The sequence below is a fragment of the Lonchura striata genome, chromosome Z (genome assembly GCF_046129695.1).
Source record: "Lonchura striata isolate bLonStr1 chromosome Z, bLonStr1.mat, whole genome shotgun sequence".
NCBI lineage: Eukaryota > Metazoa > Chordata > Aves > Passeriformes > Estrildidae > Lonchura > Lonchura striata.
The window spans coordinates 83,957,972-84,102,150 of NC_134642.1; the positions used below are offsets into that span (position 1 = coordinate 83,957,972).

At 38.1% G+C, this 144,179-nt stretch overlaps 2 protein-coding genes across 2 annotated transcripts in view; both read right to left on the reverse strand.

Moving 5' to 3' along the window:
• Positions 1-6,282: 6,282 nt before the first annotated feature.
• FBN2 (fibrillin 2) lies at positions 6,283-120,056 on the reverse strand. Its single transcript, XM_021551872.3, has 65 exons — positions 119,842-120,056; positions 118,837-118,919; positions 115,376-115,474; positions 114,798-114,893; positions 112,570-112,665; positions 98,718-98,915; positions 94,036-94,161; positions 90,467-90,592; positions 88,411-88,563; positions 87,413-87,646; positions 86,465-86,602; positions 80,623-80,742; positions 79,920-80,045; positions 79,151-79,273; positions 78,007-78,129; positions 72,632-72,784; positions 71,865-71,918; positions 68,211-68,336; positions 65,732-65,857; positions 60,689-60,808; positions 57,206-57,343; positions 55,855-55,905; positions 55,564-55,689; positions 52,938-53,168; positions 51,148-51,273; positions 49,189-49,317; positions 48,050-48,175; positions 47,298-47,423; positions 46,362-46,484; positions 46,100-46,225; positions 45,404-45,529; positions 44,316-44,438; positions 43,111-43,233; positions 41,390-41,515; positions 39,141-39,263; positions 38,798-38,920; positions 38,367-38,528; positions 37,374-37,442; positions 36,583-36,708; positions 35,764-35,889; positions 35,111-35,263; positions 30,863-30,931; positions 30,205-30,330; positions 29,297-29,422; positions 28,791-28,916; positions 27,306-27,422; positions 25,702-25,827; positions 25,303-25,422; positions 22,169-22,294; positions 21,800-21,952; positions 21,438-21,503; positions 21,062-21,187; positions 20,853-20,972; positions 20,187-20,309; positions 19,642-19,773; positions 18,182-18,307; positions 15,708-15,914; positions 14,907-15,032; positions 14,172-14,294; positions 13,910-14,026; positions 13,139-13,267; positions 11,701-11,820; positions 9,783-10,014; positions 9,018-9,174; positions 6,283-7,465 (listed from the first exon to the last, which is right to left on the reverse strand). Exons 1-65 carry the CDS (start codon positions 120,054-120,056, stop codon positions 7,124-7,126), a joined length of 8,652 nt encoding a protein of 2,883 aa, XP_021407547.3. The 3' UTR covers positions 6,283-7,123.
• A 24,111-nt stretch (positions 120,057-144,167) lies between these two features.
• The window catches only part of LOC110482531 (ketosamine-3-kinase), a 9,759-nt gene continuing 9,747 nt past the window's right edge, over positions 144,168-144,179 (reverse strand). Inside the window, exon 6 of the mRNA XM_077790070.1 lies at positions 144,168-144,179. This exon is cut by the window's right edge and continues 1,804 nt beyond it. The gene's annotated coding sequence lies outside the window, so the exon portion shown is untranslated.

The following is a 144,179-nucleotide window of genomic DNA, read 5'->3' on the forward strand; positions in this document are numbered from 1 at the left end:
CTGGGTCACTTTAGAATATTTGTTCTTGGTTGCCCCCATAACCAGTGTAGAATGCAGGTGCAGACTGCATTCTACACCTGAATGCACAGTTCTTTGCTACTGCATGGCTGAAAGTGAAAAATTAAGAAAATAAGTGGGTTTTTTCCTTTAATTAAATAGGAACACCAAACAAAAGCAAATCTAAGGTGTTTTCTTAGGAAGGTGGTGTTTTTACAAAAAAATGTTTACATGGTACATAAAGACTTTCAGTATTTAGACTGGAGACAGAGGACTTGAGAATTAAGAGTGATGTCTTCTCATGTATAGAAAAAAATTTCTATTTATTAATTTTGGAAATTTTGGACAATGGAGAAGGCAGATCTGGCACTGTGATTGTAACATCTTTCATGTTCTGTGGATAAATAGATATGACCCCATTTTATGTCTGTGTTCATCTTGGAACTTCAGAAATGTTTAAAAAACCACTGCTTTCCACAAAGGACAGGTTTGTTGTTTGTGGGTTTTTTTGGGTGGTTTTTTTGTTTGTTTGTTTGGTTTTGTGTGTGTTGTTGTTGTTGTTGTTGTTGTTGTTGTTGTTGTTTTTATTGACCATGCCAAGTTATATCCATATTTTATGCCCTTTTCATGTTGTCACTTGCTGGGTTTTTTCTGCTCTTGTCAGCAGCAATGTTTTTGTGGGTGTTGAACGTAATTTTAAGGAAACAAAGCTTTTCATGCTTTTTTTTTTGCTGGTGCTCCATTCAAGCTTTGGTTGCTGTGGTTTGTTTTCCTTGGCCCTTTCTCTGCACTGTACACGTCCTGAGGAAGGGCAGCTCAGTTTTCCTGTCACTGGAGGATGCTGGAGAACACAGAGGAGCAGCCAGGACACCAAACACAAACACAGGAGCCAGCTCAGACCATTTAACCACGTTCTGCTCAGTCCTGCTTGAATCTAGCGTGGCTCCTTTCCATGGGAAAGGTTTTGGCTAAGAAAGTGTTGGGTGTAACTCAGTTCATCCAGCAGGAAAAACAAAAAGATTCATCTGTGATTAGCTCCATATTCCACAAACTCTCATATTTTGAAGTGTGTGTGTGTCTTTATAAAATTTACATCTGTGTTCTCAGCAGCTGAGAAGTTTGCTTATACCAATAAAATTTATTTTCTAATAAATCTTCCGCTTCCATCTTGGCTTTGAAATTGGGTTCCCCGACAGCTGCTGTTTAACCAAAAAAGCAGCTGCTTTGGGACTAGATGGATCTCATTATTCTGTGGAACACTTAGAAATAGCATTTCTTTGCATCATGTGATAAGAAGAGGAATTTCAATCTGTTAAATTAATGGCATGTCTGGTATATTTGGTATTTTCCATGGAGTGATATTAATAGATGAGCTGCACCAGGAGCCATCCCTCAGTGAGGGAATCTCAGCTCTAATTCAAGAGCAGCTATTTGAGACCATCACCCTGTGCTTGGTCCGCGTAAAAATAGTACACAATGTAAGGATTTCACTGAGTTTTAGACATGCTGAAATAAAAAAAAAAAGGATTCAACAAATGATTCAGAAAAGGGTTTTTCTACAAACTTCAGACGCCTGTGCAGAAACGCAGTGAACTTTCCAGAGGTGTGGGTGCTGCTAGCAGAACTGTCTGGTGATCAATATTACTGATCAAGATTGAGGGACAGGGAGCTGAGGTATCTCAGCAGTGAGTTTGGCCTTAAAAACACTATAGTTGGGGATTGTTTTTGGTTTTTTTTTTATTTATTTATCTTATCTAAGCCCTGTGAGTTGATAGATTTAACAACAGGCATTTCAAGCTGAACCTTGATTCTCAACTATGGGTTTTCAGTCTCCCAGCTGTGTTTGAAACAATGCCATGAAAAGAAGGCATCCAGCCAAACACTGGCTGTCATTTTACAGTCTATAAAAGAAAACGTGAAATCGTGACACAGAAATTGTAAAGCCAGTGTTTGGATAATTTATGAGTAATTTAAATGAGGTGGGGGAAAGAACTCTGTGATTATCAGATGGTGTGGGATTGCAGACTTCATTCTTGACCTGAAGATTGTGATTACCCCTAAAACTAGGGCCTGGAAATGAGGACAACTTGGATTCAATAGCAGGAGACTGGGGCTGGCATTCTAATTTTAATTTTAAGAAATTAAGCATAAAAAATGAAGTCTATATGAGTTTAAAAGCCCACTCGGAAGGGGGAGGAATTATTGGATTTTGCCAGTTTTCTCACAGAATTACCAGATCTGCTTCTTGACACTGCTTCTTCTACGGCTGTGTATCCACCCAGGTAAAAATATGTGCACAAAATTATGATCTAAGCTTCCTATCCTATTATAGCACACCAGATGTGTTGTATTTGTGCCACACAACTTTTTCTTGTTGATGTTAAATGTTTACACCTGACTCAGGCCATTTCTGCTGGCCAGTGTCATGTGGTCTTCTCAAGTGTCAACCTCACATGCTCAAAACTGATTTTATTTCTGATCTTTAAGAATTTATGGCTTTCAGAAATGTAATATGATTTAGGAAGGAGAGTTCAGTTACTTTTTAACCTGGGGAGTGAACTCCTTGGCAGGGTTTCTGTTGAATTGGTGAATTTTTAGTCAGCTCCTTTCAGCCTTCTGCTGGATGATTTTTGTGGAGCAGAAAGAACAATGGTGAAATTTGTGCCTTTGGGTGTCATGGTTGCTCTCTAGGTTGACCTTTTACCTTAAAGCTAATGTTTTTCAAAAAATTGAATGTTCATCTGATGGTTAGATGGTTATGATCAGATGGTTATTTGATATTCTCCTTCCCCATCCTGTGTGAGGCTGCCTCCACATGAAGAACAGCAAGGCCTGGAGATAAGAAAATTATTTCACAGAATGCAGAGAGGCTTTTGTATTTCTCTCACTTAGGTACTTAATGAGTTCTTTTTGCTAAATGAGTAAACTCAGGGTCAGGTCCTGTTTTCTTGAATTTATATTTATTCTTTGGATTAATAACCACACACCAGGCCTTGGGAACACAGGTCATTTTCGGCTGTGAGTTTGGTGATTTGGCTTGAAATTCCAAGAATTTCCAGAATTCAGGTGTAGTGGTGACAGTAATTCCTCAGTTCCCATCATTGCAAAGAAGAGGGAGTGTCTGCCTAGTCACAAACATATTTGCATTGTTTTGGTTTTGAATGTTTGTGGTTTGTTTTGGGGTTTTTTGTCAGCTTCTTAGTAATCTTGCCCAGGGGCAAATCCCAGTAGCAACTGACTGGGGTTTTTGAGTCTACATTGCTCAGGAAATACTAGAGGTTCAAGCATAGAAATACCAAATATTTCAATAAGTATATGACCAATATAGACATACCAGAACTGGACAAAACTGCAGAAGAGCGTTGCATATTTACATTATGTAAAAACATTGTTAGTGACAGGATTTTAGAATGTACCAAGAAAACCCTGCCTGTGTAAAAAGTACTTTTTGAGGCAGCAAAGGGATGGTGCACCAAGAGCAGATCCTGATGGCATTCTTTGTGTCTGGAGGTCTGGTTTTGGAGTAGAAATGGAAATGCTATAACTTTCCTAACCAATTTTTGATTAGTTGTTTTAATTAATTGTAAGCAGAGACCATTTTAGCCAGCACTAGTCAGGTTTCTTCACAGACTCTTATTGTTCCTCTGATCATTAAATCACTGGATACCTAGTTTTGCTAAAACTAACACTGACAAGTTTCAATAAACAAAGCTAAAGGGGTTTGAGGGTTGGACATCTGGGATCCTAAATTCATGGCACTTCAAGGATGTTGGAGTAGCCAGAAGATACAGAGGAGATGAAGGCCTGGAAAGCTGCTGACTCTGTCTGAGAAAAGTATGATAAAAGGACTAAAACTGTGGGCCAAATGAGCATAAAGAGTGAAAAATAATAATATAATAACAAACAATAATTCATCATTTGCAAGAAATTTATAAATGAGTGGAAAAGCTTTGCATCAGCTTGAGTGTGGAGGCTGAAAATCTGACAGCCACCCTCACAAACCCTGGCCAAGAATAAAGCCATGCCTGACTTGCTAATACAAAAAAGACAAGTGTTGAAGAGGGTCGTATTTTCCCTGACACCTTCATAGGATTTGGGTAATGACCTCATTTTTGCACAAGCCCAGGCAGAGGGAGGCCTTGGGAGGGTTTGGCTCTTGCTAAAACCGTGGCCAAACACACAGGGTCAGACTTCTCTGCGGCCACCCATGCTGACGTGTGGCTGGCTTCTTGGAACGTGTGAGAAACCACCTCCTCCACCAGCTCTGTGGGAGCAAAGAACTCATTTCCTATCCCTGCCGCAGCGATTTGGTGTCAAACATATCAACAGCCACAGTAGGGACCGAGGATTTTATCCGAGATAAGAAATGTAGCTCTTCCCTCTCATGCTTTCATTCCCTCCTGGCTTTATGAAGTGTGAATATTGTGGAGTTCACAAACCCAGCCCTCTTCTTGGACTTAAGGCAGCTTCAGTTCAGTTTAGGTGTGCAAGCTTAATTTATTACACATGGTAAGAATTAAGCAGCACACTCAGGGCAGTGAGATTTTTGCCGTATTCAGTTTTGCCATGCCTGGGTTCTTCTGTGGGTTTAGCACAGAGACCCTTCAGGTGTCACCTGCAGCCCTCAGTCCCAGCTGTGCCTGCTGATCCCAAGTCTGTACAGGAAAATCCCACATAAGAATCCCACAGCCCTTTTTAGGGCTGAAATAGCAAGATTTTAATTTCACTTTTAGCAACAAGACCTGGGGGCTCTGTATCTTCCTGGGACACCATGCATGTCTCTGCCTGTGCAGTCATCTTTCTCATTAAAAGGCTACAAGCTGGAAAAAGGTAGAATTTAGAGAAAAGGATATAGAAATATATACTGTCACAGGCTGGATGGCAAAGAGGTTTTGGACTTTTTGTTTTCTTTTAATTCTACTTATTTTTTCATCTGAATTTGAAGCTGGGAGTGACTTCTTTCTGGGATTGTGCATAAATGTCTTGTGGAATTTACAATGGTGGATGGTAATGCTGCATTTCTAGAAAAGAGAGAACACTTTCTTTTGTACCTGGTACTTACTATGTAATTAATTAATGCATATGGAACTATCTGATGATAGCTTTCTGGGGTTTTTTCTTTTTTGTTTGTTGGGTTTTTTTTTGTTTTTTTTTTTTTTTAACTACAAAAATTTAACAGGTGTACACAGCACATGTAAATAATCCTGGCCAAGAAAATCCTCCAAAATTTGTAGCCTAAGAGAAGTCATGTCCAGCAAAGGACAAAATGCTCTGCCGTGTGCAAGTCTGATGGCTTTTCCTGCAGGGTTTCCTGGAAAGCTCCCATTTTGGAGCCAGAGAAGCCTTCTTCTAAACCACCCATTACAGTTAAGCCTTTGAGGCAGTGCTGTCCTGTATATATTTATCAGACCCCTAGAGGTTTCTTTATTCCTGAAGATGCCAGTCATTTTACTCAGAAGCAGCTTTGAATCCTACTGAAACTTGCACAACCATCTCTGAAAGCAATGTCAAATAAATGTAGTTCCAGACCCTAGTATTGGCTATTGCTTTAAATCAATCACCAGTTTAACTGTGAAAAAATGACAAAAAATAACCCAAAATAAGCTTTATTGCAAGAAAAAGTGTTGTCTTACTGATACAAATGTTCAAGAGAAAGCTTTTTTTCTTAAAACATCTCTTTTCAAAATCCCCAAACTCAACAAAAGAGAAGAAAAATCACTGAGTTTTACTTGGTATAGTCTTTGGTCAGCACCTACATGCAACTGGAACAATCCTGGATGTGCTTTGGCTATTTTCACATGTGAGATTCTGTTGCATGGCCAGTTACAGGCACCAGCTGCCACAGAAAGCACCATTAAGACATACACTTAACACATGACAGTACAAAATGTAAAAAGAAAAAAAAAAATCACTAAACTAAAACTCAAGTCATTGTACAATCATCTTTCTTACAGAACAAGCTATGATAAAATGAGGCGTGTATAACTACAGCATTAATGAGATTTCTAACAAATGAACTTCAAATACACAGCTCTCCCCACCTGCACTGCAATAATTGAGTTTGCAGGTGTGGCAGTCCTGACACAGCACTTGAGGATCAGGAAATGCACCCTGGTTTTGAGCCAGCACCAAACAGAGTGAAACATTCTCTCCTGGGAGACATTTCCTTCAGCTGCCTGCAAGAATTAATGCCAGTTTGTGGAGCACCTTTCTGAGCGTGAGGTGTGGCTGCCTGTGCTGGCTCATGAGGTCACTGAGGGAAGGCAGCACAGTTTGGTTCTGCAGTTCTAAGGGGATGATTAAAAACAGTCCAGGTATTTTGCTACAGGGCTTGTGCCTCCTCCACTATTTGCTGTGGGTGATTCAGAACGCAATCCCCTTGAGCTGCTGTGAAATACAATCTCTGCAGAGACTGATATTATGATACTTGTCCTCTATGACTTTTTTTTCCCTTTTTTTTTTGCAAGAGCACCTTAGAATATCCTACTATGTGGACACTTTACAATCTCCCACTTCAGAATATCCTACTACACTGATGGTTCAGCTCTGATATATTTTAGAATTACTTAATACTGTTTAGATGCTGGTCCAAATAGAAAAGAAACCATCTTTCAAATCTACTTTTTTTCTTGATTACAAAAGTACCTCTAAAATGTTATACCTCAAATTTATAAAACTAAAGAAAAACAAGAAAGTTTCCCTTTTGTTTACATAATTTGTTATTTTTTTTCCATATATTACTGCATTAAAAATAAATAAACTTCTATAATTTTTTTTCTCATTAGGAACTATAGCAAAATACCCAAAGTGTTACAGATTGCTAACAAGAAAAAAAAAAAAAAAGCTCACATTTTTTTGTACCATTTAGTGCCATATGATGACTTCTTGAACTTTAGCTTTTAAAATACACTTCAAATCGAGGTTATATAAAAGACACAGTAACCATGATTTGCCCTTGTAAGTAGAAGTTTTGGCAGGGTTTGAAGTCACCCTCCAGCGTTGGCAGGATGGAAAGAAGGGCTCTTCCCCTCTGCCGTCCTCTCCCAAAACACACTTTTCCCGGCGGGTTCTCCTTGCAAACAGCTGTTGCGGGGTGTGTGGACACAAGGAAGTCTGGAGAACAGCACTAGTAGAGGTGCAGCCACAGCCGCACCCTGAGGGCTTCTCCTCGGGCGCCGCCGCCCCCATGGCCGCCCTGCGGCCTTCCGTCCTCCTCAGGCACGGCCGTGCTGGTGATGTCCAGGGCGTGCAGCCCGCGTGCCGCCCGGCCCCTGGCGGCGTGCAGGCGGCCGGCGCCGTCCCTCAGGAGCATCCAGAAGGTTCCGCGCCGGCTGCCGCGGGCGATGGCGTAGCGCACGCGGCGCCCCAGGGCCGGCCGCAGCTCCAGGATGGGCTCCCGGCCGCCCAGCCTGGACATGGCCACTCGCACCTTCAGGGGACTCTCCAGGCTTCCCCAGCTCACCCGCTCCTGGAGGGAAAAGTGTTTACAGCAGGATGGTTAACACGTCCTGCCTCGGCGCCCTGCAAATCCTGAAGGACGCAAGCCGGCTTTACAGCTAGATTTCAGTTAATTTTGAGAACCTGTTTAACTCCATGCTTGCAAAGAGGCCCCAAACACTCCTCCGAGTGTTACCAACAAGTGTTTGAGATCTCTTAAAAACCCATCAGGTGTCACAGTGAGCTCATGGGCACTCTATTTCCCTTCCCCGGGACCCTGAGACTCTGCTCAAGATAACCCTGGACCCTCCTTCCTTCCCCAACAGGGTTGGTGGAGAGCCAAGGAAACCCACCCTGTCCAAAGTCTATACAGACCCCTGACATTTCCTGTTCATTCTCTCTTTTACCCCGCTCTCCCCTAGGACATCACAGAATAAAGAGAGCTGAACCAACATATATTGGGGTAAGAGCCTCTTTTGGAAATCTTTGCCATCTCCTGATATTCCTCCCCTCACAGCCTCGGACCTCTGGGCTAGCCTGATATTCAGGGGCTGTGCGAGGTGGGGGAACGTCAGTCAGGGTATTAGCAGAAGCCAGATTTCATTCTCAAGACGAGGATTTCTCAGACTGCACTGCAGCCTGGAAAAGAGGAGGTGCGCAGCACCACAAGGAGAAACCTGTGTTTTCTGTGTTTATACACAATGTAATTGTCTTATGACCAACAGAAACAACAGAGAAATGCATTTCACAGCACTGCATGGAAATTCCCTGATACCTTCTCTGAAAATCCCATACTGTACCGGTATGTAATGCAACTAAAAAAGCAAAGTGAAAATAAGGAAAATTTCAGGACAGGAACAAGTAAGGCAGTGTTTAAATACTTGAACCCCATAGATGATGATACTGATTTAAAAGTTTTTCTTTTTTCACATTATTTATGGATGTTGCTTTCACTGCCTAGGAAGTTCTAGAAACTGACAAGGTTAATGGTATTTTAAAAGTGTAATAACAAGATGTAACAATTACAAACTAGATATGATTTCCCATGTAAGCCCACAAAATGCAGCAAGAAAAACATTAAATGTGTAATTCTCTAAAACCTTCATCAATTCTGTGAATATTGGACTTCAGTCAGCCCAATCTAACCCTCACCTCTATGAGCAACTATGGAACAGACACCAAGACTAAAATGATCTCCTGCAAGATCTGTTTAGCTGTCCCAGACCATAAATGCTATCCAGCCTCCTCCTGGCAGCAGAACATACTGAAGACATGTCCAGTTTCCCAGGTCTCTGCAATTAAAGGAGAATTATTCCCCTGAAGGCACTCTGAGGAACTAGACCATATCTCACACTCCAATGGAATCTTTGCAAGCTTCAAAAACTTCATCCTTACACAGCTCTTAATGTGTTTCCTATTGACAAATTATTACTGCCAGCAGGACCTAGGTGAGGCAGGGGGAGAAAAGAGATTTTTGCCATTGAATGTGACCTGTTTAAAAGCTTCCCTCTATTTATTGCTGTTGTCATAGCTCTGAAAATACCTCGAAAAACATTACAGCAGTTTTTTATCCTGGTACATACAGTGTTAGCACTTCTCTTCTTCCTGCTGTCTTTTTTGGAGTAGCCATTGATTTTGCACTCATAACACACTTCAGGGGACAAAGCATTTTCTTTATCAGCATCTCCATCCAGTGGCAGGTACTGGCCTTTGTTAAATCCCATCCCCGAGACACAGTGTCTGTGGAATGAAAACACGTGTTTTAGTTACTCCTTGCAATTTTATGAACTGTCCTTGCTAAATGGAGTGTGTGTAATCTGTGCCACGGTGTTTGCATCCCATTCCTTACTCTTGCCTCAGCAGGAAGGCTGTGCATTTATTTCCTTTACACTAGAGAGGTTTACTCAGGGAAATACAAATGCTGGGTGGACGCTTTTAGCCTGATCTAATTTTAATTTACAAATTCTACAGAGAAACCAAACAAAGCCAGCCTGCCCTGAACCAGAGGAATGTTAACTTGTTTTTAATATTCCGGATTGGTCAGTGATATTTAAACACCTTAATTATCTCAGTAACACATAGTTCCCATTCTTATGCATTATCAAACCCCACTCAGCAGGTCTGTGAAGGAGTTCACATGCTGATACTGGAGGAGAAAGCAGACCTTGTTTAACGTTATTTATATGCTACATTTAAAATTAATGTCATGTTGAATGTACAGACATTTTTTTTTCCTAGTTTCTGGATATTTAACCTGAAACTACAAAGGACTTAGCAGCTTGTCCTTACTTTTCACCTCTGCACCTTCTGAATGTGTCTTTGGTGAAAAGCTGTGTGGAGAAACTCACCCTTGTCCAACTCTGTAATAGCCAGGTGGGCAGCCACAGAGGTAACCACCCTCGGTGTTGGAGCAGCCATAACTGCAGGGGTTCTTGGCAGAAGAGCACTCGTTCACATCGTGGCAGGCATGGGAGAACTGGTCATAGGAGAACCCCGATGGGCAGACACACCTGTAACTTCCCAGGGTGTTGTAGCAAGAAGCAGAGCCACACATGTGAGGATTGGAGCATTCGTTTTCATCTGGCAAGAAAACACAAAAATATTGGTGTTTTCTAGTCTGAGAGACAGCAGGTCAGCATCATGCAGCTGACAAATCAGAACATCTGCAAGTTCCAGGGCTCTGCTACATCCCTGACCTCATCATCCTTGGTTTCTGATAGAGAAAAGGAGCATCATCTTCACTTGTGGGTGTTAAAATATAGCGAACATGATACCTCCAGTCAGTGTGATTTGATGTGGTTTCAGGAAAAAAAAAACAACCCCAAAAAAAAAACCCAAAAAAACCAACCAACCAACCAACCAACCAAAAAAACCCCAAAAAACCCAAAAAACAAACAAACAAAAAAAACCCCCGAAAAAAACCCCCAAAAATACAAAACACACACACACACAAAAAAAACCCAACCAACCAACCAACCAACCAAAAAACCACAAAAAACCAAACCAAACCAAACCAAAAAAAAAAAAAAAAAAAAAAGGGAAGATTGTGGTATGGAAAGATGGAAAGTCAGGTTTTGGTAGCTGGTATCATGGTTATTTTATTTGTCTCATCAAGGCATTTCTCTAAAACCTGTAGGTTTTCCTCACCTCAGTTTATCTCACCAAGATCAGTGGTGAATGCTTTGCCATTTTTGTTTGCAGTCACTTGGAGGGAGATTCTTTTGAGGACTATGATTTACAGAAACTTAAGCTGTTTTGGGGTTTTGTGGGAACTGTTTATTGTGCATTCTGTCCCTCTTGCCCCAGTCCTTTGCTTTCTTTGCTGAAGAGCAGTATTAAGTCAGGAGTGATCACGGTGATTGGGACTTGAGAGACACTGGCTGGTGTGCTGCTACTTAATGCTAAAATTGGTAGAATAAACTAATTTTTATGTATAGAATCAGGACAGTAAAGTCAGCCTAAATGAAATCTATGGTGGTGCTCACAGTCATGCTCTGATACCATTGACAGAAAACCATATAAACTAACCTGAAAATGTAAATATTTTGTATTGGCCCTTGTGAACAGCACTGAGTGACATTTTTTCTGTGTGTATTGGTTTTTAGTAACAAAAAATCCCACATTTTATTTTGTCTATGATATAGCTTAGTTCAAGTGATGGACTAAATGAGGTAAATCTAAACAGTACTCCTAAGCTTTCTAATTTGTCCCATTTCCTGCACAAAGAACTAATGCTGGCCCTTAAGACTGTCTTTTGGAAGAAGGAAACCCTTAATGGTTCTGTTGATTATTTTCTCACCATTTGCTTTAGATGCTATTCTGTAGAATTCTTACATTGCTAATGGTTTTTTATGCTTTTTTGTGTTGTTTTTTTTGTTGTTGTTGTTTTTTGTTTTTTGTTTTTTTTATGACAGGTATGGTTTTTTAATGCTTTTTTTCTCAGCAGAGGTATTCACATTGATACTTTCAGGAATTCAATGAACATTCAATGATGGAGATTTTTCACAGAAGAAACAGGTCAGAATGCAGATCTTTCTAGGAAAGAAAATTGTCACAGAGAGTTTCAAAAGACTGAGTGTGTTTTCTTGCTACTTCCTGTTATTGATTTATGTTGGAGTAGTAAGTGTAAGGAAGGATTGGGAGACAAATACAGAAGATTTTTGTTGCACACTCTTTGTTCTGCTCATTCTTGCCCTTGCCTGCTGGTGTCCCTTTAAACACTCTGGTACATTTGCTTTTTAAATTCTGTGCTGTTTGTTTCCTTACCAACACACTGATTCCACTGGTAGTGCTGGACAAATCCTTGTGGGCACCCACATCTGTATCCACCCAGGATGTTCTGACAGCCGTGCTGGCACCTGTGGTTTCCATCACACTCATCCACATCTGCGTGTTCAGGAGGGAAGCACAGCATGACACAGGATTACACCCACTGCCAAACACTGCTGGATCAGAAGTTTGTTATCACCTAGCCTTAATTTAATTCTTCAGCCTTTTCAGTACTCAATTTTGGAGAATAAACACTATTCCCAGTAATCCCACATGGTGTTGCTTTAGCATAATGCTTAAAATTTGAAGGGTTTTGTAATTTCAGTTTTAAACCAACCATCTAGGGATAAGCTTTCAGTTTCCTGAAACATAGTTTAGTGTTTGAATGTCAAATTTGGATGTCTTTGCAATTGAAAATAAAAAGCCACATTAAAAATCTCTGAGACAAGTGTTAATAAAAGGTGACAGCCACTACCATCCCACCCTCCAAATTCTAAAAACTCAGACATCTTAAATTGTATTTGCTATAGGAAATAAGTAAGCACCCTAATTTTTAAGGCACAGTATGCAAGTCAAGCAGAAAATTTAAAAAAAAAATTGTTCTATAGGCACACCAGGATATATGTACTTTATGAGAACAAAGTAAACTGGCAGGAAATAAATCTTATTAAAACTTCTAGCTACATATATTCTGGACTGCTGACCTAGAAATAGGCCCTAAATATCAATTCCTGCTTTAAATGCTCTATCAGACTTGTTGGTATTTTGAGAGGTCATAAATTTCTTCATGTACGCTCTTGCATTTTTAATTCTGAGCAGCCAGGTGGCCTTGTACTGCCTTTTATTTTCTTCTTTGCTCAATAACTGAGGCCCACTGAGAAGTCTGGAGCTCTCAAATACAGATTTCCTAACTGAGGCTTCCCCTTAGGCCAACAGAGAGAGATAAAGCTCCATCAATATAACCTGCATTTTTAACTGACAGTGAATTGGCTTTCTCAGTGTGTAACTCTGTGGTAGAAGAATTGAGTATAGAATTTAGAATTTAATGTAATTAGAATTAACCAAAATAAAAATTGTACAGAGATTCTGCTTAGACATATGAAGACATAAATGTAAAAAAGCCCCACATAACTACTAAACTTTTAGATGCATAAACCTATGTTAAGTTTAAATGGCAGCCTGAAAACAACTGTTGAAGAGTTCAACTAAACAATCACCTTTTTATCCTCATTTGTGTAAAAATTCTGTACTGAGGCAGTACATTCTTGCATATGCTTTTGTTATACTTAAAATTAGTCAAATACTTCCCAATTTCTTTTTGTAATTACTTTTACTATGCCTGCTGCTCTGATTTCTCTGTCTTTAGCATCAAATGGTTCACTAGAAACTGAAATAAGGATTCTCACCATAAAAAAATCTGACTGTTCCTAGTTACCTTCACAGTTTAATCCAGTAGAATCCAGTGAAAATCCCCTTTGACATTCACAGGTAAAACTTCCAGGAGTGTTTTGACAAATTCCTTTTGATCCACACAGTGTTGGATGAGAACCACATTCATTGTTATCTTCAAAATATAAAGGAGAGAGAAGATGAATTTACCTTGAAGCATGATGTTAGACATGTTCATGTAACATAAAAACAAAATTCACAAAAGTGCAGCATTTTATTCTGTACCTTTTCATTGTTAAATGCCAGATGAACTGGAGACTCATGTAGAGCTAGGAATAATTAATAAATTGGAAGTGCTAGGGATAGTTCAGTTGTGATAGGAGTGTGGAAGAGCAGGCATGTAATTGATGATATTGGAAAAATGCTGCCCTTTTGTGTTAGCTGAACTAAAAGTTTCAGTTGGCAAGATTTATACATATGCATAAGATCTGAAGGCATCTGTATCAACTAAAAAAAGAAAATGCAGTCTGGTTTTGGTTAACTACATTTTAAATGAGATTTTAATAATTCACCCTTTTGTCTCCATATGGTTGTACTTAGAACATAATAACATGTATTAAATATCTACAACTCTTTATTAACCAAGAAAATAGAAATAGTGGACAGACTAGATAGATTCATTTTTACTTTAACTGTAATTGCTTCTTTTCAAAATCTGCTTTCTACCCTCTACTGCTCTGCATAAAAAACACAAGAGATAGTTGAGAATGTTGTTCTTACAGAAAGGCTTATGAAAGAAAACCAGTGTTTTTCTTACCAATACAAGCTGTGTGATGTTGTGTAAAACCAGGTGGACATTTGCATGTGAAGCCTCCAAGGGTGTTGACACAGAGAAACTGACAATTGTGTTGTTTGGTTTGACATTCATCAAGATCTGGAAGTAAGAGATGTTGTTGTCTTAAAAAAGTCGACAAAGAGGCACATTTAATCAAAATTGATAAAAATATCACACTTCAGAACCAATTCCTTTTAAGTTAAGTTGTAACCAAATTAAAAGGTACTGTCTATAACCTTCCTACCTTTACATGTCTTTCCATCTTCCTGAAGCACATAGCCCCGGGGACATGAGCATTGATAGCTCCCTTCTGAGTTCTTGCAGATAAAATTGCATGGTCTGGGGGACTGGGAGCACTCATCAAGATCTAACGAGAGGAAAATATTAAGTTATCTTTTGTCCTCATCTTTCTGACAGGAAGATGCTTGCTACACAGCACAACATTTTAGAGAAAAATGCACACAGAAGGAAGTCCCCTATTTACATTTGTTCAGGGGTCCTATTCCTTTCTCTATGAATGTGTTGCTGTGGAGTTTATATGGTGCTGCCACTACCACGACAAACTGTCTTGAAGGAGTAACACACTAGAGTGAGAGTGGCATTGGTATTTTCATCTAAGCAACAAATATTTACTTTTTGGTATACTGTGGTATACTTGGACCTGCAAACCAACAAAAAAGTGGGAAAAATATAGACCGTGAAGTCATGAACTGGTTTGTCACTTAAATGGGTTGTACAGCTTTAACAAACTTCAGTGGTCATTCTACTCCAGAAATACTGCCAGTAGGGCTTGTTTCTCCATTTCCACAAATGAAACACAAAACCAGAAATGCATATTAGGAAAAGAAATAAAGGACATGAAACAGAGAAAAAAAAAAAGTGGTTTGCTACAAGGGTTCACAAAGTTTGGTACATCACTGTGTAACAACTTAGAAAAATTTATGATTACTTCAACTGATGATTAATTAATGAATCTTACCATTACAAGATGTGCCAGTTATGTCAGTGGTATAGCCAGCTTTGCAAAAGCACCGGAAGGAGCCCATGGTGTTAATGCACTGCCCATTCCTGCACAGGTTTGGCAGGACCTTACACTCATCAATATCTGTATAGAAATTATTAAATATGTCATGTCTCAGTTTTCGATTCTACTTTTTTCTTCTCTTCCATTCTTGCAGTTCCTCATCATCATGCTTCTGGCAGGAACTTTCTCCCTCTTTAAAAATTGATCTGACTCCAAAGCCAAACATCTTTCAAATTTCATTACTGTTCTTTGCACCAACACCTTCTGGCTGTTTCACTGGGTACTCAGATTCCAGTTTTGCTAACTCCAAACACAAACCCCACACAAGAAAATTTTCTTATGACTACTTCCATGTCAAAAATTATCACCAATATTAAAAATACACATTAGCTTCTTTCTGTGTGGAAGTAGTACCTGCAAAGCATTGTGATATCATTGTTAAATGAGATGGTTGGTGCCTTTGCCATGTCTCCAAGTTTTCAGCAATATAAAAGCTTTGGGATAATTTCTAGCTTTTAGTTACTGGCTAGTACTTCCAACCAGATCCTAAATCCTGAAAATCCTGCCCAGTTGATCTGTTTGCAGCTACTGCCAAATGTGTTTTTAATTTCTGGTCTCTCAGCATTATTTGAAAAATCAAACTCTGCTGTTTAACAGGAAATTCTCCACAGGAACTTCAAAGACAATCGTGCATTTTATTAAGCATGCAAGCATATGCTTTTCCCCTTTTCTGTCTCTTCTCATCCCTGCAAATACCTCTTCCATCTGTGGTGTAGCCTGATCCATGTGGACAGAGTTTCTTGTACTGGGAGGTTCCGGGGAGGGGGCAGAGCCTGCACTGGTTCCCCCAGCCCCGGCCCCCGTCACAGCAGCACTCGGACCTGGTGACAAGGTTCTGGCTGCTCGAGCCCATCTGGCACATGGTCTGCAGAACCTCAGCAAAGCAAAACCCCCGGCGGTTATCTGTGAGGAAGAAGGAGAGAGGCTGGGATAGGGAAGGAGGTAAAGATCCGCCCCATTAAGCATCTGGTGTGTTATTCTGGCTCTCTGTCAATAGAGGCAAGCAGCAGAAGGTTATTAGCTACCATCAAGCCCCTCTTGATTTAGCCTTTCAGAATTGTTGTATGTTCTGGCAATATGCTGCCATTTCAAACATATCTAAGACACCCCCAATGTTCATTACCTGCATGAGCTGGGTAAGACTTTTGCTTGCTGGAAAGTTGTGCCCTTGGTAGTGAAACAGCCTGAGGGCAAAACTGAGCTCCCACTTCAGCTGTGTTTGCATTTGAATGATTTATTTGGAGTGGGGTTAGAAGTTTGCTTTGTTTTTTTGTCTTACTGGCCAAAATAACACATTTGATCATCTGTAAATATCCTGCTGTGGTTTGAATAAAAAATCCATAGAACTTAAAAGTGTATATGCAACTCAATACCTTTTTAGTGGCAGTCCTAGATTTTGTTGAGGAAAAAAATAGAATTGTATGGCCTTATCGGTATGGCCCTGTCAAACCCTGTTTTAATTTTTAAACTTTTTGGTTAATGTTTATCAATAAGGAAAGGGGAGCAAAGTTTTAAAGTCATGGGGCTCCTACAGGTTACCTTCAAACAGGCAGCTGAGGAGGAAAGAAATCCCAGTTTTCAGGGCTAATAGAAACTCTAAATCTTGCAGAGATTTTATCTTCTATGTAGGCTCTGTCACCTGTCTTATTTCTTGATTAAAATGGAGACATTTCAATTACTGATCTGAGAATGCTTATGTTTTTAAATTAAAATTATTTTTCTTTCTTTCAAAGCTAGTAGTGATCCCTCAGAATGTGTAAATGTATCAATACTCAGCTGACCTTGTCTTTTACAGATTAGAAGAATTTGTGCATTTCTTACAAGAATTAGGCAAAAGACAAACTTCAGCTTTAGAGAACACTTCATTTGTCTACCTGGTAACTTAACTGTTTCCATCAAATAAAGCTGTCATCACTGAAAGTGTCAGTTCTGTGAAACAAAATATTTGCTGTAGTGATTTGCAAAACACTGAAGATTTCTCTTCTCCCAGACAGGAATATTGTGCAGGTCTTTAGGGACATGATGTGAAGAACACATGAATGCTTTGTCCCCAGTTTGAGATGTGGAATGAATTTAAACGTGAATGAAATATAAAGGTTTGCACAATGTATTTAAAACAATGTAATCTGTGACTTAATGCTTGTGCTATAATTCAGAAGAAATCCTGTGCTTCTGCCAGATACATTTTTCATTGTAATTTCTAACCTAGGAAACCCAAAAGGAAGAGCAGCAAAAAGCAAACCTTCCCAAGGTAGAAAATAATGAGAAAATTACATATTAAATACAGAAAAGCAATAATGACCTCCAAACAGGGTATTTCTTTGGCATTAATGACTGGCTGGGGTTAACTGCAGTTTTCTCTTCCCATCTGCTTCTAATCCTTAGGAAATACCCTACACTTCAATGTTATTGCTCAGCCATGAAGTCAGCACACTCCTCATGACAACTCAGAGGGAACTGGTTTTATATTGATGGTATAAGATAATTATGTTTTTTTCATGGAAGATACACAAATAAATAAATACACCCTTTCAGTACTGTATGTACACCTGAACACTGGTCAAGAAAAATTTTTGCAGTTCGGTTTGACTCCAAGAAAGGGAATGATGAATTCTGTAGTGCAAATGACAAATATGAATGTATTAAAAAGAAAAGACAGGTTGATAAACAAAAACCCTGCATTTATCTTGCAGGACTGCCTCAAAAAACAAACAAACAAACAAAAAAAAATAAAAACTTGCAATTTTGTAGTAAAATCACAGTATTTTATGTCTGAATTAAACGTGAAGAGAATTCAGATGTCTGGTTGCCATATGGTGCTTAAGATTACATTCTGAATAAGCAAACATTCAATTTTACTCTGCATCCATTTTTGAATTTTCTGAAGATGACTAAATTCTCCTTCTTCAAAAATCTCTGTATTTTGCCTACATTGATGTCCTATGGAATTAAGACCCTTCTATGTGAGGTCTGATTGTTACAAGCTGTTAATTCCTATAATTATCTAATAATATTTAATAATATTATTTAATTTTGTATCATTATTTAACTAAAAAGTGTAATTATTTGATTTCTGTAGATAGGAGAGCTGTTAAGCTTTCAGAAGCCCAATTTTCTCTCTACATTTACACTCTAATGTGAGATGAAATATGTACAAAAGAGACATTTACCAAGACACTCAGTGCCTGATGGACTTGACAGGAATCCTTCGTTACATTCACATCTGTAGCTGCCAACAACATTCACACAACGCCCGTTTTCACAGACACCCAGCTTGGAGCGGCACTCGTTTTCATCTGTACAAAAAAAACATCAACATTAATAAAAATTATAACAGTAATAGAAACAATACAAACAAAACTAAAATATAATTACATAGAAAACAACCGCAGCAATTAATTACAAGAAAATATATCAGACTCTATAGAGTACATTAAATATTCCATGTAACATTTGCAAAATATTTTCAAGATGTGGAAAATCAACTGATGAAGCATGGAAAGGGCTTTCCAAGGAGAATTATCCTATTCAATTACCCTATTCCATTCCAAAAGCTTTAATTGCTTCACATCAACTAAACAAGAAGAAAACACAGCAGAGCAAGTTGCGGTCACATTTACCTGGAAAATAAAATTTAAATAAAATTGGAACACATGCATGATTTGAGTGACAAATCTTCACTCTGTAATCATCAAGGGTCTTTGAATGCACTTGATTTCTCCCATAATAAGCTATATTTCAGTCCACATATTATTTTCCTGAAAGTTTACAGTGTTCATGTGTTTTCTTCCATAGCTAATGGCACACTTACTGTAAGTAATTACACAAATATTTAGATGCTTACAATAAAACTCAGAAGAACCACTGGTTCTTTAAAGGCAGAATTATATGCCAAAAAGAAAGGACAAATTCTTATTAATAAAGATTATTTTCTGTGAAATAAAAAAAAAATCATAAATATCTCTAAAAGAGAGTACTCATTCTCTTGCCGAAGGAGCATTTTTATAAAATACTTCCATTGAAAATGTTCACTTAGGTGGGAATTTTGGAATGCTGCTGGGTTTTTTTCTATATACCAGAAGAAAGTACAATTTTCTAAAATATAGCTATTGTCTTTCCCTCAACTAATCGAGTAAATGATGGAGGAAAGGTGCTTGTTTACTTCCAGGATGGAGAATTGTTTTGAACTATGGCATTTTCCAAATATTTCATCCTTTAAGGCATTTATAGGTGGTTTCAGAATCCTAGGAGTCTTAATTATTTAAAGAAGTGACACATTATTTATACTAATGCTAAAGGAAATATAACTACTTATTATGAAAATCTTTTTTTCTATCCATAAACTGAGGTCTCATTTGTTTGGTAAATTAATTTTTTAGATCTAACAACTGTCTGAAAAACATCTGGATTATTTGTAGAGCAGGGGAGTTTTTATTCTGGAATCCTTATTAGTCAGTAAGAGCTCACATTGAAACAAAATGGAAAGCTTAAGATGTTTAGCATCATTAGGTATCTTAAGTGTTCTTCATTAACTGTTTTCTGATTTATACATATATATATATATAAAGAATTTTTTTTTCTTTGCTTGTGCATATTCCATTAGATGTCTCCTTCCCTTTCTAAGCTTTACCTGTGCATCCTTCTCCATCAGGCCTCTGGGTCATGCCAGGAGGACAAATGCACACGAAGGTACCAATCAGATTTTTGCAGATCATGCCTCTTGATTCACAGTCATGGAGACCTTCAGCACACTCATCCAGATCTGGAAAAAAAAAAAATATATATTTTGTCTTTGAACTTTCTTCCATTAGCTTCAATTCCTGAAGACAACTTCAAGGGGAAGGACGTGCAGGCTTCCCTAAATAGAAGCGCTGAAGGAAAAGTCCAAAATCTATGATTATATGCAGTTATCTTGATCCTCATGAGCTGCACCATCTTGTCATGTTAAAGATTAAATCCACCACTGTGACATTCTTGGCTTTGCAGTCCCTCATCAAGTTATACTTGATGACAAAAACACTAAATACTGCTTCTTGTGAGTTCTGAAGGAACAAATCATCACCTGCTGGGCTGTTTGCTACATTCCACCAAGAGGATGAATGCAAGATGCACAGAAATATTTGGGTTATGTGTTGGTGATGGAAGAGGGGGAGATGTTTATGCATCAGTCATTACCTTTGCACATCTTTTGGTCTTCCCTTAGCTCATATCCCACTGGGCAGGTGCATTCATAGAAACCATAAGTGTTGATACAGCGGAAGGCACAGAGCAGGGGGTTCTGAGCACACTCGTTGATATCTGAGCAGAGAGAAACACAACAGTCATTCTCCACCACGCTTCAAAACAATCACCGAGAAGGTTTTATTACACCTATGCTTCTCTTTTCAGCTAGAATTATCAGAAAGGTAGTAATTCAAACCTTAGCTTTTGAGTAACTAGAGAAAATTGAACGCTCTGCTTAAGAATAATGGCATATCACTACTTGAGCTTAGTATGGCAAGTTAGGGCAGGCTTATTTCAGATTTTTATTATATACTCATATTTAATGTACTTTTGTGTGGTGAGAAATGTCAGCTTCAGAAAGCAAACTAATTGTGATTAATAAAATTTAACATTTGAGAGAATGCCCCACATGGGGCATTCTCATTGAGTGGGGGAAGTTCTGTGATAAACTAAAAGTTCTGCTTAAGTTAATTCAGATTTCTTTTCCAATGACCTGTTTCAAAACATAGAAACTTTTTATTCCTCCAAGTTATTACAGCAAGAAAGACATGGCTAATTAAGTTGAATGCTGAGGATGGGACAAAAACCAAAGGAAAAGAAATGAAGAGGACAGGTTACCTTCACAATTCATCATTGGGCCTGGCTCAAACCCTTCGTGACAGCTGCACTCAAAGCTGCCAACCACGTTAGTGCACGTTCCATTTCCACAGGGGTTGCCAATGGAACATTCATCTGTATCTGTACATAATGAATGAATGCAGAGTGAAGAGAACAGGGACAAGTTGTGTTTTAAATTCAAGAGTTCCAGTTCCTACAACTGCACACACCTATGCAATGCACTCCTGTGAAATCCAGGTTGTAGCCCATGGGGCACTCGCAGCGGAACGATCCATCAGTGTTGATGCAGTGACCACTGGAGCAAATTCCTGGGCTTTCAAGGCATTCATTGACATCTGAAAAGCAGGAAGATATTAACGGCCACTCAGCTGATGCATTTCAAGTCTTAAAAAAAGCATTTAAAAAACCTAAGCAGCCTATTATGTTTGTCTCAAGCCATGCACTTCACAAAGTGCTCTTTTAACACATTTTACAGGTCAGCCTCTTGTCACCAGCAGGTGTGAGGAGTAAACTGTCACATGCTATAAAATCCAAGTATAGTTTCAAGTATCAGTATTTCCTTTTTATATTCAGAAGAATACCTACCTTCACGTGTGTCATCAATTCCAGGAATAGTTCCATGACCATATGGGCACAGGTCCTGAAAAGCAACTGTAGAGATACATTTTCTTTAAAAAATAGAGCAAGTGAGAGATAGAATCATGACAGATGGTTAGAGTCACCCAAAAGGGATACTAGTACAGAGCAAAACCAATAAATAAGTATTTTTCTATGTCTGTGGTTTCTTCCATTTAATTTTATTCCTTTGGCTGGCTTGAAAAATCATTATAGAAAAAGCCACTAAGAGCAAATGCCAGAAAGATCTCTCTTTCTAATGAACAAAAAGCACAACACAAATGTCCTCCTCCTTTGCCTCCAGCAACAAATTTCAAACTTTAAATATGTACCTTCCTCTTCCTTTGGACAGAGCTCACAAGGATCACCCCATCCTTCTCCTGGCATTTTACTGCAGCAACACTTGGCCTTTGTGGTGTTGAAAGCCTTTGGCACTGAGCACTTCCCATTCTCAAAGTTGGTGAAGCAGAAGCTCTGACGAGTATCTAGGAGAAGAAAATAAAGTTATGCAGAGCTAGAACCTTCTCCCAAGTCATATGATGACTGTCTGCCCTGGGAGAAATAACACTATGACCTGTATTTTGCATACTTTTTTAAAAGGCATTTAGCAATCCTCGTGGAGATATAAACTGGGAGGGGTTTCCACAGGGTACCTGTTATCTTTTAGATCGAGTTGCTGCATTCCTTATCCATGAACTCACCAAAGCACCTCCGCCCATTTTCAGACAGCACAAAACCCGTGGGACAGATGCACTGGAAACCTCCCTGGGTGTTGGTACAGGACCCGAAGAGGCAGATGTTGGGATCCTCGTTACACTCGTTAATATCTGTAAAAAGCAATGGGGAAACTTCACCATAGCCTCACCTGCTGTGAACGACCCTTGGTTAAGGAAGATTGCTTATTTATTTATTCATTGATTTAACTGGAGCAGCTTCCAACAAAGTGGCCAAGAGTTAAAGCAGGTGTAGGTTTCACTGACTCCTTCAAATTAGAGTTTCTCACTGGCACAATATTCTTTTCTAAATAGCATTCTCTGTTCTTCATTATATTCAAAATATAAACATTAAGTAAATGCTTTCAGAATACATTTCCCATAGGAAAATATTTTTCTGTAAACAAAAATATTTCTATAAAACATCCAAAGATTATTTTTTAGAATCTGTATGTTGAGAGTTCTTTTCAATTAAGGCATATTTTTTTCATGCTTCCTGTCAGATTCTGGGATTGAAATTATAGCTAGTAGAGTGACACCTTTAATTGTATTTAAATGTCCAGATTTATATTTAGCAGTCTTTTACTGCCACTCTCATTGTGTTATTTAAAAATTACTCCTCTTCTACTGAATAATCAATAATATATTGTTCTTACTATTAGAAGACAGTTAAAATTTCTTTTAATAGCAGTATATAATTACATATTATATTAAATAATTGTCAAAGGCGTAAGCCAAAGTATTAGTATTTTGTGTAAATGTCAAGTGCCTGCAAAATTGTGCAGCTCAAACAGTATCAGGTATACATCCCCCATCTGTACAGACAACAGACAAAGCAGGAAAAAATATATTAACAAACCCTTAATTTTACATATTTATTATTCAAAACTATATTTTAACTTATCCTATTCTGCAAACACTAAAAGAATATATAAGCTGCCTTGCTACGGTAATTTTTAAAGGTAATTCTAATCTGATAAATTATGGGCTGTATTTAAAGAATCTTCAAAGTACCATGTTTTTGAGTCTTTCAGTAAGGAATATTGGAATGACCATCACAGAAGCCTGTGGCTATATAAGCACTCCACAGTAAAAGCCACACTGAGCTTGATCATAGTATAGGCAGGAACAAGGCTCTCTCCATGAAAATTAGCTTCATGGATGTTGGATACTCAATTTTGCAGTGCCATTTTTGCACATATTTACTGAATTCTCTGCTGCACTGAATTTTAGAAAACCGTCCTGTTTTCAGCACGTAAGAAAACAATGGAAATACAGTGTTTATTATTTGGGCAATATAAGTGGAGCAATGGAAGAAATCAGGTGGAGAGTAGATTCAGTGATGTAACTTCTGCAAAGTACTACCTTGAGTCCCACTTTCAGAAATTGCCATTAGGTACAGCACATGGACAAACCACTGCAGCACAATCTGGCATGTGGCTGAACTCTGCAGTAGCTTCCCAGGCTACTTTCTGTGTCAGGTATTCTAAGTCAGGTTATTTCAGAGAGAGTGGTAAATAATTTCCCAGTTGCTGTGGTAGCTGTTAATATACAGAGCTCAGCAATTCTGCTGCATAGGAAAATCGATCTTTTGAAGTGCTCATTGTTACTGCAATGAATGGTTTGGTGCTAAGGCTCTTTCTGTGGCCACAATGGAGAGGTGACTAGCCAGACTGCGGAAGTAAACAAGTCCTTTCCCCTTTATTCCTATACATTGGAAGGGAATATATCACACAAATTTTTCTGTGGCCCCAGTTTTCTATTTTCTCCTGCATACAATCACCCTGAGCTCACAAAACAATCAGCCACTGACAACCTTCACCCCACAGGCAGCAGCAATGGATTCTCATAAAGCTGTTTGCACACAACGTCAACAGAGAATAATGGGGAACATCTGCTACAAGGGCTGTCAAAACATTAATCTAAGTTTTAGTGCAATCACATGTGATAATATGAGCATTTCCTAGGAGCTCTAGCTTCAGATTTTCTGGACAAGTGACAGAATGACAAAAGAATGCAAGCAAACCTCTTTCATTCAGTTTGGGCAAAAACCTGTCTGAGAGTCACTGATGCTCAAAAACATAGATTCTGAGGAGGTACCAAAGTGGCCATAAGCAGTAACATTCCTTGAAAATCAAAAGCTTCCATTATTTTATATTCATGACTTTAGAACTGTGGGTGATTTGAATTCACCTCAAACATAACTGCTAATATGGAGCTAGCAGCTGCCAAAAGAAATCATGAAGTTGGCAGGCAAACTGAATATTGGTGGCATGATACAAGTGGCTGAGAGAACTCTGGGGCTTAGAAAAATAAATCCTTTTGTTCAAGACAAAAAGCTCAAAATGGTTCCTCTTCCCGCAGCCACACAAATTAGGTGGCAGCAAGTCAAATATTAAATGCCCAATAAATTCACAGTATCCAATACTTTGCTCTGTTGGAAAAGCAATTTGTAATTTGGATTTATTTCTTGCTCTCTGCCACAGCTAATCTTAGTTCAGTGTGTGACATTCAGCTCCTGAATGGCATTCAAGGCCTTAGATGAGACCTCTATGAACAAACTAGAACATAAAAATTGATGACAGGTCTGCTGTATGCTCCTTCTCCTCCTGGGAATCTCAGCACTTGAGAGGCATTATATAAAACTTTAAAATCAGAAAACTGTTGTTAGAAGAAACTGACTTAACTGATTGTTCCTTTAAGCATTGTCATTTTATCAAGATTTTTAAACTTCATTTCCCTCTGAACCCAAATGCTTAGTTCATTAATTGATTGCCAATAACTGCCTTCTGTAAAAATTACATAAATACAGTGAGAACATCTGTTATATGAATTATACTTTTTCAAAAGTCACTGAAAGATAAAATACTTCCTTTTTAAAAGGTTTTTTTTTTTTTTGCATTAATGAAGACATCAATGTTCAAAATAGAGTACTATACATTACAAAATATTCTTCTGCATTCCTTTTTAAAATCTCTCCCTAAAGAGTTTTCATACCTATTCCCTGTCACCTTAAGTCAGGAAACATTAACAACCATTAGGGTGTACAACTGCTTTACACCCAATTAGAACCACATACAAATTCTTAAATTGTTCAGGGCAATAGTTACAACTTGCCTTACCAATGCAACTTTCACTTTTTACTTCGTATCCTGGTGGACAGATGCACCTGAATGATCCTTCCAAATTTTGGCAGGTACCAGGAAAGCACGAACCAGGCAGCGCCACACACTCGTTGGTGTCTTTGGGGAATGGAGGAAATCAAGAAAGGTTTAGAATCTTGTAATTCTTATAGTAACAGAACATGAAAAACACTGAAGGGTTCTGTACTGATTTTATTTTTCTAAGACAATTAATTGCTTGAAGAGCAACAACTATTAAAAACAAAAATGTTTTAATTTAAGTCACCATCATTCTCTTTTGATATTTAGATATTCAGAGTGTGTTGCTTCCCTCTCCATGGAAGCTATTAGTTTATTTCAGCTGATCAGTACTTGAACATTATGTGGTTTCATACGTACCAACACAATTCTTGCCATCCAGAGTCAGCTCATATCCTTCATTACACAAACATTTGAAAGAACCAATTTCATTGAAGCACCGTCCATTTCTGCACACCTGACCAAAGGAACTGCACTCATCAATATCTGATAAAAAAAAAAATAAAAATTTCAAAATTGAGCCCAAGAAGTGAGAGTTGAGTCCCAACAGTCTACATACAGTATGTTATGAACACGCCCAAGTTTCAATACTTAGCATTTCTCTGGAAAAGGCACATTTTGTAGCAACAAGTAATCAGGTGACAGCTGGAGGAAAGTCACTCTCACTCGAGCATTAATATGCAAGTTCTAAGTAAACCACACTTTTTTTATAGAGTATTACAATTTCCAGGCTTCTAGCATTAGCTCAATTACTGCATCTGGAGATACTCAATTACTGCTAAGGGACTGCATGACACCAAGTCTACCAACAGAGGAGAAAATGTTACATGGGGTATTCTGGATTTTATCTGGATCCATATGCACTTGGAGTTTCCTCCTAAAAACCTGTCCCTGCCAATCCAAGTTTTGGACTATGCAATTTGCTTTCCACGAGATGATTTTTTCCTTCATAGCAGTTCTGAAAATTTTGCTTTAAAATGCTTGTTATTTTGTAGGGTTACTCCAGTAATGCAGACTTAAAGGAGCACTGCATTAGGAGAAATATGGATGAGGAAGAATAAATGAAAAGGATATTGGATAAGCATCATGATGTAAGAAAAATTTGTACTTCCCAACACATTCTTGTTACTTAATTTTTTTCTTTCCTGGGCAAGAAGAGGATTAAAATGCTTTTCAAAAGATGTGTTAGTTCTGTTCTGAAGCTGAAAGAACAATCAGACTTTGCTGTATCTTCCTTCTGTAGCAGGAAGGAGTGTAAAGCCTCCCCTTTTCTTTGCTTATGCTCTGCACAAGAGAGATCTCCAGGTTTATGAGCCTTTTCTCAGCCCAGGAAGGTGTTGGTTGTTTGATCGCAAGAGCCCAGGAATTAAAATAGGCTAAACTCATCTAAACTCATCAGATACCCTGGTGCCCAGTTCTTTATGAAATGTGAATTAGCAATGCCTGTGTCAGCTCTGTATAACTTTGCTCATTTTAGGAGAGCAGATCTGGCAGGTTACAGATCAGCTGTCCTGCCTTTCTTACTGCTGGTCTGCTTCTTCTTTCTCACCCTGTGCAAGAGTCAAGCAAAAGGGTGAAATAAAGGAATTATTTTAAATTCATGAGGCAGCACTGGAGGTGGTGCCTGTGCACTGTGCCTACAGCCAGAGATGTGCAGTAAATAGTCTAAAGGAGTTGAGAAATGCATTAAAACATCAGTGAAAGTTGCCCCAGTAGTCCAGATATTTAGGATAATATTATATTGGCTGTAATTGTAACCTCAATTGGCTGTAATTAAAAAACACTTTTAATTACTTTAAAACATGACAGTAAGGATTAATCTCTAGGACTGGTTACAGCAGAAGCTACTGAACTCAATTAATTTTCTTCACACCCTGACATCTCTTCTGTTTAACTACACACTGTCCTCCTTGGCATGCCAAGCCAGCAGCAATGAAAATAAGAGCTTGGATTAGGTCTCTTACCCACACAATCATTATTACGAGTTAATTCAAATCCTGGATAACACAGGCAGTTGTATGATCCAACTGTGTTCTTGCAGGTTCCATTTCCACATGGATACTGTTCACACTCATCAACATCTGCAAGGAGAGACAAACTGCAGGTGGGAACTGCTTTTCCCAGGTGTGGGTGATGTCTTGTCTGTGCACAACTGCAACATCCTAAACTTTGGTCCCTCGTTTCGTCTGTCACATTTTGTGTTTATACTACAGATTTTCACAGCTTCTCAGCACACAGAGAAAAACACCACATGATGTAATTTTGTGTGTATTTTAAAAATAAATGTGCATGTGCAGCTATCTGAGGGCATTCCATCTTTTTGTTTTCCATACTAACAGTACTTAATTTCTTTAACATATACAAGTGATCAGGACTGAGTACAAAGCATCATAGCCCTGAAATGATCAATTGCTATGTGCATATTTTACCTCAGAGCCCATTAAAAATTGTTGAAAATGCAATTCAATTTATGTAAGTAAATGGATAATATCAATATCACATCCAGAATTACAAAGACTGCTTACAAACTTTTGCAAATATCAGTTTTTAAAAGGCACTAAAGTTCAATGTCTCCTGTGTGTTACAGTAATTTTTGGAGTTTCAGGGGGAACTGGAAGCTACTGAGATTTTGTTCTGCTAGTTCAAAATTTTGCATTGTCAAAACAGGTCACTCTCCCAAATATCCTCCTCTAATCATCTGACAAATGTGATTTAATTTAAGTATGAGAAGACTTTAGGCAAATATGAATATGCACTACAATTTGAACAAGTTTTAAATATCTATTTAAAGTTGAAATGCATCACCTTTTCATTTTAAAACCATCTAGAAACTAAACAGATTAAGAACTAAGCTATAACCTAAAAGAACAAGAACATTCTTATTTTTCAATCTTATTTCTTATATCATCTCTATCATATCATCATTTTCACATGAAATCAGTATGAAGTAACATTAAAAGGGGGATTCTATTTTTTTTTAAATGGCACATGAACACAATAGATTTAAATCATTGGAAAATGTGTGTTTTAGCTCCAAGCTCTATCACTCTCTGATCCATCCTATAAAACTAATAAGCCACAATGATGTATTTCTGTGGAAATATTTCTGTGGAGCTATCTCAGAACACATTGTTTCATTCTGAGTTTTTTTTTCTCAATTAATTTATCCCCTCCAAAGACAGCTTCATAGACTTTATTCACAAAAAAAAAACAAACCAAAAACAAACAAACAAACAAACAAAACAAAACAAACAAAAAAACTCCAACCAACAACAACAACAAAAAAACCCCACCAACCCCCCCCCCCCAAAAAAAAAACCCAGAAAATAAGAAACAGAAATACCTTAATGTCAGTATAACCTACTAAAAAAATTAGACTCATCTTCCCTGCTGGAAAGAGCCCACAGCCAAAAAAACCACAGATAGAGGAAAGCATTTTCTCTCCATACCCATGCACATAGTCTGATCTTGGGATGCCTTGAAGCCATTGTGACATATGCACTGGTAGCTTCCCTGCATGTCCACACACAAACCATGACTGCAAACGTTAGGAATTTCCAGACATTCATTGCGATCTGTAACAAAAACACAAAACAGATGGTGCACGCTATCGACCTCCATTATATCCTCGTTTTACACAAATAATGTGTTTACAATCCGTTGTTATGATTAAAACCAGATTCAAAATTATCTGCAAGTAAATCTGAATCATAAGAGAGCTCCATTTTATCCTCAAGGTGTGTAGGCAAGCACTTCCTGTAAAACTGCTGTCAGGATTTGGCTGATACCTAGAAAATGTTTTTTAAAAACATCACTTTTCTTTCCTTTTACTGAGAAACATGGCTATAAAGAAAAACAGCAGAATGCACAAGGCGAGAGAAAATAAAGGATACTGAAAGAAACACAAGCATAGCATTGATGAGGTGAAAGCAGGAGAGAAAATCTGATTTCTCACCAATGCAGGCACCGTTGGGGGACAGTTTAAAGCCAGCAGCACATTCACAGCGGTAGCTCCCAGGGCTGTTGATGCAGTCAGCATTTCTCTGGCAGAGGTTGTCCCCGTTGCTGCACTCATCAATATCTGAAAAAGGAGATCAGACATCACAAACCTGCCTCAGATTTACGCTGTATTGTCTGTCTGTGCAAGAGGAAACCTCAGTCCCCCACAAAGCTCAAGCAGCCTGACCTCCAGCCCTGTGTGCTGGGAATGCACACGGAAAGCAAAATCAATACCATCTCATCCGTGTCACCTTTTGGATGAAAGAGGATCCCACCAATCCAGTTCGCCATGCATCAAAGAAACTTTGGAAATTTGCAACATCTGCCTGAAGAAACTTTTATATTAAAAAAAAAACTTCCTCTTTGCCTTTGAGCTGAAAAAATAAGTGGCATGGTTTGCAACTTTTTAGGTTGCACATCACAAAATCCTTGAACAAATGACAAAATTCCTACTGACTTTACAGCACACAAGACTTTGTCATCTTCTAAGAGTATCTCTGCCTCTAAAACTGTAGCAGAAGAGATATAAGTTGGAAAAAAACAACAAGATACTTTTTTTAAAGAAGTTCTGAGAATGAGAATTAAATTTTCTCCCTTAAATAAAACAAAACAAAAGCACTACCTATTTAGGAGCTTGACAGAACATAATTACAGATTTTATTAAGTGCATGTGCATCCTTAATAAAGATAAGCATTTAAACTGATTTATAACCTCGAGCCCTATAAAAACTCACAGTCTGTCTCTTAGATTTTGAAAACCACATGAATTAAATGTTCCCCTTTCCTTTTAGATAAGCTTAAGGGGGCTAAGAGGGGAATAACCAAAGGGGGCTTAAGGGGGAAAATAACCAAAATTCAAATCACCTTCACAGACCAGGAGCAGGTCATTGTAACTGAATCCAGTGGGGCACTCACAGCGGAAGCTGCCAATCTGATTGATGCAAACTCCATTGGCACAGATTCCTGGGATTTCCTTACACTCATCAATGTCTGAAAGGCAGAGGAGCTGGTTTTAAATACAGTTCATCATGTCTTTACACTGCAAGGATTCTCATTTTCACTGTGTTTAAAACTGAGTTGAGATGTTCCTTTTTAATCAGCAGAAATTGCACACATAATAAAACCACACATATAACCATTATGACAAAAAATGACATATCAAATTCAGGAAGTGATCAAAACAGAGCTACACTAAGTATTGGACAAGATGCAAAACTCACAAATGTGCAGGGAAGCCCCACATTATTTTTGAAGGCAAAGCTTTTTCACCTACTGATTAAAATTCAAAATCATGAACTCGAATGGTGGCAGGTGAGCAAAATACCACAACAAAATGTAGAAGTGAAAAAAAAAAAGGGAATATTTTACATAAAAATTGGTCGCAATTTGTGTCACCACTGTAACTCCAAAATGGCATTTAACAACTTTGGTATATGAAATGCTTATTTTCGTTAACATTATGCAGGCACAAAAACATCATGCAAAACAATTTTTGGACTAGACTAAAACTAGTGAAACTTACCAACAGCTTTTCCAGTATGGATGTCAAAAGTGAAGCCAGGAATATTTCCGCATAGGCTCTTGAATTCAACTAGAGCAAAATATAAAGCAATCCATTTTCAGGGAATGCATAAATCTCCCAAGAATTACTTGCAGTATTCTCAGCTACTCCAGAGCTGTTTTAAGCCAAATCTACTCAGGAGAGCAATTGCCCCTTCTATAGGTTGTATTGAAAACTCAGACTGCCAATAAATTAATGCAAATTGAAATAATAACATACTTTCCTCACATCTTTGCAGACTTTGGCACATGAATAAATGTCTGATTTGAGAATGCAGTCATTCAATCAGGTTTTGGCTTGGTTGGTTTGTTTGTTTTTTAATAGAACTCCTTAAGGTTTATTCCTGTTTTCTAAGAATCTGTAGTGAGACTCTACAGCAGCATTTTCAGATATGAAATATAAATATAATTTACCAGTACCTATGCTTTTTTCACAGTATTATATATTTTATTTTTTGTGAAATTACTGCAGATTAGTTTGACTGACAGTTCAGCAGAATGGAGACTGTGCTTTAAAAAGAGATGCTCCACAAGCCCCACATTTTTTAAATATGCTACTTCTATATCCATTTGTTTTTGTACTCAGAGAGTAGGAAATGCTTGGTGTGAAGTAAATTAACACACAGTCCTCTAGGAAAGGTGTTGGAAATTGAGTGGGTTTGCAACATACAGAGAAAAATTTCTAGCATGGATTCTACTAATTACTGCAGATGACGTTTAAGTGGCAGAAAAGTGCTCTCCAGACAAAAAGTTATTCACAATAATATTTTTTTTATCTAGGTAGAAACATAAAAAATTACAGGCTTACAATTATAAGCATGTCAAAACTGCATAATACCACCAGAGGGATCTGTACCTGTTTGAGGGAAATGAAGCAATTCCAGTGTGAAGACACAACCAGTTTGAATGAACAGTTTGTAAACAATAACATGAAGCCACTATTAAACACCTTTTTAGATCATATCAGCATTCAAATTACCACCCAAAGAATATGTTTTAATACTTCAGTTTCCAAACTACTGGCAAGGAAGCATTTCAAGGTGTGTGGCACGTTATTTGTACATTCAGGGCATTAGGTTAAAGGGAAATGTGCTTCAAAAAAGTGAATAAAATTTACAAAAACCATCTGATTGACATAAAATTCAAAGGTTTTCTGGAAGTTTAGTATCTGGAGACTTCCATAAGTGCTTGACCCTCTGTTTGGTGCTGAGGACCTACAGGAAACCTTTTTACCCAACAGAAGTGTGTGAAGCCTGCCTTTGTGTCTCTAAACCTGAAATGCTGACAAATTATTCTAGTATCAAAAAATGAAAAACAAACAGCTCCTTACTTCTTACAAGTAATGCTCTTTAATCTGGAGCATTTATAGTCTTTACTGCCTGTAGTTTGAGTTTCTTGTCATCTACACTTTAGTGGTAGAACCTCAACAGCTCATGATTCTGAAAAGTTTAACTACCATTATAAATGGAATAATTTTTCCCATTTTTAGTAAATTTAGATAATCACTGCTCAGAATGATATTTGGCAAAATATTTTTCCTGCATTCAGACATACTTGGTCATCTCTCTAAGCCAAGCAGGACGCAGTACACCTGAACATCTGCATTTTCTACTTTCTTCTGTCTTACTGTTTAATGTCCTAGACCATTAAACAGCAGGACAGAAAAAGTAGGAAATAACCATGTTCACCCAGGTTATTCTTGCTGTAGAGGGTACAGGGCTATAGAGCTGTCTACCACGGTGCTTTACTATCCAGCAATGTACTGCTCTTTCATAGATACATCTTTAATACATGTTACTATAATAATTTAATATGCTAATATATTTTACACATTACTTATGTGGTAGTTATTTTCTGAAAGGAGATTTATGCTGTTTATTGCTGTTGGTAAGCCTGTCAGTAAATATATCAGACTAAAACCAGAGCCCTGTGCTCACTACCCTGTCCTAGAGGGACACTAGGATCACCTGTGTGATCACCTGTCTGATAAAATATATCAGGTCTGGGAGGAGGAGGAAGAGGCCCCAAGGGTTGCAGGACCTCTTTTGTTATATTATGCTACCTCTGCTTTTCATTAATTTCACTGAAATCAATTTTCCACACTTCTTTCCCCCAGTCTTTACTGTGTAGAGAAAGAGTATATAATTAGGTAAGTGTTGTATGAAAATGTCTTTATACAAATTGCCAAAATACCCACATAAAAACATGCCAGAGATTTACCTTCTGGGAGCTTGGCTTTGTATCAGTGACTTTAAAAATATTGCAAAACCCCATACACTTATAACTATACCATTTTTCAGGACAAAAAGATCTGTCATATAACAGGGAAAAAACTGAGATCAGGCACTCCTGAAATTACCAAACTATGAAAGAGTTCTGTACATTCTTCATTACCTTGTAACAGTGAAGCAGATTTCTACACTTCTTCCAGTAAAAAAACAAACACAAAAGGACTATTATTTCTGGTTAAAGTCTGTATGCTAATAGTTATGACCTGCATAATGTGTAAAACCAAACAAAACAGTCTTTACTACTTAAAGTCATCAAAGAGAGATTGACTGCTAAGAATAAACAGAGAAAAAGGAAGAAAGGGCTCTGTTCACCAAGGGAAAAAAGGGCAAATGCATGGGTGTGTGAAGTTCACTTAGAATCCTCATCAGGGCAGAATAATGCTCTTAATGAGCCACTGAGCTCAGTCTGGTGATGTGGGTAAGGTCAGTGTACCCCAACCCCTGTCTGTGATGTGCAGCCCTCCCCCAGATTGCAAAACAACTGATTATAGAACATAAGTGCATCTATTCAACCATTTCCACTTGGAAGTTGTGTTTGATCCCCCACACACAATCCCTTTTCATGGTGAAAAAGGTTCAGCCATGCCTGCAAAAACAGTCAAGTCATTTAGAAAAGCTAACAAGGCAACACTTGAAATATCTGTTAGGCAACACTGAAATATTTCAGGAAATATTTAAACCCTGTAATTGCTTGCACAATACCATGCAATTTTGGTTTTAACAAATCATTAAAAGATGCAGGAGTTTTTGAGAATCTGAGTGTCACCAATCTAAAAGGAGATTTCTTTCTTTTACCAAAGAACATTAATTGCATTAATCTCTGCTAGCAGTTTGCTGGACTCTTCTCATCATGTTGTCACCATGGTGACAATTTTATGACATTTAGATAAATGACGATGGGAAAGAATTTCATGAGTTTTCTGTGGTAGCAATCATGTATTTCCTCTCTCAAGCTTATTTCCATTTCCCATTCCTGACTGCTAGGAGCATTCCTTCATTTTCCCTCCTCCTATTTAAGAAGGAAAAGAAAAAGGCAGTTTTCTCTTCCTTTCATCCCACTTTCCTCGTCTTTACTGTGAGAGAAAATATTTCTAAAAATTATCTGTTTTTTACCTCAAATTACCAAGATAAACCACTTGGAATGGGAGTAATACATTCTTTACACTAAAACCATAAATGATATTTAAATCACAGCACCAGAGGCATAGGTTAAGTGCTACTAAACCAGTGAACTTGGGGCAAGTACATTAAACAACAAACTGTGTTTGTACAAAACAGGCACATGAGTTTTTTAGTTTTATCTAAGCATGTTTTCTCTTTTTTTTCAAATGTAAAGAATTTTTCAGTGGATGTCAGGTTTCCCTCCAAGCTGGTGATTCTCCCACTCATGACTTTTCTGAGTTGAGCTTTCAGGGATGACTTATTCCAGGAAATCAGCTCCATAAAGACTGACTGAAAATGATCTGTCCTTTTTTATTTTCATCTCCATTTACAGAAGAGAATTTTTTACTTCCCATTGCCATGCCATACTTATTGGGCAACTTTTGCAAGTTCAGTCACCTTCAGTAGAGGAAATGTAAAAGCAACCAAGCAGATCATGGATCAAATGTGAAATACAGATGAAAAATCTGGAAAGGCTTCCTACACTCAGAACAAAACCCAATCTTGATGTTCTGACAGACTAGGACTACCAGGATAAATGGTTTTCCAACTATCAAGAACTAAATTACACTCTTGTAAATTAATTAGCCTGGAGAACAGACTAGACAGGAGGTATCTTGAGCCAGCCAGTATCTTCACCACCAGTATTACTGCCCAGTGAAAGTTCTTTTGGCATGAAATGTTAGCTTTAGTTAATAGGTCAAAGCAGCAGATAAGCAAAGAAAGTAACAAAATGGGGTGACCACAGAAGGCTTTACCTGTTCCTGGAGTTGGACACGGCTCACAGGGTTTGTTCCAGGCTTTCCCAATATTGTATGTGCAGCAGCACATCCTTTTGGTCACATTGAAGGGCAGTTCATTCTCACAGGAAGTTCCATTATAGCTTCTGTAGCAAAAGCTTTTCCTCATGTCTGGATGTGAGAAAAGAAGCACTGATGAAGTAACCAACATTATGATAACTACAATATTATGTAAATATCAACCCCCTACCAAACCAGACAAGATTCATTAACTCTGTTTTCTAAATGCAACATAAACACAGGCATTTAAAAATAATTTAAGGATTGATGTAATCTGCAGTTTTTGTTTTAGACTTGTGTGATGTATTTTCTGTTTTCATTTAAGGGGGGGAAAAGGCAAACCCCTAAGAAATCATAAATACAGTGTAGATACCCATGAGATCCATTTGTATGGTAAACCCCACCATGTGGAAATGATCAGCTAAAATAAACCAGTGAACAGTGAGCTGTGTTAGGGAGTAAGAGCAGCATGCCAATCAGAGGGATCTCTTTCCTGACAACATGACACCAAATGGCAGCTAAAAATAGTCAAAATAAACACAAAGCACAGGGTCCGGCCCTCAAACAGTCTGACAATCTTGCAGTTCTGGTAAAGATGACATTTTTCATACCCATGCAGTTGTGTCCTCCGTTCACCTGCATATATTCAGGTGGACAAATGCAGGTGTAGTTCCCCAAGGTGTTGTAGCAGGTGCCAGGACCACAGACACCAGGGTGTGCAACACACTCATCAATATCTATAAACCAAGAAAATACATCGCAGTTAATAAGGGAGGTCTAAGTCCAAGCAAGTATTTCTGAGAAATACAAACATAATAAACCAAGCTAAGATAACAAAAGTGCTTCATTTAAAGAATAGCTTGGAAAATACAGCTCTGATTTTAACCTCTAAGTTTAGCCTTGATTCTCTTAAGTGAAAACAACACACCAAATAAACTAAAAAGTTCTTGAAATTGCCATTGAAATAGGAGCAAATCAACTTCACAGAAGACATTTACATCTTCTTCTCACAGCAGGGTTAGTCTGTTTTTAGTTTTAGGGTCAATTTACAATTTTGGTTGTAACAGTTATGAAAAATCTCAAACACAGAAGGAAAACCAGTATGAACTTTACTTCATATTGTGTACATTAAACTGCTACTCTCACACCCAAAATGCAGAGAGCATCATAAAACTTGCAGGGTGAGAAGCCAGAAATCATTAATAACCCCTTAGTTTGCTGAATACACATGGCTGAAGTCTAACATCTAAAATAAAAATGAATATATCCAAGCGTTCCATTTCAAGCTTTGTGCTAATTTGCATCACTGGTGCCAAAGATAATGATTTCAGGGAAGACTCTAGGTAAGGGTGGTAGGATTTAAGGCTAAAAAGTAGTGGTCTTCATACTAACTGCACTTTGACAGAGAAAGAGGCTTCAAAATACTCAACCTTCACAGATTCTTGTCTCTTCACTGAGGTAGTAACCTTTTGGGCATTCACACTGGAAGCTGCCAAAAGTATTGATGCAATTTCCCCCTTGGCAGAGACCTGGCAGCTCCTGACATTCATCAATGTCTGAAAAGAGAGAGGGAAAAAAAACCCCAAACTCACCATATTTTCATTCCGCAATGAAAACAAAGAAGATTTAAGCAGTACCCTGAAATTTTGCCAACTAGTAGCTTTGAACTGTCATGTGTGGGTTTTTGGGGTTTTGTTTTTTTTTTTGGCTTCTAAATTGCTCTCCAGGAATGCATGGATGAGATGCTCATTCTCTTCCATTCAAACAGCCCTTAAGGAGCAGTTTCAACTTGTTAAGCCCAATGTTCCATTGCTGTTTACAGGAATTTGGCATCTAATTCCTCACTTCTGCTCATTTATTGGAACCAGAGCTGCTTTGCCTGATGAATACTTCCTGACATTTGCCCTTTCTGCTGATGAGCTGTAATTTTCATAAATGACTTATCCTTCAGGGCCCAATTTTGAAATCCAGTTAAAGTAAGGAGGCACATAAAAGGTATGGACCAGAATTGTTTTCCTACTGAAATGGTGTTGGACTTCTTCAATATTCTTTTGCTGTGTGCCTTTTCATGTTGTGTCCCAATTCACATTAACAGCTGTTTTATCTTTGCACTAAATATAATGATTTCTGAAAAATGCAGTTCCTCCTCAAAGATGACTCATTTTTAATAATAATTATTATCATCAATATCAATCATCACGGTAATTTATAAGAAACTCACCTTCTAAAATAATAGTGATGGGATTTGGTCTGAATCCTTCTCCCCCTGGACACAGAGTATTGTATTCAGCTAAAGTAAAATATAACAAGAGAATGTCAGTCTCATAAAAAATAAAATTATGACAACAGAATCATAAAATGTTACTTGTGATTTTAATGGCTGGTCTTCCCTACAGTCATTTGGTTTCTACTTTTTTGACCTATTCACAGTAAATAAAACATGTGCATTAGATTAACAGAAAACCAATGTAAGATGAGGAGTTCTGTTTTCTTTTATTACCATAACCTCAGATACTCTTAAGGCAGGCACAATATTGATTTTTCCATACTGTGTCCTTACAGAGGCACATATTTTATGCTTTGATTAGTTCTTTAATATGAAATGCCAGTATGCCACTGCTAAAGGTGTCAAGCTTGGAATTCCTACTGAGGCTGTAAAGAACAACATACTTGACATTTGTGTTGCATGATTCATTAAAGACCTTCAAAGCTCTACAAAGCTGACAACTATCATTAGGTAATTGTTTGAAAGTACTCAAGACTGACTTAGACATAAGTAGCAACAGTTATCAACACTCTTCCTTGGAGAATAATGAATTCCTCCAAATTAAAGCCATGCTTTGGGTTCTAAACATAATTAATTAATTTTGTTACCAGCTTGGAGCTGCTGAACAAAAATGCCCAGCAAATGTATGCACTCTATTCCATTCTTACCTGTGAAGTTATTAATTTTTTTTTTTTTTTAATGGGAGAAAAGAGCAAAATAAAATGCTCAAAACTACCTAAAGTATCACCTGGTCTGGTGGGATGCACCTTGTAGAGGCAGCATTGATTTATTGGTGTGAGAACAGACACCAAACCAGCCACAGATTAAAAGTCCCCTCTGACACTGGCAGGGAAATTTGACCAATGTACAGCAACACAGTGAAAGACTGCAAATTCCTTTTCCATCCCTTCTAAAATAAGGCAGGAGAACACGAGAACATTTCCTTACTGCTGTTGACAGGGGGACAGGTCTCACAGGGGTTCCCCCAAGCCTTTCCCAGCGAGCAGCAGCACGAGGAACGAGTGACCCCAACCCCAATCTCAGTGTTGCAGGACAGGCCCCCGTCCCCTCTTGGTCCAAACTTCAGGTAGCAGCTGCCCACACGGTTATCTACGTAAAAAGCACACGTGGTTACAGCTGCACACCACAACTTCAGGCATTCATCTCCAATTTCATACCTAGAAGGAGGAATTCAGGTAACGTTGTGCTCTTGAAGTCATTGGCACTTCAAGAACATTGATAGTTATTGATGTCAAGAGAGACAGCACTAAAAAAGCTAAACAACAGGATATGCAGAATTTTGGAATCGATATTTTTCTATCTTATTTGCATAAAAGCAGTGATTTTTTAAAGTGATATTTCAGGAAGCTTTTACTTACCCACACAACCCACTCCAGTAGGATTCAGCTGGAAGTCTGGAGGACAATTGCACTCATATCTTCCAGGAGTGTTTACACAAAGACCATTAACACAATTAATGGGATCAGAACATTCGTCAATATCTAAAACAGGAAATCCACATTCATAAATCTGCTCATTGGACAGAAAGGAATAATCTTACTCTCTAAAACATCTTAGAAAGTTTCAAATGCAAGTGAATTTTAGCTGAATCTTAAAAATAATTTACTCCTTTACACCAAAGGAGTAAAAAAATCCTTGTTCATCTGCATATATAAGAAGCCACCCTTTTTCCTGATGTATTTCTGAAAAGCAGTGATTTACCTGTGCAATTTCCCCCGGTTCGATCCAGTTCATAGCCATCATCACAGATGCAACGAAACATTCCTGGGAGATTATTGCAGGTGCCAAACAGACAAATATTCTGGAAGGAGCATTCATCCGTGTCTGAAGGAATGCATTAAAACCAGAAAGTTACACAGTAGTACGACATTATTGTTATTATTACTGCTGTTGCTATTATGTGTCATAGCACTATAAAAGCAAAAGCAGACACATGCAAAATATGTTAAAAATTAACATTTTTGAGTTTGTGTAGAACACTACACAAAATTTGTTTCTGTGAATTTGTATTTGTAAAGAAAGTGTTTTAAGAAGGAAGAGAGTGTGTCGGCATCAACAGTCATATTTCCTTGGGGGAAGAATACAGGGAAAATAGGAATACAGGAAGTAAGAATTATCTGTGATTTTCTCAAGCCCACATTGAAATAGTTATGTAGTTAACTACACACAGATGAGCTAAAATGCATCTGAAGGACTGCCTGCATGCTCATCTAAATTGAAGATGAAATCAAGTTGAAAGACACTGACAGAAATTTGGATGGTTTTGTCAGCTGCAGTGTAGAAAGAAGATGAACACTGACACCACAGACTGCAAAGCCATGGCTTTAGGCACAAACTGTAAAATACTTCTGAGCTGAAAGTAAGTAGGATAGGAGTGGAAAAAAAACCCTCCATGTACTGTCAGACAGCAGGACTTTTTAGGCTGCCAGAATAAAGCAGCTGTGGAAAAGGCAAATGCAATTCTGGCACATATTAGTGAATTATTTTTAGAACACACATGGAAGTGGAAAGCATTAATATCATTTTACAAAGCACAGTCAAATCCTAATTTGAAATTCTGAGTACAGTGCTCTGTTGATGAACTAATATTGCACAAGATGTGCAAAAGGACTATTAGAATTATTACAGTAATAAAATATCTACTTTTAACCTGGTGGGATTACCTCAGCCAGAGGCTGAGAAGTGATAAAATGCCTCTTTATAGTAACATATGAGAAAGGTTAACTTCTGAGGGCCATTTCAGAGACATGTTTTTAGGGAAAATGAATGCTTAACATCCAGAAGTCCTGAATCAATTTCATCTGGAAAATAAAATTTCTAAATACCCTGGAGTACAGCCATGGAATGACCTCCAAATCAGGTAACTAAGAAGTTAATGTACTGACATCTCATGGGACTTCTGAAGAAAGTGGATTAATAACTTTTATTACATTCATTTCACTAAATGAAGACGGGTTTTTTCCCCTTGACTGTAGAAATCAGCCAAGGACATTTCCTACCATAGGAGGGATTAAAGTATTAACTTCAAAATGAGAGAAATTAAAGCTAACTTCTCTTAAGAATTCAGCACCCAGATATTTTAGCTATCCAAGAGCACAATTTAACCAATGCAATGCTTTCAGAACTCTGTTATAATTACAGTAACATATCAAGCATTTCTCCAAAATCCTTCAATTGTTGGACCCAAATCCTTCAACACAATGACCCAAAATTTAGAATTACATTGTTTTTCAAAACATTGGTTGGCTGGAGTAGATTTGGATCTATTAGGGGATTTTTATTAGACCACTGGTACCACTGTAATATGACTGAGCTGCACCAATAAATTCAATAAAGATGATGGATAGGACTTGATAATTAACACATCTGATTATGCACTGGCACAGGTAATTCTTCAGAAGCACCTGAATTATTCTGAAGTCTGATTCATACATGTACACCTGAACGTTGGAACATGCCACACTCTGGACTGAATCTTAAAGATTAAATTTTGAAACCTATTTTTCCTATCTCACTAAGAATTTGAATTTCCAAAGATGCTATGTGATTTTCACCATCTAATATGAAATAAGATAAAAGCTTTGGGGCGCTAGCTAAAAATGTGTAAAACTTCTTCTACTATACAGTCATCTACAGTCATCTACTATACTTAAACCACAACAAAAGGTAAAAGAACAAAATAGGGAATAGAAGCTGAACTGGACTAGAAAGATAATACAGGATTTTCCACACACTATCCAATAGTGAAAAAAAGGAATTAAAAAAATAAAATTCCAAAATTTCTGAGGCAAACATCTGCTCTGGGATTTATGGGTGAAGGCCATGAAAACATCACAAAAAAAAGACAAAAGCAACCTCCCAACATAATTCATGCTGAAGAAACTTCTGGTATGTGAAAGAGCCACCCAAAATCGGAGAGCAGAGCTGGGGCAGCAGCAGCAGCAGCTCACCTTGGCAGGACTTGCTGTCGGAGGCAGGAGTGAACCCCATCTCACACTCGCAGCGGAAGGTGCCGGGGGCGTTCAGGCACTGCCCGTTTTCACACAGGTTGACATTCTCTGCACACTCATCAACATCTGTGGAAGACAGGAAAGCCCCTCTGAAACTACAGAGAAATACAGAAATCTAGAAATTTACGTGCATCTCACCAGCAGAAATACACGTAAAAATAGCCTGCTGTCCAAAATAATAGCGCTGTTGAGCACTGAAAGTATAAAACAGAACACTTATTGAAGTAAATTGAAATAATGCAGAAAAGCAAACACAGTTTCCAAAATTATTCCTTCCACATTTTCATCAACATTCATCATTCCTTCCTTGTTTTTCATCAACAGATGAAAATTTTTTTGATAATGCAAGCTTTTCAGATCCAGTCTTGACTAATCTTGACAAATAAGTTAAATACCTTGCTTAAAAAGTTTTGCTTAAACAAAGTCTTGCTCAAAATTTTGCCTCTTGGTATATATTTCTATGCTATTATGACAGAAAAAAATGTCCAAAAGGCAAATTTTCCTAAATCACACATAGAAAATTATTACCATATTCATTTTAAAAAATATTATTTGAGGCTGGGGAACATGACAAGTTGCACACCAGGAACTCTTCTACTATGCCCCAAAAGAACTATAAAGAAAGAGAATGGCAAGGGAGGGCATTCATCATTGCAGTCATCATAAGAAATTGTGATTTTTTCAGGTATTCTTATAATTGTCCAAAAAAAATATTATATGCTTTCTTCATTTTATTAGTCCATAATTAGTATTATATCAGATTTTTAGAGAAACACAGAAGCTCAATATAAGGATAAAACATTGTGCTCATGAACCAAAAACTTGAAATACAAAAACCAAGTCATATTTGAAGGTCTTTATTCTCAAGTAAAATACCTTACACTATTAATCAGAAAACCCTGTTTCCAAGCTTTAAATTAATTTATATTTGTAATTAGCCAGTTAGTCAATAATAAATGCACTCATAGTAGTTTTCTAGATATTTCACTATGATTAGGATACATTCTCAGACCTAAATAGGCTGACCAAATACAGGATGTGTTAAAAGGTGAGAGCAGAGATAATGTTGCATCTCCACTCTGTACATGATAAAGATCAGAATAATCCAAGACAAGATTAACATCCAATATAAGATCTTTATACTTGATACAATATGTGCCAATTTATTTTGAGTCACTTCCTGTGTGAATAACAGCGTCCGTTCTCACCTACAAATTTAAATACAGAGACACAGGCAATGTTTTTTAACTGCAGCTTGTTTTTCTTTTTAAGAAGTCCTGTGTTAATGATCACATCCTGTTCTACTGGGTGCTGGGACAATAGATGATGCCAGAGAGAGGAACTGTAATTGAGCTGGCATTTGGTGTTCTTGAGCAGAGGCACTGCTGCAAGCAGGACATGCATGTTCCAAACAATTGACATGAAGATGAGGGGGAGGAAGAAGCAGCAGACAGGACCTTCCCCCCAAAAAATGGACCCAGTGGGTCCAGCTGGGACATGAATCAAAAGAACAATCAGGTGCCTCTGACAGGGAGCACCTTGATCTTAAATTACATTTTCACATTCATCGTCTTACACTGTGGGATTAAGTCTGATTCCCAGAGGTTCCATACAAGAGAAGAACCCCCAGGAACAAGTCAGGTGTCACAAAATCCCCTTACCAGAGCACGTAAAGCCATCTCCAGTGAATCCCTCTGCACAGGCACAGTGGTAGGAGCCCGGGCTGTTCACACACTGGGCATTGGCGCTGCACCGCTGGGTCCCGTTGGAGCATTCATCAAGATCTGCACATTGGGGTCAAAAAGTGTAGGCAGCAGCTTGGTAATTAGTAAACTGGCTGGTAATTAACTGCCGAGATAGCCAGCACCACTGCAAGCATGATTTATGTCTCCATAAATACACACATTTACTATTAGATGATACAGGGTTAATCTATAGTGACTTCATTTTAAAACGTCTTCCTTTAAATTACAACAGGTGAGACTGGGCAAAATATTTCTGAGCAGTTGATGGAATTCAGCTGGCTCATTACTTGGATGTTAATGTCCTGTTAATGAGCTTAAATTCAAAATAAGTTCTAAAAAAAAGAAACTGAACCAAAGAAATGTAGCAAGGTAAAAATCTGTCACTTATTTAGGAAGTCTCCCCAAGTAATAGAAGAAAGTGAAAACAATGCACTGCATGAGAGTTGAGACAAGCTATTCACTTGGATGTTAATATGTATGAAAGAAAAGAAGAAAAAAAGAAGAAGAAACAAGATGGTCACTTTTTTAGCACATTACATCAATAAAGCCTAATATTCCATAGAGCCCAAAATGTTCTGAAAACAAAAAGCAAATATTACAATCTCTTACAAACCAAACTGAAACATGAAGGCAAAGGAACATACAAAACTACAGCAGTCCAGCAAATGAAGATACAGGTTTCTCACCCCTCCAGTCCCAATCTGGTTTGTATCAGGGTTTATAAATCAGATAAATTATAAGACATTTACCAAAAAAATGTTTGAAGGACTGGAAATACCTTACTGACAGAAAACAATAAAATGAAATTTATTTAATTTATGGTTTTTTTTTTTATTTTGCACATTCTAGTAGGACTTGTATATAAACTTTGTAAAATACGTAGTTAATTCAGTAAGATGTTACAACATTATGTTTCTAAGACAGTAAAATTTTTTTTCTTAGAAAACCAAATCTGTTAAACATAAGAATCTTTCATACATGTCTATCCACATGATACAGCAGACAGAAGAATAATTCTTTGTTTCTAATGGACTAATCACACAGTCACATTACATGCTTTCAAAAAAAAAAAAAAAGAGTGGGGAGAGAGAGAAAAAACTCTTTGTTTTCCATGTACTTACCAATACACTTAATGCCATTTCCAACCCAACCTTCTCTGCAGCTGCATTTAAAACTTCCTGGCACGTTGACACAAGAGGCATGCATGTCACAGTTGTGAGCTCCAATTTCACACTCATTCACATCTACAAGCACAAAACAAACTATCAGTATTTACATCAGAATATTAAAAATCCTGTTTATTTTACGTATTTCCACTGTGAGGGTTTGCAGCCCTTTAAAAAACAAATGTTTAAGAACTTAGAATAATTCAAGCAAGCTATTTGGTATTCTGTATTAGTACAAAGGAGTTACAATTTCATTTTATTTTTGCTCTCTGTTTGCAAACATGACAATCAATCCACTTTCCTACAAGTGCTTTTCAGCATGAAATTAATACTCTTTTCCAGAAATATTAAATAGGCTGATTTTTTATGTTTAAAACTGGGATGAGTTCTTTGGGTGCACAGAGACTTTTCAGTCATAGAAATAATTATGCACCCATGGCCATAGCAGTTACAGAACAGATTCCTAAACACAAAATTGCAGGAGGAATTCTATCAGCTTCTCCTGGATGAGCCTGGATTCTTGAGAGCATGCAGGAGAAAAGATACAGCTTAAATATCACAGAACTTGTACAGTGATTATGAGTGACAACAGAACTGTAAAAATTGTTGGCAAAGGTTGAAGGATTTTTTTACTGGTTTTTTTTCCCCCCTTTTGTTCTTTCCTTGGACCACATGGCCATTTCCTGCAGCTTGAGCTGAGTTCATCCTCCAGGTACATGTGAAAAAGAGCACTGATAAAAAAACTTCCAACATAACTGCAGCCTTGCCACCCCAAGCCAAGTTCTGTAACATGGGTGTTCGCACAACCTGTGCTGCCAACATCTTTTAAATTAGTTTGTAAGGGGCCTCCAGCATTGATACTCCCTTTAAAACTTTGGCACATGCTAGCAGATGTGAAACACACACACACAAACACACACACATATATATATATACATATACATACACAGATACCAACTCTCTCTTGTGTGTAACACTTGTGCATTTATTTTACCTGGGAGCCAACCAAAATATGTGACACATTCACTGGAAATCTGTTTTACCTGTGCACCCTGTGGTTCCTTTCTTGACTGAATACCCAGCTTGACAGTGACAAATGAAGGAGCCTTTGGTGTTTTCACACTCCCCAAACATGCAGATGTTAGAATTCAAATCACATTCATTCACATCTGTAGGTGATTATAAATTAATTATTAGTTGGACATTACTGTCATTTTGGAACACTTTATTTCAGGTGAAAATTCCTACTATATGAAGTTGTAATGCATTTCAGATGTTCTACTCCGTAAATTCCCTAAAACAAGTAAGGCTAAATGTGTAGTCGAAATACTACTGTGGTAAAACAAATACCATTTGTTTTCACCTTTTTTTGGAATGCTAATTAAAGGAATATGAAACAAACTTTTTCTTACAAGACTCACTTAAAATCATTTTCTTAAAACATATTCGTGATCATAGTAATTTTCTTGCAAAGAAAAATTTTTGAAGTCCCCCTTCTGAACTCCTCATCTGATCCCTTCTCAATACACATATTCCATTATAGTAAAATCATACCAATGTTTTTTAACTATGGGATCTGTTTCATTGTTAAGGAGTTACCAAAAGGCATATAGATTTTTTTTCAATAATATATGTAATTTCAACACCCACTTTCAATGACGCAGTAGAAAGAACATCCCGAAACAAAACCTGAAGAATTTTCAAGACTTACACTAAGTTTTGTGCACACACCTACTTACCAACACAACTTTTCATGTCTATAGAAACCATAAATCCATCATAACAGAGACAGCGATATTCCCCTGGGATATTGCTACATTGCCCACCATCACAGATATCTGGATTGTTTTCACATTCATCAATATCTGAGGGAAAAAACAAAACAAAACAAAACAAAACAAAGCAGATAATAATTATGTCACTCTGGCATGGATGGGCTGGAACACTACTTTGATTTTGGCTGAAAGATAATGAGGGAGTTTTTCCAGTGTAAAAACCTACCTGCACATGTCCTGACATCTGGCATCAGAGCATAGCCATCACTGCAGCTGCACTCATAGCTGCCTTCTGAGTTAGTGCAGTGGGTGTCACAGCCTCCATTCATTATCATACACTCATCAATATCTGGAGAAGCAACGTTGATAGCAGTAAGTCTACTTCTTTAAGGAAAAAATAATATTCCCTTCACATCTTACATAAAGAAGTATATCAGTGTCTTCATTCTGAATTTTTAGTCTCATTCTACTGTCTCTGATTTATATTTTTTTCATCTTCCCCTCTTTCAACTGCTTTTTTCATCAGTGGGAGCAAGCTGGTAAGTTAAATATTGGGTTTGCTCCTGTGTATTGCTAGGGGTGTGAAAAAAAGCTCAAGAAACAAAGTTTGGAAAGGGGAAAAAAAGGGAAACCCAGAGAAACTTAAAGCTTGAAATGTAGCACAAATTCACAATTTTGCAAAAAAAATCCCCATAATAAGCAAATAGAAAGCCCTATCTGCACTGCTGTTCTCCTTTACATGGAATTGATGTGTTGGTAAATATATAATTCAGTATTATTATAGTGAAGGATTAAAGAGATGGTATGATAAGGAGAAAAAACTGAAAGATAAACCATCAATGCATGGAGCTTTTCTTGCCTGATCAAGAAATCTAAGTGTATTTTCTGGCTGTCACCTCAAACCTTTGATTTTAATAGAGTAGGACAGTAAGTATAATTTCAAAATATTCTGTGGAGCTCACTGCAGCAACCACCTTTTTATACCTTCTTTCTATTCCTTTATATTTCTGTATTCCCACAATAGCTCATGGTAGGCCTCAAAGCACACAAGAAGAAGCCCCGCTGATTTCCAAAGGGAAGGTATGAAGTTAAATAAAAGCAGGGACAGATGGAACAATGCAGCTGAAGCACGAAATGCCACATGTGGGTGCACAACACTTGCCTGTGCATGCCTGTCTGTCGGGAGTGGGCTGGTACCCAGAGTCACAGAAGCACTGGTAGGTCCCAACCATGTTCACACACCTCCCATTCCTGCAGAGGCTGTCGCTCAACGAGCACTCGTTTACATCTGGGGAAGAATTTGTTCAGATCAGCTGCAATTCAGGATATTTGCCAGCTTTAACAGCTCAGATTCCAGGAAGAATGAGAGGTAATATTTCAAACCAGTGGCTGTCAGGTTTATTCAATTTCTTTCTTGTTCTTGGCATGTTCCAGTTTGAGGAATAAAGTTCTGCACGCTGTGTTTGAGCTAGTGTCCAAAGATTTATCTTCTCTGAGTCAGGTCTGAGAGCATTAATTACAGAGTCTGCTGTGGGCATTAATTACCAAGAAAATAAGCCAAAGAGATAATATGCTTCTTTTTTGCCTATTTTTTTCTTTTTTTTTAATTCATCAGTTATGTAGGTTACGTGCTAAAAGGAGAGATGCATTTTTACACATGACAACACCGTTTTGTGACTGATTAAAGTTGCTCCAATGAGTTTTGAGTTTGCTAAATAATCCCTAAGAGACCTGGTAAAACACTCCTCTTTGTAGTCAACTGGCACTGGGGATTTTACAGGCTTTTAGTTTTTTATTTGAAGTTACAACATAAAGGAGGAACATCAGTTTGTTTAAGAGATTTCTGAGACCCCACTTTTGCCAAGGACTGACCATTCCTCAAACTAAAGATTATTTTCCTGAGTTGAAACTCACCCAAGCATTCCTCCTGGGATGGTGACAGCTCATGCCCCAGGGGACAGTCACAGTGAAAGCTGCCCTCAGTGTTCACACAGGTGCCACCTCTGCATAGCAGAGGGTTGCGTTCACACTCATCTATATCTGCAAAGAAACCATCAAAAATATTTAAGAGGCAACAAAGAGAAAAGCAATTCCCAGTGTCTACAAAATAAATCGTTTCATGGTGTTGCTCCTCTTCTCATGCTGCACAACAGAGCAAACCAAAAAATATATATCATTATGAACTCTATAGGTGAGTATTTTTTTTCTCTCAAGAAAAACCAGAAATTCATCATTTAACATTAGATATACAAGAAAACACGGAACACAAGCAAAGGCAGAAAATTTTTGGATATTGTTCTTTAGAACAGTGTATTAATGTGATGTGTATATATTTTTAAATTGCTTAAGGCAGTAAGACACCTGTTCATGTATGCACTGAAATTCCTGTCTGTGGATGCAGTTATGGTGGATGTTTGTGTATCAACTTTTGCCTAAATGGCTCCTCAGTTTGGTAACTCCTGTCTGTGCCATGGTGTGGCTGGGAAATATTCGGGCTACAACTCATAAAGGCATTCCTGTGCTCCCAGAAAAGTCTACAAGCATCAGAATTTGCAGGAAAACAAGAAAAGGTGACAGAAGCCCAAGTCAAGGTAGTTAAACACCTTTTGGTGTCTCCAGACCTACTCTTACAACTTTAAACAGATTGAAGAGCTGTATTTTTTTTTCAGGAAATGCTGTGAGAAGTTCTTGAGTCCTAGAAGAAGCAATAAAAAGGGACTGACACCACTTTTGAAACACCAGGTTTCTATTCCTAGCTTTACCAAGTATTTGCATGCTCCATTAGCAATTTTTAAATTAATTGGGTCAAGAGTTGCTGCCATCCTAAAACACCTGTACAGAGTAAGCGTCTCTTAAGAATGTAAGTAATTAGTAGAAAGAACAAGCAAGGGTGTATACTTAATTCACTTATCTGTCTCTATAAACTGCATATCTGACCCATTTGCTCATGAAGTCACAATAATGACACATCTGAAGGGTTCAGTGTGGCAGCTCAGAGAACAGCCAGGCTTTGCACAGCAGAGGAGACTCCAGGGCATCCTGGCAAAACTTACCCATGCAGTTCTTCATCATCATAAATCCACTTTCATAGCCATCAAAGCACTCACACTCAAAGCTGCCAGGAGTGTTGACACAAGTGCCACTTCCACACAAGTCTGGGGAGATCCTGCACTCATCAATGTCTGTTTCATAGCAGTGGAGATGTAGAAAAATAAAACTGGGTTTAAGGTTATCACGCTTTTACAGAAAAAAAATGTCACTGTCAATTAAGTCTACAGAAACCATATACAGTATGCAAATCAACAGAGAAAAAAATAATTACGTATAGAATGATCTGATTAAGTGAAACAGCTCATGGAAGATTTGTAAGGCTGAGTGTTCAGAGCTCTCAGGCCATAGTAAACTACGTATCAAGTTTGCTTCTATTAAGTATAATTTAAGGGTAAATTCTTAAGGAAATAACTAGGTGTAAGACATTCCAAGACATCATTTCTACAGAGGTATCAACTGAATCCATTACTACAATGCCATTGATTATAATTTGATTATTATGAACATATTTATCCAGTAATAGCATTATAAGTTTATACACACCCTCCCTATTAGGAATCAGCTCCTATCAAAGCTAGATTTACAGTTCACTGGTTGTCTTGTTAGTTAAGTTTGAATTAAACCCACTGCGGAAACCTATAGCAGAAAAGACAGAAGAGCTCTTTTTAACTCACACTGGTAGTGAGTCAGAAACCTAAGGAGGAATTTTAATGTGGATATGATCCAGTGAAACAAGTTAGTGTGGCAGGAGAGGCCTTTGTGTCACTGCCCATGGACAGGTTTCTGCTGGGTGAGGACAGCCAGTCCTCGCAGATGTGTGCAGGTGTCAGACCCACGTGGCAGATCTGGCACATTACTTGAGAATCTGGGCTCCTGCAAACTTTATAAAACAACTTCTTGCTGATATAAAACAAGCAAAAAAGTCACCTATTTCAGAAAACCTGTTTCTCCACAGCTGCTCAGTGGTGTAATTCCACCACCACAGAACAGAAGGGGAATAAAAAAAATAAAGCTTTTGCAGGGAGTTTTCTGACCTATTCTGGTTAGTTTAGGAATAAAGTTTATAAAATGCATTCTTCATCAATGCAATCACTGTAAAAACAAGGAAATCACCAGTTAGGGCAACGTTAGCATCCAGACCAACCTCAGTGAACATGCCTTACCACCCACACTTCACAGTTATTACTCAGACACACTCATGGACGCCTGTAACAAAACCTCCTTCATTTTCAGCACAGAGCCAGCCACCCACAACGCAGGCATCCAAATTCCCACAGCCACAGAACTGTCGTGCTTATCTTCAGATTTTCCAGACAGTAAAGAGCAAGATCCTAAACTTGTAAATTAAACACACGTGTCTGTCTCTTCCTGAGTTAACGTTGCACTGGTGTCAGAATTGCTGAGGTGCTCTTGTGTGTTCTCAGCCATCAAATCTAAATGAAAATTAACTTGCAGTTTCTAAATTAATTTGGTAATATAATGACCAGAGAATAAGGAACATAAGATAATCTCTGTGTTAGAACATTAAACTTGGCTTTGCTGGTGATCCTTATTGGTTTTTCAGGTTGTACTGATACAGCATGACCTAAGCACCTTAAACAACAATTACAAAAATCAAAAATGTTGTATTTATTAAATAATCCGTTTCTGAAAGGGAAACTTGAAACTGTTGGCCATTTTGTCCAAAGATTAAGCTCTTAGAAAGTGAAGGAAACTAATGGCATTAGATTTCCAGATCACCAAGCTATGCCACAAGAGCAAGCTTCTTTAAAAAGCTCCACAGATGTGGTGCCGTCCCCATCACTGGATGTTTCCAAGACTGCCAGGGTGCTAGATAATTTCATCTGGGCTCCCTTTCTCCACAACACCTTGAAGGAACAATTTGGTCTTCTCAGGTCTTTTTCAACCAGGACTACTCCATTATTCCAGAGAAAACTGTGGAAAATGCAAGGCTTACTCACCTGTACAGTTTCTTTCCTCCATATCTAAAGTGAACCCACTGTTGCATCTGCATTTGAAACTTCCAATTGTGTTTCTACATTTACCATTCATGCACATGCCAGGGAACACTTTACATTCATTGATATCTAGGAATAAAAACAAAGAAAGTAATTAAGAAATTCTTAAGCACAGAGATACATGGAATCAACAGGAATTTCCTCTTCCTTCTTACCAACTGCACTCTGTGAAATAATTTGCTGAGGCGATGACCTTAACTGAGAATCAACTTCAACAAAACAAACAAACATCTCTCTCCCACTTATTTCTGTGAATGGCACACCATAGTGGTCCAAATAAAAAAAAAACCAGAAACAGGAAGCCAAACCTCAGAAAATCTCAGTCTAGACAAGATTTATTAAATAATTAATTTCTTAAATTAAACAAATGTTGGTAAAATTATTGTTGCTGCTGTTGTTGTTATTATTTTCCTTATTTCTTTAGTAAATCACCAATGAAAATCAAGAGCTTTGCCTGAGAGTAAACAACTCCTGAAAAGCAGAGCTTAATTATGGTGAAGCAGAGGTTTCACCTGTTACAGCTTTCTAAAGCAGCTCAAAATAATCCAAGACAAATGCTTCAGAATCTATCCTTAAAAAAAATAAAAACCCTAACAAATTTCTGGATCACCTGAGCTTCTGGACAAAGAAAAACAGCTTTTCTTCTCAGATTTTAGTCATCTGAAGTAACTTGTGTCTGGTCTCTTAATATCTTCCAGCCTATTCTGTTTTGCTGTTGCTCTACAGGAGGTGGGGCTATCAAAAACTGGACAAAATACTTTTATTCACTCTTTTATCACTGCAGATCCTTGTTGTCACTGCCCTCATGATCATAACACAACAGACACTCTCTCCTTTTAATCATACACTTATTTTGCAAACCAGAGAAAGAACCCATCCTTCTTCAGTCTCCCAGAGAGGCCTGGTCAAATTTTAGTAATATTTTATATTTACATCTGAAATAACTGATTTCAGTGACCATCTGATGCTCAGTTCACTGCCTGCAAAGCACTACCTTAAAAAACATGCATATTTTGCACTATTCTTGTAATTGAGAGCTCCTCTCCTTTCAGGAATTTCCTTCTCCTCCCTACCCAATTCAGACTTTGCAACTTTTGCTCTCAAGCTCCCATGAACACAGAGAATCCCCCCACCTGTACCATCAGCTCTTTCAGGCAAATACCTATGTCCCATCTCTCAGGCACACTCAGCAAGCAGCCTCAAACCCAGGAATTTCCTCAGGATACCCTCTCAGACGCACCCACAGTTAATCCTCAGACACCAGAACTGATGCCTTAGGATTTAGCTTTTGTATTTTTCAGATCCTGTACTGCTTCAGTGCATAACTCTAAAACCCCCATAGCCTGTCAACTACTGCTCTCCCATTTTATTCAGGCAAAACAATTCCTCTCTGGGCCTGAAATTCAAGGACACCTTACTGCCCCAGAGACATAAACAATTGTCAAAATTTGCGGGGGGCCAAACTTAAGAGTAAATTACAATTACCTGAAGCTGTAATTGGAGGATTCAGCCCTAAACGGAATCATGATCGTTTCCCATCTTGGCTGTAGCCTCTCTCAGAGGCTTTTGACTATTTTGACAAGTTCAATAAACACCCACTTTTATTCTTTTAATCTTGTCTTGCCTCAGTGGCGGGCAGCCACTCCAAGGCATCGCTGCCATCAGCTCTTTCAGACCAATGCCTTTATCCATCTCGCCCACCATACCCCACAGGCAGAAGAAGGGAGGCTCACCTTTGTAGAACGGCCTTCCAGTGAGAACATCGCCCCGGTTGGAGAAGCCGGGGCCCCTGGGGCACAGGTCCTGGTGTTCCTGGGAGCCGGGCGCGGGGCAGCGCTGGCAGCCGGAGGAGCCCCAGGCAGCTCCCACGGCACAGCAGCAGGAATCCATCCTCAGCCTGCCGGGCACTGCCTGCACACACTCCTCCTCCTCCCACCGCAGGTAGCACGGCTCCATGCGAATATCTGCATTCAACAACAAATAATTTGTCCTTCCACTCCGCTGCTTCTCAGGCTAGCAGACCTCAGCCGGAGTTGACTTACGAGACAAGCCCTGGGTGCTGTGATTAACACCACCAGCATTATTTAACTAAAATGAACCCTGGGTACTGTGATTAACACCACCAGCATTATTTAACTAAAATGAACCCTGGGTACTGTGATTAACACCACCAGCATTATTTAACTAAAATGAACCCTGGGTACTGTGATTAACACCACCAGCATTATTTAACTAAAATGAACCCTGGGTACTGTTGATTAACACCACCAGTATTTTTTAGCCAAAATGACCCCTAGGTACTGTGATTAACACCACCAGTATCATTTAGCTAAAAACAGACTTCAAAGGTGCTTATGCCAGCTCTGCACAACCTTGTGTAGTTATCTACAAAGCATGTATCAATTTAAGAAAATTTCCTAACAGCCGCTGATGCCTTTGGATTTTACTTTGTGTGTTTCTCATGTATTTTTATGTAATCCTGCAATTCTGCAGTGTATAGCTCTAAACTCCATATACATTTTTGGTCAGACACAACAATTCCTCTCCAGGCCTGAGAATCAAGGACACCTCACTGTCTCAGATACCAAGAAGTGTAAACACAAGTAATTTGTTTGCGGGGAGCAAGCATGCGGTAAATGACTTCATTACCTGAAGCTGTAATTAAAGATTAACCCCTGATATGCAACTGGACCAAACTTATAAAAGTATAAAAACCCGTGGCCTGTCATCCATTTTGGGTGCAGCCGCTGGGGGGGTTTGTCTGTCTTCAGGAAGTGTACCTGAAGGCACTTCAATAAATATAACTGCTTTTTATCCCCTTAATTTTGTCTGGCCTCTGTTTTTATGCAGCCCTGGAAAAGGCATCAGTTTCCTCACGAAGAGGCCTGTTTGTGGGGTATTTTAGAGGAAACCCTCCAAGCTGAGCCCTGGGCCCTGGCAAAGCCCTGGCCCTTGCTGGCTGGGACATGTGCCATCAGATCCTGGAGTTTCTGTGCTAAAAATACAACCAATTCACTTCGACTTGGGGATTTGGGCCTAAAAAAGCTGGACCCACTTTCGGGGTGAATTTGGAGAGCCCAGCTACAGGTGTAGGATATTCCCAAATTGCTGGGAAGTTTTCTCCAGGTTCTCATTATGACAGAGGCTCCCCAGTAACTGAGAATCTGGCTGATGATGACGTATTTAGGCAATTGGGGGTGTACTGTCCTCAATCATTACCCTTTCTCTCATATAATAATAATTAGGTGCATTACCTTGCTTACTTTTGCTTGTTGCTAAAGCCAAGCATTTAGTTTTACTGGATGCATTATTCTTTGTGTTGCCTTTACATTCTTAGTAAAATAAAACCACTCTTTCCATTGGTGTCTGTGTTTTTTAAATCACCCCTGTCAATTGGCAGAACACAAGCACGCATTAAAATCAACTCCTGCTCACGACTGCATTTCTGCACAATGTTCAGCCATTTGAAGTTGCTAGTGTTGCCCTGTAGTTAAATTTCTGCATCTTTCCCATGCCACATAAAAGTACAAGAATTTATGCTGCTGTCTCCCAGTATCAAGATAAACACATGTATTTCTTTACTGTACCAAGTATTCTCACTTATAAAATGACCCTTATATTTGATGGGACAAACACATCTATTTTTTTATTGTACCAGGTAATCTGACTTATTTATGATAAAATTATCTTTTTGTGGCTTTTGTGGTTAAAAAAGAAAAAAAATTAAATGGTAAAAAAAAGATATATTTTTTTAAAATCCTCCCTGTATTTATGTTACTGAATTAATTTAATACTGCAGTGAATACAGATTAAAAACAAAAAAGCCGACTGTTGTTAGGCTTACTGTAATACCAGTTAGAAGGAAAATACAGTAAGTTTCCAGAAAAGTTAATTATGGCTATTATACTCAAAGGTCCATCCCATTAGCAGCAAAGCAGGTCAACCAGAAGACAAATTAACCAAGTGTGCAGGCAAAAATCTTGTACTTGTGTACTCGAATGTCAGGAAAAGAACCACACACTGGCCTGTGCACTGGAAAAAAAAGGACTAATTTGCACCAGCATATTTGTGCTCACCATCCATCACCCGGGACACTGCAGCTCCTGAACGAGAGTCAGAGCAGGGACAGCACTTTAGCACAGCCTACTGACTGCACTGAGGGCAAAACAAGCCTCAAAACAAACTCATATTCCTCGAAGGAATTAGCAGCTCTTCACTTTACTGGCACAGATATTTGATATCTAGGCAGGCGCATTATCTGGGATAATTCAGAAATAAACCATGCTTTCCTTCCAGCCCTTTGAAGAAGGATTTTGGACAGCTGTGGGACACAGCTGTGAGAGTGGGGTGTGCTCTTACCTAAACACACTCGCCCTGTTCCATCCAGGGTCAGCCCCTCGGGACACTCGCAGTGGAAGGAGCCTCTGCTGTTGATGCAACGCCCATTGGGACAAACCCCAGGGAAAACCTCGCACTCGTTCACGTCTGTTTGGGACACAGAGAGTTCAGTTACCTGCTGGCTCCAAGGGGAGAGCTTCAGCTTCATGGAGAATTTTAAATGACAGGAAAGAAACAGCACAATAAATCCCCTTTTATCACATTTTCAAGGCAGGGGGAAAAGTACGTCTTAGTAAGACACAAAAACTTCACCTTCACAGGTAACACCCTTCACTCTGGCAAGTCCTCTTGGGCAAGCTGTGTCTGAAATCAAAGGCAGAAAGATATTGTGACTGCTTTAGAGGGACAGGAAGGCAGGAGCAGAACATTTAAAAATATATGTATGTTCAGAATTCGCTAATAATTTTGCTGTGTAAGTGGGGAGTGCTTAGGCGTCAATCAATAAAAGTATTGACTCATACATGCTGTTTAAACTAAGTAAACAGCTGAGGAAATTAATCTTAAAATGTTACTTTCTCATGTGCTTTCCTTAGTGAAATTCTCAGCATCTAATCACATCAGTCCCTGCACTCCCATGTAGATAAAAGGTAAAAATCCTTCAAGAGGCCTGAAGATTTGAAACTGTAGAAATGTCAATTATCAGCTTTTCTCCCCCATCAAAGCGTAATAATGGATCTGAGCAATGAGATTACTTTAAGAGATGCATGTAGAATGTAGCATCATATAATGATTTCAGAGTTTGCTGTAATTTAACTAGCTGTGGAATAGGAAATTCAGAGCCCAAACACACCCAATCTGAGCTAATTATCTTTCTATATTGATTAGATTTTGATCAGTTTTACCAGTCTAACCTGACCGTGCTGCTTCCTGCAGTCCAAAGGAATATCCTTGCTGCACTGCACAGTTTAGAGCTCTGCTGGATGCTGCTTGCACTCTGCTTGTTAGGGGGGATACATGTGCCCACAGTTATTGTTCCAATTAAAAATGAGAGGCTAAAACATCTTGACACCAGTTCAGCTGCCAGTGGCACTTTTTAAACCATAAAGGGATCAAGATTTTTGCCATAAACTAGAGTACAGTTAGCACTGCTGCTTCCAGCTTCCACAACTAGTCCTGCAGTCTAACAGCAGTCAATAATGGTACACAAGCTACATGTTTGAAAAGAGCTGGGAAAAAAGTGTTAACAGCCCACAACATAAAAATGAATTTCACCAGATATTTCACTTTACTGTTTCAGTGCTTTACCTCCCTATCCCAATCAATACATAGTCCTTGTGGAGATGAAACATATTGTAGCCATTAAGAAGTTTATTCACATGTTATTTCCTGATATGCTTCAAAGTTATTAGAATGACCCCTGATGGTGCAGATTACAAGTCTAAAATAGGTAACTTCTAAAGAAGACAACTTCTTTTCATAGGTTTTTGGGAGCAGGGGTTGGGTTTGGTGTTTTTTTTGGTTTGTTGGTTGGTTTTTTTATTTCGTTTTTTGGAGATGTTTTGTTGTTTGTTTTTTTTTTTTTTTTTTAATATACAGAGATGATAAGAATCTACTAGTGACACTTATTCCCTTCTGCCAAAAGGTGCAGGATGCTGGAGCATACCCAATTCACACCGTTCACATGGGCTGCCCCAGGCTGCTCCTAAAGTAGCACAGCACTCAGATTTCAGCGTGGCACCATTGATGTTGACTTCACAGCGGCTGTCTCGGATATTAAGCCAACAAGTCCCCTTCAGGCTGTCTGCAGCAGAACAGAAAGCAAAAAACAATACAGAATTGTCACAGCCAGAAGAGCTGGCGTGCCATGTCCATGACAGCAGCAGGCAGAGTACCAAAGGAGCACAGGCTCTCTTTAAAAAGAAAAAGCTTCCATAAGAGTAATTTCATACACATTTTAGTTTAGAGCTGGTGTAAAGAGATAGCAATATCACTGAAAGTGACCAACAAACCACACTGCCTGAGACATTTTTCAGTCCAGGTCCCACAGCTGGCAGAGGTCTTCCAGACACTGCAGTGAATTTAATAATTTATTTCAGCTAGTGGCTGATCCATTTAAAATACACAAAACCAGAGATCTTGATGTGGGACTCCCTTTCCCAAGTGGAGGCCTGAACCCTTTCTGAAATGCAGCTCGTCTCTCTTGAAGGGAAGCCCTCAAGAGAAGGAAGCAAGGAAGTTAAAAAAACCCAAAAAACAAAAAAAATGTGGTGAGTAGGAGTGTTCTATATTATTTTAGGGGTCTGGTTCTGCTGCTGCATTAATTACACTTTAAAAAATCAATCAGACCTCGAATCAGGTACATACTTTGTAAGTTTTACCTTCAACACCTTTGCACTTCCCTGCCTTAACAAGGTTGCTCTCAAATGGTGCAACATTTCTTGAGACAGGATTGTAAAGTCAGACCCAAAATGGGAGAACAGCCTGGGCAGGGTTTAAATGTAGGTGCATACTCAAGAGTTCAAAGTGACTGAGACAAATTTAGTTTGAAGAATAATGAAGGGAGAATAGGATTTGGGTTTAAGATTTACATGCACTGTATGTGCAAAAAGCCAGACATATTACCAATACCTCATGTTCAGGAACAACGTGCTTGAGACAGAATCATTCCAACTTATTTTCTTCCAAACAGCTTCAACTTTTCTACCAAGTTGTCATCCTAAAAAATGATGTGTACCGCAGGGAGCACAACCTTGCTTTTGTTAAAGCAACAGGAAAAAAGCCCTCACCCAATAATGTAAGTGAAATCAGCCCCAGAAACTGGGGAGGGTATTTCATTAACAATTAAGTGTAAAACAATTGTATTATTTAGGTTAACATTGGTCTCAAACATGTGGGACAGAGCTCAACACTTGAACAAGTGCATAAATACAGAGCTCAACATTATTTCCTTTTACTTGCCTACTTTATAGGAGTGAAAAATCAAAATCAATGTCTCAAAAATTATTTAATTTCTACAAAATTAGCAGGTGCTTCTGCTCACAAGAACTGCATCCACACTATCCTGCCAAAGTCTGCTTGTCTTATCCTTTTCAGGGTATTCCTTTATTTTGCATCATCTCTTTTGTCCAGACAGAAATCGTTGATGAAAATGTTATTATCCAACATCAAAGCATTCCTTCTGTTACTCTTATCTCTTTGATTCCAACTTGAAGAAGAATATATGCATTCTACAGGCAGATGGCATTGTACTTACTGTGCACTGTATGTACTCCAAAAACCTTGACTAAAATATGTGTTAAAAGCATGTAAAAGTGTGTATTTCAAACAGCACAAATGGCAGTAGCCCTAAGGTATAGGCAATTCCCAAAATAGCAATGAAACGCTTGTATACTTCAAATATGCTTCAAAAACAATTCCCCTTTTTTTCCCCTACATGAGCATGGTCTTAATATTGCAAAACCTGCTCAAGGGCAAGAAAAGTATGTCAACATCATTGCTGAAAGTTTTTATTATAACTGCTGAACTTACAACTCTGATTTGCTGAAGGTTTGAGCTCAAATCTGAGTGCAAATTACTGTAATTTGAGCAAGGGCTTTTTCTCTCTCTGCCCAGGAAAGCTCATAGAAAGAGACAAATGGCTAATGTCTATGCTGAATAATGTGGTGCTGATTCTGGTTCTGACATGACATAAAATTTGAAATTTAAAAAAAAAACCAAAAAAACAACTTGTCAGAATAGAACATTACCTTACTTTGGTCATTCCTATGCAGAACACAAAAAAATCCTAAGCCTCAATACTTTTTTAGCCCTTCATATATGTTTAGGAATAAGATATGTGTTACAGCAGTGCTTTACAGAAGCACTGTAGAATCTGTTAAAAAAAAAAAAGGACCAATAAATTTAAGTTTTTCTCTATAGGGGTAATGGAGGAAAACCAACTTGAGATTTAAAATGGCATACATTGGATAAAAACACTTTTGAGTTTTTCTACACAGTTAGTCACCTTTAATCTCCAGCCCCTCACTCATTTTTCAATAACCCAGCCTGCCTCCTCTCATTGCTTCCAATGCCAATAAAATATTGACCAAGGTGGAAAGACTGAGCTTTAGCAGTAAAAATCTGTATGTCTTGCATTAGCTCTACTTCTGACCCTTCTGTCTTAACATATTCACACTTGTAGTGGAAAAAAATCTCCTGAGACAATTTTTGTCAACATGAAAAACTAATCATTAGGTTCACAGGAGGTAGTTGGATCCTGTTCTTCCATTTTTATCTGACTACTCAGCTAATTTTTTTTTGGTTTTTTATGTTATGTATCACTGCTATTCAGGCCAAATGGGACCTCATACTGTAAACAACAAAAACGCAACAAAAACCATTTGTAAAGTAAATCCAGAACACTTATAATTAGGTTCTTGGTGAACTTGTGGTCCCTTCAGATAGAAGAACACAAGATTAAAAATAAGAGGTACAAAAAGCATAGGTTAATGTGGTTATATCAAGAATTTTGCACAACATGAAAATTACAAAATCAATAATAAACTTCACCAGCCAGTAATGCTACAAGAAAATATAAAAGAAAACTTAGACACAAAAATAATATTCACTTAAAAAATATATTAAGGCATGGAAGAAGTCCATAATTAAATAGAAGCTCGGGTCTTTGCATTCATTTTTCCATCTTAAGAAAATCCTGAGAAGAAAATGCAAATGAGAAACGCCAAACAAATCCATATAAAAACAAAAATTAGCATCACCCACTTAATAATGACACCCACTTATTAATGACACTGCAATACAGCTGGAGCACTGCACATATCCTACAATAATTTCAATTATGCTACACAAAAAATATGAAACAATGGCAGCTTATGAACACCTGCAAAGTACAGAAGACTGCGAGCCTTCTGAATTTTCTTAGAAAGCCAAGGTAAAAAAAAACTCATTAAAGAATGTCTTTCAGAGATAATGCCACTGACATCCTGCAGACAACTGTTGCTGCTTACTCCAATAAAATCTCTGCAGTGTTCTGCTTTTTTTTTTTCCCAAAAGAATCCTCAAAGGATGCTAACATTTTTAGATAAGTGTAGAATATATATATCTATTTTTTTTTTTTTAAGGGAAAACAAAAGGAAGAAACACCCACCAATACAAATCAGTCCTGTAGGGTCCAACTTGCTGCCAGATGAACATTCACAGTGGAACGACCCAAGGTTGTTCCTGCAGGCACCATTGACACATGGGCTGCTTTCACATTCATTTATATCTGTAATCCAGAAACAAAAGGCATTATTAGAACTACAGAGTGCTTCTGGGAAGTAGTACACAGTAATTTATACTCCCTAAATGCTGTTGTGGACTGTGAGGGGCCAGGACTGCCTGAAATATTTGCCCATCCTCTCCTCCCAGCAAGACATTCAAAAGATACAGGGACAGCCAGGTAGCCTGTATTTAGAAGTGCACATATCTTGGAGGTGTTAATTAAATGGCACTTTTCTACAAGGACAATTAATTTCCAACACCATGGGCCACAAAGTTCTCCAGCATCAATTACAACTGTTCTGTGAGAAAAAAAACCCTCTTTTTTCACAGAATGAAAATGCATTCCCAGCCACACCACGCAGAGCACAAACAAAGCCCTCATTGTTTCTGCCATTTATGGCTCCATGAGAAGAATTAAGAAAACCCTGTCGGAAGCAAAATATCACAATGCTGGCTGCAATTCTCTAGTTATGGAAACGTTGAAGAAATAGCAGTTTAATTGCAATACTGTAAATGGTACTTCTTTTTAGCCCCAAAATCCTGTTTATTGTCCCTGTGAGGTTTTAAAACTTGTTCACATGCAAGAATAGGACCCCTGCAAACAGCATTATTTGCGGATTTTTTTAAGTGAAATCAGTTTTAAGATTGAAACTGTAAAACACACTCTCTCCAAGAACTGTTGATGCATATCCACCATTTCTTTCTGAACCCAACCAATTTATTTTATTTATATTCATCCTGAATCAAGCCATACATTCTAATCCAGCCAGTTCCCTCTGGCAGACTTGAAGTAAAAAATGTTGAGTTGCTTGCTTATATTTGCAAGTAGTGCTTGAGGAATATCTTGTAGTATCTATAAATTAAACCATCTTAATTTAAATTAATTATAACCTAATGTCATATCTAGCTAAGCAGTAGGGTTATTAATAGCATCAAGAGATCATTTTCAAGACAAAGTGACATGTCCTTCATATTTTTTTTTCAAGTTTTCTAAGAGGTTCAATTTGCTATTTTGTTATAATGCATCAAGCTTTCATTTCATTAGAGATGTGCATCACAGGAAGAAATGCATTTCCAAATATATATATAATAATATGCATGTATTAATTAGAAAAAAAAAAAAATAAAGCAAGGTAGAGAGAGATAAAAATGCCCAGAATCAGTAAACTTTGGAAACTGTGATGAATCTCTTCATGCCAAAACAAGAATTTAATTTAAAAGCCAGCTTTCACAGATCCTTTCCTTAATGGACTTATCTACAAAGAGCAAACAGGACTTGTCCTGGACTGTCAGCTACTTTCTGAACAACGAAAGGGCTTTATGTTTCTGAAGCCTGATTTTAAAATGTGGATTGCCCATTTTACAGATTAATTATACACAGCGACACGGATGTAAAATCTAAGAGGCTTCATCAGGTCAAGACAATGTGCCTTATTGTTAGTTCTGACAGAATAAACTCCCAAGTCCCTCTGCTTCAAAGCTGGCAATCCAGAGTCCTCACCAGCAATTATCTGCTCTGCACCAAGGAATTCTCCTCCCTGTGGATATATTTTATATTATATTACCTCAGTTTTTAAGTTTTTATTACCCAGGGAATGCTACCTGCCTCTGTTGCTTCCCACTCTCTGGCTTCCCCAGGCAGCAATACCTGGTGGTGGGGAGAGCTCTCTGCTGCTTTTGCAGAGAAACAAAAATGGTTCCTAAAATCAAAAATCACTCAGACACAAAAAAAAAAAAAAAAAAAAAAAAAAAAAAAAAAAAAAGTAATCTTAAGTGTCTACTTTATGTCAAATAATCCTCTGAATAGAAATGCTCTGGGACAAAGACACGCTTTTGCTTCCTCTCCATCTGCCATCTCGCTTTCAGAAGTTTGTCTAGCTTTAAAAAAAAGTGAGAAAAAATTGAAAAGACAGGACAAACAAAACTGAAGTGATGTAGTCTCTGTGCAAATAATCACGAGTGTTCCTCCCTTCTTTTACTAAGTTGCAATGTGAGAGAAATTTCCATGAGGGACCAGGCATCATCTGTGAAGGTACTTAAAGCTGAAAATGGGTGATTTTCATGTCAAGTGTCACACTGTTTTAACAGCTGGCAGCTGACCTCAAACAGAGGATTGCACAGACACAATCAATGCACAAGACAAAATAAAAGCAGACAGGTGCCACTGTCTAAATCATCACTTCAAGAAGATGCATGAAAATTAAACTGCTTCATATTTATGGGGGCAATACAAGATTATCGTGCCTATCTTTGATTTTCCCTGGCATTTAGCAAAGTGGGATTACAGCTAGTTTTCTTCTAAGAAAAGACATTTTTTGTTTCCAATTTTCAGAGTTTAAACAAAAACCTGACAAAAATAATTGAGGGCCACGCTTGGAAGACAATGTCCCTGAAATTCCAAAAAAAGAAGCAAGTAAGTGGAGATAGAAAGGCTAAAATTCAATAGCTTTTGAAAAGCAAAGTCAGCTCTCTTGGCTTCCTTGGCCATGCTTTAGGTCTTTCTGCATTTGATATGCTTTATCACTATGCTAAGTAAGAAGAAAAAAAAGAAGCAACCCCCCAAGCCAAATAAATTTGGATAGCAATAGTCTGATAATAGTGCATTGACTGCATCCCAAAATCACCATCCAGGAAAGAAAATAAAATTAAAAGATTATATTAAGTGCATTTCAGCATGACTGCACTGCCGAATCAAGTGAAAAAGTATTATATGCCCAATGTAAACAAAATCCAAAAATTGTTTCCCTACAGCTTTTCACAATAATACTAAATTGGTAATTTTTAAAAGAGTAATCAACAAATCAAATGGATTTTAACACTATTCTGTATGGTAAAATAAAACCTGCTATGTATGAAGATATTTATTGAGGTGTGTTTTAATTTTTTTTTCTCTCAAGTGTAGTGAGCATACATTGTAAACGTCAGAGAAAGAAAAATTGAAACAGACCACTGTACATTCCTGGAAATGAACTTCAAAGCACATCTGGTTTACATTTAACTAGTTATGTCACTGGAAACACAAACTAAACCATGGAGCTTGTCATAAAAATCTCAACTTTCACAGACTCTGGTGCCTCAAACAGGTCTCCTACTCCTCGCAACAAACTGATAAAAAATTTCAGTTGAACTACAAACAAAACAAGAGTTTTGTTATTTCTTCAGAGTTGGTGATGAGAATCACAGTAAAAATTTCCTGATGACTAGTAAGCATCAGAGCATTTTCAGTGCTCAACACAGAGCTCCTGACTACAGCAGGTTTTTACAACTGGTGAACTTACAACTCCAAAACGAATTATAAGAAACAGGATTTGGGCAGAAAGAGAATAATTTCTTTCTCTGCTGCCAACCCTATGTGAGTAAAAATGTAACACATTTAATAGGTTTTACAGACACTTTTACACAAAACCCCTCCTGACCAGCTTTTTTTTACCTCACAGGCTAAATTTAGACATCAATCTAAGGATGAGATTAAAGATGTATTCATAATAATAGTATCATTGCTATTAAGAAATAAATCCAAATTTTTTGTTTGAAAAAGCAGATACATTTTATTTCAACAGGATTGGCCGGGTTGTCTGCATTCTGGCTTCTCATCCACCCAGCTTTAGGTCAGTTTTTTGGCTCTGATGTTCTTGGTAGTGAGCACCTCCCTTACCACAGTTTCTCTGCCTAGAAGAGTCCTCAAGAAACATGTACATTAAGGGCACACAGCACACTGTTTTCACAGGCACTAATCACAGAGACAGACCCTGGAGAATAAATTCCTCAGCACTGTGGGAAGATAGATAGGCACTGAGAAAACTTGGCACAGAAAGCTCTGCAAGTCCACAAGGGCTGGCACAAGAAAAGCCCCACTCTGAACAAGTGGTACCAATTTGTAACATGCAAAAAGAGTAAGAACTAACTTCTAAAGGTGTCCTCTGAAACCCACATGTATTAAAATATAAAGGAATGTAATTTCTTTTGCATAGAAGGGGTGAAGATGCTTTGTACAGAACAAGTGAATGATTTTATACTGCCAGAATTTAAAACATTAGCACTTTCATTTCTATGTGTTTGCTTAGCTGTATGGCAGTAACTTCTACCTGATCAATAATAATGAGATGAAGGCAATAATACTTTCCATCACTTCAGAAAAATCTGGATGATTAGTGTTTTGCAACAAAGAACTACAGCTTCCCCATCACTCTAAGAAATGAAAAACCATCTACTATAAAAACTTGCTAATGACTACAAATACTGAGATTTACAGACTGTGGAGCCAAACAAAAAATAAAGGAGAAGACCATTAAATTCTACTATTCCAAATATTAATTAACAGTTGGCTCATAAGCTAACGATTGCAATTTTAACTTTTTGGTGCAGTTTTCAGAGTATTTATTTAAAGTAACTAAAATTTCTCAATTAGTTTCTGCTGTATGATGTTTTTGCGGCTTTAACATCTGTGTTAAGAAGTAATATAAGAAAGCAATTTTGATTATATGAAAATATAATGAAATACTATGAAAATAACGGACAATTTAAGTATAACTAGGCAGGTCCTGGAATGAATCACGGATAACAGGATTTGATCTAGAATAACATATCACTGCAGACTGAAGGGAGAGAAGAAGGGAGAAAAGAAAAAGGAGACTCTGATCAAGACAATTACATTTTGTTAAATGGCAGATATGGTACTCCTGCTACATGATCAAAGGCAAGCACGTATTGTAGTTTAAAAAATGTTGTAGCTAAGCAAAGGAAAACGTTGTCATATAAAATTAAATTTTTTCTTTGAAAGAATTTCAACAGCATGAAATTAAAAGAGAAATGTGAATATTTATGCAACACCACAGCTCTCTCTGGTATCTGCCACCACTCCCGTGACGGTTCCGCTTGGACGCGACAGAAGAAACACCAGATCTGAGAGGAGGTGCAGGCTGCTCACCTTCACAGGTGTCAGTCTCCGAGCTGAACAGGTAACCCCTGGGGCAGGAGCAGCTGTAGCTGCCCGGGGTGTTCCAGCAGAGCCCGTTGTCACACAGCAGCCCGTTCACAGAGCACTCGTCAACATCTGCAGGGACGGGACACACACCGTGAGCAGAACTCACAGCTCCGACTTTCAAAGCTCTTAACCCACCTACAGGTTTTTACTGCAAAAAAAAAAAATCTCTCTTCTGACTTCAAAGCTGGTTTTTTTTTCACTAGCAAACTCAAAAATTGGTTCACGGTTCGTCTCAAGAGATTAATTTTATTATCCTGCAATGACCTTGGTCATTTGAGTTTGGTCAATGACCTTGGTCAAATGACAATGATCTCTGTCATTTGTATGGCTACTCCATATAAATTCATGGAGGTCTACTTGATTTGAAAACAGTAATTTAATTATTTATTTTATTTAAACACCCGAACAGCAGTATGTTACTTACTGTTTAAACTCTGTTTTATAATTTTAAAAGGCTAAAATTGTTTCTGTTATCCATGAAGTGGATTAAAGTCTATCCTGTATGGTTCATGCATGGCAACCATCTCAAGAGTACACATAACACCTCCCCTCCAGAGAAGACTGTATTTAAAAATGTATTATTATTAAGACCAGGAGATTAAGCACATTGACTAGGAAAATCCCATATAGCAATATAATTCCCTGAACTCCCCTTAAACTAACTGAAAAAAATTCTAATAAAGTGTAGTGTGTCTTCATCATTGCCCTACTATTTATTCTCTGAAAGAAGAAAACTATAATTTTAAGCTTTTTCTTTTAATGTCCATCACATGTTAAAATAACCTATGTTTATAGAAGAAAACTGATGGAAGAAGTCGGGATAAACATGACATTTCATCCTGATTCAGGCTGTCTCCTCTTTACTGACTGCTTGATTTCCCAAACATAATACTGCAGCTGAAATCTTAAGCAGATTTTTAGAGAGTTTTTAAGTTTAAAAATATAGAAGTGAGAAAGCAATATAATTACAATCTGGAGAATTTTGGTTTCCCCAACTTCTTTAGATATTCCAAGTTGTGCTTATTCCTGTAGGATTCAGGCAACAAAGCCTCCATTTCCCCAGATGATGAATCCAAGATTTAAGTCTGGCAGCCATGAATGAAAAAAAAAACTCTTCTTTACTAATCTGTCCTTAATCTAACTTCATCTGATTTCAACCAAGGAAAGGAGGACAGATTTGTAAATTGACATTTTCAAGAGCACTTTTGAGCTGGTTTTCATAAAATCCTTTGGCCCAAACTATATAGTGTGATGAATGCAATATTTAATTGGAATCTCACAGAATAACTTCAGATTTGGACTATAATCTGTTGTGATATGCTCTGTAAAAACACTGAACAATGTAGTTCATGCTTTAAACTCACTCAAACCTGACAAAAATACTGCCTGCATTCTGACTGAACCCATTTTTATTTCCTGGCATCTCATAAACTGTGTCATTCATTAAAATCTTTCAATCTTTTATCTGAATGTTCACACTTAAATTCTTTTATGGAAAAATTATATCCACGAATAAACACATGCTTGCATTCAGTCAGCTTTATTTAAGTAAATACATAGATTATTCTAGCATTTACCTAATCCCAAGAGTAACTAGTGAAATAAAACCCCTTTCCAAAAAATCCACTTGGAGAACAAATATTGCATGAAGCATTTTAAAAATAAAAACACCAACACTTTTCTGCAACAGTGCTTTTCCTGCCAAAAGGTCATATTTAGGGCTTTAGGAAGTAACTAGATGTAAAGTTCCTTTAGTCATGCAGATAAAAGGAGACACTTTCTTTACTTTGTGTTGGCTTTGCATCACCAGGAAGGAATGTTTGATCTGAAAACTATACCACACCTATATATACCAGGTTTTTCCCAGCAAAACTGGTGGACTTTTGCTAAGCACAAACAGCAGTGATAGGTCAGTAAACCATCAAGTGCAGAGAGCAATAATTTACCAAAATAAACAAAGTACTTAAGGACAATACTTTGGACATCCTGATGGTTTCTGAGAGAGTTCCATTAGGTTTTAATTTAAACAAACTTTGCCTTTCTGCTTAAAACTACAAGGCAACATGATGTATAACACACTTTTTCTGGATGTAAGAATTCCCAAAAGAAAAAAAAAAACCAAAAAAAAACCCACTGGATTTTATGTGTGGTCATGAATAATAAAGTTAATTAGATGGAGAGTGAAACCTGCAATGTTACCTCCTGCTTACACAACCCAAACACCAACACAGTAAAATATACAGTATATACAGTAAGAATAACAATTATTCAGCGACTGAGAAAAGCATCACTCCAAGTTTTTTGCATTTTGACTGTAGCTTGAAGAAGCAGATGTCTTGTGACCTAAATTCTGTCAGGTCAAACCAGCATGAAAGAAATGATAAATAATTCAGCCACAATATGAAAACAACCAACAACTTACCCACGCAATTGGTTCCAGCAGGATCAGGCTGGTAGCCACTGTTGCAGTTACAGCGATAGCTGCCTCGCAGGTTTTCACAAATCCCATTGGAGCAAATATCAGGATCCAGAGCACACTCGTTAATGTCTGCATTAGCACAACAGCAGAAGATAATCAGACACTGCCAGGTATGACAGACCTGTTCCTGTGAGAGCTGTGGGCAGCACCTGACTCACTGGAGCTCTCAGTCAGAGCCCAGGCACAGCACAGGTGCAGCCCAAAGGCTGAAAGAGGTGATTATTGTCCTTTATTTGACACCAGAAGGACAAACCTGGAATACTGCATCCAGTTTTGGGCCACTTTACATGGGCCCCTCCTTAAGCCTCCTGTGCACCAACCAAAGCCTGTCATGCTCCTGGCATTCCTTGCAAAACTCAGCCCCAGAGTGCCATAGCTTTCCCAATCCCGTGCCTACATATCTGGGCAGCTTTCCTCTGCTCCTCACAGCATTCTTCCCTGGCTCCACTGACACTGCATTTCCTTCTCACACCTCAGCTTGATCCTTACTCTGCCACGTTGGTCTTTTACCTCCTTGCCTGGTTTCTTACACGTGTGAACAAAGAGCTCTTGTGATCTCAGGAAAACATCCTCAAAGTTCTATTCTGCTCTTTTAAACCTGAGGGCAGTTTCCAGGGAATCCCATTCAGTGATGCCTTAAGCAACTGGGAGTTGATGCTCATGAAATTCAGGGTGCTGTCTTTACCCTCCACCTGGCCACACCCCTCAACTCAGCATGAGTTCCAACAGGGCATCACCAATGCAGTCCAGACAGCCATCAGTCTGGACATCACTAATTAGTTCATTAGTTCATCTGTGTTGCTAATCAACGCATCCAGTAATGCCTCTGCTCTGTTTAAACTATCACCTAGATTAAGAAATTTTCCCCTCAGAGTGTTCCAAGTGTCTCCTGGACTACACACAGCTCATGTCAGTGTGGTTAAATTCCCTCAGCAGCATCAGGTCTAAGAAGAGGCTGAGGGGACTGGATTTGTTCAGCTGAAAAGAGGGACTATCAGAGGGACCTGTAACAGCACTTCCCTGATTTTAACAGATGATTACAGACAAGATGGAGCCACCTCTTTGACATGCACAATGACATGGCAAGAGACAGCACTTGCAAGATACAACAGTGGAAATTTAATTTAAACACCAGGAAAACAATTCTTCATGAGTGTGGCTAAGCACTGGAGGAAGCTGCCCACAGAGGCTATGGAACTCCATCCTCAGAGATTTTTCAAACTCCCCCAGGCAAGGCTTTGAGAAATGGTTCAACTTTGATGATACCCTTGCTCTGAGCAGAAGGTTAGGTTGGATCACCTCCAGATATCCTTTCCAACCTAAGCTGACAGGGAACTATGTGTTTGTAAGAAAAAGCTTGATGTAACATACCTAGCCTCTGCCTGTGGTTTAGGGATCTAGGCAAGAAGTTATAAATTATTACTTGACACACAAATTTTCTGAGCAAAGAAGTAATGCATAGGTCAAAGCTACAGAATATTCAGTCCTGTAAGAACTTGTGGGAAATTTAAAATTTTTCTCAGACAGACAGAACAGGATGATGGATGAGTTATATACCCTGAATTTACAGTTCCATATAAAATGTCTGCTGTAGTTGGACCCAGGTCCAAAGTATTCATATGAACTGTAAGAAGAGGAACAGACTAATTTTAATACTCCCTGCCTCTTAGGAAAAGAGGGTTTTTCAATATTTTCCTTCTTCTCATATGGTAAGCCCATTACTTTAAATAGTTCCTTTCCCAAACCCTGGAAAGAAAGGGTGCTGGCCTAGCTGTGACTTCATGAAAGACTTGTTTTATACTTGTAGGGTGAAACTTTTTGTGGAGAGCATTTCCTCTTTAATCACAGTGCAGTTTAGATCCCGATTTACATTTAATCATATATGCACTTGGGAAAAACCATGCCACCCCTGGATAAAACTCAACACTATGAGACATCTGAAAAACTTTGTAAGAAAACACAATTTGGCATGCCACTTCAGATTTGTGTTTTCTTTAGAGCAAAATGCATTCTGTAGCTCACTAGACACGTTTGGATCTTGGGGACAAGCCACACAAGGAGTGTACAAGTAGTGACAGGAGCAGCAGCATGAAAATTGGCTGCAATGTTGCTGTACAAGAGGCACAGAGAACCCCGTGTTTGCTCCAGAAACCTGAACAAAAGAGGACTTCAGCTGAGACATGAATGATTTTGTCATGCTCTTGCTAGAGAGCACAGTTGTTTCAGTGTTTTAAGGAGAAATTGTATTTTGCATGTGTCCAAAAGGAGACATGAACCTCTCTGCCAGGCTGCATGCAAATTCTTATGCTAGGGTGCTGCTTGTACAATAGTATTACTGAATGCTGACATTATTTCTCTGAGATTTGGAGATTATTCAATGGACCTTGTATAATTCACTGAAAAGTAAACTGAGGGAATTCATAAATTCCATGGGTTTCAAATTACTCATACAAGCTTATACATGTTAAGCCATAAAGAAAAAAACTACGCGGATAGAGTACTGAACAAAAAGAGAATTTGTTATATAAGTGCTATTTTTAGAAGTTATTTAGGCTACTACTAAGTGTAATGATTGGAGTTCTTACTCTGTTCCTGCTGCACAGAATAGGAGCTTTAATGCTGACCAGGATAATTATTAACACATCTGACAAACAACCAGCAATAAATTTTATGTTCCTGTATTCTCCTATTCCTTCAACTCATTTTACTTATCTGGCAGCTGCAGCATGCTTTGCCCCTGCTTCAGACCTGGCTCAGCCATTATTTTTTAAAATCCCCATCTCTGTGGTACTAAGAAAAGGATTTGTAGCTTTAGAGTTCCCAATACTAAATGCAAGTTGTCACTTTCAGGACTTATTTTCATACGGATATGTTTTTTTTCAGTTAAGCTCCCTTCCAATTTTTAACTCTACAGAGATACAATCTGTCCATGGAAATGATCCATGGGTGAGAACTGGATCTGGAGTGAAAAACTGCTCTATTACTATCCCAGATGACTGAAAATCAACTGGAAATGAAAATGACTCCTGTTAAATGAGAGAGAACTCTTGTTTTATACCTAACCTGAAAAAAATCTCTAATCTCAAAAAAAAAAAAAAAAAAAAAAAAAAAAAAATCACAAGTCAGAACTCTGAAACAGATTACTTTTTTTTCTTGAGAGGGTTAGGCAAAATCCACTAGAAAATTAATTCCAGCCTTTTTTCTAGGCAACATTCAAATATTGTAGTCTGAGAATTAAAATACAAAAATTAACATATTAATCTTGAAGTTAAAAACTCCACTCTAGTTATTGAAAAATATAACTCTGAGGATTATTTTTCTCAGCTTTGACTCATCATCCTGGGGTAAATTTATGATGCTGAGTTGTTAAATTGTTAACTGGTTGTTAAAATATCAATGTAACAGCATTTCAGTGTTAACAACAAAATGTTCTTAAACAGTTTTTTCCAATTTTCTTGAAAGAAATTTACCTCCTGAATGGCCTGGGGGAGGGGCCACTTAAATTTGCCTTCTAGAAAAAAACACTTCAGAAATATCCTCCCGAAATTTGCCCTAAATCAGGACAACCATATATATTAAAGAAAATATGTAACATACCTCTTCCATCAACAGTAATACCTATTCCACTGCTACACAGGCCATGGAACTCAGCTGCTCAGTTGCGGTGGAGATGTTGAGGAAAAGAAAATATTATTTCCAGTATTTCACTTTCTTTCATTCTAAACTAAACCCACATGATTTTTTTTATCCAAAGTAATTTCTCTACAGTGTAACTAACAAAATGCCAATATTCACATGAAATAATCATTTAGTTAAATCTGTAAGGTAGCACTCCATCCTGAACTTCCATATATACATATAAAACCAAAATTAGATGACCAGAGTTAAAAACTCAGGTGATTTCTTTACAGCCCTGACACAACTGTCCTCTCAAGTTATTGCTTTTAATTACACTGCCAGTTTTACTTGCCTTTTTCTAAATAGTTTTCTGCTGCTTCAGAAAACAATACTAAATGGAAATTCTGTCCTAGATGCATCACCTCAGCTCTGTAGTCAAGAGATTTTTTTTTAAATCAATTCTCAGGTTTACTTAGAGAACTGACTCATATAAAATGAAATACAGATTTCTAGAAATAATCCAGCTCTTTTAAACCGGATTGACTGAACCAGAAAATTCACTAGAGAATTCTGCTTATTCTCTTGCAAGAATTATTCCTTATAGCAAACACTTGATTCAGGAACCCAGATTCACCCTGCTCACTTTTCTTTAGGGCATGAAATAAACCAGCAGTGTGATCTCAGCAAGAGTTTTGTTTAAAGTCTGTATGTTCACTGTACCACTCGAAGAAGCAGAAAAATTTTACCTGAGTTTTTAGCAGGGCAGGGATGGCACGGCTCTCCAAAGCCATAGTCAGGGCTGGCACAGCAGCATTCAGACTTTGTGACAGCACCAGGGAAGGGACGGACACACAGCCCTTTCCTGATGCCTCCATAGCATGTGCTACGCACGTGAGTATCTGAAGGAAAAGGACAAGGGAAGAAGTAATTATTTCCTTAAGCTGAGAGTGAAATGCATGCATACCATCCCTTATTTTTGGTCAGCAAAAAGGTCACGCTGGCTACATCTGCACTGCCTCAATAATCTTGATGACACCAAGGCCAATTCTCAGTGTGGTTACCTCCTGGGGCTTTCTCCAGAGCACTTTCAACTCTCCTAAAGCAGGAGTTTTTTACTAAATTCAAAGGCATTCCAAAGGACCCAGAAAAGGTGACCTGTACCCTGAAGCAGCTCTGTAAATCCATCAACAAATATTCCAGTGAGAAACACAGAACGGCCTGGATCAGCATGTGGTGGCTGATTTTTCCCTTTGGGAAGTACCACAGACATCTCTGATGTCCAAAATGTTTCCTCAGGCAGGATAACTCACCAGCAGCCTAGGGCAGGTATTACACAGGAGAATACCTGCTTCTGGAAGGAGGAGCATGGTCTCCAGCTGTATTTACAAAATCACGAACAGAAGTGCCATTTTAGCAGATTGCTCAGACCAGCATTTATGTGACATGACCATCTAAATTGGTTTATACATAAACAGACACCAGTGCTGGTTTAGCACACCAAAGAGGCCTCAAAATCTAGCTGGGAACAGCAATCTAGCAAATTTTACACACAGCTAGGCAGTGAGGAAAGCAGTGATACTGCCCAGACTACGAGAAACTTCAGGGGGGTTGTGATTAAAAACACACTCTGGAAGTTAAAGTGCCGTCCTTGGGGAGAGGCCTGGAAATGGTGGCCTAGATAAACCAACGCTTATCACACAAACAAAACACAGAACACCTGAAAGTTCTTCAACCCCAAAAATCATGCCAAAAAAAAAAGATGGCAGAAAAATTATAGATGCCAACCATACACCTGTATGACTCACCACGTAGTCACTGCCAATCTTACAGCTGATTTAATCACCTAAATCAATTTGATAACCTTGACCAGTGAGATGCAGGAAGAAGCATCTTCCAAGACACAACTCCATACCTACCTTTACAGGAATAATCATTTCCCATACTTATCCAAGAACTATGAGAATGTCTCTGAGACTGCTTTTTGTGCATTTCTTTGGGGCTTTGTTGTACTTTTCTGGTTTTGGTCTTTCTAAGCTTCAGTGATTTTTCCCATCTTTGCTTACAGGATAACATTAGAGATCTTTGAACAATCATGCGATTGAACAGTCCTTCTAATAATGTGTAGCTGAGAACTGCAGGATACACATAAATAGCCTTTACTTTTGACTCCTAAAATTCTACAGACACTCTAGGAGCTGCAGAAATAGTCTTTGTTTCAGGTATCTTTATGGGCCAGAACAGAACACAGCTTTAATTTATGCTCCTTGTCAGTCCCCCAGTTAATCCACCATGCACTGTGGCCTGGACATGAGCCTGAGTGGACTCAGAAGCTGAAAAGGGTTTGAGGAAATCCAGACAGCTCCTTGCTTGAAGTATGACCCCAAAACAACAAAGAAAAGTTGCATGAGAAGTTTTACAGTCAATGTTGAATATACTTGGCCAACCAAAATAAGAACTGGCAATTCCTTATGTGTTCTGTAGGCCCTTTGAGTGTTGTAAGCTGGCTCCTGTATTACAATACTGCCTGCAAATACATGTTTTCTCTTGCTTTTGATATCCTATGGAACAGATAGTTCTGCAACACAGCTACACATGTCCTATATTTTAGAGTTTTTTCCTTGCCAAGAATCTAGGTGAAGCCAGTACAACTCGCTTGCACTTGACATCAGGAAAAAATTATGATGCTTGAAAACAGTCAAGGACTTTTGCACAATCAGTGTCTGTTAGTTTCCTTTGCAAAATAATTAGGGGCATCAAATCCTTTCCCTCCATCTAAGATAAATCCAGTTGCCACCCTGACAAGTTCTGCCATGAACAAAGGACTTCAATCACTGCCCTCTTACAGAAGGGGAGGCTTACCCCTTGTAATGCATCTGTGAGGGAATGGAGAATCAAAGCAAGGGAAGAAAATGGCACCAAGGGAAACTGCAGAGGGACAGAAGACTGGAAAGTGTGAAAGAAATGCTCTGGAGGAAGGCCTTCAAAGATGTGGAGTGTGGGAAGTAGCTGAAGGAAGCTACAGATGTACTGAGCAGCTGCTCTGCAGAAGAAAACAAGTGCTTCAGCACATATCAGTGCTCTTAGAGAAGTGACACAGAGAACTTGGGGACAATCTCAGCCGAGTTACAGGAAAACAGTCTGATCTACACAGTCAGTGATTCACTAAGCCCATGAAGGATGAAGGTGCCTCTCCCACAAGCAAAACAGCAATTGTGTGACAGGGAGAATGTCCCCCTTGGGCTGTGCTATGAGCAAGAATGAGAAGGACAGGCACTTCTTTGAGGATGATTCAATTGCTGCAGCACCTCACAAAGCTGAGGTTCTCCATTCCTGTGAACCTGTGCTGCTCCCCATGTTTAATTTGATTAGCCTTTGGCTACTCATTTCAGAGCATCAAGAATTTATTTTTTAACCTGGATCAGAGGTTACCACTGCTGCTGCTGTTTACCTGTTTATGGGACTGTCCACTCTGTCCCAAGGCATGGCACTTCTACACCCTTAAATTTGGAGATGTAGCACTTCAATACCTACAAAAATTATCATCACCACATTTGTGGTCAGTATCAGGTGGACCAGTGCTTGACCCACACTCGGGGAAAGTCACTGCACCCATCCAGGAGCCTTAGGAGGACAAATCAGGCTTATGACAAACACCCATTTGGCTCTACAAAATTACCAGGGTAAAATAAAGCTTAATTACTCTGTCCTGGATGGCTCTGGCTCTGGGCAGAGGTAACTAGAAGTGTCTCAGCAGAGAACAAACAGCACTGTGTGAAGCTGGAGCCACAGCTCAGCATACGTTCTGAGGTGATGCACGCTCACATGCAGAGCCAGCTGAGGTATCCAAGTGTGGAGCTGCAGCTGGAAGTACAGCCAAACCTAAGAAGCCTGCAAATATTCAGATATTGGAAGTTTGGCTCCAAGTATTTATCTAGCTGTTCCATGACTCTGTAACTGTTCCTTTTCCAAGCATTTGTTCCTCTTTGCTGTACCTTTTTCAAGCTTGTATAACACTTCGTGATTGACTCAGCCATATTTATAAATACTAAGTAAAACAGCATTTTCTTTCTATGTGTACTCCCACCGGGATCAAGGTTATTATTCAGAAGTAAAATAGAGCTCAGAGAAAAAGGGGACAACTGAACTGTGTGCTCTTAGATTTTATATTCCTTGCTGGTTACCTAGCAGACTTGTGGGAATGCTCCAACAAGATGTCCGGTTTAAGTTATTAATTTTCAAACTACCAATGATCTTCTAGCAGCCAGAATGTCTGAAAAGTATTATTATTTAGGTCACGCAATACGCAGAATAGCATAGCCAGACACAGAATTCCTGTAGTTAACAAAGCATGTAGATTGCATATAAACACACATACACAATTCTGAACATGGACTGGCTTGGAAATTCTATTCTCAACTCTTGTATGAGGATATTTTGCTATACAGCATTTGAAGTTCGCTATGTTACTTTATGGCTGGAATAATTACATCATCTTTTGTTAATGAATTTTCCAACTAGATCATGATTCCACTTTAAGATTTTTTGTCCTAGGAAGGGAAGTTCCTGTCGAAAATGCAAGCTTTTATGGTAAACCTTAAAGCGTAACTTCAAATAAATGGTGTTCACAGATGATGGCCCAACCTGTCAAGCCTTTTGCTGCTAGTACTGTGGCAACATCAAGTAAATGAAAGCACAGAAAATTGAGTACTGTATTGATTCTTTGCAGCTGTATCACTGACAGGGGTAAAGATGAGGCCAACTTGGAACACAGAAAAGGTACTGAACAGCCTGTACTCAAATCTGGTTTTGCTGGTGTGCCACTGAGCAGTGAAATTCCAATATTTAAAAGAGTACACAAGGCCTTTTCTCATTGTTTAACGTCTCACTGCTTTCCTCCAAACTTTTAATAAACCAGAAGAAAACAACTCGGCTACCACACAGGAGGGAACACAACTTGCATTTGTTGGTTCAATCTTTAGTACAGTTTTGATTGCTAGAACATTTAATTTACTTAAAACAACAAAATTTGGGTTCCAACTGAGAATGTGTTTTAGCTTTTTTTGAGCCTATGTTTTTAAGACAGTCTCAGTTTTTATCATACATTTTTAGAGCTGAAGTGGTAACAGAAGGGGCTAGCTTGTGCTGGTACTTGGTAGAAACACTTGTCCTAGGTCTTGTTTTTAAGAGTTTTGAACTTTAGCACCATCTGAAATGTTATTTGAGCTGATTACAGCAACACGAAGATTTAGTATGTCCCATTCCTTTGGTGTGAGAACTTCCAAGTTCATCACTCCATTGTGATGCTGTTTTCCCATTATCTGGAAATATGCTGATAAGACAAAGGCAGATACAACACCCATGAATCCATCAGCAAGAACAGTCATTAATGATTAATTACTGATTAATAAATATGATTCTTGTAGAGCCTCTGCTCACTAACATGCCTGATGACAGACACATGCAGGTGCTGGGGAAGGAGAAATTTTGGCGATATAGAATTGATGTTCTGATACACACAGGGAAAAGATGATATCTCCCGTGGATTAAATTAAGGAATTTCACAAAGTACGCACAGTATCATAACTCTCAGAAATCCCTGTCAAATATTTATTCCTCTCATCCCTCCTCATCAGCAATCAGCAAGAGAATGAGGGATTGAATACTTCTTACCCTCCACACTTTTTTTAATTCATCAGCTTGAAAATTATTCATTTTTTGTCCCAAGACCTCCCTGAAGATAGCTAGAGCTCCTAGCAGAGTTTAGTGAAGAACCTCTTAAATTCCAGCCAGTACCATTTGAGAGGATAAGAGGCTGATTACATAGCAAAATATTATTTTTCATCAGATTAGAAAGAGTATGTCTCAAAACCAAAAGGAGATGCCAGGAAGAGTAGGCATTTTAAGCTTACTTTTATAGGAGCAACAGGTAAACAAGAGGTACTGCCTCTCCAATTCCACAGAGGAAATTGAGTTTCTTGTATTTTAACAACAGGATTATGGGATTGCCACAAACAAGACGTCAACATTATTCAGAAGGAAATAATTTAATGTATTTGATAACTAATTTACCTAATAATCCCACTTGTTTTTCTATTATGAAAAAATAATAGATCTGACTTACCTACACACACACGACCATCAACTCCAACAACCAAGCCAGGTGGACAGTCACACCTAAATGAGCCTTCAGTATTTATGCAATGACCATTCATGCAAATTCCTGATGTCTGGCATTCATCAATATCTAAGAGGAGGCACGACATTTCATCAATCAATCTGGCTTTAAGCAAGATTACAGCTAATATTTTCACAACATTATCAATTTACTTTATGATAGCAGATAACAATATCTTTGCTTGTTTCTAATAAAACTTTAATCTGGAAATAATCAAAATTTCAGCTGCATGAACAAAGAAACAAAAAATCCCAAAACACGAAGAACTATAGAATTAGAAGTACTTCATATTCCACATCAAGCAAAATCAACGATAAATTTTCCCTTTTGCCCATCCCATGATATTTTAATTTTGCATTAAAGTATGGCTAAAGAGCACTAGACACAAAATATCCTTATGATGGCTAATTTTAATTTCAAATAACTTTTAAGTGGTCATCAATTTCTAAGCACAACTGCATGTTATTAAGAAGAGGACAACAAGTAGAAATGGTTCCGTTTCAAATGAGTAGACTAAAAATTTAGATTATGTAGTGGAAGTGGCTTAAGCTCAAAACTACCTCTGTGGGCAGCAACAGGTATCTTCAATTAGTTTGCTCAAACGGAAGCTAAATCAGCTAATAATTCTTAAAATGTTTAATAAAAGTTTTTAGTGATTGCACTTTAAAAAGTTTATAATGCTGTGTGACCCATAAAATTACTCAGGTACTATGCACTCTGAATTATCAGAATAATCATGTGGAAAATGCGGGGGGAGGGGGGAAGCTGGTCAATGTAAAATATTTCAAACCTCTTAAATTTACCATACTGCTGCTCACTTTACCATTTTACAAAGGGCCTGAATATTTTGATGCATTTACAATGCTCCCAGATTTTTCAGAAGCTAATTTATTGATCAGTGTGGCTTTCCTAACACTGTTAAATACATCTTTCAGTAAATTAAGGATCTGTCTCCAGGCAGCCAAAGAAATCTATTTTAGTGAGGAGCAAGGTGTTAATCAATCCATATGACCAGAATGCCATTCTTGCAGGGATGAATAGACAGGAAAAACCATTTTCAACCAAAAGCCCTGCCCTAATTTTCACATACCAGTACAGAAACGTCCATCTGGAGCCAGGACAAATCCTGGTTTACAGATGCATTTAAAACTCCCATCCTCGTTTATGCACATCCCATTCAAGCACATGTTTGTTGTGGCACACTCATCATGGTCTACAAAACATTGCAAAGAAAACTGCTTTTAGTTTCTCACCCTGCAGAAGACAACACAGTGAAAATAATCAGTTAAGACTGGCGTGCCATATTTCTTCACTTGAAGATTCATTTCTAATCATAACTCTGATAAAGTATCCCAAGATACTTTATTTCACTCCACAGAAAAAGCAGCAATTTTTTTCTTTCGTGATGTGATCAGTTGCTTTGCATATTTCAGCAGGTTGTGTATGAAAGAACAGGGCATGTCTTCCTTTCACACATGAGAGGACAAAAGGCTTCCATTGCCTGGGAGGATAAAACTTGCTGTTTATCTAGCAAGACTTTTCCTTGACACCATGCAGCCAGACTTAAAAACACATATTTTCTTCAGCAATTCTGACTTATGGATAGTATGCTGTGAAGCTTTATGGAAAAACATTTTTCTTAGGATTCTTGAGGAGAGGCCCAGCTTTTAAAAAACAAAACTTACCTCAAATTTTCTTTGAGATCATGTGGTTCTGTACAATAACTATTTGAATGGAGGGCCTCTAATTTCACAGTATTTCAAAAAAGGTAATCTCCAATGATCCTTACCCATAGCATTAAGTACAATTTCTAGAACTACCAAGCTAATGCCTGCCCCATTCTTTAGAAGGGTCCTTACCCACACAGTTTTTTCCATTTGTAGTCAGTTCAAACCCAGCATTGCAAATGCACTGGAAGCTTCCTTCAGTGTTCACACAACGCCCATTTTTACAAAGAACACCATTCTGAACACACTCGTCGATATCTAAGGGGAAGAAAAAACAAACCAAGCCAAGATAAAACAAACCAAGCAAAACAAACTAAATCCTACACAAATGGAGAACTACAGTTAAGATGAAAATACATTTAGAGACAATTATTGCTTTGAAAAATACTGGCACATCACTTAATCATTGCTTAGAAAAAAGTTCAAAAGTAAGTTAAGAATTTAGCCTCCTTGCACCAGGGAAAAATATTATTTTTTACAGACATGTACAGCAAATGTTACATTTTGTGATGCTTTGCAATTTCTTCATTAATAGTTTTAAAAACCTACTCATATGTTCATCTGCATGAATACACAAGAAAGCACCTATAATTCAATATTTTTTATTTTTTAGAACTCCTGTCTGGGAAATTCCCCGGATGGATATTCCAGAATAATGGACAAATATTAAAAGACAACAACAAAACAAATGAGGTGGCAGCCCAGATATAGAACGCCAACTGATTTAACACTGGGATTTACTGAAATGGCACTCCTATCTTTCAAATTCAAATGGAGTCTGATGCGAGGGGTCAGAACATCTGCAGTGCCAGCAGAAATGGAAGAGTTTTCTTACCAATGCAGGCTTGCTTGGTGGGAGTTCTCTGGAAACCTGCGTGGCACTTGCAGTAATAGGAACCAGGTGTGTTGACACAGTCCCCGTTGGAGCAGGGGTTTGATGTGCACTCATCAACATCTGCTGGCAGCAAAGAGAACCATTAGTGACTTCACAAAGTCTACAACTGGGTTGTTTTTTGTTTTGTTTTTTTTTTTTTTTCCCAAGTCTGGAAGCTTCTGAGTGAAAAAGATGGTAACTAGCAGCCAAATGCTAAATACTAAAGCCTATTCTTGGTGCAAAATCACTGCTTTGCCAGGAACATGGGGCTGTTCTTGGTTCAGTAGGCAAGAAGTGAAGTGGCACTGAATAATTTGTAAGCACCTTGAGAGACAACAGAAAAAGAATCTTCTCGAGGATTGTGAGACCTGATGCTTGCCTTAATGGTTGGCTTAATAAAACCCAGTTTCATTTAACTCCATGGCCATTTTTGCCCCTTCACAATAAATCCAGCACTAATAAAAACAGGCACTTTAAAATGAGAGCAAACCATGGCATCCAAAAGCTACCCCTATTATATTACAGGTTTGCTGTAAAAAAGTGAGGAGGGGCTGCACACCAGCAGGAGGAAATCTTAATGGGACCACAGTCTGTGCACAACATCTCAATTATTTATGCCCCACTGCACCCTCAACCCCAGTCTTTGCACTAAGTAATGTCAGATTTAACCTAACCTTTTTCTATAATATACCTTACTCTCCTTTCCAAAAGTTTTGGGTATTTGGGTGCAACCAAGCACATTTTAACCAATTGAAATGTCAGCTAACTGCTCAGAAATAACACTTATTTGACACGGGGCTCTGAAAACTTCAACAGCTCTTTTCAAGAACCCTTTCCCAAATTTGATACCCAGTAGTTACCAGCGAGTCAGATGTGATTTTGGTCACAACAGCTATTCCCAGATCTAAAATATCACCAATTGTTCTCTCAATTTCTGTAAACCCTCCAGGACCCTTGCCCACCGTAATCCAGGGAGCAGAGTGGGTGTATCCCACTGGTCTGGCAGGGCAGGACTGCTGGATCAGACCCCACTGCAGCTTCTAAAAGATGACCTAAGCAGCTACTCCCTGTTAGAGCTCAGTTTAGAGGAGACAAATGGATCCCTTGATGAAATACCCCATTTCTTTATCAGCAACTTTTGCTAATTTAACTTTTTCCTCCACCTAGGCCCTTCATTTTATTTACAATGTACTTGTAATTACTCATCTCTTCATTTAGGCAGGTTTTGAACACCACAAAGCTAGTGGTGATTTGCAGGAGTTTCTGGCATCTGGCTAAAATCTGCCATAAGAAACTGTGAAGCCACTGCTAATCAGTTCCTAACAATGATTATTTCCCAATGCATTTTGCAGTGTGTGCTTCCAGAAATACCAGGAAAACCCCAGGACAATCCTCATGATCATTTCCACTCACACCTTATCAAATCTGGTCCTAGACCTTAGCTCATTACATCTTGAGAACACTGGGATTCAACAAGAAATTGAAATCAAAAGAATACTTATGTGTAATTTCTAGAAAGTGCTGTCCCACAAATAACTTCTAAAATCACTATAAATGATGACAAAAGGACAGCTTTGTTCTAATTTAATCATAAATAAGACCCCATATTTAACAGGAGTTACAGTGTTAATGAACACAAAGTTTAAACCAAGAGCATCACTGTACAAAAATAGATCTGTGTTTACACAAGTCACTGATATAATTTCCTGGTTTACAGCAATAAACTGTGCCCAGATACAAACTGTACAAACAGTTAAATGAATAAAGGAAAAGAAAATGGAAGAATTAAATACCTCCCCACACAAGTAATTAGCTTGTTCACGTTTGCATACCTGCTGATCCCACCACCACTGCAGTAAAACCACAAGAATTGAGACAAGATAAAGAAAAGAGGAATTCAGGGTGTTAAACACACAGGTAACTGATTTTTTACATGCCATGCCTGGGTGTTGGGATGATTTTTGTCACGAGTGGGCTGATATTTCACAAGAGGTGATTTTTCTCAGTGCTCAGCTGATATGGGAAGGGGTCCAGGACTGAACACTCCCCTCCACAACAAAGTCCTCAGCTACCAACAGAACATCAACTCAGGATCACATCTTGACAATAGTTTTTTGCCATGTGCCCTAATTCCAATGAATTTACTGTATTTTTTATATCTTGCCTTATTATAAGGGAACACAGAGGGAACTTTACTTGATGCAACACTCATCCATTTTGTTTAGTTTTCCTGCAGAGAATGACATTTAGGACCTTCTCTATTACAGGCTTCAACTTGCTTCAAAAAAAAAAGCCCATGTTCATGCTAGAAAGGATCTGTCTGTAAGTTTATAAACTCTGCAGCAGGAATGCAGAGGTTCTCTAAGAAAAAGCTGACTTAAGCTTCAAAAATCCTCCCAAAGCCATGTGCATCCTTCATGCACATTAATTCCACATGGACTATGCGTCTTAATATGCATCTTATTTTTATAAGCTCTGGACAACTGAGGGAAATGGCAAATGTATGTTAATATAAAGGAGTTGTTGGCTTTGAGTTTGCATTGAAAGCATGCATATTCCAGCAGTATAAACAGGAAACATTTAAGACAGAGATATTTAACCCATTTATTCTGTCCCCCAGCATACCCCCTTCAATGTCAAATATTTCTATTTCAGCACTTGCCTCACACACATCTCCACTTTTCAGTTTTTAATCTCTAACAATTGTCAGAATTCTCTCAGGATCAGCAGGAAATTTCCAAAAGCCCCCCTAAAAGACGTACTGCAATGAGTCTGGAGACAAATTATGAAATTTTAAGTAGGCCTATTTGTAACTAAAATTTAACACAGCAGACCTACAGGTTTGCTCCCACTTTTTAAAAACTCTCTGCAGTTTTATCCAGAGTTTTTAGAAACAGAAATTAATAAAGGAAGGTAATAAAATTAAAACTATTTTGGAGAAAAGGACTGACTAGTTAGAATCAAACCACTTAGGACACTCATGGTCCTTTGTCCATTAAAAACATTCTGTTGTGAGAACAGCATAATGCAAATTTAGGTCAGACAACAATAAGTAACACCATAGTTTGGTGGGGGTTTTTTTTGGTTTCTTTTGTTTTGTTTTTGGGTTGTTTTTTTTTTTTTTTGGTTGTTTGCCAGGATTAATCTTGAAACAGGACTTTAAGTCTATAGAAAAATATGATATGTAACCGTTTCTAGATCCTTCATTTATTGCTTTGGGTGCAGGCAGACAAAGAAGCACAGAGCCATTAACCCTATTACCAATGCCTCAAGACTGTTCTGTTAGTAATTAAATAAATATTCAAATTATAATATATAAATCAACCATAATTTGTATATATATATATATATATATATATATATATATTAGAATATATATCCTGCCTACATTTCCAAGTAATTTGCAGCAACTACTGTTCACAAATCTCAGATTCAGGGGGGAACTTAAGATACTTTGGCTACTTCTTTATAATACAATTAGAAAATAACAATGAAACAATGCTATGTTATATATAGAGCTTGCTTATAGTTATTTATAGAGTTCACTTAGAGTTATTTATAATTTACAGAGTTCACTCTCTTTTAAAACATCTGAATTCAAGCAGCTACTGAAAAGGCAAACCACTGCAGAGCTGAAATTAGTAATGGTTGATTTATTTCATAAAAGAAAAAAATTAGTAAAATGACACAAACTTTTTTGAAGACATTTTGGGGGTCTTTTCCCATGTTTTCAATGTGGGGCAGCCCTGTAGCTGGCTGGCACTGCACCTTCAGCTTTTGTTAAACCAACTGAAATTTTTGTTTTTATCCCAGTGCACCCAAAATTGTCTCTGCTTTCATTCTACTCTTTCATGCTGAGGTAAGCATTGCAAAGTCAATATTAAGTTTCTTAAGTGAAAATATATTTTCACTGGGCACGTACCTGTATGCTTGAGAATTAACCAGGTAAACTTTTTTTTCCTCCCCAATGCACCTATCAAGCTAACCTCACAGTTTTCAGTTTTCAGGCACGTGGACCCCAGACTGAAAATTAGATACAACTTCAGTAATTATCACAAGCCAGGAGTAGAAGGGGAACTGCCAAGCAAATGTCCTGCAGGGTGACCTCACAGAAGAGACAGGGACAGAATGACAGCCACATTATCAAGAGCACATTGTATTTTTCTGTCCTAGCACCCAGATACATAAACCTGATGGGCCTTTCAAACCATGGATTATTGCTACTCCAATGACACCTGAAGAACTAAAAATTTTAAGTTCATATAGCTCCACTTGCTGCAACATATGTGCTTCAGATTTTATTTTCAACTTAATGCCTGATTAACAAAAATATGAATACAAGATGTAAACTAGATTTCAAAAAGGTCAGGTAGTCCAAGACACCAGATAGTCCTTGAGTGTCAAGGTCCACCAGAGTTAAAAATATTATTGATTTCAGTGATGCAAAGTCTAGTGCCAGGGCTCTCCATACTCTATAAGGAAGAGCCATGCAAGGCAAACATCACAAAACTCCAGCTCCCCTCTCACAATGCAATTATGGCTCCTGACACCCAAAGATGCAGCAAGAGATAAAGCCCTCTGAAATTCCCAGAGATCAGAGGTACAGGAAACTCTCACCCAAATAAAAAAAGCTAGAAAAGTTCAGGCTCACTACAGCACAAAGGACAGCTTGGAAGAAGAACTATACCAACCTTCAAGTGCAAAAAAGTGAAATTAAGAAGGCACTGAACTGCTTTCCTTGTATAGTGAAGATAAACAACAAAAGCTGAATCTTTTTGCAAATGTAGTGTTTAAGTTAGATTAGAGGCCCTGAAAACTTTCTGGATATTTGACTATGGGAGCAGTACAACTGCTTGGGGAAGTGGTGGAATCCCCATTAACTGATTTTTCTTAAAATGAGGGTGTGCAGTGGCCAGGAGTGGTGCAGGTACAACCAACCTCTCTGATGCAAAAGCACAGCTGAGCTAAGAGGAGACCAGCAATCCACAGACACATAGGAAATTTATTCTCCACCCACATTTACTGTGAGGCAAAGCTATTGCTATAATAAGCTGTTGTGTGATACTTTTCATTCACAGACCTCAATTTCTTGATAAAGACTCAGTAAACAAGGGTTCAAGCCAAAATATAACCAGAACTTTTTATTTAGGATCCCATACATTAATCAATGTATCCTGCATAGGAGGTTCCTCTCCATACAACCACCCCACAAGAACCCCCAAATCTCGTATTTTCTCTGAAATAACCTATGAGTTTTGGACACTGCAAGAGTGAAGTCCAGAGTAAAGGAATAAAAGTACAGGATGCCAAATTTAGTTCTTGTCATATAAACGTAGCATTCTGTATTTTCATCTGAAATGCAAATTTAATCAGAAGTTAATTAACACAATTTTAAAAGTATTTTAAGTCTTTAAAATTGTCATTAATCCTTATGAGGACGCAAAACATAAATTCTACCCTTCATCATCTTGATCATAACAATACCACATCCCAAAAGTCGAGCTTTGTCAGCCTAACAAAAGAGAAAGTGAAGCAGAAATTACTTTACTGAATGTGAGAAAAATAGCCTTTAACTACAGGAGTAGGAATACTCAATATTTGCAATTCAAAATTTTTCTTTCTTGGTATGAAAACAGATAGTTCTCATAGAAAAATGAAATTATTCTTGTGCAACCAATACCATGGTCTTTGCACTCTTTCTGAAGAGTAGCATCATTAAAATGAATATGATTTATTTTTGTAAAACAGCCCAGATTTTAAGCTGAAGAATATTAGAATAATGGATTTTGAAGTGTGCACTCACCTATACAATCCCCATTTGCATCCTGCTTATATCCCATGTTGCATTCACATCTGTAACTAGAGGGGGTTGGTATACAGCGTCCATTCAGGCAAAGGTTGGGATGGTGCTTGCAGTTGTCAATTGTCTGATTGAGTATTGCTAATATAAAAAAATCAGAATGAGAGGCAAATATTCAGATTTTCAAATGGAAGTAAATATGAATATTATACTTGGCTTCAGAAAGGAAGTTGGAAGGTGCACAAACACATAAAAACCCTTTTTTAAAGCACTGCCTGTTGACCTGACAGTAAACTAACAACAACAAACAGCTCTTGGAAATAAAAAACCACATTAGACAAATATTCTTAAACATGATTTACCAGTTCTGTCTATAGCCTGATGAGCCTGTCAGTGAACTCATGGATAAATCACAATTTTGTGTGAAAGTCAAAGCAATTTTTGGTATACCTGTCTTAATAATACTTCTTACACTTTATGATCTCTATGGTTGTGACGCCAGGGATGTGCTTACACATGTCATGAGCCATGTTTACATCCATGAGACTCCTGAAAGAAAGTTATTCACCTTGGGCTTTCAGCCAAGGCAGTGTTTCTGCAGAGTAAGTAGGTTTTACAGTTGGAGGAGAAAATACAGAAGGCAATTTGTTTTAAAGTGGTTTTTGGAAAACACCTAGAAATCTGGAGTTTTATAAGTGCTGACAAGGATATCTCAACAGGGACAACGCTGTAAGTGAAGTAAAGCAAAAATCTCTACCTTTGAACTCTTGTTGATAAAAGGGCTCCTGAACTTCCTGATGTATCAGCTGAGATGCTTAAAATGTGTTTGAATAGTAAAGTAATTTTTAAGTGTTAAGAACACCATACGCTATCCAGACTGAGCAGTAAAAAGAAAGGAAAAACAAGAGGAATAGCATAAAAAAAAAGAGTGAAACAAGTCGGAACACTTACTCAGCCCCGTAATGATCGGGCCACTTCCAGTGGAGCTGTGACCACCTGCTCCTACCCCTGCTCCACCCGCAGCCGGGGAGAACCCATTGCTTCCTGGGACTGGGATGAAGCCAGCTCCTCTTGGTCCGAATCCATTTCCATTTCCCCCGGGATGGAACCCATTCCCTCCTGCTCCGCCGCGCCGGGCGCCGCCTCGGGCAGGGGCACCGTCCACACACAGCCTGCGGTGGTCATCTGCCAGACACGGGGGACAGAGCAGCTCAGAGCAGGTTCAGCCCCTCACAGCCAGCCCAAAAGCAAGGCACAGCTCTCCCCGTGGGCTGCAAAAACCAGGGAGGCAGATCCTCCTCTCCCCGACGTCGCGCCTTCCCCCTGCCGCTCCGGGCCTCCTTGGGATGTGGCAGGTGTTGCTTGAGGAATCAATGGAAAGGAGTGCTGTAATTTAAGGATGTGTTCTCAATTATTTGTTGGAACTGTCTTCTTGATGTGCTGACAGCAGCACTGTAACTCACTGGTTTCTCAGAGGTGTTGATAAAGAAAATACCTTTCATTAGGGATGCGCTCTTTTCCTCTCTGAGCAGAACTGAAAGAATAACTTAAAAACTGGTGCATTCTACTTCAAAGTAACCCAAAATGCAATGGAACAAGAGAGCAGCTGCTCCTTTAGATCAAAATTAAGACCCTAAGAGTCATTTCCTCCTTAAGCCTGACCACAAAATCTTCCCCATTTCCCAAAAACTATTTCCAAATCCAACAAAAGAACATTAAAGAACCAAGAGCCAAACAACCACGGACCAAAAAGAAAAATGGTTAACAGATGGCAGTATCAGTATTAAAACCACGGAAATTAATAATAACGCAATCCATGACCTTATCTTTATTTTTTTCCTCTTTAGCCTACATTTTAAAGCAGTTTAAAACACCCCAGTGACCTCCACCCAAGGCAGAACGAGCAGGAAGAAGGAGAAATAAGCCAGCCCAGCCAACGGGGCACTCACCAGATCCTCTGGCAGGACACAGCTCTGGGGCAGAGCCACTGGCCCAGCAGTAGCCAGACTCACAGCAGCACTGCCTTCGGGTGAGCCTCCCGGGCAGCTCCTGCACGCAGCGGCCACTCGCAGAGCTGGAGAAGCAGCTGCCTGCTCTCTGATCTGGCAGCCAAGTTAAAGACAAAAAAAACAAAAAACAGTGACATTTCGGTGATGCCGCTTTTGTTTTCACCCTTCTCGCTTTTATATATTGTCTGTGTATTATTTACACATACACTTGTAGCTTTGTAGCCTCGTCTTGGAGCTTAGTTTCAACATTTCCCTTGGCAGAAAGACAAAAAAAAAATTCTAGGATCCCTGTGCTGTCTTGGTTCTCCTTAGAAAACAAGGCTGAAACCAGCTTTCCAAGATAGATTTTTCTAAACAGATCTCATCCTGAGAGGGGAGAATCCAGAAAGTGCCAGAACTGGGGGGAATTACTTCCCCAGGCAGGTTCCTGACTGGGGGGCTCTTGTCAAATATGATAATTTGCAGAATCCATAAAAATTGTACATGTTTTACACAGCAGGCACATCTTGGCCTTTTCTACCTGATGAATTTGTGTACTTGTGGATCCTCATATGAAGTTACCCTTTTAATCACTCTAATTGCGTCTGACTCATATTTTTAGGGCCAGAGAAAAAGCCATCAGCCTTTTTCTCAAAGCTACCTTCCCCCTGATTTTCTGAGGTAAGGATGAAAATGCTTTACAAGTTGTAAAAAAAAAACTAACAAAACCAAAACCATCCAAAGGAAAACCCCCACAACATCCAATAATTATCTAACCCACATATTCCACTCTGGATTTACTGTAGGATCACACAGGTGCAGTGGCATTAGCCTTGCATTAATCCACCATGCAATCCCTAAAGTTAGCTCAATCCAACAAGGAAATATGGATGATATGAAAACCACAAAGTGACACAAAGAAAAAACAGATATATATATAAAAACCCTACTATGGCACAACTTGAGATCTGTCATGTAACAACAGCGACATCAAAAAATTCATTTAATAATTTTTTTCCTTATCTTAGATGTAGCTAATTGAAAAAAACTGCTATTCAGCTTGCTCTGCTCAGTTGACTGAAAGTGCAACAGAATATTTAGCAATGTCCTGTGAAAACTACTCTCCTTCAAGGGCAGATGATCTTTTATTGTCAGATTAGGGCGTGTGATTTTTCTGCAGCACTCATGTTTTGCAAGCTGACTTTAAAAATCAAATTGTAAAACATGCCAAGATCCACAGAAATTTTGATCATATTGGAAATCATAGGTTTTCAGTATTCCTGAGGCTAGCCATAATGTATTTGAAGTTGGCACTCCTCAGATGAACCTGAATAACAGAAGGTGGCTATACTGTTTAAAAATAACTAATTTTAAATCACTTGTAGGTCTTGTGCTGCTACTTGCTTACATCATTTATCTGTAAGTCAGAAAGCCCTTGATAATTCCTACCCTTTCCTCAATAAGAGAACAAAGAGCTTTGAGATATCTGAAATAACAAGAACCACACAAGACCTATAAAATGTATTAGTGTTAGTAATTGTTAAGGTTTTTTACACATGGTATGCAGTATTTATAGCTAATTGGTCAGAATGGTTTAAATCACATACTTGACACATGCACCTATATATAAGAAATCAATACATGGAAATAAGCAAAATGGGTTTTTATAATGATTAAATAAACTGTCCTGTAAAAGGTGAAATCTAATGAAATCCAACACTTGGTTTGCTTCATTATCTGTTTCTGACAAATTAGTGACACATCAGCATATGCTACGTAATACCTTTTGAGTTTATTTTTGTGCCTTACGTTGACCACTAAAGGTTAAACCAACCTGTGTGAGATGAGATTTGAAGCACCAAGTAGGGATAAACATTTGCTCCTTTAAGACCAAAGTGAGCTTAACTTTTGGGCTCATCAGATGCAGATTCAAGAAACAAATAAAATTAACAGTTCCTATGTTTGCCAGGTTGAGACTCTGGGGCAGGGGGAAGTGCCAGATGTCTGGAGCACCTACCAGGGGTGCAGGATCCATCCACAGATGTGACAAAACCCTGAGGGCAGATGCAGAAATAACTCCCCACAGTGTTGGAGCAAACACCACCCTCACAAATCCCTGGGACGACACTGCATTCATCAATATCTACCAAAAAAGGAAAGGAAATGGGATAATTAGCAGAGCACTTATACCGCACTAAAAAGAGGGGGAAAGCTTTTCTGAAATGAAGTTTTTATTAAACTCTGAACAAAGTATTGCTGGTGCTTGCTTACTGAAAATAGTTTTGTTTGCCACCTGTTGGAGGTTTTCCTTATACACTCATTTCTTTAACACTTCAAGTCACAGAGTAAAGGAAAGGAAGCTGAGATTTCCTCCTCCTGAGTGGCTCAGTGCCACCTCTGAGAAGCACAGAACAGCTACAATGGAATGCCAAAATACACATCCTGCTTTCAGGACATAGGGAGTAGGATGGCACAGCAGCCAGCCAGGACATCTCTGGGCTTCCTGTGACCACACAAATACTGCTCACGAGATCCTGACTGCCTTCTGGCCCCCCTAACATTCCAGCTGTAGCCACTCAACCTTTAGATGCATTCAAATATTTCTGCTGACTTGAACACGGAGGCAATTTTGTGTGTAAATATGTATAAAATGAGATTGTCACCACGCTGACACAGATGAGCTGCTGTGTGTAACCAGGGGCTGCCAAATTCCAAAACTGTTCCAGCATTGCAAAGCCCATTTGTAGCAGGCAAGTTAAAGGCAGATGGAGGAAGTTTTTCACCACCTCTGCAAAGTTGCAGGATGCAGACCATCCTTCCCAACTGGCTACATGCAAGGGAGTTTAGCACTCTGCAGGGCTCTTGTCCAAGAAGGACAGGAATCTGGGAAGGTAAAAAAGCACCCTCCTGAAATCTAGGCAGTGATCAGAGTGGCAGGAAGACTCCACAGTCTTCTGCAAGTGGACAGGAAAACCAATTAACATGGAGAACCCTGGTGGAAGAATCATTTATTTAACTTACTAGAGCAGCAATGAGTAATTGGTTTTTTGTTTCACTGTTTTTTTTAGCCAAATCTCTGTCTCCCCTTCCCCCTCCCTGGTCCTTGCACATGCAATTATTTCAAAATATCGCTATTACCTCTGACTGGAAATTCTGAGACTTCATCTCAGGAAGGGTTATTTTTAGTGAGGCTGCCTGAAAATTTTACTCATTTTCTTCCCTTCCCCCTCCAAAACACATAAATTAATGGTCTCACGGAAAATGCTCCAAATATAAGTAACAGGGAATGCTATATTAAGGGAGAGGAAGACTGGAGGCATGAATGGATCCAGTGCTGCACACAGGATGGGACATCCAGTCTCAACTTGAGAAAAAATTGAAATGCATGACAAAAATGTTTCAGATTTATTACCCAGTGAGTTTCTGCCTCAAAGACCCAGCCTAGATACCAGCAGTTCAGAACTTGTGGCTTTTACTGCTAGGCAAAGCAGGGTTTTATAAATAAGTTACAAGTACCAGAAATGGGGCTCTCAACTGCCAAACTCTGGGAAAAGGCTCTTTGAAAATAGTTTTAGTCTAGGAAGTAATATTAGAAAGTAGTAATACCTGGTAGGACCAAGTCTAATGAAATGATACACTGAAGCTGGAAAATCTGAAATAGAACTATTTATTTTAAGCAATTCTTTCCATTTTGGTGCCACTTTTTGTTTTGCTTTTGTTTTTTAAGGCCTTAGTCTGTTTTATATAATCTCATATGAAACAGATTACATTAAAGTCCTAACCTTTTGGTACCAACAGTACATACTTAACATATCAGTACATACTTAACACACAAAAACTTATCTTTTTGGAAAAGCAACAGAGGCATCCTACCTCTTTAGAGCACCTTAAATTGTAAAGGGTGTCACAACTAACTACATCTATTTAATGAGTATGATGTATCTCATATTTGAGAACAGGAAGAAGAACACAAACCCTGGAACACAACAATTAATACTCCATCCCTTTTGTAAAGCAGCAATCATAACTGGGAGTTTCTCTACCATTTGTTCACTTCTGAATAACACAAAGATCTAAGTTCCACTAACTCTGAGAGATAACAACATCCTAAAAATGAACAGTATTTCATTCATGAAAAGTCAGTGAAAATTCAGTATATTGTAGACAAAAACTTTTAAGAAAAAAAAGAATAAAGGGTTTGGGGTTTTCTTTCATTTAGCTAAGACATGACATTGGTGGACTGGATATCTGGAATTTGGTACAATCCCTGTAATGGTCTTTCCTAAACTTTTACAACTATTAGGGGTACAAAAAGCACAACATGGACATTCTTACTAATTCTAACCAGAGCTGCTGTTTCCAGGAAGAGCAACAGGAGAAAACAAACTTAACCCACAAAATACCTCTGGATGCTCAGGGGCAGAGAGTATACAGGGGATCTCAAATCTCTCCTTAATTAGGAGATTGCTGTTATAGTAAACAAGCTCTAAATATTTATGGCAAGATTCCAGCCTCTGAACATGGGAGCCTTGACTATTACTGACTCCAACTCGGATTTTGTCCTTTTTAGCCAGTAAGTGACATTTGATCTGCTTTTCCACACCTAAAAGATGGAAAGGAGTGAGTTTTTATAAATTTTTACTTAGGCATTACTTGCAACAGCACCAGAAGCAACATTTTCACTAAAAAGCACATGATTTTTAAACAAACTACTTAATTTTTCTGTGAATGTAGTACTAGGCAAATCTCAACAAAACTCTGATGGGATGTCCAAAATTGGCTATAAGCAATGCATTTGTTTGTATCTGAATACTGATTAGAATGTAATTTGGTACCATAATTAAATTGCCAGCAAATAACAAGTCAAAGCCTTTAATAAGAAAATCCTCTTATCAGCACAACTTGAATGTAAAAGCATGCAGTGGTTGAGTTCTGATTTTTTCCAAAGGCATGAAAAAGCCATTGAAATCAGTGAAATATTCAGCAAACTCACAAAAACTCAGCAATTTTCTTTCTCATCATTTTAAATTATAAGGAATTGCTGATCTTAATTGTATCAACATATTTACTGAGTAAATATGGTCTATGTTTATTAAATACACTTATTAAAGACGGTCTGCTTTATTTTCCATCTAAAAGAGAATGGGATTTCCTTGGTATTTTTCACCTACCCAGACTCAACAAAACTGCTGTATTTCCTTTCACTCTGCAGTCACTAGGCCAGAAATATCTACCTGACCTAGAATATATCTTTTAGAAAACAAAGAAAATCCTAGTAACTCAGCAGCAGTTATATGGTACTCACACACAGAGCTTTTATCAAGAGTTCTGCATTTTCAAAGAAAATAAAAACTGTTTACCCACAAAAGCCTGTCAGAAAAAAAAAATATGTAATGCAAACTAGGAACAAGCAAGTAGAAAAGATAGGATGCTGCAAAGTAGAAACAAAAAGCAGAGTTCAGTGATGCTATGCCTGTCCAGATGAGACTGTACAATTATCCAACTATTTAATAATGCTCATTACCAAAGTGCTCTTATGCTCTGCATAACTCCTTCTTTGGTATGTTCTCCTACAGCATCACTTACCATCACATTTTTGAGTTGCTTCATTCTGTTTGTGGCCCACAGGACACTTGCACTCGTATGAACCTACTGAATTAACACAGTTTCCTCCTTGGCAGACCCCAGGGATAGCCTGGCACTCATCAACATCTGCAAACACAAAAAAAGGCCCAGATCTGATTGTTTCACACAAGATAGATAAGTTCCTTTCATTTCAGTAAGTTCTACTTCAAGTTTTGTTAGGTTTTTTGTTTGTTTTTGAATTATTATTGTTGTTTTTGTGTTTTTTTTTTTTTTTTTTTTTTTTTTTTTCTTCCCAGCTCTAATTTGGTTACACATAAACCACCCCATGTTTCTGTATGTTTTTATACAAAACTATCCAACAGGATATTTTTCCTGGTTGGCTTCCTTAGCATCTGTACCATGAAGTTACCAACCAGGGGTTTCAGGAATATTCTGGACCCGTTTGTTCCAACTGTGCGGTGTCTCCAGGCAACATCTGGCAAAAATATGGAATTCTTTCAGGTGGATGATCAAAGCCTTCCACCTGAGTTTGTGGATTACAGTCCTTCTTCAGTTTTTATTCCTCATAGTGCTCATATTATAGACAAACCTATGGTATTTGCCTTGCCCAGTCACCCATTTTTTCATTTAGGCAAGTATAATTTCTCATAGTTTAGGGAGAAGGCAAGCACTTTTTGGAGATTTGGGGATTTTTTTTTTTTTTTTGGTAACCACTGGACTTGGGTTTTAGTACATTTGCTGAGAAATTTGCATTTAGCTCCTGAGTCCATGTTGATTTAGCCAGCATACTGCCATGTCCAAAATGCAACAATTAGACTGCAAATGGATTGAGGACTTTATCAAAGGCATAGAATTTTTTTTTTTTTTTTTTTTTTTTTTTTTGTCTTTTCTCTATTTATTTCCCCCCTAAATAACCAGTGCTTGCTGCCTGTTCACTTGGAAATCAAACATTTAATGTTTCAAGCACTTTAAGGAGTGGGGGGCTGGACTGGGTACTCTCCAGAGATTCCTTCCAACCCCAATTATTCTGAAAACCTTGACATGGCTTAGCAACATCTAGAGAGAAGATGGTTCCAGCACTTATTGATGCACAGCTCCCTGCTGAGTAAAATATGTGGTGTTTGTCTTCTGACCCTGGGGCCTCAAAATGCTTTTATCACACACAGTGTGCCTGTGCCTTTTGTCACTTATTAACACCTAAATTAAGTTTCCTGTGTCAGCAGAACAGTTGTTAAAAATCCACTGTGTGTCTGACACAGTTTTAGAAGTTGAAGATGTCAAGGAATAGTGAATTAATGGCAGCAGCAGCAAGCTATGAACACCTCCCAGAAACAGGAAAATGTCACTGGAGGCCTGAGGTGAACTGAATTTTAATCTCTATCAATTCCATCAATTTATTCCAGTTATTTCAAGACAGCAAATAGATGCTGAAGCCTAAAGACCCAATCCAAATTATGCGATCCATCATACTGACATATTTAAATGTACTTACATCATATTTAATTGTTAAGAAAGCAAGCAGATTCAACTTTAATCCTAAGATAAACATATATACATGCTAGAAAACTGATACTTTTTTTTGTCAGTATCACCTTTTGCTGAAAATCTAAGTTTGTTTTAAGACATTATTGGTGTTTTGGGACTGAGAAAAGTCAAGAAGAACAGAAGTATTTTATTAAAAGGGTGTATTTTATCAATTGCTTCCTCAATGCTTTAGGATATAAGAATTTTTCTTTCTTAAAATACAAGCAAATTGAAATGAAGCTTTTTTTTTAGTATCTTTGACAGTTAGGCTAAACCACACATAAGTTCCAGCATTATTAATTATCCACTTACATTTTTAAATCTCAACCACATTAACACAAGAAAGTTTTTACCATAAACAGCAAATTTGATTAATATCTTTGCAGATACAGTTCTACATATAAAAGTTCAATATGTTACAGATGAAGCAGAATGTTTCCATGTCTTCATAGTCTAATATTTTTTGCACTTTTGCAGAGTTTTCTCTGCAAAATGGCTGTGGGATTTGCACAGCTAACTTTAAACATGCACCTTCCCTTTCTGATCTGTGGGCTGTTTCTCAAAAAAACTGATAAATCAAAAAAGTTCAGGAAAAATAAATCTACTCAGATGTTAACATAAATTTTGGGGTTTTTTATTTATTATAGGAGTGACAACAATTATCCAAATTTTAAAATCTCTCTTTAATTCTGCTTGGAATACGTATGGGGAGTCTCCTTGTGATTGATCTGTCATGTGGGAAATAAAAGGTGACTTGCTCATGAATATAATGGAAAACTGTTGTTTCTTCATCTGCATCCTAGAAAGCAGAAATACTGCACACAACAGAAATAATACCATACAATTGTTCCCTGTTTTAGTAATTATTTTCACAATAGCAGGAGGTGATCCTAAACAACACTGCCAATATTTTCAGGAACTCAGACACATTAATACCAAGCACAAGACTACAAAAAGAAATCAGAAATCTTCATTAGGAAGTTGAACCTTCACCTGCCTCCTCTCTCTTGTCCAGTTCACCTCAGTGCCTTTGACATTTAGACACTGTATTCCTACACTGATATTTTCTCTGATTTTATCTCCTGTAATTGCACATAACCATGTCAGCAACAGAGAAAGGAAGAAGAACCTTCCTATTTTCAAAATCTACTCGGCTGTGACCACTCTTCCCTCCTCAGAGCAAAAAAATTAACTGCCTGCAGGAAAAGGGTGTAGGTGGGAAATGGAGCTGTTGAGGAATGCAGGGAGGAACTGAGAGAACATCCAACACAGGATTTCTCCCATTATGCTTCTCCCAAGGCCATGCAGCAGTGGCAATAAAGCTCACTCAAGCAGAACACTGAAGTTCCTCCTGCCTGAATTCTTGGAGAGGGATGTCTGAACAGTTAAATACCTTTTTACGACATGACTGAATAGAAACTTCCAGGGAAAAAGAAAAGAAAAAAAAAAAAAGAAAAAAAGAAAAAAAAAAAAGGAGTCACAACCAAACAATTTGAATTTTGATTGGTTTTACTTTTCTTAGAAATTTTTAAACTTGTTTAGGGTAATAATGAAGTCAACAGTACTACTGCAATGTTCTATGCAAGAACATTATCCAGAAAACATAATTAACACTCAAAGAGTTAAAAAAACCCATTTAAGATGGAATCATGCAAACCCTTTGCAGAGTAGGAGCAACTTCTTGCTTGGGAGTTACATCTTGTCAAATTTGGATCTCTAACACATACTGAAATCATTACTCATTTTCCAACAGCAAGGCTTGCAAATTCCACTGATTTTGAGTTGTTTTAAAAACATCTGAAGTGTGGACTGAGCGAGCCTGCTCTCCCTGATGTATGACAAAGGTTCTTTTCGTGAACAACAAAGGGGTTTGTGTCCTCAACAGAAAGAAAAGCACTGAAAAGCACAACAGATACATCTGTCTGCCTCTAAAACCCTCAGAGAAAACACTTGGTTTGCTCTGTCGTTTCTCTTGAGGATGGCAGAGCACCAGAACAGGCTGCCCAGGGAGGTCTGGAGGCATTTCAACCCCACCTGGCCACACTCCTGTGTCACCTGCTCTGGGTGACCCTGTCCTGGCTGGACTGGACGATGCCCAGAGGTCCCTTCCAACCCCAGCCATCCTGGGATTCTGTGATCTTATTTCAACAGACTCTGCACTGCAAATGTGGAGTTTGGAAAGGCACAAAGTGCCACATCCAGCCCCTTCCTGCATCCAGGTGGGATGGTAATTCATAACAAAGCAGACACGGTGCTGCCAACCTTCTCACACCACAGAGCTCAGGTGAGGAGGAGTTGCCAGCACTCAGAGCTCGAAAGGAAATGTCTCAACTGCTGGAAGGCAAAGATTCTGTGAAATAAAGAAATTCTGTCCCTCCCTTTTCTCCAGAGAAAGGCCAAGCATTTCTCATCTATGCCCTGCCATCACCTTGTAAAGTTGTGTGCTAAGCCCAGCTGACATAAATGCAATCCAAGCTCCCTATTTAGCAATTATATGTCAAAAATGCAGCAAAAATTGCAGCTGTTCAGACTTCCTTTGTTTACCCATCACACAAAGTCGACTACCACATTGTTTCTATGCTCCCCAGTGGAATTTAGCAACATGGTTAAACGGGTAGCTATTTGCCACAGGGAATATATTGCCAGAAAAACAAAACACAGCTATTGTGGACATGGGTGATAAAGAGCACCACTGATCTCTCACATAATTCAAACGAAGCCCCAGGAGCTATGCCAGGGTCAGCTTGGCAGAGCAGTTTCAAGGACATTTTGTATGTGGCCAAGTTATACAATGGATCTTGACCTGGAGATTGCAACATGCACCCCTTCTGTGGTGCAGTGTTTCTGGTCCTGACACTGTTGTGAAAAGAGTGCCTAAAACACATTAATCACTTCAAGACAAATGGCAAAACACAAACTCCTAGCTCCGACACAGGAGGAAAAACATCATCAAATACTTTTCCTCAGTATTGATTAATAATGACTTTTTCCAGGCGCTTAAGCTTTGCTCTTTGGGTCCAGCAGCAAAAAACCTGCAGGCAGCGAAGCACGCCCGGATTTTACCCCAACACACAGACCACACCAGGGGAAACAGCCACATTTCAAGGGCACTGCGAGGTTTTCGGGTGAATCCATGGAGAATTCCAGGCGGGGCTCACCTTGGCAGGCGCCGGTGCGGATGTTGGGGATGAAGCCGCGGCGGCAGGGCTGGGGCTGGGCAGGGCACATCTCGCAGGGGTGGCCCCAGGCTCGCCCCACGGTGGCACAGCACAGGGACTTGGTGCACACAATCCCCGTCAGCTGGCCCTGGCACATCTGCTTGCTCACCTGGGTGAAGCACGGGCCTGTCCTGTAATCTGGGGGGGAAAAAAGGAAAGGAAAAATCGCTGTGTTACACAAGGCGCCGCACTAGCAGCTGTAGAATTAATTGTTCTTTAGTCCAGTAGATACCTATATTTAAAAAATTCAATTGAAATTTAAGCTGCATCACTGCTTACAGAAACCACATGACACCTTCCACATGGAAGCTAATTACTTCTTTTTCATTTCAGTTTTGTTTCTTTCAAAAAGACACAACCAAATGAAAGGCAGCTGGACGCAAAATTGCTCCCGAGCATTGACAACGCATCCAGTAAAACCCACAGTAAGCAAAAGAATTTTACAAACAAACAAGCAAGCAAACAGAAGAAGAGATTAAGCAAACAAGGACTGGAAACTGATTTTCTTGCTTCTAAGCTACTTCGTGGTGATTTATAGGAGGGAGATGCAGACCACAGCAGCCACACAGTTTTTCCCTCCACATTGACCAAGATGCATGCCAAAAGAGTCACAGAATCATCATTCCAGCTGGAATGCCTGTTCCAAAATAGTGCTACCTACAGAGGACTGATTGGCAAACCACCACTTATTTTCAGAAGAAAACCATGAGACAACACAGCCAATCCAAGCTGTATGCAGTACACTGAATAAAGCACAGAAAACTACATGAAAATATGCTTCTGGTAGAATTTCTGTGAAGAGTTAGTTCATTAACACTGAACCTGTATAAAGAGAAATTTTTTTACATTATGAGTCAACGCAAACTGGGGTCAACAATTAATTGACATTCTCTAGGACTAAATAAAAAACACCTTGTTGCTCTAAGCCAGATTTCACATCCTTATGGGAACGATTAAAAAGAGAGAGGGGTGAAAAAAATAAGGAAAGCTTTTATTCAGACTCAGTCACATGAAAGAAGGCACAACAGTGGAGTGAAGGCTGATCAAGCTGCTGTAGCATCATCTTTTTTCTTTTTCCCTGTCAAAAGCAGGCTCCAACACTGATATGTGGAGAGCACAATGTCTTCCACACACTTTAATTCAGGTGCAGCTGGTCCCACAACAAGATGTAAATGGAAAATTCTTGCTTTCTATAACTTGATACTTTCACCCTGAAAAAGTAAGGGCTTCAACATCTTTGGAAAGCAAAAAAATGGTCTTCCCAGTGAGATGTTATACTGAGCTTCCTGGGGTCTTAAAATGGAAGTTCAAACATAAATAAATGTTCTGCTCCCTCTCTTTGGTAAGTGTCACTCAGGAATCAGTCTAGGAAAGACTTTTGCAGTTATTTATACATGCTGGTAGTAAATTTCAGCTGGGCTTTTCACTTTTTTAAAAGTCAATAAAGTGCACAAGCACAGGAATGCCTGATGATAAAAGAAGATTAGAAGATCTTAAATACTCAGCAAGGCATGCCAACTTTAGTATTTCTTGATTGTCATTACAAAACAGTCTTCAGAGTTACCCTCTGAGCTTCCCCTGTGACCATCAAGCCACAAAAATGGCACTTCTAGCAAAATAAATACACGATAAAAAGAAAATCCTGTCCTTGCTCTACACACTCAGAGTGTGCACCTTTGCACAGGTGCCTACCCATGCCTTAATAAACAGAAAATACATAAATCTAATGGTCAGATTCTGTAACCAAGCAACACTTATCAGCATAAGCCTACAGCGTGGTTTCTATTCAGAAATACATTTTATAATATTAGCATTTTAAAATATTACGCTAGCTTATTATATTATTCTTAAAAAGTGCACCCATTTTAAAAATCTTTACTTGTTTAGTTTATCCAGCATGAAGGCCAAAGGTAAAGAGGCTGATTAGTGGCTGCTCTTCTATACTATGAGGAAAATATAAGATTTTAAAATGCAAAGTGAAGGCAAGCACGTTTAGGTTAATGGTGAAGTTCAGCTGTTTACACAAAGATCTGAAGTCACACAGTAAATTTTACATGTGGGAAACAAATGCAATAAAAATAGATGCTATTTTGAAGCCACTTTGTAGCTTCAAATGAAGCTGTGGATTTGTTTCACACAGCCAGTCAGATTATATTATTATAATGGTTGATCAGACCTTAAAAACTCCCACTTATGGATCAGTCCTTTTTCCCATATGGGTTTACTTGTCTTGTTCTTAGGTGGTTCTTCATTTCTTCCTCTGCCAGCACTGCTGATGGAATAATTTTGCCAGAAAGAGCATATGTTGAACATAAGTTATAAATCATTTGTTATTCTAGAAAGGGTAACAGCTTTGCTGAAATGAGATGATCTTCAGCACATGCGTTACACAGTTTTGGTTTTTAACTTCAGAAAATTATATTCAATATCCACACTGACTTGAAAAAGACAACCTTCGTCAATAACTCAAATTGTTATTATCATTAAATTTAATGAGGAATATTTTTTTCCTGGCATCAAGAAAAAAAATCACACCATGAACTTCAATATTTAACTATGCTGCAACATTTCTCTTTTGTCAAAAAAGCATATATTTTGTATTTTCGAATGGGACTATCCAACTATTATAGTTCTTGGGATTTTTTTCCATTATTTCTTTTCAAAATTCTAATTCTACCTGTAATGAAAAAAATCTAGTTCACAGGAGCCTGAGACAAGGAGCTGCAATGTTGAGATTTCTAGTCCTGATTCAGTACCTGTCTATTTTAGTTTTTTTCCTGTTCCTCTGGCCAAACAAATGATTCAGATGAAGGTGTAAAAAACCCTGCTGTAAACAGATATGAAATATTCTGCCTGCCACATGTCTTCTGTGTCTAACATCCACTAGATAAAAACCTGAAACACAGTGTTTAACATCCCAAATACCACCTACCGTCACTCGGGATAAAAAAATTAAAATATTTCGGTACACATGTAACGATCCAATTTCTAACTGAATTTTGTCACAACTCCTGCCCTTAAAAATTTCACCTCTTCCCAGGTAACATCAAAAAGTGAGGCATGAAGAAAAGTAAAAGGGTAACTATACATGTTGGAATGTCCATTGCAAGCCATCCAGAAGAATGTTAAAATTTGAGTTTCTTTTCATGGAAAAGCACAGATTGAAATTTTAAATGAAAGCTCTCAATACCAAAATGCTGTTCCTGTGAAAAATCCAACAGGGGTGCAAATACCAGTCTCCTGCACCCAGCCTGTAGAAGGGAAAAGCAGAGTCACAAACACTGCATTTTGTATCCGTGAGCACCAGAAAGATTTAGAAGGAGGCAACAGTGAAGTGTCTTCCATTCTTTTTATTTTAAAGCAACCCCACAGAACCATTAGTAAATAAGGAAGCAATGCATCTGGAAACGAGCATTTTTAACCAGAAGCTACTTAGAAGATTGGTATTTCTATTACTAAAAACAAATACTGAAAATATTAAGCACGTTCATCACAAATCACATCAGGAGTGAGTAAAGGAAGGTGTCTGAGAAAGGCCCTCACAGCTCCTGTCAATTAAAGAACAAGACCTAATACCCTATTAATGAATTCCACTTCCTCACAAAGCAAATTTGCCTTTCATTGGACTTTTTAGAGAATCTCACTCCCCCAAGGAAGATTTACGAAATATTAAGAAGTAGATGAGAAAATAAGTTCAACTTCTATCACCTCACTTGCAGACTCAAGTACAGCAAACAGATTACCATTATTAATATTAGCATCTCAAAAATCCATTTCATACAGCAGCATTATCAAATTAACAATCTAATGCATTGGAGCTGAATGCTGGAAAGAAGTAAATGCTGCCAGCATTACCAGGAACTTCACTCTCTTCTAAAAGAGAAATCAGCACAGTAAGTGAAAGCCCAAGAGGCTGCAGACTATGTCAGGGAACCTCCAGAGTGGAGACATTAAGTCTGTCCTGGCAAAGACCTGAGGTTAAATTCACCTTGCTAAAAGCTACTCCAACAGGAGACAAGATGGAGAAACAACTGTCTTTATTCCAACTCTGATAGGTGGCAAAGCTCCTCACAATCTCTGCTAACACTCAGAGGTCTCCAGACATCTGAAATTGTTTTTGGCTGCTTGTTGCAGAACCTGCTTGTTGATTACTGAAGAGATTTTTCAATGGAATGCTCTGAATTTTCTCCTTAGCAGCATGAATTCTTCATGTTTTGATAAACGAAAGCGTAGCCAAGCTTCATCTTCCTGCAAGGGGAAATTCCATGGTATTCCATGGATTCCTACCATGGGACCATCAGGGCTGGAAGAGCAAGGCATGCCCAGCTCTCCCACTGATCCTGGATAAATGACAGCACTGCCCAGACCTTCCAAAGAAAGGGAGATCAGGGCTTTCCTTGACAAACTTTTCATGTGAGTATGAAAGGGTTGGCAATACTCATAAATGTCTTTGGGTTCAGACCACAAATCTCAAATTTATGCATATATAAATATTATTATTCTTGCTCAACTCCAACATCTGCAGATCATAAGTCACAGTAATGCAAAAAGCTATTTAAACATTTTAAAACATTTTTAAAGTACATATGTTTATTAAATATGATCTAAAATTTATCTTTCTTCAATGTTTTGATCAACTTTATATGGATATTTGGAGGGCTTTTTCACAGTAAATGCTTAGCTGCCAACACAGAGTACACAATAAGTGACATTTCAAAGGTAACAAAAAGGTAGATGAATTGTACTTGATATAAATCAAAAGGATTTTTTTCAAAGGTGACATCCAAAAAGTTATGGTAAAAAAGACTGCTGGCTGGAAATGAACAAGGAGTCTCCTGGAATATGAAAGGGAGTTGGCAGTGCTATTAATTTTCTTGGAAAAAATAATCTGTGGGCAGTACTGAGGGGTTCTTATAAACCTGAATAGTAAAATCAAAGCCTCCTTTCCTTGACTTTTTCTGAAAAACTTGTGTGTAAGTCCTTAGTTAAGTATCTCATAACGTCATGTTTATTGTTAACATTATGATCACAAAAGTCTTTCAAACATTTAAAATTGTTGCTAACTCAAAGCTGGGACACATCCCCAGCAGGTTCTTTAGTCATTACCTCAAGTGGTCTATAAAGTTTATTTTCATGTGTAATAGAGGAGAAGAGCAGCTTGGTGGAAAATGGTTTTGAACATCAATGGTTTGGACGTTTTTATACAGCTGACAGCTTTCATTTTCAGGTTGAAAAATTTTATTGCTGTTCTAATGTTCCCATGGGACCTTTTCTGACCAGCTCCTGTGATGCAAAACTTCCCATCACACAAACTCCTGTAACTGAGTGGGTAACTCAACAACCCACACTTGCCAGCTGAAATAGAAGTGGAGGGCAGCTGTAAATGAAAAAAGGAAAAGCCACAGGTTCAATGCAGGAATCTTTTAGGAAAATTTTGGGCAAAATTTTAGGAAAATTCCAGGATCCACCAGTATTTCTGTCATGTCCATTCTAAGTATATTCTAGTTTTCCTCTGGCTGGAACAGCAGCAGCTCTTGTCCAAAAGCAACGACTCCATTGTTCACACAGACATTTTTATATAAATGGTATTATGACAGTTTTAAGCAGATAAAATCTTAGTGTAGCAGTAACTGCATTGTTAATACTATTATTAATTAAAAAGCAATTCATTATGCACACCTAAGCACATGGCGGGGGGGAGATGGCAAAGTAGCAGATAAACAACACTGTTTCTGAAATAAAAGGCAGTTTTGTTTAATCGAACATTGAAGAAAATGCTTCTAATACTTCAGGACACAAAACATTTTGAAAAGTACACACACACACACACACACAGAGAAACCACAGAAATAAAGAAACAGGGAAATACTCCACTTTTGTCATTTATGGAATTCAGCACCTTTCAGAATTCAAGTATTTCCTTAAAAACTTATTGAAACAAAACGTTTCCATGTGTACTGAAGTATCATACCCTGACTGACAGAAAATTTCAAGCACAAAAATAAAAGCTGGGAGAGAAGTATTCCTGAATTTTGGTTTGGTTGGAGCTCCTTGTAAATGTATATATTTCCTTATGCTTCCATGGCATGAGCTGGGACTGATGAAATTCCAACACTTAGCACGCAATGTGACACACAATGAAATACTGATCTTTAGCACTGCAAGAAGTCACAGCCTAAATCACCCCGGGCAAATACGAGACAAAAAAAAGCAAAATAATCTTTATTGGCTTTTTGCAAGATTCAGCAATTTATACCAACTACCCTAATATAATGTTTGTATATCTTTGCTTTACAGTACATAAAGCAGTGAAGGAACTTTTCCATGCTGCCTGCTGCTCCTTCCTCTCATGTTTCTCCTTCAAAAATATCTTACTCATCACAACCTGGACACTGGAGAGCCAGGTAGATGCACATTAAGCTCCCAGGAATTAGGAAGGCAGAATCTTACTCTGTGCATGCAAAAATACTCTATTTTTCTTGACCATAAGATGGAAAGTTGAATTACACTGTCCACAGGCTTTTGCCTCCCTGCTCCATGAAGTCAGTGCTACTCAGTTCAACCTCAAAGGAACAGAATCCCAGAATCAGTGAAGAGGGAGACTTACAGTTTTAAGACAGGACACCCTTTTAAGAGTATTGCTGAAAAAAGAGGGAAAATATTTCATAACCAACCCATGTGTAAATTACAAAGGCATGGAAAAAGGCAAAAGGCATTCTCAGGAGACCAGAAACCCTAATAAAACTACAGACACTGGAGCTGAAAACAATCTCCTTAATTATTAACCTAAGTAGGAAAAACAACTGTTTTGCACATTACCCTTAATAAAAAAATTAAATATATATGTCTATTTAAACTGCAAAAAACATTTCTTCAGATGACTGTCTAGACTGCTGTGATAATTTGAGTTCATAATAAGCTAAAAACCCAGCCTGCTACTATTTACTAGAGTCCTGCCTCTGTAGAGGCAGAAATACAATTTCTTTTCTTCAGATTTTTTGGGTGTGTTCAGCAAAACCAAAGGGCTTCAGAAATTTACCTCTTGGGCTTATACAAGATTTTCAGGGAGATATTATAAATCTGAGTATCTTTTCACAACCAAAATATAGGAAGGAAGATAATTTATACATCCTCTCAATACAGAAATAATTTAATCCTGTTTCTCATACAGCAGGACATTAGTCTGAGGTGGAATAAACTAATTTATTTTTGGCACTCCGTGATTTTGCAACCTTGGATGCAACACGATCTTGACTCTCTTCAGTAAACCACTCCTGATAATACCTGGATTACTTTTTTCCATACATATTTTATTATAGCAACTACAGCTTTTAAGATACTGCATGATTCATGCTTTTGGAGACTGACATGGTTGAAAATTTAAAGCAGATCCAATTTACAGATTTTTAAGCCTTAACATTCAATTCAGTGTAAGGGAGATTAGAACGCCTATATTAGCAATATATAACATTAGCACTTGCTGAATTTGACAAGATGTTTTCGTATTTACATGAGTATTTCAGAGATTTTTGCACTTTCTTTGTTAAAGACACTTCCTGTGGGCAAATGTCTCAACTTCTTCTGATCTCTAACTTTCCTAAATATCCTGAAAAGAGATCAAGATTTATTTTTTCCTGGATAACTCAAAAATTAAATAGCTTAATAAAGTTAATAATTTTTTTTCAGTTTTCAGAAGAAATAATCTTTTCTTCTGAAACTCTAACAAAGCCATCATGGCCTTGCTCAGGTCTTGTATTTTCTCTCTCTCCAAGTAATTAAAAAAAAAAGCAGGTGACATTTTATTGCATATGACAAAGAGCAAAATTTTCACTGAGGAAGGGAAAAGATAAAACCAGAGAGAATTTTTTAAAGGCATCACCTTCCCTCTCCTCTGCAGCTTTTCTCACCCACTCATGATTTTGCTTCACTGCTCAATATTATCAGACCCTTGTTTCACTTTTCACTGAACAATCTTTAGATGGAGAACATAAGCTAGTCTTAAGTCCTACCTAACACATTAAAAACAAAGTATTTTATGCTCACTCCTAGACTCGTTCCTCTTGTAGGTAAGAGGAAAAAAACGACTTTTGGAGTGCAGATTTTAAAAAACACATATATGAAGAAAATATATATACTGGCCGTAAGTATAAAGTGTAACAATTCTGGTAGTTCTTAATTTCTTTTCACAGTTTAGGGCACCACAGCTACAGAGCTTCCCTTTTAAATTATTTAAACCAGGGGAACATTCCCTGTTTTATTGGTTTAAATAATTCTCAAGCCATTGAAGGAGGTCGTTCAAATCTGCATTTTCATTTTACTTTTGCAGACCTACCTTAAAGGCATAAAACCTCTGCTTTTAATTCCAACACAAAGTGCAGCAACCCTACTTCTGTGACACTTTGGCACCTGCCTGTCCCATGCTTGAACAAACTGAGATGTTTTGAAGACTTCAAGAGCTTCAAAAGCAGCAAAATTCCTGCATTTAGGGTTTTTTACCTTTTTCTTTTGCTGGTGCCAAATGAAGAGTCATTCAAATACTGGGATTTAATTAAAAACTAAAAGAAGGATAACGTGGGCTAGTGTCTACAGGCCAGAACCTGCACCAGGGAAAGGAGCTTGGTGATCAGGGACTGCAATTAAATGTGTATGTTATTAACACCTGAAAACACCTCTAGCCTCAAAAAAACCCCAAAAAAACAAAACAAAAAAAAAAAAAACACAAAAAACCCACAAAAAACCACAAAAACAAAAACAAAAAACCCCAAAAATAAAAAAACTCCAAAAACCCCAACCCCCCCCCAAAAAAAAAAACAAACCCAAAGAAACAAACAAAAAAATCCCACCAAACCAACCAAAAAAAACCCAACCAAAGTATCTAGAAGATTCTTCCAACACAGATAATCTGATCTACTGTCCTGTATCAGGTACTTGCCTGTCAGATAAAGCTTTGCCTCTTACTGCTGCAGGTATTTGCAATTATTATCTCTACTATTTCCAACAGGAACAGAAGCATGCTTTTTTTAGTCTAAATTGAAGCTTCTTTTGTTATAAAAAGCATGACCATTGCAGCATTTTGCTTGCAATCAGCCTTCAGCTAAGTGTTGAGAAGGCTGACAGAAATGGTTTCTAAAAAAGAGATAAAAGTAGACAAGAATGGTGAAAGTTGCAAATCTTAGGAAAATTCACATTTTATAGTTTTAAACTACTGCTGACTTAGTTTTAGCTCATTTTATTAAACAGAACTTAATTTATTTTAGTTAAATTAGACTTCAGGTAAATGACTTAACACTTGTATTTCCCTCACTGACCATGAACATCCCTTGTGAACTAAGCCATCTAGTTTTTAGCAAGCTACAGTAAAATATTTTACTTTTTTCCTCACTCAACAGGCCTTGCACAACTTCTTTATGAACTTGCAGAAAATAACCCAAGACCACATGTTCCACTTCCCAGAGGCTAAAACTGGACTGAAGATTAATTAAACTGATGTTTAGCAGATCAGTCTTTCACTTACTGTACACTGAAAGAAAAGACCATTAAAAAAAAAAAAAAAAAAAAAAAGGAAGACTATAAAAAAACCTCTATTCTGGCACAGGATGATAGCAGCAATTAATAAAGGGAAAAGAAAAAAAAAAAACAAAAAACTAAAAAAAAAAGAGATGAGCTTGCTGATCAAAAAACCATTTTTGCTGTTGAGCACCTCATGGTACTGCTAGCACCAACAGACAGGAAAAGCTGTGTAAAATTAAGAGGTCTTCTAAATGCCTGTCAGAAGTAGTTTTTTAAGGAATTACATTTTCTGTTGCCTCATTTAGACCTGATTGCTGTCACTTAAGCACACACGAGCATCTTCAGCAACACTACAGACTAAATACATCTTGTATTTCTTCTTTAAAATAAAATTGTACTTGAGAAGTATTGACTCCTATACAAATCTGTGTCAGTTTGCTGTGCTAGTAATTTTTTTAAGTTAAAACAGCAAACTGCTATTATATAAACACTGCTATTAATTTTAAACACGTGTATTATCCCTAAACATCTCTATAACCCCTGTGTCCATCAGCTGCTTCAGTGTGTGCCCACTTCAGTTCTGTATTATTCTTTACTCTTTTGTCTCAGTTACTACACACTAACAACACTTCAACTGAGGATGCTTTTTGCTTCATCCTACTTGTTTCCCTGTGCTGTTGATAGTTTTGCTATCCACGGTCAAGCTTGAAGAAAAACTCTTCATCTCATATTATATTCACCAAATTTTAGTCTCCCAGAATGGTTTGGGTTGGAAGGGAGCTTAAATTCCACCCAGTGCCACCCCAGCCATGGCAGGGACATCTCCCACTGTCCCAGCTGCTCCAGCCCCAGTGTCCAGCCTGGCCTTGGGCATTCCAGGGATCCAGGGGCAGCCACAGCTGCTCTGGGAATCCCAGGAGCAATTCCTGATTCCTAATATCCCACCCAGCCCTGCCCTGTGGCAGTTTAAAGCCACCACCCTTGTCCAAACCCTACCTGCCCTTGTAAAAAATCCAGATGTGTTTGAGGCCCCCTTTAGCTATTGGAGAGCTGCTACTCAGATACTGCACTTCCTTAATTTTCCTTGTTTCTTGCCTGTCAAAACTTGGTAACTTCATCTGAAATTCTCTTCCCTCTGCAAAAGGATGCTTTTCCCAAGCTACACATTTCTACTCATTCCAAATTAGAATTTTTGCTTCCCATTATGAGGCATTTAATACGAAGTAAACAAGAACTGTTCTTCCACTGTCTGTATGGGATGAAGGCAAAGCTACATCGGTGACAAGATTTTCCTTTCTCACTTCTTCTTCCCTTTATCCGATGACAAAAAAGGAAGAAAATATCCCTGGTCTTCCTCAGCCTCATATCTCTCAAGATTATCTATTTAAAAAAAATACATAGACCACAAGCAGTGACACAACTATCATTTACAATGTTGAGAAACCAAAGGAATTGGTCATGCTAGGGAAAAAAAATTGTCCTTATATGCACAACTGAGAATGAGGTCTCTTATTTATGTTTATTGCTGTTTCTTTTTTCCATTCTTTTCACTGGGAAAACTCAACTGCAGAAATTTCTACATCCTTTTTTTTTTTTTTTCCCCTTTAAAACACCACACAAAAAACTTGGATCTTGTGTGCTTACAAGCCAAAGACCAGATTTGACAGGAAATGTAAGAGGTCAGTGTACATATCAGAAAAAGCAGGAACTCCCAAACAGGTTTTTCTCTTTCTAACCCAGCAGAAAGCCTCAAGTTAAATACTCTGATCAAGCCAGTCATCAGTTACTGCTCAGCCCCTGTCTCCAGCCCGGAAATTAGTCTGCTCAGAGCCCAGATAGCTGAAAAACCAACCACATTTTATCAATTTTATCATACAGCTTAGGCTGGGAGGCCAAGCTGAAGGAAACCTACACATGTTCTGTATTAGGAAGAAAATACCTAATTTTAAAGAACTTAATTTACAAACTATAAAAAAATGTGCATTTAAAACACAGTGATGTAAATAAAAATTACAAAACAGCATCTCATAACTTTGAGGTGATTTGCAAGGGAAGTTCACATATCCTTAAGCTATAAAATTTTACTCAGAGTTATGAATTGCTGCTAAATTCAGTTTAAAATTAAACCACTGAGACACTTCTTGCTGTAAAATATTACAGGCAGCTATGGCAACCCACAGATGAAGAAATCACTGCATTCTGCTATTTATTGGAAAGCATAAACCATTGCATTAAAAGCATAAATTATAAATTACTGTTGAACTAAGTAGGCATTTAAGGCATCTTTTACAGTACTTTCATATGCTCCACCTCATCTAAAGCATAAACAAAATGAGCACTTAGATACTTTTTATAGTTATTATCAAGATATACTATAGGAGTCATCTTTCTTTAACTGAATAATGGTAAAATAAAATAGTAACCTCTTTATTTAAATGTGAGAAGCAACATCAAGATTAGACAAAATTTTACCTAGCCCTATCAAAGCTGTAAAAGCATACCATATTACATGAAATATATGAAGTAGTTATTACATATGCTATATTTTATTGACAGTGACAGAAGGAAATTTGGCTTACTACCTCCAATTTCAAGCAATAAAATGTAAACCTTTAATTGAAATAACTAGATTTTCAATTATCCACAAAGGGCAGATGAACTCTTGCAGAACAAGAGCACTCTACACAAAATTGAAAACATAGGACTTTCAAGGAGAGCTGGGAAAAAAAGGATGCCAAAACACTGATGTTTAAATTTCTGTACAGGGCTTGAATTCTGCAGCTAAAAATTTCAGAATGAATGATAAGAAAGCAAACCTAAAACATTTCATCATCACAAAAGTTAAGTTGCAACACCCACATGTAGTAGAATCTTTTAAGCTTTGAAGGTCAAACTATTTAAAGTATGAATATCATTACTAAAAGCTCTGAGCCATCATCACAGCTGGAGTCTGTCATATGCATTAATATGATTCCAGAGAACAGAAGCAAATCTTAACTAAGAATGACCTTTCTATTTTTTTATCTGGGACAAAAAGTAAGATTGCCAAGTTGTCTGAAAATAAATAAAAAGCATTTCTGAATGTAATCAACTAAATAAAAAAAAAAAAAATTGAAAATTGCAATTCTATCATGCTATAGTTCAGCTAGAAGTATAATCCACCTTAGACACACAGCCCAGACTGCAGAATTTGCAATGTTAAGATCCATCAGAAGTAAGGTTCAAACTACAAATTATCCTACCCTTGTCCAATCCCTTGAAAATCCATTCTAAGCAGAAAGATTTGGTAGTCTCTTATTTTAGACATCGTGCACAGACATGTCTCTGAATGGCTTTAAAACAGCTCTAAGTAGTAATAGATTTTTAACAAAATATTACTTATTTCTCTACTAATCAAACTATGTATGATTTGAGTCCCTGTGCTTGCTTCAGAAGAAGCAACTACAGGAAATGGGCTAAAGAGAAAACTGTAAATCAGGTTTTAAGAATGAAAACAACAAACTAGAGACAAATAAACTGATCCTTTACATTTCTCTCATGCTTGTGATACCAAGTGGATATATAAACCAGCCTGGAATAGCAAATAGAAACTCCTGCTTTTCCAGTATTTGGGTGTTTAGTTCCTTTACCTCCAGGGAAATTATTCCCATTTCACAGTTAACAAATGCTAAAATAAAAATTTAAAAACATAAAAAAGGTGCAAGAGGTTTCTCAAAATTTATGCTCACAGCTCTGAGCATTTCACTGCTGAATTTGAAAAGGGAATTGCACAGGACTCCCTTTGGAAGCCATCTCTGGGATGCAGACTGGAATAAGAATGGGTTTTGGAACAGATCCATGTATTAGGGTAGCTGGTTATTTTTCAGTCCTTCTCTGACTTCCTCCCAGCTAACTAGAGCAAATTACTTCCCAAGTTCCTCTTATGAAAGAGGTGTTATATAGAAAATAAATCCTTCAATTACCTGGACTTACCCAACGCCAACACCACCAGCAATTTTGCTGGATTGTTAATTTCATGTAGCAGAGAGGAAAAGACATCTAATCTTTTAACTATTACATGAACAAAATATACAGCCTAAAGGAGCTGAATTTCCTACCAATTAGGTTTTGGACATGTCAATTTTTAATGTGTCTGCCAAGCTAAAAACAACAAAAAAAGAATACGTTTTCTAAAATAACAAATAATAAGTGGTTTGCTGAAAGTACACAGTGTAAGACATGTACACACAGAAATTTTTTTGAATATAACTACTCAGAATCTCCTTCTTTAAATTTCTTTTACCTCTTTGGCACTGAGGGCCAGTGAAGCCATAGACACAAGCACAACGATTGGGTCCAACACAGCGTCCTCCGTTCTGACAGCCACTCTCACAGACAGCTTCAGTCACCAAAACAAACAGAAAAAAAGGTTAATAAGGTCATGGCAATGGCATTTCAAGGTTAATATATGCATAATTTTAAAAATATTCATTTTTCTCCCACTGCTCTAAGTCTTCCTAGGCCTGAGGATGGAACTGATCTCCCCACTGCCACCTCCACCACTCCAGCCACTCATAAGGATTATGTAAGAATTTATTATCCCTCACTGAAGTCACCTATCTATCAAACCTCAACTACTTTTTGGGCATCTTAGTCATAACAGCAACAAATCTTTTGAGAAGAGAAAGAAGTCCAAGAGGGAGATAATCATCCCTGAGCTGATGCTGCTGGAAGGAGGAGTAGTGTTTAAAAGCAAAGGTAAAGAAGTACCTGCTTAACTCATCATTTTTTACCTGAAAAAAATGTGTTTCTTAAAAGTTCACAACAAAAAAAAAAAAAAAATTGTGGTGAGGGAGGAAGCTGGGTGGGGTGAAAGGTTTATAAATCCACAGTACATTTAGATGAGAAAGATATTTCACTGTTATGGGACTTCAGAGCACCCACTCATACTCTTTACCAGTCTGAATCAAGAACAAAGCTTCCTGCCAGACCACTGAATTTTTTCAGTTCAAAAGGAAGACGGTTTTTCAGAGAGGCTGAAAAACACCATTAAAAGAGTGCCTTAACTAACTCATTTCAGCTACTTTCCGACTCATTGCTTCAGGTCATTGCTTCACAATTGTCCAAATTTAGCACATGTTCCAAATCAAAATATTTCAGATATAGGACAGTCGCAAAAATTTTAAAACTTTAAATTTTTGGTCTCAAAGTCATGAGGCTGCCATCCTAAACACGTCTCCTCAGTTAGGATGTGGTATTTGTTACACATGTGAGTATCCAGGGCAAAAGACCCTCAGAAACCAAGAGAAGGTAATTATTTCAAACTGAAAAAAGGTACACATGACTCCTGTATCATAGTGGAGAGGATAAAATATACTGTTTTGTGGAAATGTGATAAAGCCTTACTTCTTACCAAGACCCACCAAACAGCATTACCTTTTCCTGAGAATGCACACATAAAATGAAGATATTTTGCTTCATGTGTTATATCACTGAATTAATGGACAACGGCACTTCAGCAAGACAATTAAACTCATTATAAACTATTCATTTTTTCTAAATAGAAATAAAAACATATTTACATTTTTATGACTGTCTAAAATACACATATTCATAATCCTGATTGAAATTTTAAATACATGATACACTGAAACCAATCTCCAGAATTTTTTCAGATTTTCTGCATTGCCCCAGGGTCACAGCTGAATTGAAAATTCAATCATCTTTTTATTTGTTCACTGGAAATTTGCCTTGTCTGAGAGCATTCAGGTGTTGACCCAATATTTTAACAATAGTAGGAAAGGACCAGCAACCTTAATACAAAATTTCACTGAGGCTATGATGACAGATCATGATTAAAACTATTTGCTAAAATTTGAGTTTTATCCAGTTAAAGCAAGAACAAGACTGTTTTCCAGAATTTATAAAAATTACTGTGACAAAAAAAAATATCTTCCCCAATATTCAGTCCATGTGGTTTTTGCAGAGCTGCCCTCTGTCTCTAATTCTTTCAGACTGCTTTATGCAGTTAATTTCTCTCCTAATTAATAATCAGCTGGCCTCAGAATACACTTTGCATCTTTCTTCATCCCTGCAGCCTTTAGGGACTTTTATTGTTTGCTAAGTTGCTACAGCTTGTAAACACTGTGCTGTTATAGGTAAATAATTCACTTTCTAGTTTGTCTGTCAACCCAAAAAGGAGCCAAATAGCTTGAACCATATTTAATCCATTTTTCCTTAGACTAAGCAGAAAACAGAAAAACATTCTTCAACCCAGTAGCAGCACTGTTGTGAGGTAGAGGAAACCTTGTGAAAAGAGAATGAAACACCTGCATGAAGAGTGGGATGCACAGTGATGCTGCTCCCCAAGGGTTTCCCAAAGCCCCTCGGTGAATCCCATCTGTAACTTGAATTTTAGAGAGCACAAAAGCATCCACGCAGGAAATGACTGCCAGACGAGCAGCACACCCCAAACCAAGCATTTCTTTCAGGTGTTTTCTCTGCACTTCAAGCAAACTGGCCTTGACTTACGCTGCTCACAGTGGGCACCAGAGAAGCCCTTCTGGCACTGGCACTGCTCATCCACGCACGTCCCGCCGTTCCTGCAGCTGATGCTGCACTGCTGGGCTGCAGAGAGACACCCAAAATCAGCCAAAAACACCACAAAGGAACAGCCTTTTACAGCCTTTAAAATGGGGTCTGAATGATGGGCTTTGTACCATCTAAGATACACGTTTAAGTGTGTACTCGTGGAGAGGTTTTCTCAAGTTTTCCACGATTCTGTTGCAACTTGGAACTTTCAACTGCATTGGAAACTGCACAGTCTTAATTTCTTAACAAAATGGACTCAGTGAAAACGTAAATACCACACACATTCATTTGTAAGCTCCCTTCTCTCTTTAAGGATATTTTATTAAAATTTGTCACACAGAATAAACGTGTTGTATAACAAACTTGATCAACAACTTGAGGTGTTTTACCTAAGCGCAATTTACATTCTCATATGCAGTAATGAGAAGTTATTTTTAATGGAGTTGGCATTTTTGTCATTGGAACTTGAAGAGAATGACTCTCAAAGAAACCTCTAATGAAACACAGTAAGTCTTTACCAGGTCTTGCTGCACACGTGGGTGATATCTGCCCATTGGCACAAGTGCACATGTTGGGACGGGAACAAAATCCATCACCACAGCTATTCCTGCAAATTGCTGAGGAAGAACACAGAGAGTGACAGGGATTAACAGCAACCTGAGGCTTAGACTTCAAGGAAAACAAACAAACAAACAACAACGCTTAAAAACTCACTTCATTGTGACAGCTATTACACATGCAAAAGTAATTTTAAGTTAAATAAAGCTAACTGATTTTTGGCATAATCAGTGTCTCTTGACAAATTTGAGGCAAACAGAATTAGATCAGGCATATTCAAACACTGACCTGACCACTGAAACCAGGTAATCAAGCCTTTCCCCAATTAGAAATACCAGCCAATCATACAGGAAATATAAAATTATTAAAAATACGTCTTTTAGACCACAAGACCTGTGAGAAAACGTTACCAAGAACCCAAGATTAAAAGGAATATAAACAATGCCAATTTATGCTATGGGCTTCACTCTTATAATCACGATTTTGAAGCCATTTTAGGTTCTTTCTTTTTTCTTTTCCTAAGATAACCCGCCCTTTGCCCAAAGCAGTTTTGTGGTGTTTCCCTACACATAGTTTCCTGCACTCAGACAGCTTCCACACTTTTATAAAAAAATTGTATTAACCATAAAATCCCCAGGAAAGCCTATCTACCCCACATGTGTGTCACATGCCTGACCTTGTGCCATCCCCCTGATGACCCAAAGTCCTGCCTTCCCTTCTCACTCACCATCCAGCACAGCTCCAATGAAGAAAGGAGTGACAGAACCACAAAAAAAAGAGCCAGAAGTCAAAATTAGTCTAAAGCAGACCCAGACTAATATATCAAATTAATCTCCTCAAGTAGCGAATGAATCAAAAGAGAGCCTGAAGCAGTAAGAGCCACTAGAGCACAACACATAGTGGTCTTCAAAAATACATATATCATGGAACAGACAACAGACTTGTATAGCAAAAAATCCTCAAAATCAAACATACACACCAAAAAAAAAAACTCAGGAATCACAGTTTCTTTGTAAATAGGCCTAGAATTTTGTGAGAACCAAATAATCTGGCAGCACATCTCCACTAAAGGACTACAATGGAACAAATACCTTGGGGAGATCACATGTCACACCACGCTTTGGGCATCAAAAAGATGCAAAATGCATCATCTACATTTATCATTAAATTCTGCTACAGTTATGTCCCAAGGTATGACAGGTCAAAGAGTTTGTGGGATTTTTCTGTTTAGCTGGAATTACAGACATATCATGGACTGACTTAAAATACTATTCCACGAGCAGAAGTGAGAAACAGGACTTGGATTTAGAGCACTTGACAAGCACCAGAAACAGGGTTGGTTTCTTTATATTCCTGTTCAGTCCATCTTTATACACCACAAGGTCAATCTCTTGATAAAGCAAGGTTTACATTTAGTCCATTTATTAATTTATTATACATTAAGGAGTAATTTTTTTACCAACTGAAAGCCCTAGACCTTAAGGCATATCCTAAATATGCTTTTATCAGAACAGTTTACTCTGTATAACAAAAGAGCAAAAGCAAGCACACCTTTGATTTTTAGATAAAACATCACTTTTAATCATAAATGTGCCACAGACGACCAACAACCACCACCACATCATCAGCTTGAAACACTGTTAGGTCAGTCAGAATGGTTTCTTTTTCACCTACCAGTGGCTCATAGATTTCTCCTCATGAAATACCACTTTAAAATCACCAGTTGCAATATGCATCATTATAATCAGCACATCTCCAATAGGAAGTTTGATAAGCTTGTCCAACTTCCTGTGCAGGAGGCTTTTTCTAGGTGAAGAACCCTAGCTAAAGGGAATGTCATCTCCACAGACATTAAATGTGAGCATGGAAATTGCACACTTAAACCTTCACCAAAAATAGAAACAGAAAACTGTCACAGACAATATTTGGTCTGCCAAAATGACTCACCCTAGAAACACATTAGGAAGTGCAATTTTCGTTTCAGTTGCTTAAAGCAATTAGGATTGCTGTAAGTAAGCATGCAGGAGCTAAAATATGTTCTTTGTGCACATAAATTAAAAATAAATCAAAGATTATTCTGGATGTGGGGAATATGAGACCAAGGCCTTTAAGAGGCACTGAGTCACAATTTAAAGGGTGTCTTGTAAGGATTGCTGAAAACCCCTAACCACATTTTTGCCAGACCCACAGCTGAATCTTAAAAGCCTGACAGTCAACAGCATAATAGGCAGCCTAAATTCTTCTTAAAATCTCTACTTTAATGTAAAGTAAGCCAGTATTGAAAGAGTTGATAAATGTGAACAGAATGTTTTGAGGAACTCCTTGGATACCACAGTGATATTAATAAAAGGATCTTCCTCTTAATGGCACCATTACCCATTTGGCACCATATCCTGGGAAATTCTGGGTCAGTTTGAGGTGAAAATAAATGTTACAGTTATGAATGGCAGTTATCCCCAGTATTAGCTAGTCAAGTTTAACCATGTAAAACCAATAGATGTGAACAGGTGAGGTAGCCTTGGAATCATAAAAAAAAAAAAAAAGCCACCAAAGGTCAAAAGTTTGGCAGACCTTGTCTTATCACTCTTCTCTTGCCCAGTTTCATCCTGCATGCCTGCAGTTTATCACACGGAGAACTACAAACACCTCCACTGCTTACATAAAGAGCAGTACGTTCTTGAACCTGAATTCTGAAGTTGAGCACACTTATTAACAAACCAGACAGTGACAGCCTAGATTAAATGGCAACACATTAAAAATTTAAGGTCTGAAGGAAGCATTCTCTACTATCAGCTGTTACCTAACAGCGAGAAAGTTAAACTTCATTCTCTGTTCCATGGTAAGAAAATGTTCCCAAAGACATCATCCCACCAGAGTACTGAGCACACTCCCCACACACACAGAGCTTTTTTTCTTTTTTTTCCATGCCATGGATGTCAAAAATCACATCTGCCAGCACAGTACCTACCACAACCAGCCAGGAGCCAGTCTACATGCCTGACAGGCATCAGAACACAACTAAAAATAACAGACAAAAGAGTAAGCATCCCAGGTGTAAAGAAGCTTTCTATCTTATTGTAATTTCAAGTTTCAGACAACTTCAAGACCTTTAGGCATTTTTTTCCCTGTTGCTACAGTTCAGTATTTGATTTGACAAAGTTTTTTCTTTAAAAGCCAGGTGGAGATGTGTCTCTTATGAACATTCCAAGTTCATTGGGCAGCCCTTCAGTTACAAGGAATGTGAACATGTAACTCCATCTTGGTTGTTTTTTTCTTTTCCCTTCCCTTTTTTCTGTTATTTCTAAAAATAACACAAACCAGAACTGAAATAGCTTTTCTCATGGTGAATAAACAGTGACTCATAGAAGAATATTGACTTTTATTTTTACCCCTTGAGCAGTGGAAGTGGTCAGACACTTACGAACAATGCACTGATTTCCTCCAGAAAGTGTTTTCCACCCAGGGCAACAGTAGGAGCGGAATCTGGAACCACAGACATTTGGCCTGCGACACAGACAAATCAATAAATGTGTATGGGAAAGTAGGAAGCACTCTAAAGAGAATTTAATATTTTATATACATGCACGGGAAGAATCCAGCTGCATAAAACAAGACTGCATAGCAAAGCTGTCTATAAAAAAAAAAATCCTCCCTGAAGGAAAGAAATCTTCCTCCAAGGCATTTCATTTTGGGTTAGTTCAACTGGTTAGTGTAAAGAGAGGTACATTAGGCAAGAGGAGCTGAGGATATGGAAGGGAGGAGTTTGATTCTGCTTTCATTCAAAGTCTGAGAAGCACTGCCATAAAAACGGGCTTCTTGCTGTCATCTGACAATAGACAGAAGGGATGCCTGCTCTTAAGTATACATAAATTAACTCAAAATATCAAGAAGTCCCCAAAACACCAGAAGAAGAAATCCAAACAGACTGCATCACTTCTTGGTAGAAACCCACCAAAAAAGTGAGCGGCAAAGCATCTCAGTGTATCGGAAGACGCTGGACCAAAGGAGCCAAATGAGGTCAGTTCGTTAAGACAAGCTAAATTAACTCAAAATATCAAGAAGTCCCCAAAACACCAGAAGAAGAAATCCAAACAGACTGCATCACTTCTTGGTAAAAACCCACCAAAAAAGTGAGCGGCAAAGCATCTCAGTGTATCGGAAGACGCTGGACCAAAGGACCAAATGAGGTCAGTTCGTTAAGACAAGCCCTCCGCAAGGTCTGGCTTTAATTAAATCGCACTAATTAGGAAGCCAGATTCCCCAGGCGAGCTGCCAGCTTAGCGACCCGCGAGTCCTCAGCCCCAGAGCGGCGGGCGGGGAGCGGCACCGGGGGACGCACGGAGACCACCGGAACGGGCTCTGCCCGCGGAGATGCTCCGGGGCGGCACACAGGCGGCGGGGAAGGGGGTTCCAGCCTTGTCCCTACCCTCGAAGCGCATCCTGCTGTCCTCGCCGGCGGACCCGGCCGGCGGCGCTCCCGGTGCCGTCCTCCCGGTGCGCGGGCGGAGCGCGGGGATGCGGCCGGAGCGGCGGCGGTCGGTGCTGCCTGCCGGCCGCCCCCTGAGCGCACAGAGCCAGGCAGCCCAGGCACAAAGACAGGAGGCAGCAGCGCCGAGCCCAGCAGAGCCGCCGCCGGCCCATGGTGCGGCTGTCCCGGCGGGGAGCGCCGCTCCCGCACCGGCTGCCGAGCGCACGGATGCTCCAGCCGCTGCAAACCCGCCCTGCGCCCGCCCCTCCACGCTGCTCGCACACCCCTCTGCCGAGAGGGGCGAAAAGGAGGTGATAAAAGCAGAGTAGGTTGGGGATTTTTTTTTTTTTTTTTTTTTTCTTTTTTTTTCCTCTCTCTCTCTCTCTCCCCCGCCCGCCCGCCCCTCCGCCGCAAGAGGAAATCCAAGAGAACCGCGGTGATTTTTCCCTTAAAAAATAACAGCCAGACGATAATTGAGCGCGGCTAAATAAACGTGCCGAGGGAGAGTGAGAAGGGAGAGAAAAGCTCCTGCCCAGCGCCAGGGGCGGATTTACAGCGAAGCGAGGAGGAGGAGGGGCTGGGCCGGGGGAGAGGAAGGGACGGAGGGGGCCGGGAGGAGGGGATGGAGGAGAGGAGGGGATGGAGGAAAGGAGAGGAGGGATGGAGGAGAGGAGGGATGGAGGAGAGGAGAGGAGAGGAGAGGAGAGGAGAGGAGAGGAGAGGAGAGGAGAGGAGAGGAGAGGAGAGGAGAGGAGAGGAGAGGAGAGGAGAGGAGAGGAGAGGAGAGGAGAGGAGAGGAGAGGAGAGGAGAGGAGAGGAGAGGAGAGGAGAGGAGAGGAGAGGAGAGGAGAGGAGAGGAGAGGAGAGGAGAGGAGAGGAGAGGAGAGGAGAGGAGAGGAGAGGAGAGGAGAGGAGAGGAGAGGAGAGGAGAGGAGAGGAGAGGAGAGGAGAGGAGAGGAGAGGAGAGGAGAGGAGAGGAGAGGAGAGGAGGGGATGGAGGAGAGGAGGGGATGCAGGAGAGGAGGGGATGGAGGAGAGGAGAGGAGGGGATGGAGGAGAGGAGAGGAGGGGATGCAGGAGAGGAGGGGATGCAGGAGAGGAGAGGAAGGGATGGAGGAGAGGAGAGGAGGGGATGCAGGAGAGGAGGGGATGCAGGAGAGGAGAGGAGGGGATGGAGGAGTGGAGGGGATGCAGGAGAGGAGGGGATGGAGGAAAGGAGAGGAGGGGATGGAGGAGAGGAGGGGATAAAGCAGAGGAGAGGAGAGGATGGGGGCCGGCGGCTGCTGGAGGGAACGGGCCGTCTCGGAGAGCGAGCAGTGCAGGTAAAGCCGGTCCCAAAGGCGGTTCTGCGCATTCCTTCGGTTCTCCCAAACCTCCGGGAATTGCGCCGTGGGATGTCGCCTCCTTGGGACAGCACTGGGCTCCCAAAGGTGCTGGCCGGTCCCCCACATCTGCCCCGCAGCTGGGTCTGGCACAGGAGCGCTGCGCTCCTCCAGAGCTCCTTCCCTGCCCGCATCAGCTCCGCATCGGGAGCTGGGATGTGCGTGTGGTGCTTCCCTTCAGGAGCAGTTTTTACGGGTTCTCACCTGAAAATTGTACTTGTTCTCCGCTTGCAGTTTTTCCCTACATAGCCATCCCAAAATAAATTAAAAACAAATTTTTAAAAAAAGCCCCCATCTTAGGAAATTTGCTGCTTGCTCTTTAAGGCCAAGAGGACGTGCCGAATAGTTAGGCACCGGGGAAGGACAAACAAACAAAAGCAGTGAAAACAGAAACGTGGCCCTGCTGACAGCCCCCGAGTGCTGGCTGCTGGTCATTGCGATAACAGGACATAATCTGGTTTTGTCATCTGAGAAGATTCATCCCTTTGAACTGCAGCTCTAAACCTCACCATACAGCCCATGGCATACGGTGGCAACCTGGCAGCTTTAGGGTTTTTTGTCTTTTGGAACATGTCACAGCTTCACATTATCTGTGATTTCTAGGGGTGAGAAGCAGGAGCCACATTTTGTTATCTCTGAAACAAAACACAAGTAGCCAAGAGGTCACAGAGACACTTTCTTGCTCCACTTTTCTGCCCTGCCCTGCTTTGATGGTCCCACCAGACCTATTTGCCTATTTGCTGGCATATCAGAAGCTGATTTTGTTTAAATTTGTAAATTTAGCAGAAGTAATTTTGTGTGAGAGGATGCCAGTGTTTAAAGATTTTGAGAAATTAAAAGTATTTTAGAAAGACAACGCGGTAGGAGAGTTCAGCAACCCCCTGATTGTGAGTGAGATTTGGAATTTCTTTCAAAGAGAAGCTGTTAAACCTGTCATGAATGAAATGCAGCTAAGAGTCAGGGAAAGAGAAGGATTCCATGGCACTTCGGGTGAATAACTATCTCCAGAATAAATAGATAGGACACAAGGACTCAAAAGGAAAGAACAGATTTGAGATAAGCTCAGGGTCTTGGATATCAGGAAGCACAGTGATAAGGAAGCAATTTCCAGAAGTTAAACACAGCACATCTGGAAAAAGACAGCCCTAAAAAATCCTGAAGGGCAAAAAACCCAAACAATGAAACAAATAACCAACACCCCAAAAAAGTTAGGCAATTACACAGCAAGAGTGGGCTAGAAATTAGAGCATGGGAAAGTTGCAACTCAAAGCCAAGAGACATAATTTTAAATGGGAATTACTGAATAGAGTGACAAAAGCAAGTCAGCAGCTACCAGTGATTTGTAAAGTGATTTGTAAGCTTCAAGAGACCTTCTTGCACTCAAATCCAAAGAGGACTATGGAGCCCCTTGCTAGATTTTTTGAAAGGAACTAGCACACAAAACTCCAAAACATTCACTGTGCAAGACTGAGCAAGATATCTTTTGGTAAATTTGGTCTTTGTAAGTAAGAATAGAAATTAATGCTTACCAAGAAAGCTGTCTTTGTTAGAATGGGCATCCTAAATACTTTTTATGGGTAAAAGACACAGACCAGACATGGTTTAAAATAATGATTATGTTCTGATCATTCGTGTTAGAACTACACTTGTTAAATTTGGAATAGCTGCCCATAAAAGCCACTGCTATGGTAAAGGAGGGAAAATCACTGTTAAAGGGCTTGGGTTCCTTAGTTAGCCGCAGTTCTCTTAAAAATATAGATGGAAATGGATAGGAAAAAAGTGCAACATGATAGATACAATTAAGTGTTGCTTGGATAAGGCAGGAACACATTTCTGCATTTGAAAAAGTAGAACCTAAGACTATAAGTACTTGTGGGATGAAATTAGATTTCTGTAGGAAAAATGTTGTATATCTGCCAGCTCTTGGGAAGCATTTGCATCTGCTGATCCCAGAGATTCTCTCCCATCCTGTTCCAAGACTGCTGTAAAATGGAAAAGGTTCTTTCACAGAGGATGCCATGATATATTGGCATCACGTAGCTGATGCAGAAGGATGAGTGATGCCTCTTTTGCTCTGCTTGAACCTCCACTTCAAGTCTGGCCAATTCCAATAACGATTGTTCAAAATTTTATATATAGTGAATAATCAGAAACATGCAAGTGCCCATCTGCATAAATAAATTTTTTCCAGAGAAAATCTCATAATGCAGATTATTTTTTAATCTGCACTTTTCCCAAGTGATTAAATTTTCTTCCCAAACAAGGGTGGGAAATAATTTTAAGTAACGCCAGTCATATTATTTTGGCATTTTGAAGCAGAGTAAAAACACAGACCATCATTTTGCTAATAAGGAGTCAGTGGGTGTAAATAATTTCTTAGAGTGCTGAAAATGATGTTTCTCAGTGGCTAGATTGATTTTACAAGTAAAAGCATTCTCAGCTCTTCATTACTTGAGTCAACAAAAGCACCCAGTGGTGGATGTCTAGACCAGTACAGGTATTGAAAGTAGAAATTACAAGACAATGTAAAAATTTATTTTCAGCTGTTTCCTCTTCCCCGCTGAACTGAATCCACACCTCTGCATGTTCAGTGAGTGCCCAACCTTCAATTGTTAAATATCTCTGGTATCTTCATCATAGATCTATTTTAAAAGTATTTTTTGAAAATACCTTGGAAACTCATTTGATTAAACCTCTCTTCTCTAAAGCACAAAGAAAAGAAAACCATTTAAGCTGTACCTTGGGCACAGGAATTCTGCACAGCTGCAGGTGATCTGCTGTAGATGACAGTGGTTTTACCATGAAGTATTGAGCTGCATCCTCTTTCTGCTTGTTTGGTTGATTTTTACCTGTGCTTTCTTTTCTTTTTACCATTTGTACAGTATATCTGACCAATCATTTTGATTTCTAATCCTGTCCTCCAATGTAATTGTGCTATCTCCAGATCATCATTAATCTGGAACTATAATAAATAATATAACATGAAATATTTTTGTCTCGACTGTGATTTTTTTTTCTTACTTAGAAGAATGTCATTTGAGGCTCTTTCAAAAGCATTGCTCAGATTAGGTAGTCAAATTCTTTTTTTTTTATTATTATTCTTCAGCCTGTCTGCTTTGTTCTCTGCCTGTGCCTTCGTTGCTTTAGATGAGTATCTTTTGATTAACTTTGATGTTCTTGTTTTCACACAGAAACTTGAAAATTATTTAGTTTTTCACCATTATTTCAGCCCAGGAAATGAGATTAGTTGGACTAACTTCCTTTTCTCCCACCATTTAAACATATGCACTGATTTGGTATATGCCTATAATTTGGACATCAAAAAATAAAAACTAGTAAGCAAAAAGAGCTAAAACTAATTTATTCTCACTCTAAGTTTATTCTCAATATAAACAAGAAATAAGTAAAGAGTTATCATCTCCCCTCTCTGTGTGCTTATTTGCAAAGCTTCAATTAATATGAAAGATATTACAGCCACTTAAGAAGCAATTATGATTCATATTTATTTATTATTTCTCTTATATATACAAGTGAATATATTATTCAACATAAAATCCCTTGCATATGCAAAAAATGGATAAATTATTCCATAGTTTTGGTTTTATAATTTATAAAATTCAAAAGTATTTTAGTAGTGGTTTTGAAGTAATGCTTTCACTGCAGAAGGAAAAAAAAAGTATATGTTGCCTGAGGCATATCGAAAAGGAACAAAACCATTAAAAAACAGAAGAGGAAGATACTTAAGACACAAGACAATTTGAAAAAAGAAAAAAAATTGTTGAAAGATGTCATGAGGGAACTGTTCCATGCAATTAAACAAAAAATCCTCAATGCTGCACAGCTTCAGCTACAAAAGGATTACCCATCTTGGAATGTCTGATTATTTACTTTTGTGACACAAATAAAAATGTAAAAAAGGGAAGATGTTTTAGCACATCATTCCAGAAATTGTGTGTTCTGCCTGTAAGGCCTCATTATAATTTTGGAATTTTTTTGTAGCATATGAGTAGTGTGGACCACTCTACTGATTTTATTTTAAGTGGTAGCAAACAAAAGTTAAATGCTCCTAATTTAGACATCTGAAATACTACTAAGTAAATCCTACTTTAAGGTCTGAAATCTGCCATCAAAAGGAAGGAGTTGAGAAAGTTAAAAAAAAAAGTCATACTCTCTTTTTTTCCTAGATGCAGAAAAAAAATAACTATATTTTATATGCAAAATTAGTAATAGAAATAAGAAAAAAATTAAACATAAGGTTGAAGCTATCCCTACATAGACCTCAAATACTTCAGTGTCTATTTAAAAATTATTCAAGTTAAACAAGATAAAAACCACAATAGAAATTATTTGATATGCTGGTTTTATTTTTGGGAAAAAAAAAAAACAACAACAACAACAAAAAAAAACATAGCTATGAGAGTAATTCCCAGATTAAGATGATGTATATAATTAATAATTAATTTAATTTATCTTACTCTAGAAGCTCTACCCTGGGGAGTCCGTAGGTGGAGCAGCTAAAAAGGCTTAATTACTCAGGAGAAATTTCATCTGCCATTAAACTCAGTCAACGTGTTTTAAGTTGTTTAAACACATTAATAATTTTGTAGCTGCATGTAGCAGTCATTTTATACGCTCCTCTAAGCATTATTTTATGACTCAGCTTCTCTTGAGTAATGTATTTAGAAGGATAGGATTCAGCTGTCCTAAAACACACTGAGATGACATGTTCTCTGATAACCCCTGAACTGAGAAATATAATTATCCTGATACATCTATATATGCATATATGTATTATCCTGATATATATATATATGTGATTATTTCTATATTATATGAATAATCCTGAACAAAAGAAGCAGGAACAGTTTTCTGTGGTGATCATTTTGTGCTTTTCCTGTCCAATGGACCCAGTGATCTTAAAGGTCTTTTCCAGCCTTCAAAACTCCATGATTCCATTATTGTTTTTGCATTCTAGAATAAAGGACTTCCTTTTTGCCAAATTAAAATAGGTTCATGGAATACAAGTAAAAGTAGATTGGATGCATTTCATGCTGTAAGAGCCATGCAAATGCTGAGTTCATGGAACCCCAGAATGGTTCAGGCAAGGGACCACAGCTGGTCCCATCTCACTGTTCAAACAGAGAAACAAAATCTGGTTTGTATCTTATATAAAATTCTTAAAATTCTAGTGTATAGTATTTTATAATATCATTGTGGAGTGTTTAAAATATCTGTGATGGAACTACATACACTAAGAACAATTCAAAGTTTGCATTAATGTATTTCAGCAGCCCTAGGCCAGCATGTTGTAATTATGAAATGTTATGTGCTGCATGACCTTCCTAAAGATTATAGGAAGGAAAAATTATAGGTCATGCACCGGTGCAAATTCCATAATAAAACTGGCAGAAATGTTTGTCACGTGGCTTTCCAGAAAGAAGGATTTATTTCAGCACATTTGAAGTTCCCAAATTCGGGTCCCAAATTTTGCCTGCAAATACAGGGATAAGGTTTGGTGTATAGGCTGCTGCACACAAGCCCTCACACATATCTAAAGATATCTAAAGATTCACAGATTTTAAAACAACATGAAACTGCCTGCTTTTGGTTTTACTTCCTTAAAAAGTTAATTTCAGCCTTTTTAAGTATTGCACCCCAAGGTACAATCAGTCCTGATGTTTTTATTAGGTAAAACAAATCTGGACTCGAGATTACAAAGTCTCATTTTGCAGACACATGAATCTCAGTGTTTGAGGGGTAGAAGCCATGCTAATTCCATACAGATGTCCTGCTGCATTCCTGTAAATTTTCAGACTGAAAAGGAAAACTGGTCACACCCCTTTCCCCTTCAGCCTACGGCAGAACATTTCACAGATTGCATATGTGTCTTGCATGCATAGAAAAACAGATCTCTGCTAATTCAAGCACCACATTTATTTCATACATAGATGTTTACATAGATTTAATACCTATATATTAATTTATTTATAATACATATGAATTTCCCCCCACAATTAAGAAAACCCTAGCCTTTGGGAATGTGTTTTTTCCCAACGTGCAAACACAAAAAATAGGAATATTTTTGTTCTCTTAAATATCTTCCTTTGCTTAGGAAAAGAGCATATATTTGTATTTTTATAGGTGTGCAATTGTACAGGTATGGTTTATATATGTAACGTGAAGAACTTGTTTCAGAAGAATTGAAGAAACCAATCCTGACATAAAATGTGGCTATTCTTACATAGCCCAGAAGGTTCTTTGCACAAAATTAGACTTCCATGCCACAGGTTTCCAGAACAGCAGCTAAAACCAAGCCATGTTCTCCACTGACACAGAACCTAGGGGAAAAATACATGTGAATGTGAAGAAAATAGATTTTATTTTTCTGCCTAAACCATAGATTGAAATCTGTTTATCAAACTCCTTTTAACTTTTAACTTTAAAACAATTCTGCTGCTATTTACAGCTGCTAGCCTTTTATCCTTTTTCTTTCTTTTTTTTTTCTTTTCTTTTTTTTTTTTGTGTTACTGTAGTGACATCTAGGGGTTTTGTTCATGCATTGGGGCTGTTTTCTGCAAGCATGGGATGAGCATTGAATTTCTTGATCACAAAATATTACGATCAATATAAAAGAGGGGGGAATTGTCAAGCAGGGACTGCACAGAAGAGATGCTGGTAAGCTTGGCAGGTGGATTCATTATTCACACTGTGCATAACTACTTAAGGTTCTAGAGTTGTATGAATGGCAGGGGGGGTGGGAAAGATGCTTTGCAGATACTTTCCAAGAGAGGAAAAAGAAAAAGACAGAAATATATCCATTTTTTACATGTGCTTGTCTGTGAGGGTTTGTTCTACAGGCGAGAAAAAGGGAGTCTCTTCATCCCAAAGAGGGGAAACTGCAAGGTCCTCACAAAGCAGGGTCACATCACCTCTATTTGATACAATATAGGGTGTGGAATGAGGGAAATAATTTTGTCACAAGCAAATAAACAAATTATTCATGGCCTGTGTGAGCAAGTTAATTCTGGCATTCACATTATTCAAACAGCACTGTGATAAGGACTGGTAGAGCTCTCAGTTTGCAGCTGAAAAGAGTTTACCATAAACATTTATTTCACTTTTTATTTATTTGTTTGTTTACTTTCCTGTATTCTCCTGAAGTTAAAATAGAATTTGAAAACTATAATGCAATACTGTTTCTTTAAAAATTTAAACCCCTGTCATAAAAATCAGCCCCCTGATAAGAATGTAATTTAAAATGCCTAGCTGAGACATGCTGTAGCAAACATATCAAACTCCACTACCCATGACACAGCACTACCCATTCCTTCTGTTCTCTCACAGGCAGAAAATTCCATCACTAGCAGTTCTGTAAATCCATATTCCTTTTGAATAAATAAACCTGGAATTCATAAATTAAGCGAGCCCAGAATTGAAATGTTATACTCATACATATAAAAATTAATACTACTGAAAATATGAATCTGTTTAATCTGTTAAAAAAAAAAATCATTCATTTTAATTTGCTTTCTTTCTACCAAGAAAATGCTGAACTAATTTTTCAAAGCTTGAAAGCAACAAAAAGTGAAACCTATGCTGTAATTCACCAATAAACCACAGGCAGAGTCTCATTTTCTTCATGGAAACTGATCTTGCTGCACAAATCTGAGGAAGCAATGTCTTGTTTATGACCATTGTGAAGAAAATGAATGACCATGACAAAACAGGTGGGCAGTGATGGTGTTTGGGTACGTAGCTTTATCCCCTCTGCACAAAATTTCATAAATTTGATGTTGAATGTGCAAGTTATGTGCACTAATGCTATAGTAGGCTGAAGCAGAGAAATGTGAATTGAAATAAACTTCGGGAAATTCTGTGAATTCTTTAAGTATATCTGATTTTTTTTCCTGCAAAGGTAGGAATAGTGATTTTTTGTGAAATGTCCTTCCTCAAGCTGAATTTATAGTCTTTTAACACTGGATTTGTTAAGGCAATGAAACACTAACTCATCCTATAGGGAGCTTTAGATATAAGGATTTTCCTGTATATTGTTAGTGATTATAAGGCTGGAAAGACAGGTAATATGGGTATCACCCTCACCACAAATGGCACTTCTAGAAACTTGATTATTGTAAACTTTTATGCGCCAATTCTTCAACCTGGCTGCCAAATCCAGCTGTTAGCATAAAAACCTCTGTGAAAACTATCAGAATGTGATTTTATACCCTACAATTGTCACTCATGCTCAATTTACACTGGTTTCTTTTGTTGGCTTTGCTGACCTGCTCTGTTTACACATTTTGCTTTTATAGACACATGTCAAATTAAATATGCGCAGAGGCTTTCCCTACCTAGGCTTTTGGGAATTCATGAAAAAGGTACCAGACATCTGCCAGAATTCCTGATTCACATTTAATTTGACAGGAGATCCTGAACTGATGACTTCTTGAAGACAGACAGTGTTTCACAGCTGCTATACAGCAGTCAAAATATTAAAAATATTTCAATTAAAATAGGCAAAGTAATTTTGGATATGATCACTCATGCCAGTGAATGTTACCTTGTTAGAAGGCATCTCTTATCAGTCAAGAGAAATTTAAATTTTACCGATTATAAGTATTAGTGCTGCAAGGCTGAGGTGGGGGGCAATTTTCAGGATTCATGTGACCAACTCCCCCCAAATATTTATCACTTACAAAACCACAAAATTGTCACCAAGGTTGTCATCAACAGTCACAAATTTAGGACTGCTAGCACGATTCTACACATGCAGCCATTTCTGCTTCAGAGTAAACCTCATATAAAATTTACTGCACTGAAATTGAAATTACAGATCTCACCCTCACCTATTTCTGATTGAAGTTTGTCAGCATTACTTGAAATAAAAATGGCAGCATAACTCATCCCTGTCTGCTAGCAAAAAAGTGAACTTTCTTTAGCATAATAGGTCCTAATTTGCACCCTCCAGTAATGAATTCTAAAAGTTAAACTTTTCAACATTTAGCAGTCTGAAACAAAGGTCTCAAAATCTCCAGCTACTTCTACATAAATAAAAAAGCACTATTTTCTCAGGTGGGAGATCCACTTTATATCCCAGGACAAATCCAATGTTAAAAATTATAAATATAAATTATAAAACTATAAATTCAGCTTGAGGAAGGACTTTTTTTTCAAAAATCACTATTCCTGCATTTGCAGGAAACAAATTCAGAGCCACTTGAAGTGCCATTGTGAGAAAAAAGACCTCTGAAAATTGAGCAGGTTCAGAATTTTCCTTGGAAATGTGTGAGAATCTATCTTCTGTTTTTGTTTTTGTTTTTGTTTTTGTTTTTGTTTTCCTTTCTGAAAGTTCCTTTTCAAGACTAGAACTCCATTTGTTGTGGCATAGAGTTCAGTAGAACACATAACACTTGGGATGAATTATATCCTGGTTTTGTGATAGGAATTTCATGTAATATCTTCATTGTTTGGGGGTCTGAGGCAATGAGATGTACTCAGAGTAAGATTTCATAGTCTATAAATCCAATGAAACAGCCTTGATAATGATGAAATAGCATATTAATAATACATTGTTAATAACAATCCTGAAAATCTGGTGTGTAACCCACAGTGGAATATCTGACCAAGACATGCAGCTGACCATATATGACAGTGGCATGCTGTAATTAGTGAAATCTATGAAAATGAGGAAGCAGGTCTAAGGGACACTAAATTATTAGTACCCTTACTAGAAAACTTGTAATTGCCTGTTTTAAACCTGCACTAGTTCCCTAGAGAGCGCTGTGAAAACAAAATAATGGTTGACTGTTATTGAAACAATAAAATAACTAGAAATAATCTTCATGAAACCAACACATTTATCTCCAGGAAATGGTCAGATTTCTTGAACTGATCTCACGAAATCACCAAATTAATCTCCAGATTTCAGAGGCTGACTCTCAGAAGTGTGTGGTATCTCTGTTTCTCTGAGATTACACTGGTTTTGGCAAAATCACCTGCTCTTGGTGTTTCTCACAGGTCCCAGCCAGCAGCTGTAACCCAACAAAGATGAGGAGAGTTTTACTCCAAGTCATTATTCTGCCTTTGCATTCCTGGCTGAGCTGGTTTCCAGCAGTTTATCCATGGGTGAGGGATCACCAAGACTGCAACAGCCTCCCTGAGGATTTCTGAACCACTTGGGATTCCTGCCGTGCCATGAAATGGTGCAGCTTCTGATCCTAGCCAATCTAGAAATCATGGATTGCAATTTATTATAGGATGTCTTTTTATCAGTTTGTGTCCAGGATGTCTTCCCAGGTCATCTTACCAAATGTAAGACTTTCCTTTGGTAGGGTGAAGCTCAGACCCAGCCTCAGCCCAAACACAGGAACCCTGCTGAGTCTCAGTACAACAATTCCTGTTTTTCTAAGAGCTCATCAAGTAATGGAATCACCTTTAGCTCATATACAGGAAAAAAAAAATTGTAAAAACAAATTAGTGGAAGTCAAAATCCTTTTAATAGCATGAAATGGGGATTTGGGATGCTGTCTGTATGCTGTGGGTTGTCAGGTATGGATTTTCATCCTAATTTCCTTGTGAATGACTCGGGGTAACTGAGAAGCTACGTGAGATAATGCCCTATAAATAACAGCGGGTGAAAACAGTTTGAGCAGAAACAGGAAATAAAACTTCTGGATGTAAATAAGAAAGGAACACTCCTTCTGTAGCTTAGACAAAATATGTGCAGCCTCACTTTTGACTTCTCAGAGAATCTTCTTTCTCCTTATAGAAAGAGATGGGCTGTGGCATGTTCCCTGCTTTCCTTTTGCTCCTCTGCTGCAGAAGCCAGCCCACGTGTGGCCACTGCTGAGGTGTGCTTGGCAAGCACCAGAGCACAGATGCCAAGCTCTGGAATGCTTTTTCCAGGACTGATGTATGGGACTGTAGCTGTCTGCCTGGCTGGATTTCCTCATGCTTCAGGCTGGCCCCACATTTGGCTGCCAAAAGTGCTGAAGGAGTTGCCAACAGGATTGGTGTCAGGGTTAGTCTGAGTCTGGTTTGCTGTGCTATCCTTCAGGATGCTGTGATCTTTCAATTTTCCATTCACAAAAGGAGAAAAAAATCCTTTTTTTTTTTTTTTTTTTTTTTTTCTTTGAGTGTGTTTTGGAACAAAAATTCTAGAAGTGTGGTTTGGGTGTTGTGGATTTTTTTTTTTTGTTTTGTTTTTGGTTTTGTTTTTGTTTTTTTAAAGTTCCTTTCCAAGTCACTTTGTGGCAGCAGAAATAAAAATCCCACATTTATTTCAACTGCTGAACACATTCAGAAAACCACAAATGTACAAATTCTGCCCATGATTTTGAGCAGGCCATGGATTTATCAAGTTCCTTCCCAGATTTGCTCATAGCTAAATTGGGGAACCCTACTGCTTTCTGCATTTCTTCAGGATTTGGTATCTTGAATATTTTTAAGTTAGCAACAGGGCAAATGGATTCTTTGTGCGTTTAAAAACAACACATAAGGACAAGTTAAGGACATTGTTCAGTTTGTGACTAAAGCAGGAATACAAAATACTGAGATAAAACTTCTGTTTACATCTGGAACAGATGTACCAATCCAAACTTCTTCCTGTATGTTTTATGTGCATTGGATAATGGTGTCACTCCAATGAGAATAATTTGCATAGAAAAATGAAAGTTGGGAAATGGTTCAATCAGTAAAGATTGAAAAAGATTGAAAAAGATTGAAAAAGAAGGGGGAAAAATTTAAGAAGCAAAAATGCTTAAAAAACAAAGATCAGGGATGGAGGAAATGGTGAAAAGAAGTAGCAGAAGCTGCATCAGGCAGGACTGCATGTGGAGACAACAAAGTTTAAACTTTGGTGTCTTGAGTCCAAATCACAGCACAGGAACATTTCAAAACATGGGCCTGTACTTTGTGCCCCAGAGACCTAAAACCAGCTCTGGAATGAAGCTGTACTTGCTGTGTATTTGAGGAAAATGTAATTTTTTTTTTTTTCAGAGCCAATGGCAAAGAAAGAACAGTGAGAAGTACAAAACCCCCACCCTACAATTAATTTAAAGACTGTGTAAATCTTCATCCATTTGTTACATTTGTTCTTCCAAGGAAAAAGAAAGGATCAAGTGGAGTAGACATTCCAGAAGTATCTTCTTATTCTTCTACTTTCTTTTTCTACTTTGGAGAGAACAGGAAAAATAACGGCTCAAAAAGACTTAAAGTGACATTAAAAAAAATTGGGGGTGGGGGAGGAGGGTGGTGTATTTAGGATGGAATAATGGATTAAAAGAATGCAAGACACTTTATGGAGTTGTGAGGAGAATTCATTGCTGTGCCTGGGGCTGGGGCCATGAAAAGAGTGTTTGTTTTATTGGGTAAACATCAATAAACTTCTCAAATAAACTCATCAATAAACTTCTGAGATGTTCTAGTGGTTGATTCCAAAAGACCCTTGCCTGGTTTAGAGGGATAGCTCTTCCTAAATTTCACATCTATTTCTTGTTGCAGTCAAAAATGGGAATCAGAGAGGCAAAAAAAAGAAAAAATTGCAAACAAAAGGCCGCTGTAGCCATTCTGCTAAACAGATATATTTAACATATCTTTCCAAGATTTACAGAAAATTACAGAGGAAACTTCTGTAGGACAGATGCCAATAAAATGCCATCCATCTCCAAGCTGTGAATTCTTCACAAAGCTGTCAAAAATCTTCACAGAGAGATCAAGTCTTTTGTCTCCTTGATCTGATGTAGGCTCCACAAGAAAAAAAAAAAAAAGTCTAAAATAATGTATTCTAAACTTTTTTTAAGGTTGCACTTGAATTTAGAAAGTTATGTGTTCAGAAACAATATCTTTACAGATTTACAGTTTCAATATTTAAAATAAGAATATGACCACAAAAATAGTCCTGTTCTTTAGTGGTGCAAGACACAGGACACTGCATTTGGTCTGAAGCTAATAGGCAGGTGTATGAATTTTAAAATTTTAAAAGTAGCTATCTGCTGTTACTGAAGTGGGAAAGGTTTTATTCTACGCCTGCAGAACTTTTATGTGATTTTCTTTGCTTTACTTATCTAAAAGATGGGAATTAAAGGCGCATTCTGTATTTGCAAAACAATCACACTTGAATTTTTGAAAAATATTTATAGGGAAGTGGGGGAAGCCTGTTTTTGCTTTCTTCTAGAAGAAAAAGTAAGCAGAGCTCAAGGTTTGAAGCAGGTCCTTGAGCTTCTAAATGTCCAGTTTGCTAGGACCTTGATAAAATCCTGCAAATAACAAATACTTTGCGAACATTAGCGATGGAATAAGAAAATAGCAATAGTTATATCAAATACAAGTCTAAAAATCTCTCAAAATTTCCTGTCCTTCTGCTAGTTATGGCAAACAAAGGGAATGTGAAAAAGGGGAGGAAATAAAAAGGGGAGGGAAAAAAAAAAAAGAGAGGGAAGTTGCAGTTGAATTTCTTTGTTTGTGAAATCTTAATGAATCCAGTGAGCCTTTTGGAGATGGTGACTTGGCTTGCACGTTGCACTGTGCACATTTGTGCTGTGCTTCTGCACTCTGGCCTTTCCCCAGGACTTGTGGCTGAATTTAGTAGCTCTCAAGGCTTCTTTTCTGATAATTCACATTTCAGCCTTTTTAAATCAGCCTGTGACCTTCTCAGGTGGTGTGGTTGTAGTTTTGGGGTCCTCAACCAACAAAAATGCATGAATACTTTTATGGAAACTTACTTCCACATGAGAACACCCCACCACTCATAATTATAATACAGTTTGGCCCAGGTACACTGTGAATTCATTGGATGGGACACATCACCCTTAAGCATCCAGGTAGTTTTTATTTAAAGGAAAATATAACCATTTATTCTTTTCAATGGACATCCTCTGTTTGCTTTTATCATTGACACAATGTGTGCTAGGCCAAGTCAGAAAATGTAAATCAAAATGCTGTCTTTGGTACAGTGTGGTTGAGTTTTAATGATATTTTTTTTTTTTTTTGAGTGGTTTGGTGTTTGGTTTGTTTTGTTTGTTTTCTTTTTTGGGGGGGAGGTTGTTTTGGTTTGTTTTTGTTTGTTTTGGTTATGGTTTGTTAGTGCACATAGAAATTCCTGCACATAACAGAGTAGCTTATATTGTAACTTTTTTCAAAAGTACAGAGACGCAAAGTAAAAAAAGTGCTAATGAAATTCTGAAGGAGAAAAATTTAAATATTTCCCACAGCATTTTCTATTTCTAGAATGCTATCAATAAGTCTGACTGTCACAGTTGGATCTCCTTTTCTTCCTGGAGATTTCATACAGTTGGAAAACGACAGAAGCCAATAATTGAGGATAATTCATATAAACACAATTGTGGATTCTTTGGGACTTTTTCTACTTCTGTTGGCAAATGGGAGAATGAAATATCAGGAACACATAAATTATTAAGTGGTTCTTTAGAGTATAAGGGACAATATAGACAAATTCATAATGAAATTTGTAATAAATTAATAAGAAAAGCTGAACAAGGACACCAAGCCTTGTGTCTGCACTTCATGGCTTCTGAAGCTGGAAATTTCTTTTTCCCTTTCTGGCCAGGAGGAAGAATCAGTGACAAAATCTTTTGTTCAGAAAAAAGGTGCAGAATCAGAGCAAGGCAGGAAAGCCAAATGGGTCTTAATTTGCTACTGGATGTGTCTGAAAAAGGGGAATGGTTGAAGAGGAATTGGGCCAAAATCAAAGTGTTTCCCTGAGAGCTTTGGAGGATGCAGTTCAGCCGTGAAATAAACTCAGCTGACAGTACCAGGCAGATGAAAACAAAGACAGATAAAATTAACTTTGCCTGTAATATATAACAACAATTATTGATTCTCTAGGATTTACAAACACCAATAATGAATGGGAATTATAATAAGTAAATATATGTTCTAAAAGGCATGTAAGTATTATAGATTACAGATAATAAATATGGATCTCTGTGCACAAGATGTGCACCTGAGATGGCTGCCTTCTGCTTTTTGGGTTGTTTTGTTTGGGTTTTTTTCTTTTTTCAAAACAGCTGAGCGCAGATGGCTGGCTGAGAGAAATGACAATTTTCTTGCCTTCCCATTTTCCTATCTACAGCAGACAGTGGCGAGGAGAAAGGGGGGAAGAAGAGAAAGAAATATGCCAGATGTGTTTCTACCTTGTTGATGTGAAGGAAACTGCAACAAACGTTGACATTTTGGCACTGAGAACATTGCTTTGACTAGGGTCTAAGTGGTGGAATGTCAACATTCCTCACTTTCTCCTAGTAAAATATGTGCTTTAAAATGTAAATAAATACTAAAGAGTTTTTTCTTATTATTAGCTTGCCAAAACATCTGGATTTGTATTTACATTTGTTGGCATCACAGGGTTATCCTTAAAAAAAAGCTTCTTTAATTTTCTGATTTCTAACTGAACCTCTCACACATGAAGTGCTTTTCTGAGTAATGTAATATTTTCTGACCATGGGAGTAATCTTAAAGTAAAAAAGTAGTACCTGAATCTATAGGAGGCAAATGTGAGAGCAGGTGAAATATGGAATGATACAGAGCAAATGATACCTCCCTGTGAGGCTCAAAAAACCAACTAATGCTCATACAGAACTCACTTCATCAGCTGATGAATAATTTTAACATTAAAAGGAATAAATTTTAAAATTTCTTTTTTTCTGCTGTTGCAGGAAGAAAATTCTAGCACTTTTTGCTCTTTTGTTTTCATATTCTGTGTCTTCAAGAAAGCATGAGGCAGAAAAGGACTGCTGTAACTAAATTTGTGTTTTGATAATTATATTTCAGTGACTACAAGAGCTACACACCTGGTGTGTGTATGACTGAAAATTGCTACAGGAAAGCAATAGTAAGAAAGCAGACAAAAATAATTTGAAGAAGCCAAAATTTTCTCAGTGATTTTCAGCCTCACTCCAAGGCTTATCTGCCTCCAAAATTAGCTAAGCTACCAGTGTATTTGTATTTATTCTTTCCCCATCTCTACATTCATTACAGCTTAACAGAGCCAAATATTTCTCTTTCATGGCTAGACTTTGTTGGAAAATTAGGCTAAATGTCCTTGTAATGGTGACAGAATAGCTACTGAATTTTGTCTAAAACTTAGACCCTGTAAACTAACCATTACTCAAACCAAAACAATAAACCCAATGCTGCGGTCCCTCTATGAAATAAAGTTTATTAGCAAGAAAAATACACTATGTGAAAAATCTCTCTTTTTGTTTTTTTTGCAACGTAGTATTATTGGCTTATTCATTTAGTGAGTACAATTATCTGAGCACAGGATTGGGTTTTTTTTCATCCCCAAAATATTCCATAAACATTTTAATGTGCTTAATGTACATGTGTATACATTCTTGTATAAGAATTAGGAATATGTTGCTGGGGTCTGTTAGTTCATCTGTTTATTTTACAGATGTGTATTTATATGACGAATATTTTAGTTATTATACTTCACATCAGTGAAAAATTAACATCCCACTGAGTTTTTATACACTTGAACTTCTATTATGGTTACAGTCAGAGAAGGGGCTGTAAAAATGGCTTTGTTTATGAGCATACCAGTTTCTGTGTGTCTTCAAATCAGTGGGAATTTACAGTAATGGCTCTGTATTTAAATTATATTTTACAGTCTATGCCCTTTGGGATTCCAGCATCTATTTTTCCAGTTTCTAATATTACAAGGAATTGAATACAAGGAATTGAAGATACAATTAATTGTATCTTCAGGGAATTTCATTAACCTATGTTTCTGTTTACTGGGAGTACTCTAATAATCAACAAAAAACACTTCAGACTTTGGGCATCTTGATTCTAAATCTGAGATTCACACCATTTGTTAGCTGGCCCTAAGGAGTACTCAACAAGGCAGGTGTGAGAAACACTGGCCTTGATTTGTGGCAAAGAAATTGATAAAGAATTCAAATTAAATCAGACAAAGTTCATCTGGAACATCTGCTGTAGGTAGGGGTCACACATTTCTGCAATTCTTTTATTGTGGGTTTTGTGTTGTACTTGTTGCTGTTCACTTTGGACACCCTGGAAATGAGAGAAATTGGAGGGTTTTCTCCTTGCTTAATTCCTGGGACTTTTTTCATGTTGGTTTCTTTCTTTTAGAAACTACCATTACATATCTGTTGGACACAAAATCTTTAAGCACACCCTTTGTTTGAACACGTGGCAGCCCGTGCATGCAACAGGAGCTGCAGTGTTTTGAAAGTGATCACAAAGCAGAAGTGACATTTTTTTCCAATGTACAGATATAGAATATATCTATACAAAGATCTGTGTGCAGCTCTTTTACTTAAAAATACCTTGTCAGAAATTACAGCTGGGCATGTTTTAGGAGTTGTTAAGCATCCCACATTTTTTTGTTTGGACTCACCTACTGAAGGATATATACGGTCAGCAATCTGATCAGGTGAATATCTCCTCTGGAGATCACAGTGAAGTAATTAATTATCTCTGTACCTCATTGTGCCTTTTTTAGCTCTAACTCACTGTCTTTTTGTTTCTTGTCATGATGCTTGTGGTGAAAGAGCTTCCTCTGATTTCTCTGACTGTCCTTTCTGTAGAGCACAGATACAAATAGCAATGGGAAAATTAAAAGTGGGCAATGTTAGAGCACTTATAAACACAGAAACTGCAGAAAAAGGGGAAATAAATGGGGGGAAAAAAAGCAGTGGGGAGAACTGTTCTTTCGATAAAGGAAAATCTAACAACAAAATTCAACCCCTCACCCCCAGCCACCAGGTCAGAAGAACAGCAGCCCTCAGACCTTATCAGAGCACATCACCTCCCCGCTATCACCTTGGGGTAGGATTATGTACTTCAGTGTTTAAATGTTCCTTAAAAATGTCATCAGAAGCCAGAATACTCTACATGAAATCTCCCTAGATCTGGTTAATCAGTACTTTAATGAAAATCCTTGTAGAGAGGAATGCTCCCAAATGATTTGTTAAGTGACAAAAAGATTTCCTGGGTAATATAAGTGTAAGATGCTGATTAATCTCTCAGCATTTGTCATACCTCATCCCAAAGCTTGGCCAGTTTGTCCCTCTCATGAAGAAAATCAACTATTTCTCCCAGCTGAGAGAGTTTCACTACATTCAGAAAATTAGCATCTCATTATAACCCAAGTGCCCCTTTCTGCATTTATTTAGTTAATTAACAACACTTTCACATCGGCAAGTCAAAATCCCTACTTTTGTTAACTCCCCCAATATGTTCCCCTATGAAATGTCAGTTTCACAAACCAGTCTGTCCTAACAGCAGATTTGGGGTAAACCTCACCCACACCTTCCATTTAAACCTGCTGTGTGAAATAGTTACCCCAAGGCTCTTCTACCTACTTTATTTTCTTTTGCCAAGAGCACAGTCCTTCAGAAAAGGTGATAAATTATCAGTAATGAGAGACTTTAAAGGTAACTTTTCAATTTTATATATATATATATATATATATATAAAGATATATAAGGGAGAAGCAACAAAAAGGGAAAAAAAGAAGCACAGCACTACAGCTTTTCCAAATTAAACTCTTATCTCTCTTATCTCATCTTTCACAGCCCTAAAGATGGAAGACTTGTAAATGAGATGTCTTTCTATGCAACTGCATAAAAAGATGCCACTTCGGGCAATTTTAAGTGCACATAGAAAGTGGTCTTGTAAAATTCCCCCAAAACCCAGTAAAAATCCTCCAGGATATTATCTTTTCTTTCAATTTGAGGTGATGTGGGTGAAATTATTATTTTTAGTAAAAAAAAAAAAATAGGAAAAATTAAATTAACATTTTAAAAGGGAATTGATTAATTTTTAAAAAGGGAAAATGTGTCCATTACATATAAAACTGATTCTATTATGTTCTGGAAGCTAAAGAGAGAATGTAATGAGAGCCCCACAAAAAATGTTGTCAAAATAAATGAAATGCTGCCCTCTTCTGATTAAATTTGATCTTAGAAATAGCTGCACTTGCAATGGAAGAAGAGGTCTGAGGAAAAGACTAAAATGAGTTAAAAACAGGGCTTGGCAGGTAGATGAACCCCCTCTGCAGGAAATGTTGTGGGGAACCTCCATAATTTCGGTGTAGCAAACAACGTCCCACATAAAACTGGAGATATGGGGAGCCTGAATAAAAGCAGCTTGCACTGTACTTGTGTATTTTGGGGTCATTTTGTGGCATGGTGTCTAATGCAAGCAGCAGATGGATTAATTAAAGCACACCTGGCATGGTTTTACCCTAATTTAGGCACAGAACTTTGTGCTTGTCCAGTTATGTGCACATGAAGCTTTTTAAATCTCTAAAAATGATCCAATCCCCAGAAAACCGAGTGCACTGGAGACCTGTCAAACACAAACACCCATTTGAACTGCACACTGCTCAAAGTGTGAGTGTGCTGCAAATATCACATGAAATATCACATGCCTTTGCTTTATGCTCTCTCCTAAACATTTTTTCACTGGTAACTATCACTGACTAATTTTTGGCATTTTCAGTACTTTTTATTAATTATTTCTCTAACTGCAAAATGTGAGTGGTCCTAAAGCATCTTGTAGACTTACAAGCATAAATAGATTCAAATATCAGATAATAGAAAAATACGTACATGTTAAGACAGTTCTCTGAACAGTTTGACTGTTTTGGTGGCAACTTCCTTATGGATTATTTCACATCAGACTGACACACAGGGTTGTTGCAGCTGTAAATTATCACATCTTCTAAAAATCCACTGAGTGTGGATGCTTGAGTCAGGGTTTCATTTGGCCTTTCTCACCTGGTTTCCTTTTTTTTTTTTTAAGGTAAGTATTTTAGATACACAACACTATGTAAATGGCATGTACATACCTAATTTTCTGTTCAAAAAGAAATATACAAGCACTTAGCAGAAGAGCTTTCAAGTGATTCATTCACATACAAAACTTTGTTCTTCACTAATTTACCTTGCATAATTCTTCCACTTACATGCTTTTAGGCTAAGCAAAATTACCTTTCTGCCCATTGCTGAACCTTTGAGTGTTAGAGCTAAAGTGAAAATATGTATAACAGGCTATTTGTAACATGGGAAAATAATTGCAGAACTAAAAATGCAAAATAATGGCAAAGCTGTAAGAACCACTGGGCTGCTTAGAGCTGATACTGCTGGAAGCATTTACCTTTTTGCAGCTTTCTTTCTGTCAGTGAAGAAAACATATTAAACCAATAAAAAGATTATGAAATAAATCACAAAAACAAATGCTTGCAGGGTTTGTGGCTATAAACAGTAGCAGTACTGGCAATAGGTTCAGTCCTAACTTGCAGAGTATACCAGGAAAAGAATGCATCATAAATTTTGTAAAATCAGCTATTTCAAGTGAAGTAAAGCATTTTTTCTGTATTTGTACAAATCTTTATGTGTGTTCACATAACTCAGAGAGGAATGGTCAACAATTTAAATATCAAATTGCACATTGTGCAATTTCTCAGTATTTGCTCACATTTAAGTTGTGATGGTGAAAAAAACAATTAGTCTTTCAACCAAGTATTCTGGTTGAGCAAAAGATTTTGATGATTTTACATTACATTTCAAAGACTTGCAAAATTTCTTCTAGCATGTTTCCAATGAGGTATGACTCCACCCTGATGGAATAGATGACTGCTCGTCTGTCTTAGCCACACTCGTGTTGTTGTTTTCCATTAAAATCACTCATATTTTTGTAATCTTAACTGTAAAAACCAGAGTGCTTTAAAAAAAAAAAAAATAGGCACAAACCAAAAAATTACTGCTGGACCTAAAATGTTCTACCACATTATGAGCTTTTACACTTCTGTGGAAGGCATGTGCTTTGCTGGTCCTTTGTCATCTCTGTAGGAAACACACTTGAACTAGAAAGTAGGATTTAAAATGCTGTTTATTAGAGCTTAGAGTATCAAAAGACAATAGCACAGATAACCCCACACCTCTCCAGGTGCTCTGAGTCCTGAGGATGTAGCACTGACAAACACAGCACTCCACCCAGATCTCATCCAGAGCACAGAATCTCTTTTTTTTTTTTTTTTTTTTTTTTTTTTTTCAAGGAAATTACCTTGTTCATAATTTCTACAGTCACAGTGAACATCATGAATGTTCATGGTGGTCCTGAAAAGGTGAAAAGTGAAAAAGTACTGCCTGTGTGTCCTTAGTGCTAAATCACCTCAAAAGGTTCTGATCTGATTTGTTTGTTTGTAGGAGCTGTGAAACAGAAGATAAAGTGACAATTGACCGAGCAGCAAAGGTCAGAGGCAATAATGCAAGAAGGGGAGGTAAATATTTACAGCAGAAAACAAAGAGAAAACATGCACAATGCTAAGTCAAGCTTGGATGCAGCCAGTTTCTGTGAACAATTTATTAAAGCTCCTGTGGAACACGAGGAATGTATAGAAGTGTATAGAAATGTATAGAAATTATTATGCTAATTTACCTTTTAAATAAAACAGCAATCTCTTCAATGCAAACCAGTTGTTTTTCTGGAAACCAATAAACCTCATTCTTCCTGTGATTTTGGTTGGGATATGGTTTTGTGTTTCTAGTCAGAACCACTTGCTGTAATTTATATTGTATCAGTGGTACTGGTGAAGACCAGGACAGCAACTTTTAACAGCATTTCATTGAACATGAGTCGCACTGTGTTTGCTGTGCAGAGGATTGCTCTTAAGAGAAAAAGAAGGAAAAAATTTACAGCCCATTTCTGCAATGATGCTGACTTTAAAAGCACGATCAACCAATAAGATGTACTTGCAGAGTGCACTGGCACTCTCAGGTATAAAGTTTGGAGTGTTTAAAGCATGCTGTTATAACCCAGATCCTGTAATACTTGTTTTACTAATGTCTCTGTAAAGATAATATTCCTGGTTAGATGGCTTCTCCAGCTGCTGAAAGGAAAGAATCATTCCCTGGGTTGCAGTGGAGGACGTGGGGAAAGGAATAAAGTGGCCTGGCAACAAAACAAGGACAAGAAATAGCCTTATATCTGCATAATGAAAGCAACCCTAATTCAACCCTAATTTTTTTTTTTTTTGTTAGTTGTTAAGGGAAAAACAAAACACACCCCCAAACAAAAATAAAAGTAGCAAAATATTAAAAAAAAAAAAAAGAAAAAAAAAAGCTGTTGTGATTGGGGTGTGGCTTAGTTACCAGAAATAGATTTTCCCCCAAAGCTTTTTGTCACATTCTAATTCTGTAGCACCTGCTCTGACTTCTGCAGGAAGAGCCCAGCAGCAGTTTTAATCACCAGATCTATTTTGGAACAGTGCTGAAGATGGGAAGCAAGAGGAAAACTGGAGTGCTACAGTTGTATCTGCAGTTTCTGCAGGAGGCTGCAGCCCAAGACAGGCTCAGAGCCAAGGGATCCATGGTACAGGAGAGATTCCTGTTACATTCCATTCGTCTGCCTCTCTACACCCCTCCAGATCTTACTGACAGCAAAAAACAGCTTTGAAAAATCGAGCATAATATCCTTACATTAAAACTCTACATACAATTGTTTCTAACTTGCATAAACACAACTTTCCTTCAATCACAAAAATATTTTGATTCAGTTCCATAAGGAAAAGGTAATCTCTGAAGGCTTGTTGTTTATCAGTGTTTATCTTATAACTGCAACTGACATAAAATCTACTATCATTTTCATCGTCCCCTGCTAACAATGAAGAGTATTTAAGTATTTTAGGAAAATTAACATCTTGACTTGCACTGTAATGAACTTGTAGATTTTCTTCAGTGACACAGTTCTCCAAACCAACCCATGACCATATATGCACATTCCCCGAAACACCTCAGATGATCATGATTTACCTAACAAACTAAGGATGTTTAACAGGTTAGAGAAAGTAATTCCCAAAGAACAAACCAAGACGTAAGGTTTTAATTCAGAAAACAGTGACAACAATAATCAACTGAGAAA

Coding starts and splice junctions, on each gene's coding strand:
- FBN2 (XM_021551872.3), bottom strand. CDS start 120,056: ATGGGCCGGCGGCGGCTCTGCTGGGCTCGGCGCTGCTGCCTCCTGTCT. Junction 118,920..119,841: donor CAGCAGGATGCGCTTCGAGG/GTAGGGACAAGG, acceptor TCTGTGTCGCAG/GCCAAATGTCTGTGGTTCCA. Junction 71,919..72,631: donor CTGCCCTGCTAAAAACTCAG/GTAAAATTTTTC, acceptor GCAACTGAGCAG/CTGAGTTCCATGGCCTGTGT.